This window comes from Tamandua tetradactyla, chromosome 18, assembly GCF_023851605.1.
Source record: "Tamandua tetradactyla isolate mTamTet1 chromosome 18, mTamTet1.pri, whole genome shotgun sequence".
Classification (NCBI taxonomy): domain Eukaryota; kingdom Metazoa; phylum Chordata; class Mammalia; order Pilosa; family Myrmecophagidae; genus Tamandua; species Tamandua tetradactyla.
In genome coordinates, this window is record NC_135344.1 from 22,910,083 (window position 1) to 23,054,261 (window position 144,179).

General features: G+C 40.3%; 3 protein-coding genes and 1 non-coding gene across 4 annotated transcripts; 3 read left to right on the top strand and 1 right to left on the bottom strand.

Annotated features, from left to right (window-relative positions):
* Positions 1 to 27,031: 27,031 nt before the first annotated feature.
* Positions 27,032 to 27,093, bottom strand: LOC143662833 (U7 small nuclear RNA). The gene has a single exon (XR_013165603.1). It is a non-coding gene; the product is annotated as a U7 small nuclear RNA (small nuclear RNA).
* Positions 27,094 to 29,212: 2,119 nt separating this feature from the next.
* LMAN1 (lectin, mannose binding 1) lies at positions 29,213 to 67,066 on the top strand. The gene is made up of 13 exons (XM_077135328.1): positions 29,213 to 29,482; positions 32,696 to 32,850; positions 32,934 to 33,041; positions 33,904 to 33,965; positions 35,668 to 35,767; positions 39,801 to 39,924; positions 41,537 to 41,595; positions 47,203 to 47,335; positions 48,690 to 48,883; positions 49,015 to 49,085; positions 58,358 to 58,511; positions 64,336 to 64,457; positions 64,735 to 67,066. Exons 1-13 carry the CDS (start codon positions 29,245 to 29,247, stop codon positions 64,769 to 64,771), a joined length of 1,557 nt encoding a protein of 518 aa, XP_076991443.1. The 5' UTR covers positions 29,213 to 29,244; the 3' UTR covers positions 64,772 to 67,066.
* A 10,011-nt stretch (positions 67,067 to 77,077) lies between these two features.
* CPLX4 (complexin 4) lies at positions 77,078 to 114,258 on the top strand. Its single transcript, XM_077136128.1, has 3 exons — positions 77,078 to 77,244; positions 86,549 to 86,636; positions 114,031 to 114,258. Exons 1-3 carry the CDS (start codon positions 77,078 to 77,080, stop codon positions 114,256 to 114,258), a joined length of 483 nt encoding a protein of 160 aa, XP_076992243.1.
* A 21,707-nt stretch (positions 114,259 to 135,965) lies between these two features.
* RAX (retina and anterior neural fold homeobox) lies at positions 135,966 to 140,332 on the top strand. The gene is made up of 3 exons (XM_077136129.1): positions 135,966 to 136,242; positions 136,557 to 136,810; positions 139,521 to 140,332. Exons 1-3 carry the CDS (start codon positions 135,966 to 135,968, stop codon positions 140,007 to 140,009), a joined length of 1,020 nt encoding a protein of 339 aa, XP_076992244.1. The 3' UTR covers positions 140,010 to 140,332.
* The last annotated feature ends 3,847 nt before the right edge of the window (positions 140,333 to 144,179 follow it).

Sequence of the window (144,179 nt, forward strand, 5' to 3'; positions counted from 1 at the left end):
GAGGAATGGCACAGAGCCTGGATCTGACTTTCATCAAAAAAGTGTTTAGGAAGCTGGATTGACCCAAATCGTGTTTAAAATAAATGTCATCGGTCAATCACCACCCAAATCGTTCATTGAAATTTCTGATGGGGAGGGCGGCAGATCGTTGAAACCTGCTGAATCAGAATGTTCAACTGATTACATAAAAAGTGTCGTATATTCACAACTGTATGCCTCAGCTGTGTACCACCTTTAAAAATATTTAGGCATCCATTGTGAATAAGGCAGTAAAGTGTCCTTGTTTTGTTCAACTAAATAGTCAAAAGTAGAGATAAGCAGAGAAGTCCTATGGAAACTGCTTTATTACATTTGCCTCACATCTTAATCCTGGTCTGTGTTAAATATCAGGAGGACAACTTTGACTAAGGGTCATTTAGATTAACCATCGGAGTGAATTTTTTGGAAGGAAGTTTGGTAAATCTTGGCCTAGGTACTGAGACATTCTTTGGCAGTATTTTATAATAATTGAGTTCAGCATTTCCTGAAGCGTATTCTACAAAACAGTAGTCCAGCATATTAAAATGGGCTATGCAAAAGGGTTTGTGTTCATAGCAGCTTGAGAAATGTTGTGTTAAACAAAATCAAATGGGGTCACCACTAAAAGACTTCTATGAGCTTTTAACACTTTTAACACTTCAGTATGTATTATGAAAATCCAAATTTCCTAAACTGACTTTCTTATAAAACTCCTATTCTCAGACTATCTCAACTATCTCAGACAATCTCTTGGAACCAATGAGTTCTAAAGAACAGACTCTGGGAAACACCTTCTTTAAAATTTTCTTTTTAACCTGGTTAGACTAATAGGTGCACAGTCAAAAGGAAAATTGATGGCTCAAATATCCCATTGTCACACACTCAAAACCTAACTTCTTTAAAAAGATTAGTTAACTCTTCATCCAATTATTTTGATAATTCACCTCTTTCCTTTAATTCAATGGCTAAGAGAGGCTATAAAAATCTCCCCTACCAATTCCCACCTGTATTATTTTTTTGAATTATTATTTTACTGTATTATTTTTTTCCAAATACCTGCTGTTCCTTCCTGTGACAGGATAGACCCTTTGGCCAGTAGATTTGTGTGAAAGTGGCCCAGGCTGCCTCTGGGCAGAAACTTTAGGTCATTGTGGCTCTTCCATTTTCTCTTTCTTAGTTGTGTCCTAGAGGAAGATGTGGGGCAGAACCTGGCAGACTTGGAGTCAACATTTCACAGGAGTGAGAAATGGATCTTCATGTTTCTAAGCCACCAAGATTTTGATGCACCCTCCCTTCTACTTCCTCCCCCAGGGACAAGAGAAGGAGTGAGACTTCTCCCCGAATAGATGATGTTCTTTCTTGCCTCACTACCTTTGCTCATGCAGTTCCTCTGCCTGGAAGGCTCCTTTTGACCATGTCCATTTTTAGAACATATACTCATCTTTCTAAAGCCCACTTCAAATATCACTTCCGTGATAAACCCATTCTTGATCTCCATTTTGAGTGGATGCAAGGTAACTGCTCACTCTCTTCCTTTTTCCTGTCCTCACTACACACTATGCAAGTTGTGGTCAAATTTCAGTGTACAAAGAGTATTGGGGAGCTCAAAATTAAATTCCCATGTTCATTCCCCCTCCCCAGGATAACTGAGGGGTTCTGGAACCGGGGCCCCCTGGGTTTTAGGCAAGCACCCCTCATGGGAGTTGAGTACATCTAGGCCAAGTTTCCCCCTTCAAGAAGCACTTCCTGAAGCACTTTGATACTCTTTTGTGGAGACATGTATGCCTAAAGCTCTACTAGATTGTGTCCTCTTTGAGAGAAGAAACCAAGCCTTTTTTATCTTTGCAGTCAAAACCCCTGACTGGCTCATAGTAAGGGCTCAATAAAAGTAAGAGAAGAGCAATTAATGCCACAAATTGTCACGTGGGTAACCCACGTGCCACAGGAGATCAACTTGAAGACTGCTTTCTAAGAATTGCAATTTTGTGAACAGAACATTCCTGGGATCCACAGGAAACTGGCAAATATACATATTTTCTCCATATTTAGATAGACCACTACTATGATCAAACTCTTCTATTTTATTTTATTTTCCCCTAGGAAAGTACAGTCCATAATTACCCTTAGCAATTCATGCTAATATTTTGCCATCCTTCCTTAATAGGAAAAATGTTTTCTTTACATGAACTAAATTCTGAAGATTGTAAAATATTTTTCCTCATTCAGTTTTCTCATTATGCAGTGACGATGGAACATAGGTTTTGATGTAAAGGGTGTTTCCGTAAGAAATCAGAGTTTTACTTCAAAAAGGACTAGACGGAGATTTTGTCATTGCAGAGGGCATTGTGGTTACCTTCCCAACATCTAACCCCCTGGAACTAAACCAGGTCACAAAGGGTTGATCCGGTTAGAAATGGATGAGAATGAAAACTTGGGCTTTGTTGATGTTGCTGTCACTTTGCTTTGCCACCAGTCCAGCAAACAGGCTGTGCAAGGCTCCAGGGCGTGAGAACTCAAATGAATGAGCGGATGCTGTGCCCTAGTCCCTCTGAGGTCAGCAGGACCTTGTAGAGAGTGAAAGTCTGTGCAGCCAGTAGGAAATGAAGATGGCACCGGGCCAGAGGATTTCACCAGGCCAGAGAATCCGTGAGTTTCAATCCGGGGAGGGACCACTTCAGCCCCAAAGGGTCTACATTTGAACAGGGAAGGCAAGTTGGACAATATTTCAATTACCGATTTTAGGGCTCGTTTCTTAGAGTATTGTTAGGGCTAATGCAGGTCTATCTCCTCCACCTTCCCATATTTTGCATCCTTAGATAATCTATAAAACATTATCATGTTCTTGCTTAAACATGTGCAGGAGACCTGTTGGTTGCACTCTGATCTCTCATTTCTCCCTTCTTCCTTCTGAACTGAGCCCCATTTTCTTTCTTTTTTTTTTTTTTTTGCCAGATATTCCCTCCTCCTACACAGCCCCTGTGACTCAGGAAGCTGCTGTTCCCAGCTGGTGGCGTAGATCTTGATTTGTCTCAGCCTGTGGTTCTCAAAGTGTGGTCCCCTGACAAGCAGCACTAGCATCCCCTGGGAACTTGCTAACAATGCAAATTCTTGGGCCTCTTTATTGACCTACTAACCTAGAAATGTTGGGGGTGGAACTCAGCAGTCTGTGTCTTCCCAGGCAGTTCTGAACCACCCTCTAGTTTGACAACCACTGCTGTAAACCATACCTGGTAATCCCATACTCTGCCAGTAAATGATTCTCCTGGCTACTATTAATAATCCAAAAATGGACACGTAACCTAAAATGACCTAATCAGAATGAAGAGCAGGAACTTTATCCTAAGGTTGAAGAGAGATTTTCTCTCTCCCCCATTGAAGAGGAAGAAGGAATCGTGTGACTTCTCTAACTGCCATCTTGTAGCTTTGCAAAGGCTAGCCTGAGGGCAAAACTAATGCAAGGCAGAGAATATAAAGACGCAGAGCTGAGGCTGGTTCTACCTTCCTGGACAGGTCTTACCTCTTACTGTTCTGTGTTGAGGGATAACAGGTTTCCCTACTGTTTCAGCCACTTTGAGTTGGGTTTTTTAATGCTTGCAGCCAAAGTATCCCAATTACTACAATATGTCTAATAATTTTCTAATTGTTTAAGATTAAATCTGAATTCCCCAAGTAGCTTGTATTCCTGCTGCCTCGACTCTGGGATAGTGGTGCACTCGATTAAGTCTAATGAGTGAATGCATGAATGATCACTCAAATATTTTCATCCCTTTTTCAGATACTGTTGATTCAAAGTCATTATGAAGTTGCAAAAATAGAGTTAATCCACTAATGCAAACAATGAATTGGTATGCTAATCTTGGTTGTTTTCCCCACCACTACTGCCTCACTTCTCCAGCTCTGTCTTGGGCTTAGTGGTGTGTTAAGGGGCCCCCATAATTTATTCCCCCTTCCTGCTCAAAAATATGAGCCTAATTTTCAAAACTGCCTTAGGCATGGAAGGAAATGATTCCTTATTGTGTTACACAAAACTTGCATTTTGGCATTGACCCAAAGGTAAAATATTCTTTATCTGTGAATAAGTTTCCTCTATTTATCTTTTTTTTTCTTTTGCACTGGGAATCGAACCCGGGTCTCCAGTATGGCAGGCGAGAACTCTGCCACTGAGCCACCGTCGCACCACCCTCTATTTATCATTTTTTAAACAGAGAATTTGAAATTCACTGGCCCAAGTTTGCTGGAGCCTAGAGTAAAACCATACTGGTACAGGACTTCAGTATGATGGGCCAACATTCTCAATTTAGCCATTTGTAAAACTGATAATATCTAATTCAAACAGAGGAGCTCTCAACCTCAGAAGGAAAACGCTATACAAATTTTAACTATACCAACTTAGACAAAATGATAAGCTGCTGCTTTATTCAGGATAATGTCCTACAAATGAAATGAAACTAAAATATATCTATAGGAAGGAGAACCTTAGAGTTACATTCTCATTTTAACCTTGATGTGAGAAGAAACAAGGAGATCAATGAAGGAAAATAATTTCTTTTAATTCTGCATATGTTAAGCCATACAGAAAAATTAACTTAATATGAAGAACATTTGATAGCCACTCTCTAGTTTTATCAGATCTTACCAATTTTGTCATATTTACCATAGTTCGTGTAGATACATTTTTTTTAGTAAAAAAATATTACAGATATAGTTGGGCCCCTCATATACCCCTACACCCTTCCCTTATCTCATTCTTACTCCCTAGAGTAACCCACTAACTGGAAGTTGTTTTTTATAATTTCCATACATGTTTTATATTACTAGTACAGATGTATAATTTATATAATTAGCATATATTAGTATTTTCCCGAAGTCAAATATAATATCCTTTCACGTGCTTTATACATTTAATAACTAGTATTGTACTATAGGATTATCCAGCATCCTTTTCTTTTCTTTTATATGTGTGTTTATATCTGCCCTTGCTGTGACAGCACTGGTTTAAGCATTTTATTCTTTTCTCTCTTTTTTTTGTTTGTTTAATCATTTTCAACATATTTATTGTATAGTATCCAGTAAATAAATATACCACAATTTATTTATCCATTTTCCTATTTGTAAACATTTGATTTATTTCCAATACATTGCTATTATAATACAGCTCTTTTTTCCATACACTTGGGAGACTTCAGGTTCCAGAGTCTAACACAGGCTTTCTCAACCTCAGCATTATTGACATTTTGGATATACAAATTTTAAGTACACTAACTTAGACAACCGGGGGTAGGGGGCCTTGCCCTATGCATTGAAAATGTTCAAGCAGCATCTCTGAACTCTCCCCTCTAGATGCCAGTAGCACTCTCCTCCCGCATTTGTGACAACCAAAAATATCTTCAGACATTGCCAAATGTCCTCCTGGGTGAGTGGGAACAAAATTATCCCTGGTTGCGAACAAATAATACATTCCTAGAGAACTACTGGGTCAAAGGACACGAGGCAATGTACATCTCGATCTCTTCTAAATTGCCTTACAAAAAGATTATACCGATTTACAATTCCAAAAGCAGTGTTCGAGAGTTCCCATTTCTCTATGGACTAGACAAGACTTGATAGTGTCATACTTTTACATTTTTACCAGCCTCAGGTCTAGCATCTCATTATTTTAATTCGCATTTCTCTGATTTAATTTGCATTACTTAGGATGAACATCTTTGCATGCATTTCTTGGCAATTCAAATTTCTTCTTAGGGAAATGGCCTGGTTCTTTTTTTTGTTTTTTCTTACAACAAAAGAGGTTCCCAGGGGGTGACTTTTAGGCATCATCATAAGTAGGCTTAGCTTCTCCTCTGCAGGAATAAATTTCATTAGAGCAATCACCAAATCGAGGACCTGTCCTATCAAATTGACAGTCCTCAATGCTTGCAGGAATATCAGGTCTCCCCTAGATGGGGAAGTTTAATATTTTCACCTTTTCCCCTAGTCCCTTGCAGGGACTTTGCAAATACTTTTTAATCTCTGCCCAGCTTAATTAGGGATGTATCGGGGCATCCCACCAACCTGTATAGACCAACAAGATCTCACTCCCTATTCATGGTTCCACTTCTAATGATTTTTAATACAAAATATCAATGATCTCAGATATATTTGTGTCTATGGGATTTATTCTGCTCTGTTAGAGCACAAAGCTGTTGGAGCAAGGGCTAAAACAAGACCTGCAGAATTTGTTGAGAACAGCTGGCTTCAGAGTGGTGGCAGTGGTAATCTGTGGAGATTGCTATTTGCTTAATGGACAACAGTCTGGGAGAGAGAGAATGTTTGTTTTGTCTTAGCCCCAGGTTCTTTACGGTCATCTTAAGTAAGCATCTGTATTCTCGCCAGGTGCATATGCACTCTTTGTCATGTGAACCCTGCAGTACATAACAGGAACCAGTTAAGAATAAAGTTGTCTGTTGCCACTGAGCTTCAGACCCCCTGATCCCGTCTGTCTCGCTCATCATTCCTTAATATCCTTCGCGCTCCGCTCCAACGTGGAAGCGACACAAAGCCTGTGCTAATATCAGCTTACCTCGGGGTAACTGGACAGCAGATATGAAAATTAAACATTAGAATTGATGGAAAACTTGTCTAATAGAGAAAATCCTCCTTCCTTGGTCTTCTTTTTCAAAATAGTCTTGGCTTTTGTTCTTCCACATGAATACAGAATCAGCTGGTCAAGTTCCACTTACTGGCAATGCTTTTGATTTGTAAATTTATGGGAAGAGGATTGAGATTTCTATCAAGTGAGTCTTCTCAAACCTGAACATATGTATATTTGTATTTATTTAGGTCTTTTATTATATCTTTAAATACATTTTATAATATTTTTCTACAAAGGCTTGGCACATCTTAAAATTAGTTTTATTTTTTGGCAACTTGTAGATTTTGTTCTTTTTACAAATAGCATTCCTTCATATTTTCTAATGATTATTATTGTTGTAAAGGAAGGCAACTCTCATTTCAGCTAATAGCTTGTCTCTGTAAACTCCCTTAAATTTTTTATGAGGATGATAATATTGTACAGATATTTATATTATATATTTTATAAATTCAGACAAATATTTACAAAATATAGTATAAAAATAGTTTCATATACTTCATTTCAGTTATTATATGTTCCATTCCTTAGATTATTGCTTTGGCTAAAATCACCAATACATACTACATATTAGAGGTGATAATAAACACCTTTCTCTTGTTTCTGATTTTCATAAAAATCCCTCTAAAATTTATTTGCCTGGCAGAAGATTTGCATTGCTGAAGGCTTATTGTTAATAAACAAATTATTCTTTTTTTAGTGTCATCTTGCCATGGATTGCTTGAAAGAAGCAAATGAAAAAAAATATTTCGCATACTGAGCTAGCTAGTAACTGGCAAGAAGTTTTTTATTATTGCTTCACATACTATTGAGATTGCTTTGAGTATACTTGAGCGTTCCAAATGTATGTAAAAAACTTCGTCTCTAGGGGATGGATAAAACTTCTAGAAGCTCTAGCTCAGTTCATTTTTTTAACTTTTTAAATTTTGAAATATATATGCAAAACAGCAATAAATTTTAAAGTACTTTGTAACAAGTAGTTATAGAACAGTACCCAGAATAAATTCTGACAAGGGTTACAGTTCCACAATGTTAGATTTTTCATTCTAGTTGCTCCAAGACACTGGAGACTAAAAGAAACATCAATATAATGATTCGGCAGCCTTATTCATTTGTTAAATCCTATCTTCTCTGTTATAACTCCACTTTCTCCTTTGATCTTTTTTCCCAATCTTTAGGGGTATTTGGGCTATGCCCATTCTAACTTTTTCATGTTGGAAAGGGCTATCAATAATATGGGATAGGGGAATGGAACTAATTGATGCTCTGGAAGAGGCTGGCCCCTCTCCCCTTTGGGTTTCAGGATTTATCTGGCCTAGAAACCAAGCTGGAGGTTGTAGGTTTCTGGAAAGTAACCATAGTACTTGGAACTTTTGAGGAATCATAGAGTCCTAGGTGTTCTTTAGGGTTGGCAGGAATGGCTTTGGCTGGGATTTGGCAAACCGTGGTAAATGGCAATATCTAGCAGAAGCTTGCATAAAAATAGCCTCCAGAATAGTTTCTCAACTTTATTTGAACTCTCTCAGCCACTGATAACTCGTTTTGTTACAATTCTTTCCCTTCATTTGATCAGGCAGACGTTGCTGATCCCACAGTGCCAGAGCCGGGCTCATCGCCTGAGAGTCATGTCCCACATTGCCAGGGAGACTTTTGCCCCTGGATGGCATGTCCCATATAAGAGGGGAGGATAATGATTTTACTTGCAGAGTTGGGCTTAGCGAGAGAGAGAGGACACATCTGAGCAACAAAAGAGGTCCTCTGGAAGTAACTCTTAGCATACAATAGGTAGGCTTAGCTTCTCTACTACATAAATAAGCTTCGCAAGAGCAAGCCTCAAGATCAAGGGCTTGGGCTACAGACTTGGGAGTCTGTAATGTTTGAGTCAGTATCAGGTTTTTCCCTGGTGGTAAAGCTTAACAGTTGTATATTTTTTCTCCGGTCCCTCAAAGGATTTTGCCAATATTTTTAAATTATCTGCTCAACAGACTCTGGGATGTATCCAAGTATTACATTAAGCTAAATAGAATTACAAGCCCTCATTCCCATTCTGGGCTCCATGTGTTAGGTTGTTTAAATGATCTATCCAGACAGGTTGTTAGATGATGTGCTGCAGAAAATTTAGGTTTTGGAAAAAATAAACCTCTCTTCCTTTGTCTCACTGGGTGGGTGAAGTTCTAAAATATATGCAATGTCCTCCTTACCCCTTAGATTCAGAATCACCTTAGTCCCAACCCAATTGGGACTAATTGAAGCCTGATGCATTTTTCAGTTTCTTTAACAGTTGTTGTATGTGGCATTGCTGATTTTCAGACCTGCAGAACTCCTACTCTGAGTCTTAGATGTCAAACAGGTACCAAAAGTTCCAGGAAAAAAACAGGTTATGCACATATAGCACAAACTCTCAAAATCTGGAAATAACAACTACAGTTCTAGACTAAATGTGACTGCTATAAGAGTTTACAATCTAGACACCAATTTTCTTATAATTATTTTCTAAAAGAGACCATACAACATTTGCTCTTTTGTTTCTGGTTTATTTTGTACCATATAATGTCCCCCAGATTCATTCACCTCATTGCATGTCTCATGACTATCCTCCTTTTTATAGCCACACAATATTCGATCATATGTATACACCACAGTTCACCGTTCTACTTCTCAGCCAGTGTATCCTTCAGCTACCTCCATCCATTGGGCTCCATGTATAAATGCCCAAAGTTAACAATCCATATCTCACATTATCCTCACTTAGTTGTATAAACATCAACACTCTCAATTTTAGACAATTTCCATTGTTCCCAAGAGAAAAATAACAACTATACCCTCACAAATAGAAAATTCAAACCTCCCTTTAACTCTTGTTCTTCTCCCTGCCCTCAGTTATTTACCACCAGTATTGCTGTGGTACTGTTGATGTCTTCCTGTTACACAGACCATAGTATGCAAATGTTTTCCCCCATACCTTGATATTATTTACTCTTTGTACAAAATCCATACCTTTGAAGTAGTGCATGCAAGAACTTATTTATATTTGTAGTGTTAATTGGTGGGATACATGGCTCTATACAATGCCTTTCAATCATGTTCACCTTCAATATGGCAGTATTACTTATAGACCCACTAATAAACTGCCTTCACTTCCATCCGCTCCCTTACATTTATTTAAGTTGAACCTCATTAGCTAGCCATTCACCCACCTCTAGATTCTGTGTATTTCTAGACCCTCTATATTCTATATTATAAGCCTCTGAGTTTATGTTTACCAAGGCATAAAAGCATCTAACCTTTTGTGTTTAGCTTACTTCACTCAGCATTATGTCCTCAAGGCTTACCCATCTTGACATAACCTTCAGGACCTCATTTTGTCTTATTGCTGCATAATATTCCATCGTAAGTACACAACACACCACATTTTGTTAATCTACTCATCTGTTGATGGACACGTGGATTGTTTCCATCTTTTGGAAATTGTGAATAATGCTTCTATGAATATCACTGTGCAAATGTCTGCTTGTGTCACTGGTCTTCAGCTCTTCTGGGTATATTCTGAGTAGTGGAATTGCCAGGTCATAGGGCAACTTGATATTTCGTTTTCTAAGGAACTGCCAAACTGTCTTCCATAGCAGCTGTAACATTATACATTCCCACCATCACTGCATTAGTGTCCCAATTTCTCCACATCCTCTCCAACATTTGTAACTTCCTGTTTGTTTAATAGCAGCCATTCTTATAGGTGTGAGGTGATATCTCATTGTAGTTTTGATCTACATTTCCCTTATAGCTAATGAAAATGAGCATCTCTTCACATGCTTTTTAGCCATCTGTATTTGATCTTTGGAAAAATGTCCTATTAATATCTTTAACCCATTTTATAATTGGGTTATTTGTTCTTTTGGTTTTTGAGTTATACGATTTCTTATGTATACAGGATATCAAACCTTTATCAGATACATGGTTACCAAATATTTTCTCCCATTGAGTTGGCTGCCTCGTCACCTTTTTGACAAAGTCTTTTGAGGCACAGAAGCATTTGATCTTAAGGATTTCCCACTTATCTATTTTTTCTTTCATTGATTGTGCTTTGGGTGTAAAGTTTAGGAAGCTACCTCCTAGTACCAGGTCTTGAAGATGTTTCCCTATATTTTCTTCTGGGACTTCTATGGAACTGTTTATTATATTTAGGTCTTTGATTGACTTTGAGTTAATTTTTGTGTAGGGTGTAAGGTAAGGGTCCTCTTTCATTCTTTTGGCTATTGATATCCAGTCCTCTCATGCCCACTTTTTGAAAAAACTGTTTTGATCCAGTGTAGTGGATTTGGGGGCCTTGTTGAAGATCAGTAGACCATAGATTTGGTGGTCTATTTCCACACTCTCGATTCTATTCCATTGGTCAGTGCTTCTATGTTTGTGCCAGCATCATGCTATTTTGACCACTGTGGCATTATAATAAGCTTTAAAATCAGGAAATGTTAATCTTCCCACTTTGTTCTTCTTTTTATGGTTATTTTTAGCTATTCAAAGTCTCTTTCCCTTCCAAATGAATTTGGTAGCTAGCTTTTCCAAGTCTTCAAAGTAGGTTGTTGGAATTTTGATTGGTATTGTGTTGGATCTGTAGATCAATTTGGGTACAATTTACATTTTCACTGCATTTAACCTTCCTATCCATGAGCAGGGAATGTCTTTCCACCTGTTTCAGATCTCCTTTAATTTCTTTCAGCAATGTTATATAGTTTTCTGTATATAGCTCCTTCACATCCCTAGTTAAATTTTATTCCTGTACACTTGTTTCTTCTAATTGTGATTTTGAATATATTTTTTCCCTTAATTGTCTCCTCCATAAGGTGATTGCTTGTGTATAGAGATATAACTGATTTTGCACCCTTATCTTATGTCCTACCACTTTGCTGAATTTCTTTATTAGCTCAAGAAGCTTTAGCATAGATTTCTCAGGATTTTCCAAGCATAACATCATGTCATCTGTAAATAATGAAAGTTTTACTTCTTCCTTTCTGGTTTGGATGCCTTTTATTTCTTTTTCCTGCCTGATTGCTCCAGCTAGAACTTCTAGTACAAGTTTGAATAATAGTGGTGATAGAGGACATCCTTATCTCATTCCTGATCTTAGAAGGAAGGTTTTCAGTCTCTCATTATTGAGTATGATGCTGGCTATGGGTTTTTCATATATGCCCTTTATCATATTGAGGAAGTTTGCTTTGATTCCTACCTCTTGAAGTGTTTTTATCAGAAAATGATGCTGAATTTTGTTGAATGCTTTTTTTTAGCATCAGTTGGATGATCTTGTGATTTTTCCCTTTCAATTTGTTAATGTGCTGTATTACATTGATTGATTTTCTTGTGTTGAACCACCCTTGCATTCCTGGTATAAACCCTACTTGGTTGTGGTCTATAATTTTTTCAATGTGTTGTTGGATTTGATTTACTAGTATTTTGTTGAAAATTGTTGCATTTATACTAATCAAGGAGATTGTCCTGTAGTTTTCCTTTCTTATAGCATCTTAACCTGGTTTTGGTATTTGAGTGATATTGGCTTCATAAAACGAGTAAAGTAGTGTCCCTTTTTCCTCATTTTTTGGAAGAGTTTGAGCAGGATTGGTGTTAAATTTTTTTGGAATTTTGATAAAATTCCCTGTGACGCATTCTGGCCCCAGACTTTTCTTTGTAGGAAGATTTTTGATGAATGATTAAAGCTCTTTACCTGTGATCGGTTTGTAGATCTTCTATTTCTTCTTAAGTCAGTGTAGCTTGTTCATATGTTTCTAGGAACTTTTCCATTTCATCTAAGTTGTCTAGTTTGTTGGTGTATAGTTGTTCATAGCGTCACTTATGATTTTTTTAAATTTCTTCATGGTACATGGGAATGACCCCCCTCTCATTTCTGATTTTTTAATTTGCATCCTCTTACTTTTTTATTTGTCACCCTAGCTATGGGTCCATCAATTTTATTGATTTTCTCAATGAACTAACTTCTGGTTTTACTGATTCTTTCTATTGTTTTTTGTTGTTGTTGTCCTTGTTGTTCTCCAATTCACTTAATTCTGCTTTAATCTTTGTTATTTTTCTTCTTCTGTTTGATTTTGGGTTAGTTTGCCAATCAGCACTGCCTTTGTCACATCCCATAAACTCTGATATGTTGTTTTCTCATTTTCATTCATCCCCAGATAGTAACCGATTTCTCTAGCAATTTCTTCTTTGACCCACTGGTTGTTTAAGAGTACATTATTTGATTTCCATATACCTGTGAAAGTTCTGGTTCTTTGGTGGTCATTGATTTCCAGCTTCATTCTATCATAATCAGGGAAACTACTTTGAATGATTTCAAACTTTTTAAATTTATAAAAACCTGTTTTGTGTCCCAGCACATGATCTATCATGGAGAACATTCCATGGGCACTAGAGAAGAATGTATATCCTGATGTTTTAGGGTTTAATGATCTATACATGTCATTAGGTCTAATTCATTTCTCAAATTGTTTAAGTTCTCTGTTTCTTTGTTGCTCCTCTATCAAGTTGTTCTATTTATAGAGAAGAGTAGTATCTTGAAATCTCTCACTATTGTTGAAACTTCTGTTGCTTCCCTCAGTTTTGTTTTGTTTTGTCTTGTTTTTGGTTTTGTTTGTTTGTTTGTTTCTTTGCATGGGCAGGTACCAGGAATCCAATGCTTCCTTCAGTTCTGCCAGTGTTTGCCTCATATACTTTGGAGCTCCTTGATTAGGAGCATAAACATTTATGATTGTTATTTCTTCTTGGCGAATTGTCCCTTTTATTAATATGTAGTGCCCTTCTTTGTCTCTTATGATATCTTTTCTGATATTAGTATAGCTACTCCTGCTTTTTTTTTTTTTGGTTACAATTTGCATGGGACATCTTTTTCTATCTTTTTACTTTCAATCTAGTTGTATCATTGGATCTAAGATAAGTCTCTTTTAAGCAGTATATAAAAATGGATCATATTTCTTAATCCATTCTGTTGATCTGTATCTTTTAATTGGTGATTTTAGTCCATTAACACTCAAAGTCATTACTGTAAAAGCATTTCTTGGATCTAACATCTTATCCTTTGGTTTTTATTTGTCTTATATTCTTTTCCATCTTTCTCTTTTCACCCTTTAAGTTACCCTCACAGATATTCTTCACTCCTGTGCCCTCCTCAAGACCTCCCTCTCCTGTCTCTTTGTTTGTTTGTTTGTTTCAGCCAACAGAAAACAGAACTCCCTTTAGTATTTCTTGTAGGGCCAGTCTCTTGTTAACAAATTCTCTCAGCCTTTGTTGGTGAAACTTTTCATCTTTCCCTCATTTTTGAACGACAGTTTGGCTGAATACAGAATTCTTGGCTAGAAGTCGTTCTCTTAAATATGTCATACCTGTGCCTTCTCACCTCTATGGTGCCTGTTGAGTAATCTGAACTCAGTATTATGTGGCTTCCCTTCTATGTAATGAGCCTGTTTTCTCTTTTTGCTTTCAGGATTTTCTCCTCCTCTTCAACATTTGACAGACTGATTATTATGTGTTCTGGAGTGGGCCTATTTGGATTTATTCTCTTTGGAGTTCATTGGATTTCTTTGGTTTCCATATTTATGCCTTTTGTAAGGGTTGGGAAGTTTCCTAAACAAATCTTCACCTGAGGAATTACCTCTGCCGGTCTGAATCTGTGGTGGACCCCAGAAAAGCCATGCCCTTTGATCCTCATTCAATATTGCTGGGTGGGAGCATTTTGGTTGTTTCTATGAAGATGTGACCCACCCAATTGTGGGTGGTAACTTTTGATTAGATGATTTCCATGGAGGTGTGTCTCCACCCACTAAAGGTGGGGTTGCTTGCTGGAATCCTTTAAAAGAGGTAACATTTTGGAGAGAGTCCCCTTTTGGTAGAGCCACGTGAAAGCCAGCAGATGCCGCCATGTTCGCCATGTGCCCTTCCAGACGAGAGAGAAACGTTGAACATCATTGGCCTTCTTGAACCAAGATATCGTTCCCTGAATGCCTTAAATTGGACATGTCTATGGACTTGTTTTAATTGGGACATTTTCTCAGCCTTGGAACTGTAAACTAGCAACTCATTAAATTCCCCCTTTTAAAAGCCATTCCATTTCTGGTATATTGCATTCCAGCAGCTAGCAAAGTAGAACAATTCCCCAAACGAATCTTCCTAGCCTTTTACTGTTCTCCTTCTGGGACACCGAGAATTTTTCTATTTGTGTGCTTTATGCTGTCCATCATTTCTCTGAATTCTAATTCAAAATTTTCCGTCTTTTTTGCCATTTTTCTTTTGTGCATTCAAATTCAATTGTGCTGTCCTCTAGTTCACTTATTCTCTCTTCTGCCTCTTCAAATTTGCTGTTGTGTGTCTGTAGTATATTTCTTATTTAGTCTGCAGTATCTTTCATCTCTGTGTTATCTGCTACTTTTCTACCTATTCTTTCATAATCTCCCCTATGCTTTTCTAGTGTCTTCTTGATATCCTTTATGTCATTAGCAAACACACTGAATTTATTTAGGAGAGTTGTATGGACATCTTTGATTAGTTGTTCCAAAGTCTGTGTCTCCTTTGTTGTTTTATTTTGGTCATTAGGCTAGACTAAATCTGCCTGCATTTTCTTATGCTTTGTGATCTTCTGTTGACTTTCAGGCATTGATAGGGTTACTTTGGAAGTTGTTTTCCCTCTGTATTAGTTTGTTAAGCTGCTGGAATGCAATATACCAGAAATGGAATGGCTTTTATACAGGGAATTTTTTATGTTACAAGTTTACAGGTCTAAGGAAGTGAAAGTGTCCAAATTAGCTTCCAACAAGAGGCTACCTTCACTCAAGAATGGGTGATGCCATCTGGAACACCTGTCAGCTGGTAAGGCACATGGCTGCTGTTTGCTAGTCCTTGTTCCTGGTTAACTGCTTCCACTTCTGATGCCAGTAGTTTCCTCTCTAACCATCTGTGGGCCTTCACTCCTTTCCTCAGGGACACAACTCTGGGTTCTGGCTTGCTTAGCATCTCATGGAAGGCAAATGATGACTTCTGCTGAGCCCTGCCGATATCTAGGCATCTGCTCCCTCTGTCGGCACTCCAAGCTCTCCAAATGTCTCTCAGTTCTGAGGTAACTGTTCTCCAAGCATCTGCATCTGCTCTGAGCTTTCTCTAAAATGTTTCCTCTTTTAAAGGAGTCCAATAACTAATCAAGATCCACCCTGAATGAGTGGGGTCACATGTCCATCTAACCAAAGGTCACACCACAACTGGGCACACCACATTTTGTGGGGATAATCTAATCAAAAGCACTTCGACCTGGCACACCCTCAGTCATCCAAGGTTGTGTACTTGTGGGACAGGCATGGGGCTGTGTGCAGGATGAAGGGTTGGGCACAGCCCTGATGGTGTTGCATGGCACAGGGCTGGGTATGGATGGGAGCGCTATGCTAGTGTTCAGGGGCTTGGGGTGCGGGGCCACAGCGTTGCAGGAGGTGACACAGGGACAAGGAGGCAAGGTGTACCAAGAGGTGGATTATATTGCTGTGTGGGTTCGTGGGTGCAGGTGCCTGGGGTTGGCAGAATGTGGGTATGTGCATGCACGGGGCATGGGGTTAGGGGCCATGGTCTGGGATGCAGGGGTTGGAGCGCACATGAGCACATGCACGAAGCGTTGGGGGAGCAGGCTGGGGTCAGGGGCACTGGGGTCAGAGGAATGGGGCACAGGTGTATAGGTCACGGGGGTGGGTGCGCAGGTTATTGAGGGCTGGGTCATGGGTACACCCGTGTGCCGGGTGCAGAGAGCAGGGAACAGGGCTAGGGGCACGGGGGGGTGTGGTGCAAGTTAACACATGTGCAGAATGGAGGGGCTGGGGAGGCTGGTGGGGGCTTGAGTCAAGGGGTGAGGTGCTGGGGTTAAGGGGTGGGGTATGGGGGCGGAGTGGAGAGCAGGCCACGGAGTGGGCAGGGCACGAGTACGTGAGCCAGGCGAATGGGTCAGGGCTGCTGTACGCGCACGCACAGGGATAGAGGGTGGTGCACCCCTGCATGCATGGGGCATAGGGGGCAGGATGCAGGTGTGGGGATGTCAGTTTGCAGGTGTGCAGGTCACGGGGGGGGGTGTTGCAGTGAGGTCGAGGCTGCGCATGGGTGCACATGTGTGCGGGGCATGGATGGTGTGAGGACGGGGGCAGGGGCTTGGGGTACAGAAGGGGCAGATTATGGGCTTGGTGGGGTGGGGCTCAGGTGCATGGGGCACAGGGAGGTGGGATGGTCAAGGGGCATGATTTGGCTTGCTTCCTCACCCCTGTCTGTGCACCCCTGAGGGCTCCAGGGCTTTGTTTGGAAAGGGGTGCGGTAGGCATTAGCCTCTATGAGTAGGGAAAGCTAGTTTAATGGCTTCCGAGTCCCCCAGGGCAGCTCCGGGCTGTGATGCTGAGGGAGCTGATTTCCCAAAGGAGCTGTGGGCACAGGTGATTTCCTGCGCGTGGCCTCTTGTGCGCAGTGGAGTCCCAGTGGAGCCCATTCACCTGGTTCTCTGGGTCCTGATTTCTCAGCTTTTTCATCCAGGACCTCCCTATATCGTGGAGACGACCCTCTCGGTCACTCACGCCCTGGCACTGCTGTCCTGGTCATGTCTCTGTCACTCCCGGAGCTATTCTTTGGAGCAGGGTGAACTCAGCCTGTCCTATTCTGCCATCTTCTCAGGAGTCCCTCTATTCAATTCTTTAATAGTGAAGGGTGCTATTTTACCTTCCTTTGTATTTAGCTTTGATTCTCTGCTTAAACAGTTAAGCTTAAGCTCCTTTTTTCTGTCCTTTTGCACTGGAAAATCAATACCTACCAATATTTATTCTGTGGTTAAAATGGCGCAAGAAATCATGGTCCAGATAAAAACATTCTCTTTCCTTCTGCACACATTTCTTTCACTCTTCTTTGGCCTTCTAGTCTCCTGTCTCCCTTTATTTTCTTTTTTCATTTCTCTCAGCTGTGTCCGGAATTTGTCAAAACAATGAAAGATGTTTTTGTCCTGATGGAGGTATAAAAGGTCAAATCATTTCTGACTTTTTCAAATATGAAGAAAAGTTAAACAGTCCTGTTTCATGAGAAACAGCATATCCTGTTTCAAGTGTAACAGCAAATGTATATATTTTGGCAAAATTCCAAATTAAGAAACAATGTTAAAGGTTGGAATGGGGTCATTTAGTCTTTCTAAACATAGCAGAATCAAAAGTATCTTTGCAAACATTGGCTGCCTAAGAAAAATATTATTTGAAAGTTTATAGATGTCTAATCACCACATGACATGTTACTACCCAGGCAATGGATATTAATATATAATGTGTTAAATATTGCATAATTCTGCCTTCTCTTTCCCTACCTAAATTGTATTCAAAACAGTTCTATCTAGATTTTATTTGTTGACTAAGAGGTAAGTATGAAAAAAGTTGAACTGAAAATTTCATTATAAATGACAAATTCTTTAGCACTTACAACCATAACATATAAAAACCAAATTATATACCAAATAATTTGGTAAATACCAAATTAATTAATTACCTCTGCTCTTTCCAAATCTGTGGAATGACCCAGCTGGGCTATTCATAAAATGTCTGCTACTTACCTAAAAGAAGTTAGGCAAGTTTTACGTGAACATAAAGTCCACAACTTCAGTGTCCTCTGCCCAAATCTCACTCAATAGATCTATTTCCTTCTGTTAAGGTGAAAATAAGAGCCAGACAATTAATATAGAACTGTGTGTTCTGATGAATGCAACCATGACCCGCCGACTTACTGGGCAAAGAGGCTTCTCTTTGCTATCAGGGGAAGAGTGAAGAATGAAGAAATGTCACCAGAAGAGCTAGTGTTTACTGAGTGCTTACTAGGTATCAGGGATTGAATTACTTCTAAAATGGGATGACATAGGTACTATTATCAATCTCCATTATAGAAATGAGTAAATCGAGGTTTAGAGATTAAATGCCTTAGCCAGGACCACCCACAAGGAAAGCAAGAATTCACACCCAGTCAGCTGACTTCAAAACCCTCCTGCTTAATCACTAATTCATAATTGGTGAAAACTTAGGGAAGAGATTCAAGAAGTATGGGAAGTTATTTTAGGGAAGGTAGGAGTGTGGTTTGAGAAGGAGGGCTGTTTCTATCAATGAAAAAAACATTTTTGAGCACAACCTTGAAGTTAAATGAAAACATTGAGTTTCATCCTGAATTAGTGACTGTCCATGTTTATCACCCAGGACAGTGCCTGATTCATACACACTCAATACGTGTTGGTTATGGCATCTGATAGCATCGCAGGTAACAGTAACCTTGTAAACAGTGGCCGAAATGAGTAAGAGTTTGGTCTCAGAAAACAGAAGGCCAGAGATAGGCAGTCCTGGGCTGTTAGAGGGACTCAATAAAATCCTTAAAGATAGCGATTCCCCTGGCTTCCCACTCCGTCGTGGTTACCCTGTCCTGGAGAGCCCCCAGAGCTCTCGGAGAAATTGAGACCAAGGGCTGACGCCGGAAGGGTTCTTGACTCAGCTGCAGGAAAGAACTCGAGGACTAGCCAGTGTGTACAGCTCAAAACTTTCAATGCATAGCACAAGTACATGCTCAAAGGATGATGCAGCGGGACACTCTCCAAAGAAGAAGAAATCCTGGGAGGTCGGGATCCTTGCCTTACAGGGACTTGGAGAGCCCTTCCCCCTCTGGTTATGCTAATAAGGGACTGATGAGCTGCACTTTTCATTGGTTCTTTTCAGGTGCCTACCTGAGTGAGGCCTCGGTGTGTGGGCACCAGGTAGGTGTGTGCTGCTGAAAGGAACTTTTTGTTATGGGTCTCAGGGTCGTTCTCCCCACCCTCCTCCCCTATCTAACCTACCCCAATACACCATGGCTGCTGCATCCCCAAGCACTCCCTACACATTTCCGGCAGGAGAAGGGCAAAGAGGGAAAGGCAAAAGCCTTCTCTTGAGAAGGTTTTGCCTCTTATTTTGTAAACGATTCCCTCCCCAGGCATTCCTACCTACCTCTCATTAGATGCTCAGTAGGCTGCAGAGGCAAATATTTCAGTTGGACCCACTGCCGCCCCAAACAAAATGGGGTTCTGCTCATCAGGACAGAAGGAGGAATGGGTATTGTGCAAGTATCTTGCTATACCCACCTAGGCTATTGCTACCTTAACTGAAAGGCAATCCTAAGGGAATAAAATGTGGAGGGTAGGGTGTGGGTGGTAGGTAAAAAAAAGTCCAGAAATATAAATACATATATCACCTGATTTATGACAAAGATGGCATTGAAGTGCAGTGAGAAACGCAGAAAAGAATGCCTTACATTTTAAAGTTATTTTACCTTGGCAGAGTCTCCTGCTTCTGTTCTCTGCTTTCTAATCTCCCAACCCCCATGTCATTCCAGGCACTAACCCCCTCTCACCTAAGTAATTATGGTTCTTTTTTAACAGGAACCTGTCCCCTGCTTCTTCTTCTTTAAGACTTCTATGGACACTGCACTAGATTAATATTAAGAAAACTTTTCTGTATCATATCACTTTTTCCCTTCTCATAAACCTTGTACAGTTTCCTGTTGCCTAGGACAAGATCTAAGCTCCTTAGATTACTATTTATAGTCTCCGGGAATTAAACAAAAATCCACATTTTTCTCCCACTTCTCCCCTGCATGACTCTTGGACTGTATTCAATCTGATCTGCTCATTTACCTACTTAGAACTCACGATTTCTTGACACCATGTCTTTTATTCAAGATACTGCCAATGCTGAGAAATCCTTCTCCATCCTCATAAAAACTTCCCTCGAAGGTACAACTAACATCTCAGTGTACCTAAGATGCCTTATCAAACCACTGGACTTTGTAATTTTCCTGTCCTCTGATTACAGACGTTCCAAAGTTCTGATACTGATCCAGGACAAATCCTGCAAGCTTCTCCAGCCCAGCACATCCTGACATTCCTCCAGGCATAAGTCTCTGTAGGGTATTTAACAATATATGCTCAAAAAGAGAATGGCAAGATGTGCATACTGGACAACTAGCTACACTGAATTATCAAGGAAGCAATTTGCTCTCAAAACCTAGTCTCAAACGGAAATGTATGGAACACTGGAACTATTTTTATTATATGAGCAGGTAATAAAAATGCATATAATACTAACAAAAATGGACAAGGACTTTAGAAGAAAGGGAAAATTACAGAAAAATCTCTCTCCTGAATTTGGATGCAAAAATCCCAAACAAAATATTACCAAAAGAAATCTAGAGATCTAGAAAAAGGATAATACAGGCTACCCCCGGGACTCCGCCCATGCGCGCTCTGTCTCCATGGCGATGCGGTGTCAGGGCTATTTGTTCAGGAGTCAGCGGCAGGCCGAGTCTGCCCTTTGGGTGGTTGGCGTTAGAGAGCTACCAGTGGGCGCCAACAGACAGAATGACAGATTGCTAGTGTTCAATCCAAACCAAATGAAGCAATGTCAGGTAAGGGCCTCTTTGGATGCAGACCAGGATGGGCGAGCAAACTTTATACCTCAACAACCCGAGTCTCTCTAAATGTAGCTAAGGCACTGTCAGAAAAGAAGAAAGTCTCTTCAAAGAATATTGGAAATAAAGTCTCTTTAAAGAATTCAGAAAATAGAGTATCTTCAAAGAGTATTGAAAATAAAGATACATTAACACATCTACAATCTAAGCAATGGTCATCTTCCCTCTTAAAAGGAAACCTGGGTGAACGGGGCAAAGAAGCCGTCATTGAAAAGCAGGAGAAAAATAAGGACTATTGCCTTTCAGGTACTGGCGATAAGTGGCCTGAATCAACAGATGATGATAGTGAAGATGACACCAATGATGAAGATGATGAAAACAGTAATTCTTATGAGCATACTTGTGCCCCATTAGAGTTAGTGGCAGAATTAAGTTTTATTTGTGCATTATCATTTAAGAAACCTAAAAATATTGAAATATATAATATTGAGGATTAAAAAATAATAAAAAGGCCCTTACAAGCAAAAAAAAAAAAAAAGGGACAGTACATCCCAAGTGATTAAGGTTTGTTCAGAATGAACGGTTGGTTTATATTTAAAAATCAATCAATGGGTAAGCTCTTATAGCAGCCACATTTAGTCTGGGCCAGTAATTGTTATTTTTGGATTTTGAGAGGCTGTTTTACATATGTACAATCTGGTATTTAGAGATAAGAATGAAGCTGACCAGGTTGGGAATCAGGTCATTCAGAATACAGGGGTAAGGAAGACATTGTCTGCATTTTAGAACTTCACTTACTTTGAGACCAAAGGAAGAAGTGTTTATTTTGTCCAGAACATAAATTTTCTGTAGTACATAATCCAACTCACCCTGTCTGTATGGATCATTTAAACCACCCAAACACAGGGAGCCGAGAATAAGAATGACAGCCTCTAATCCTGTATAGCTTAATTTAATGCCTGGATACATCCCAGAGTATATTAAACAGATAATCCGAAAGTTTGGCAAAGTCCCTTGAGGGATAGGGGAAAAAATGTGGAAATATTAAGCTTTATCACCAGGGAAACCTCAGATACTGTGTCAAACATTAGGGACACCCAAATCAATAGGCCAAGCCCTTGATCTTGAGGCTTGCTCTTGTGAAGCTTATGTAGGTAGTGGAGAAGCTTAGCCTACCTATAGGTGTGCCTAAGAGTCACCTTCAGAGGACCTCTTTCATTGCTCAGATGTGGCCTCTCTCTATATATACCTAACTCTGCAAATGAAACCATTACCATCCCCCCTACGTGGGACATGACATCGGGATGAAGGTCTCCCAGGTGGCGTGAGAGATGACTCCCAGGGATGATCCTAGCCCTGGCATCATGGGATCAACAATTCCATCCTGTCCAAAAAGGGGGAAAGAAATGTATCAAATAAGGTATCAATGCCTGAGAGAGTTCAAATAGAGTCAAGAGGCTACTCTGGAGACCACTCTTACACAAGCTTCAGTTAGACATTGCTACCTACCATAACTTGCCAAACCCCAACCAAAACCATTCCTGCCAATCCTAAAGAATACCTAGGACATTATATTAGATTCCACAAAAGTTCCATGCACTAGGGTAACTTTCCAGAAACCTACAACCTCCAGATGGGTCCCTGGACCAGATAAGTCCTGAAATGTAGAGAGGCCAGCCTCTCCAGTTCATCAACTAGTTCCATTCCAGTATCTCATATTATTGATAGCCCCTTGCAACATGAAAAAGTTAGAATGGCCGTAGCTCAAATACCCCTAAAGACTGGTATATAAAGATCAAAGGTGATGGTGAAGTTATACAGAGAAGGTAGGATTTAACAAAAGAGTATAAGTGCTGAATCATTATATTGATATTTCTTTTTGTCTCTAGTACCTTAGACTAGCTAGAAGTAAAAACCTGAAATTGTGGAATTGTAACCCATACCAAACTGAAATTTGTTCTACAACTACTTGTCGCAATGTACTTTGAAATTTATTGCTTTATTGTATATGTTATTTTTCACAAAAAAGAAAAAAAAGGGAACAAGGTGTATAGCAGAGAAGATAGGAATTTAACAAATGAGTATGACTGATGAATCATTATATTGGTATTTCTTTTGGTCTCTAGAGTCTTAGAGCAGCTAGAAGGAAAAAAATGAAAAATCGTGGCACTATAACCCATATCAAACTTTAAAATTTGTTGTATAACTATTTTTTAAAATGTACTTGGAAATTTATTGCTTTTTTTGGTATATATGTTATATTTCACAATTTATAAAAAATGTTTAAAAAAGTTCAACCTGGGTGGGCCACGGTGGCTCAGCAGGTAAGAGTGCTTGCCTGCCATGCCCAAGGACCTGGGTTCCATTCCCGGTGCCTGCCCATGTAAATAAATAAATAAACTTAAAAAAAAAAAAAAAAGTGGAAAAGTCAAAAGATAATTTCAATTCATACAGATGAATAAATGCATATTCATCATTTAAAATTAATATTTCTTAGCAAACTAGGAATCAAAAGGAATCCTTCAATCTTATTTTTTATGCTTCGAAAACCTACTGCAAACATCATACTCAATGGTGAAATGTTTTCCATAGAAATCAGAAATGAGACAATGATGCTACTATTATTTCTATTTGGCATTATATTGGAGGCCTTAACCAGTGCAATAACCTAAGAAAAAGAAATGAAAGCATAAAGAAATTTAAGAATAGAAGAAGCAAAAAAAAAAAATTACAGTCATTATCTACAGAAAACATGAATGATATATGCAGAAAATCTAAAAGAATTATAAACTATTAGAATTAATAAGTAGATTTAGCAAGAATCCTGGATACAAGATCAAAATACAAAAATCAGGGCAGCCCACAGTGGCTCAGCAGGTAGAGTTCTTGCCTGCTGTGCTGGAGACCTGGGTTTGATTCCCCGTGCCTGCCCATGCAAAAAATAAAAAAAATCAATTGCATTTCCATATACCAGTAACAAGCAAATAGAAAACAAGCAAAAATAAATAATTTACATTTGTAAAAATAAACATCAGGTAAGAATAAATCTAACACAATACTTTAAAGAGCAATACACTGAAAATAAAACATTACTGAAAAATTTTAGAGAGCCCAAATAAATGGAGGGATTTATCATATTCATGTATCAGAAGACCCAACATTGTAAATATGTCCAGTTATCAAATTAACGTATAGATTAAGTGTAATTCTAATCTCAGTCTCAGCAGTTACCTTCCCCTAAAGTTGGCAAACTGATTCTAAAATCCTTATGGAAATGAAAGGGCCTAGGAAGGAATAGAAATTTTGAAGAAAAATAATAGGCTAGAGATTTATACTACCAGATATCAAGACTTTTCTAACACTTTAGTAACTAAGACAGTGTAGTATTGGCAATAAGATAGACAAACTACCCCATGGAACTAAATAAGAGTCCAGAAATATAATCACATATATCACCTGATTTATGACAAAGATGGCACTGAAGTGCAGTGAAGAATGAATGGCATTTTCAGTAAATGGTGCTGAGTCCACTGAATATCCATATAGGAAAAAAAAATGTATCTTGACACCTATCTCAAACCATATAGAAAATCCATTTCATGCAGATTGCAGATTTAAATGTAAAAGGTAAAATATAAGACTTTCAGAGGAAAATATCTTTGTGACCTGGTACTAGGCAAAGATTTCTCAAACAGGACACAAAAAGCCCTAACCATAGAGGAGGGAAAAAAGGATAGATTGAACCAAAGTTTTAAAAATTTTAAAATTATAAACTTCTATTCATCCAAAGACAACATCGATAGAGTGAGAAGTTATCCCACAGAGTGGGGAAAAAATATCCGGAATACTTACATCCAATCAGCAACTGCTATCCAAAATAAAGAACTTCTACAAACCAGTAAGAGAAGAAAGTCAGACAGCTGGAGGGAATGGAAATCATTACAACCACTTTGAAAAAGTGGGTAGTATCTATTATAACGCAGCATCTTTACTCCTAGGTATATGTCCCCAATAGAAATGAGTTCCATTTTTTTTTTTTTTTTTTTAACATGGGCAGGCACCGGGAATCGAACCCGGGTCCTCGGGCATGGCAGGCAAGCACTCTTACCTGCTGAGCCACCGTGGCCCGCCCAAGTTCCATTTTTTTTATCTGGATGCCGGTTACATAGGATATGTTCATTTTTTGAAGAATTCAACAAGCCATATTCTTGGGGAACTGGATACCCTGTTGCATGTATGTTATGCTTCAATAAAAATTTTTGGAAAGGAATAGCATCACAGACTTCAAGGATTTCTATTTATGGCTAAGCAGAATTACAAATTATTACTTGTATTACCTGTACTTGAACTTTATGGTCTATCATTAAGAGTCAAAACCATGAGTAATAAATTGAAAATATTCACCACACTTATCTAATGCAAACTAGTGCTTATGATTAAGGGATTTACAGACAGAATGCCTGGAACTGAAACCCATCTCTGTCATTTGCTAACTGTGTGATGTTAGGCAAGTTACTTAGCCTTTCTAGTCCTCTGTTTCCTCATTTGTAAAACAGATAGGCTAATAATAGCACTTAAGTTATAGTGCAATTATTAGCATTTATCCAATAAGCTAATAAATGTAAAGCATTATTAACATTAATGTTTATTTAATAATATTTATTAAATAATTAATAAATATTTATTGGTACTTAACTCTGTTCAAAGCATAAAATTGGTTCCCCTAGAGCAAACAAACTAAAGAAGAGAAAAACATAAAATCCTGTGGACTGTAAGCTCCTAGAGAACCTAGGGCAGTGTCCCACACGAGTGCCAGAGCTGATAAATCTTACTGTTTGTAGTAAGATTTCAGTTCAAGGTAGGTTCAGGTGTTGACTTGGCCAGGTGATGCCCTGTTGTTCTGTTGCTGTGGACTTAAATTATCAGTATGTGAAATTTATCTATGGCCGATTACATTTGTGATGGATTAAAGGGAGAGCCTTCTACAATGAGTGATGTTCAATTTAATTAGCAGGAGGCTTAAAATAGAGCTCAGCAGTTCAGCATACCTCGACTTAGCACTTGCAGCTCAGAGCCAGACATCTGGAGATGAAGAAAGGAATCGCCCCAGAGAAAGCCATTTGAACCCAGAAGCCAGGAGGGAAGCCCAGCAGACCCCTACGCTGTGCCTTCCCATGTGACAGAGAAGCCAGAGCAAAGCCAGCTGCCATTCCTCTGAGGAACTGTAAATCTGTAACTAAATAAATCCCCTCATTAAAAGCCAATCCATCTCTGGTGTGTTGCATTCTAGCCGCTTTAGCAAACTAAAACACTGTTGTTGCCAAGATGGCATTTAGGATTGGTACTTTCGTTTCAATTACATTTTGAGAATGGAGAATATAAACTCACATTTGATCTGAATACTGGAAAGAGGTCTAACTGGAGGTGGGAAACTGGGAAGACAACAATAAATAAGTTAAAATAATGTGGGCATGAAGATCCCGAAGCTAGTGTGGTGTTCACAGCCGACAAGACCTGAGCTAGCAAAATCAAAAGGTATGTGCAAAAAACAATCTAAACTATCCTTAGTCCTCTTGGGCTTAGAGAAAATTGTCATATGACACCTTTATGAAAAACAAAACTCTGGATGGCCATGACTACATTGACAATATTCTTTCTAGGTAAAGGATAGAACCTTCCCCTTTAGAAACAACAACCAGAAGCAGTACAAACTCATTCACTGAGTCAAAGGTGAGTCTTACCTCAATCATCTGAGATCTATCGATCCTTCTCCCCAAAACTAAATGAAACTCAGTCTCATTTTATTTTTTGTATGCTGTATGGTGGGGTGACACTTCATTCTTTTTCAATGTGAATATCCCATTATTGCAGCACCATTTGTTGAATTTCTGTTTTTTGTTTTTGTTTTTTTTTTATGAGGGTTTTCCGGCTAAAGCCAGAAAACCTACTAGACAAATTCTAAAAGAGCTGCAACACCTGTTTGTTTGTTTTTGTTGGTTTCTTTTTGTTTTGGGAAATGCATGGGCCCGAAATCAAATTCTTGCCTCCCGCATGGCAGGCAAGAATTCTACCATTGAACTACTTCACACCCTCCTGTCTCATTTTTTTAAAACTTTTTTTTTATTGTATAATATAACAAATCAATAAAGCAAAGAAAGAAAAAAGCAATAGTTTTCAAAGCACTCTTCAACAAGTAGTTACAGGACAGATCCCAGAGTTTGTCATGGGTTACCATACCATCCTCTCATATTTTTCCTTCTAGCTGCTCCAGAATACAGGAGGCTAGAAGAAATATTCTCTTATCACAATAGATTTTTTTTCTTTTTTGTGAAAAATTACACACGTACAAAAAAGCAATAAATTTCAAAGCACAGCACAACAATTAGTTGTAGAACAAATTTCAGAGTTTGGTATGGGTTACAATTCCACAATTTTTAGGTTTTTACTTCACTAAAAGAGGTATCAATTTAATGATTTAGCAATCACATTCATTTGTTAAACCCTACCTTCTCTGTATAATTCTATCATCACCTTTCATCTTTCTATCCCACTCTTTAGGGGTATTTAGGCCTGGCCATTCTAACTTTTTCACGTTGGAAAGAGCTGTGAATAATATGGGGTAGGGAGATGGAACTAGCTGATGTTCTGGAGAAGGTGGGCCTTCTAGGTTTCAGGACTTATCTGGTCCAGGGACCCATCTGGAGGTTGTAAGTTTCTGGAAAGTTACCCTAGTGCATGGAACTTATGTAGAATCTTACATATTGCCCTAGGTGTTCTTTAGGATTGGCTGGAATGGTTATGGTTTGGCAAGTTACGATAAGTAGCAATGTCTAACTGAGGTTTGTGTAAGAGTGACCTCCAGAGTAGCCTCTCCACTCTATTTACACTGAACTTTATTATCGTTTTCTTCCCCCTTTTGGACAGGATGGAATTATTGATCCCATGGTTCCAGGGTCAGTCTCATTCCTGGGAGTCATCTCCCATGCTGCCAGGGAGACTTTCACCCCTGGATGTCATGTCCCATGTAACGGGGAGGGCAATGATTCACTTGCAGAGTTGGGCTTAGAGGGAGAGGCCACATCTGAGCACCAAAAGAGGTTCTCCAGAAGTAACCTTTAGGCATGCCTACAGGGAGGCTAAGTTTCTCTGCTACCTACATAAGCTTCACAAGAGTAAGCCTCAAGATCAAGGGCTTGGCCAATTGATTTGGGTGTCCCTAATGTTTGACACAGAATCATGGGGGAAGCCCAGTCTCACTTGAATGCATTAGCACCCTGGTATCAAATTTTTGAAAACTCTTAGCATTACATTTTGTTGTTGTTGCTGTTGGGTTTTGTTGTTTTTTTGGTTTTTTGCATGGGCAGGGACCCGGAATGGAACCCGGATCTCCAGGATGACAGGTGAGAACTCTGTCTGCTGAACCACCGTGGCCCACCCATAGCATTACATTTTGAGAGAGGTGATGGTTGACCCACCAGTTTCTAGAAATCCTTTGATTCTACACCAACAAAAATACCCCAAGCTCTCCAGCCCCGTGGCTCGCTGGCTCCCAGTCTGAAAGGCCCGAACACAGACCGATGGAGCTTAGCGGGCTGGGCTACCGGTATTGATGGTTATGCTTTGTTTCTGCAAAGCCCTACTAGCTCACCCAAGGAAAACCAGCCACTGAACAATCACTGTCACTTCAAAAGGAATGCCTTTCCTCCTGACACTGTAAAGTATTTCTATAGCCAGGGAAAGCTGATGCCATGAGCCCACAGGTCTTTCTTGGGCTTCGCCAGTTGCTCCTCTACGGTATTTTAAAGGACAGGAGAAAACTTTCCGCAGGTCGGCTTCGGTGGGCTGCACCTACAGTCCAGTCACGTGCAAGGGAAAGTTGGCTCCCCTTTCCCGCCAGGGAATGACCCGAGACCCGGCAGGCCGCCCCGGCCCGGCCCCACCCCCTCCGGGTAGTCCCGCCCACAGACGCTCCGGGTCCGAGAGCCCCCAGGATAACGGAGGCAGGGGGCGGGGCCCACTGCTTGTCCCCGGGATCCTCAGGCTCCGCCAATCAGCGAGCGCCCTGTTGGCCGTCCGCAGCCACCCGCGCCACTCCTCCTCCCGCCGGCCTCAGCGGCCCAGAATCCAAGATGGCGGGGTCCAGGCGAAGGGGTTCCCCGGCGCAAGCTCGGCCACTGTTCTGTGCTTTACTACTGTCGCTCAGTCACTTGGTCGGGGGCGATGGCGTGGGGGGCGACCCCGGGGCCGCCGGCGCCGCGGGCAGCCAGGCCACGTCACCGCATCGCCGTTTCGAGTACAAATACAGCTTCAAGGGGCCGCACCTGGTGCAAAGCGACGGGACCGTGCCCTTCTGGGCCCACGCGGGGAGTAAGCCGGGGCAGGGGGCGGGGGGCCTGGGTCCCCTTCCCTCCCCTCCTTTCGCCCCCTCCTCTTCACCTTCCCTCTGCAGGTAGCCTGGTGTTCAGAGGGCCCCGTTCCAGCCGCTGCACGCCATCCGCGCCGTGAAGGGGACCCTCTTCAGCAGCCCCGCTTCCAGGTCCCCTCTGTCCACAATGTTCCCTCGGCCTGCCCCGGGGGTCTACCCACCCCCACTCCTCTGCCTCCCCCCTTCCTCTTGTCCTCCCTTCCTTGATCTCGTGGGCTATTTCTGTTTGATCTAGAGGGTGTTTTGTTACTTTCTACACTTCCGAGCACTCACTCAAACCCAGCTCTAGGCATCGTGTTTCACCGGAACGCCACGTCTCTGGGGGAAACGCCCCCACCCCCATCCCCTGCCTTCCTGGCCGGAGTTGTGTTGAAGCCGTCGCTTTCCTTTCCTGCTACCCCCCGGCTCTCCCCGCTTGCTTTTCCCAGGGTTACCAGTGGTTAACGCTCCGGCTTGCATTTGATGTCCCCTGACGGCTTCAGAGATGGCATATGTTGGTTTTGGAGCAACCTTTAAGTCTTATATCAGAATAACAATCTTAAACTGTTGGAAGCACTTCTTAAATTTGCCTCCCCCAGTGACTTGGGTGTATTTGTATTAGCACATTCTATCACTTTATAGTCACACTCGTCCCTTTAATAGAAAAAGGAATTTTTTTGGTATTTATTGTTTCTGAATACCAGGGGTAAGAATAGTATTTATTATGTCTTCAGCTCTTTTGTTTTTTAGGAAAAATTAGAATAACCTTTGTTCCATGTTTTCATTCACTCTGTTGTCTCACACACTTAAAGATGAGAGAGCCTTGCTAGAACATTTGCTTATGTGAATATTTAGTGCTGATGTGTCACTGCTAAGGAACCATCCATAAGCATTCAACATCCCGTAAGCTCTGTTCACAGACTTTCAGATGCACTCTTTGAAACAAGTGGCAAATGCCTCGACATGGAGGGAAAAGCTCTTGACTTTGAATTCCATCTTTAAGTTTAGTCAAGTAATCATTTATGTAAGATTTTGTACACATCATTTTAGATTGTCCTATGCTTGAACAAGATGTTCCATTTCTACCAAGTGATAGGAAGCACACTTTTAGTTAGGGCCAGTTCACTGAAATTAATTTGTAATTAGAATTTGCCCTAATTAGAATTAGGTATTTGAATTAGAGTGCTTCTATTTATTATATGCCCACTCTCTGTGAGTGGGTATTGCTGGGCATGTGTTATCAAGGTTACATTGTTTTTACTACACAAAGATAATACAAAGACTGTAAGGTTTTGGTGATTTTTTTCTTTTTGGAGTGATGATATTTTTTAGTAGCAGTGATGAAAGTGTTCACATTTTTTGTTTGGGGACCTCTCCAGTGTCTGTCTGCTCTTCTCACACACACTGTTTAGTAATATTAACCAACTGCTCAAATTAGTTGCCTTGACTTTCTTTACAGAAACCTGTAACCAACTAATTTAGTCTGCAGTAGAAATGTTAGAATAAGGTACCTTGATGAATTAAAATTGTGTGGCTAGAATGAATTTTACGTAAAAGGCAAAGTATTTTAGTCATATCTTTTAACTATCTGACCTTGGCAGTCACAGCTGGGTCTTTGTCCCTTGCTTTCATTGTCACCGTAATTTTTACAGTCCTGTTCTCTTAACTTGATTGGTCATTTTTTTCCTTGTCATTTTACCCTGAAATCCATTATTTAAAACATTTGAAAAATAAAGACGTTTAAGATCTAGTATAAACATTACTCTTTTATACTCTAGTATGAACATTTATTCCCAAACTGAAACCAAACTATCGTGTTTCTCTTTCTTAACTCGAATGTCCTTTTGTACTGTCAGTACACATCCTTGGGTCCTAAGGGCAAAAAATGATAATTTGTAACCCTTTATAGTTTTCAAAGCTCTTTCGCTTTCATTATCTGATTTGTTCCTTAGTAGGCAAGAGAGTTACAATCTGTTTATAGATTAAAGAAACTGACTACAGAAAGGTTAAGGTTCTTGGAAAAGGTTTCACAGCTAGTAAATATCAATAGAGTAGAACTCAGATCCCGGGTCTTCTGATTCTATGGCCAGTGTTCCTTGCATGCTGTCCCCTCCCAAGCCCTGAGTGTTTGAAAGTGATGGTGACAGAGTGGCTGACCTTACTAAAGATCTCAACTTTTCTTTTTGTCATTTTGTGGTCCTACTTGTAAAGCAATAGTACAGTTATTTCCCAGCATTGACATGAGAACTGGTTAATATCTGAGAGGTTTTTTTCTAAAGTTGTTCAAATTTCAGGCCTGATAGAACTTTAATGATTGTCTGTTCCAACATTGACTGAAACATTTATGTGCACATTCGTAGGCACTTATAGCAAGAGGTTATTAAGAGGCTTAGACAAATGGAGTAACTTCCTAAGATCAAGCAGCTAGTGAGTGATATAAAACAAGAACTTGAACCTAGACTAGAGATGCAGACCCCCTTTTTGGGGACCTCTATCCTCTTTGAGAATCTGCTGAAGCTCAAGAAGTGTTCACTGATTTAAAGTTCAGTTGACCCTCTCCCTAGAAGAATGTATATATGCACAAACTTTTGCATATATTGTTTGTGGTCTTTATGGGCACGAATGAGCCCAGCCCCTTCATTTTACAGGTGAACATATGATATAACCAGGAGAGTAAGAGAATTATTTGCTCAAAGTCTTACAACTAAACTGAGACTAGGAATAAGTCTCTTGATTCTAGTGATATGTTCTTTTCACGCTGTTTGTTTCAGCTTTGTAACATTTGTTAACTGATAAAATAAGCTCAGCTTTTGAAAAATAATAGGCAAATTGTATTTGCCTATTTTTTAGGTATTTAAAGTGGAATATTATGAGAATCAAATAGTTGGTTTACCTTTTAAACCATAATTTCCTTTCCCCTGCCCTTTAATTTTTAGTGCATGGTTGCACCTGTAATCTTTGTGCAGATATATTTCACTGTTCAAAAGATAAGGGTGTTAGAAATCCCTAAAATTTAAGTTTGAACTGTTAACATAAATTTCTCCCTAACAAAAATATTGAGCAGGTTATTGAGTTAAAATTAGATCTCTATAGGTATATGTAGCAGTTTAGTAATGATTTGTTGAATTTTACCTAATTATAATTTAAAGCTTTTTTCCCTTGATTTTTTATTCTAGATGCTATTCCAAGTTCAGATCAAATTCGAATAGCACCATCTTTAAAAAGCCAAAGAGGATCAGTATGGACAAAGACAAAAGCAGCCTTTGAGAACTGGGAAGTTGAAGTGACATTTCGAGTGACTGGAAGAGGTCGAATTGGAGCTGATGGGCTGGTACGATAATTTCTTCAATTTGAAATATTTCTACAAGTGCATATACCATTAGCCTCTAAATGTTCCCTGTTATATATTTACAGGCAATTTGGTATACAGAAAATCAAGGCTTGGACGGTCCTGTGTTTGGATCAGCAGATATGTGGAATGGTGTTGGAATCTTTTTTGATTCTTTTGACAATGATGGAAAGGTATATTAAATTGTTAGGACTGTTATCCACCTTGATGTATCTGCCCACAAAATTAGGCTTTGAGAAATATAGCTTCTTTAGCCTTTTTGTTCATTTAATAGTAGAGAACTCCTCAAACAGTACTTTAAATGTGATGGTTAGTCATTATAAAGCTCAGCGTTTATAAATTTAAGGCTGTAAGTACATGATTTATCATATAGCAATTTGAAATTGTAACGGAGCCCTAATTCTGAGAACCGTACAGTGTCCTCCCTCCCACCCCACCCCCCACCCCCATATGTGCTTGACAGTAAAACCAGTAGTGTTTAGCAAACTATTAACAGTTTGCTTTCATGAGCATGCCCATGTGCATTACTACTATTAGCTCACATATTGATATCTTTTTATATATTGATTACTTTTTTTGATCAGACTGATTTCTCTGATCATCTCACATGTACTTATTTGGAAACAAAATTTCTTGTGGTTTAGCAGCCTTAAATTGATAATCTTTGCTTCATCTGATTGTTGTGCTCTTATGTATTTCAGAGGTCATTATTAGCAGTTTAAAGGAGAATTCTAAATTAATAACTTCTTGAATGCCAAGGCCATGTCAGAATTCCCATTAACCCCACAGTTATATCATGTTTACATTATGTCCTCATATGTAAGTTGAGGTTCATTATTCAAGTTGAGGATGGGGTTACATTAAGAGTTTACTAAGTTTTTTTTTTTAATAAGTGGAAAGCTCTGCTTCTGGTATTATTAAAAAAATTGAGTCCTTGAAGTTTAAGGATATAAGAGATCTTATAGCACATGCAGAATGATCCAGAATTCTTTGATCTAAGGATTTAAAAATCAATACATTTCTCTTTATTTTTAGAAAAATAATCCTGCTATAGTAATTATAGGCAACAATGGACAAATCCATTATGACCATCAAAAGTAAGTGTATGTTTTGTACCTTATTTCTAATTTCAGTTTTTCTTTGGAAACCTTTTGAAATATATTACTATTCATCTGAGCTCTTTCCAAATGAAATAAGATTGCTTTTTTACTTGAGATTTTTTTGGTAATTTAGTAGAAGGTATTGCTTTGATTTTGTTCTCTCTTAGAGTTCTTACTGTGGACCACCTTACATTTCAGCCATCATAATGTGTTGTCTTATTTAACCTAAATTTATATGTTTGGGCCGAAGGGTGGTGGTTATAAAATATTCCTGGCTTTGAGTAATGCCCAGGTCAAATGCTTTTGCATCTTTGTTAAAAGGGATCTTTCAAAAGTAAAATTCATAGCCTTGACTAAACTGACGAATAAGCAGTTGATACCCCCTAATTCTCCTTAGTATTGTTTTATTTAAAGACCCTCAGTGGGCGGTCTAGTTTGCTAGCTGTCGGAATGCAGTATACCAGAAACGGAATGGCTTTTTAAAAGGGAAATTTAATAAGTTGCTAGTTTACAATTCTAAGGCCGAGAAAATGTCCCAATTACAACAAGTCTATAGAAATGTCCAATCAAAGCCATCCAGGGAAAGATATCTTGGTTCAAGAAGGCCAATGAAGTTCAGGGTTTCTCTCTCAAGTGAGAAGGCACATGGCGAACACAGTCAAGACTTCTCTCTCAGCTAGAAGGGCACATGGCGAATACGGTGTCATCTGCTAGCTTCTTTCCTGGCTTCTGGTTTCATGAAGCTCCCCAGGAGGCATTTTCCTTCTTCATCTCCAAAGGTTGCTAGCTGGTGGACTCTGCTTCGTAGTGCTGCAGCATTCTCTGCTCTCTCCGAACCTCTTACTCCCCTTTTATAGGACTCCAATAAACCAATCAAGACCCACCCGAATGGGTGGAGACATGTCATCACCTAATCCCATTTAATAACCACTCTTGACAATATCACATCATCCAGGGAGATGATCTGATTACAGTTTCAAATATACAGTATTGAATAGGGATTATTCTACCTTCACGAAATGGGATTTATATCAAAACATGTCTTTTCTTAGGGGGCATGCTTCCCTTCAAACCAGCACAGTGGGTTTCAGCCCTTCTCAAGTATTTACTATATGTATATGTATATGTTTTATGCACCTACGTTATTTGGTTTTTATATGTTTATGGTGGGAGAAATTACCTCTTTGATAGTCAGTGAACTTTAAGAAAAATGATTTAAGCACACCTCTGTTACAGTTTCCTACCATAGTGATTCCCAGTCCAAGTAGTTCATCACAGCTTCCTGTGGAACTTTTAAAAATAGGGGCACCAAGGCCACCTCCTTTTGATTCTGCTTCAGTTGGTTTGGGATGGGATCAAGGAGTCTACCTTCTTTAAAGCTCCGGGAGTAGTTCTGGTCTGTCCCAGGGTAAAGAACAAATGTCACAGGTCATCAGTATAGTTCTCCCCTCATCATCAGTGCCTGGCACTGCTTGCTGGGCTGTTAATGCTAACCAGAGTTTTTCTAGGAGTCCAGTCAGTATTTGCATGTCAACTTTGTGTCTTCTAAATAAATAACTTGAAATAACCCAAGACTTTGTCATAATTTGATATTACTTTAATCTTCTTGGACATTAATTATTTAAAACAATGAATTTTTTTTAAATATTGCAAAGCCCTGTTAAGGTTGTTGTTTGTTTTCCTTTCCTTTATACTATAGTGATGGTGCTAATCAAGCTTTAGCAAGTTGCCAGAGGGACTTTCGTAATAAACCCTATCCTGTGCGAGCAAAGATAATATATTATCGGAAAACGTTGACAGTAAGTAGCATGCATTTAGAGATTTTTAAATGAACAATATACTAGTATGATTTTTTCATTTTGAATTCTTGATAGTAATTAGGTACACTTAAATCTGGAAATCATTCACATATTCATCAGTATTATAAGATAACTTGCATGGTGTAAATGGTCATCCTTTATAAATCCTTGCCAGTAAGTTTGCATTTAGTCAGTAAATGCTTAAGCACTTTACTATATGCTAGGCATTAAGTACATATCCAATAAACCTTTATGAATACAAGAATGAGTAAAATAAAAGTCATTCTCAAAAAAAAAAAGTCATTCTCCTCAAAGAGCTTAAATGAAAGATGTCCATGTAACATTACTGTGCTATGTGATAACTGCTATAACACAGATACTAGTTAGGGATCATGGATTAGACTCCTGCAACTCTTGCCTTGTGGAAATGGGGAAGGTCAGGAGCAGTTTTGCAGATTGAGTTCACCTAGAGGGAGGAGTAGGAATTTCCTAGAGGGGGATACATATTCTAAGCAGAGATGATAGGCATAAGGACTTGAGAGAAGTTGAAGTATTTGGAAGGGCAAGTAGTTTGGTTTGATTGGAGCATAGAGGAGATAGGAGTAAGTGAGGTTGAAAGGTTAACAGTAGCAGGTCTTGTACAACTTCCTGTAGTTTATCCTTTCAGGAAGCAGGAAAGTGAAATGATCACTTATAATGTACTTATACTTGTGAAAGGAGTAAAGAATAACATAAAATAGATTTCTTGCATCTTAATGGACCATGCTTTGTGCTTGGAGGTTTATATAGTTTCTCATTTACCATTTTGAGGACCCCTGTGAGGTCTGTATCCCCATTTTATACATAGAGAAATCAAGTATGGGAGAGTTTAAGTAACTGACAGTGTCATACCAAATAAGTAACAGATTTGCAATTTGAACTCAGCTCTATCTTAACTGTAAGACCCCAACTGTAGTCTGAACTAAGGTAGTTCAGAGAGAAGTTAGAGGGAAGATAGAGGATTAGGAGGGAGAAATTACAGGACTTTATACCAGTTTGCTTGGAGAACAGAGGGTGAAGGCAAAGGTGGAGTCAAGGTTGGTTCCTGAATTTCTGGCTAGGACAGCTAACTGGTACCGTTAACTGTAAAGGGATAGTAGCAGAGAAGCAGCACACTTGTTGATGTTTGTTGGGGGGAAGAATGGGAAAGCAGAGGGTTGGTAATGAGTTTGGTTGTAGACAAATTGAGTTTTGGGTAACATTTAGGTGGATATAGCTATCTGGCAGTTAAAATAACCAAACCCACAAGTGCAGTGTGAATTTTGTTTTCTAAAGTCACCACCAATACCTGTGAGACAATACTTATTAGTAAAAAATAATTGTCTATGAATTTTTCTTTCCCCTAAGTCATGAGCTAGCCTTACACTCCTTGGAACTATTAAAAAATCAGTTCTTTGAAAAACTTTGCACTGTCTCAGTCTTAAATTCCAAACTAATTTAGAGATCTTGGATTTGAGTTTCACTGTAAGTATTATACATCCTGGACAGTTTATTAGGTCATCAGTAAATCATGCTTATGGCACAAACCATGGCAAAATCTTAGTATACACTTGGGTTCAAGTGCAGTGAGCCTGCCAGCATCTCCCAAACAATAATTCTTCAAAAATGTTTGCCCAAAACAGTTCCATTGTTGAATGAGATTGGGTACTACTGTGCCTAGGAAGCAGGAAAGTGAAATGATCACTTATAATGTACTTATACTTGTGAAAGGAGTAAAGAATAACATAAAATAGATTTCTTGCATCTTAATGGACCATGCTTTGTGCTTGGAGGTTTATATAGTTTCTCATTTACCATTTTGAGGACCCCTTGAAATCTGGGAAATCTGGGAGGTCCTGCAATAAAGAAATCCTTATTTAACCCCACATTTTTAAGATTTACTTGACCATGGAATTCTTTTTGAACCTAATATCTAAGATTATCCTGTAGAGTTAGTGTTTTGAAGAAAACGTTTTAGAGATACTTGACTAGACACATGAATATGGCCTAATGATTTTAACCTTGGTATGTTTGGTCCATCTGCTGTCCCTTCCTGTAGCACACTTCCCTTTTCTCTCTATTTGTGCTCATATTTTAACACCCTAGTTCAGATACCTTTTTCCAGATTTCCTAAATGTTAGTTCATAATGATCTGTTTCTCCTAACTCTTTAAGATATTTTATTTTCCTATTGCTTATTTGGCCTTTAAAGTACATGGACTTGAATTTCTAGTTTACTATGTGTTTATATGGCTTATCTCAGCAATCTGATTGGAGAGTTTTCAGTGTGGGCGTAGAATCCTGCAGTCTTCATAGTACCTACGTACTACATGTGCTGGGTGCTTATGAAATGTTTATTGAATGAGTACTTATATCCTCAGGTTTCCTCCCAGTCATTTCCACACTGGAGTTAAAAACAAAGTAAGGGGAGGTTGAAGGTAAGAAAAGCTATTGGTGGAGGAAATGTAATCACAAGAGATTTTAAATACTACAAATGTAGTATTTGTCCAATGGGTTGAAACTGTGGAGTGATTAAGGAACATCATTGTTGATCTCATGAAAAAGAACTCCTGATATTAATTGTACCTAGATTTTATAGTCTTAATATTCCTCCTAACTCATAGTACAATGAATATATTATGCCATTTATTTATTTGTTTGTTTATTTATTACGAATTAGAATTAGATAGTAAAAACTCCTGATGATTTTCAGCTTGTTAGGATTCAAGGAAAACATTGAACAGTTGAAGGATTTTTTAGTATTGTAATTAGAATGTGATTAACTTAACACTCTTTAATTATTCAAAGACCAGTGTCCATTACTGATTATTGACTCTGATATGAAAGGCTATGTAGCAGAGGACTGGTTATAAAAGATATAAACATTGTTGATCACAGGAAACAGAACTATTAGTTAAAATGACAAGTAATTGAATAAATTTCATAGTTCACCTGTTCTATCCTTCATTGTACAGAAATTAACTCTTCATATTGACAGGCATTTTATTCTCTTGCCAAAAAGTTGGACAAAGCACTATAACATATTACTTGTGTAATTTGATGTGAAATATCACTGATAAAATTTTGACTCTAAGTAATGAGAGAAATGCCCTTCCTCTAGTGCCATGTACCTGCTCCTTTTGTTTCCACTCTTTAGGATAGAGGCTAGTGATTGGGTTCCTAAATCAAAGGCATTGAAGAGGCTAGACTTGACTGAGATAACAAAGAGCATCCATGTGTCAGGTGGATTCCAAGCTTTGTTAGAATTCCTAGATTTTATTTTAAAATTTAGGATCATTACTTCAAATATACATTCTGCACAATAGTAACTTATATGTCTTTCTAGTTTTTTCATGTTCTGCCTCTTGTCAGTATGACATATGTCACTTTTGCTGTCTGCTAACTTGTGACAGTCCATTTACTCCACCAGTTTAGTGAAGAGGAGCGTAGTGCTTTTAGACAATCTACTTCATTCTCAATCAGCTGTAGTTAAAATTGTAAATTTAACCTTTTGGTTTTACACTGGGCTTTCAGGACAAGTCTGATCCCTCTTCTACAATGTACCATTAAAAGAGAATAATCATGGTTATCTTAGTCTTCTCAAGAGAAGGTGAACTATATTCTATTTGGTAAGATTTTCATTGCAAGTTACTGAATTTTTCTCTTTTTAAGCTTTTAAGATAGAGTAACACAGAATATGTATTTGAAGTAATGATCGTAAATTTTTTAAAAACATTTATATGAAATACCTTATTGTAGAATGTTACCAAGTAAGTGAGGTTATTTAATAGGTGAGGAATTACCTTTTATAATAATTAGGGGGAACTCATTTCTGCTTTCTGGGAGTTGGTTACTTTCAGGATACAATGATTTAATATGATTAGTCATAAAATTGACTAATTGCAGTTCATTTTACAATGCCTGTTGTAAAAGCTTCTTTTATAGCCTCAACTTTAAATGTATGTATGTAATGATAATGCATGACAAGAATGTATGTAAACTGTATGTCTTTCTAGGTAATGATTAATAATGGCTTTACACCAGATAAAAATGATTATGAATTTTGTGCCCAAGTAGAAAATATGATTATCCCCACACAAGGGCATTTTGGAATATCTGCTGCCACAGGAGGTCTTGCAGGTAAATTTTGCTGTCTTTTAATTTGAAAAGTTTGTGAATTGAGTTTTTTTGAGTATAGTAAATTGGGGGTGGTGGTGCATAGATTGGTTTATTTTAACCTTTTAAGATTATTTGGAACTTTCCCGTAGTCTAGGGTTGGGATTCCAATCTTTTGGTTTGTTAGTATTGTTAATTCTTTACTTACATTATTCAGCATTTATACAGTTGGCAGCTGAGGTTGTACAGAATTAAGTAAACTAGAGCATCAGTTTGAGTACTTTACAGTGAAGGAGACATATTTAAAGTCGAGGCTATAAAAGGTTAACTGCCTTTGGAGTCTGAGAGCTGTCATGTCATATATAAGTGAATTTGGCAGCCTGAGGAAATATTTGGGGACTAACTTTAAACAAAGATGCAATTACCATTTTTTCCACGTGACGATACATGTAGTTATCATTCGATATTAATACCATCTTATGTCTGTATGGTGCATTGAGGTTTTAAATATTTTTATATGGATTGTTCTGTTCTTTTCAACAACCCAGGGAGAGAGAGAGGATAGATTGTGTGTTCTCTATTTTAGAAACTTGCTAAATCTTGGGTTAGGGGACTTTATGAATGTCTTTTGGTAATGGTCAGCCTGTGACTTGGTTTGAATTTCTGACTCCTAGGCCAGTGCTCTGTTACACTGCACTACTCCTACCTAGTCTACACTCTCCTATTAAAATTTTCTCTTTCTTTTGGCACACCTTTAGACCTTATAATAGAATCAGAAAGCATAAAGATTGATGAACAATTGAAATCAGTTGCCTTTACTTTGAGGATTTGATTAGCTAGGATTGGCATTTTAGTTTAGTGTTACAAAGCTTGTTCTTTTAGGTCTTTGTTTTCAGCTTAAGCAGCTTGAAATTAATTTGATTTTTAAATTATTTCAGGTAAAATAAAAGTCAGTAATATCTGCTTACAAGAGGAAAACAAACATGAATGACATGTAGAGTAATTATTATCTAAACTGGCATGCTTTGAGAGTAAAGTGTTATTGATAATGGCAGGACAACATGTATAAATCAGAACTGGCCCTGACAGAACCAGGTCAGGCTTAACTGTAAAGTAAGGCAAAAAGTGGTAAGTGCCATAAGAAAGGCTCAGAGGCAGGTAGGAACAGGAAGTACTTAAAAAACAGGATATTGTCTCATTTGGCTGCAACATAATCCATGGAGATTTGTAGAAAAATTTGGGAGCTCATGGTACCAGAATTGGGAATTTTAACTTGTTTGACCATTTATTTGTTTGTTCATTCCTTTATCAGACATTTATTAAATGTCCGTATTTGTTTGTTCATTCCTTTATCAGACATTTATCAAATGTCCGTTATCGCAGAATGCTATTAAATGTTCTGATTTAAGGCTTAGGAAAGTTAATTTTAGCTTATTTGTATTGTTAAGTCTTTCAGATGAATTTTTCTCTAAACTAACAGCACCATTGCTGTTACCAAATTAGAGTTAGTGTTATTTCCTTTATTGATTGTCATTTTTTAAAACAGTAAATATAATGTAAATTTACAACTATAAAAATAATCTCTGATGGAACCGTCCTACTTCATTTTTTCATGTATATATTTTTTAATTTGTAGATGACCATGATGTTCTTTCTTTTCTGACTTTTCAATTGACTGAGCCTGGAAAAGAGCCGGTAAGTGTATATACACTATTTCAAAAAGTTTCTTTTCAGTTTAGTGTTTGTTGTAGTTTGCTAGCTGCCAGAATGCACTATACCAGAAACGGAATGGTTTTTTGAAAGGGGAATTTAATAAGTTGCTAGTTTACAGTTCTTAGGCCAAGAAAATGTCCCAATTAAAGCGAGGCTATAAAAATGTTCAATCTGAGGCATATCAGGGAAAGATACCTTGGTTCAAAAAGGATGATGAAGATCAGGGTCCCTCTGTTAACTGAAAGGGTACATGGCGATGTCTGCTAGCTTTCTCTCCAGGCCTCTTGCTTCATGAAGCTCTCCCAGGAGCGTATTCCTTCTTCATCTCTAAAAGTCTCTGGTTGCATGGGCTCTGGCTCTCATCATTTTCAAAAAGGGACTATCTCCAAAATGCTCCCTCTTTTAAAGGATTCCAGTAAACTAATCAGGACCCACCTGAAATGGGTGGAGTCACATCTCCCTCTAATCAAAAGTTAATACCCACAATCGAATGAATCACATCTCCATGGAAACAATAAAAAGTTCCCAGCCAGTAATATTGAATGAGGATTAAAGGACATGGCTTTTCTGTGGTCCACCATAGAGTCAAACCTGCACAGTGCTATTCCCTTATGACTGGAAACCTGGGAAGGAGGACGTTGGTTGCTATCGTGTGATCTTTTTCTTTTTTTTATTAATGCAATTTATTGAGATATATTCACATACCGTATAACCTTCCACAGTGTACAATCAGTGGTTCACAGTAGCATCAGATAGTTGTGCATTCATCACCACAGTCATTTTTTAACATTTTCATTAGTCCAAATAAAAATAAAAAAGAACACCCCAGATATCCCATACCCTTTATCCCCCCCCATAATGTATTTATTTTTTGTACTTATTTTCTTACGCATCTGTCCATACAGTGGAGAAAGGAAGTTTATCACAATCACACAGTCACACTAAAATCTGTATAGTTATACAGTCGTCTTCAAGAATTAAGGCTACTGGATTACAGTTGAACAGTTTCAAGTATTTCCTTCTAGCTATTCTAATAGATGAAAAACTGAAAAGGATATCTATACCATGGGTAAGAATTACCCCCAGTATGACCTCTTGACTCTATTTGAAGTCTCTCCACCACTGAAACTTTATTTTGTTTCATTTCTCTTGCTCCTTTTGGTCAAGAAGGCTTTCTCAATTCCACAAAGCTGGGTGCAGGCCCAACCCCAGGATTCCTGTCCCACATTGCCAGGGATATTTACACTCTTGGGAGTCATGTTCCATGTAGGTTGGGAAGGCAGTGAACTTACTTGGAGAGTTAGCTTGAGAGAGAGAGAGAGGCCACATCTGAACACAAAAGAGGTTCTCTGGGGGTGACTCAGGCATAATTATAAATAGACTTAGCTTCTTCTTTGCAAGAGTAATTTTCATAAGGGTAAACCACAAGAGCAGAGGTTCAGCCTATTAACTTGGTGGTCCCTGTGCTTACAAGAATATCTGGAATTCCCCAGGTGAGAAGGTATAACATTTCCACATTTTTCCCCAGTCCATCAAGGAGGCCTTGCAAATACTTTTTATTCTTTGCCCAAATTGCACTGGGATGTACTGGGGGACTACGTTAGTCTCTACAAAGCAACACGGTCTCACTCCCTATTCAAGGTTCCATGTAATGGAGGTGTTTGAATAAACTGACCATACAAGATAAATTATATAGTGTGCTACAGAAAATATAAATTTTGCGCCAAATAAACATCTCTTCCTTTGGTCTCAGAAGTTGAAGTTTTAAACACAGTCAATATCATCCTTTACTCTTTAGTCTAATTTACATTAGTCCTAACCACTCCTGCTTCATTCATATTTCTAAATGAGCTTTTTTTTTTAACAGTTACTGTGTGGGGTAATGCTGACTTTCATAGCTGAGAAACTCTAGCTCTGAGTCTCAGGTGTCACACGGATATCCAAAGTTCCAGGGAATGACCAGACTGTACACAAAGAGTTCAGTGTGTCAGAATTTAGAAATAACCCTTACAACTCAGGAATAGATGTGACTGCTGTAAGAGCTTTCAATCTAGGAACCTTTACAGTATATCTTCCCCTGATAATATATGCTCTTGGGTTAAATTCTCAGGCTTTGCACAGTATAGTTAGTCCAGATTAGTGAGAAACTATAATGTTTGTCTTTTTGTTTCTGGTTTATTTTGCTCAGCACACTGTCCTCAAGGTTCATTCACCTAGTCGCATGCCTCACAAGTCATTCCTTGCAGCAGCTTATATTCCATCATATGTATACAGCATAGCTTGCCCTTCAGTTCATCAGTCCTTGTAGCTTTAGGCCACTTTCATCCATTGCAAATCATGACTTTACTGCTGCCATGGACACCAGTGTCCACATGTCCAGTTGTGTCCCTGCTTTCAGTTCTTCCAAGTACATAGCTAATAATGGGATTACAAGATCATTTGGCAACCCTATACTTAGCCTCCTGTGAAACCACCACACTGTCCTCCAGATGAGCTGCACCAGTCTACTTCTCTCCCAACAATGAATAGGTACATCCCTCTCTCCACATTTTCTCCAGCACTTGTATCTTTCTGTTTTGTTTATTTATCTATTTATTGTATGCTGTATGGTGGAGTCTCATTTCATTATTTTTCCATGTGAGCGTTCCCGTTATTACAGCATCATTTATTGAACTTTTTGTTTGTTTGTTTTTTGGGGGAAGTACATGGGCCAGGAATCAAACCCAGTTCTCCTGCATGGCAGGCCGTAATTCTACCCCTGAATTACCCTTACACCACCTCTGTTTATTTTTTAAACAGTTAAATCACACACCATATGATCTATCCTAAGTAAATAATCAGTGGTTCCCAATATAATCGTACAGTTATGCATCCACCGCTACAATCTATGTGAGGACATTTCCATTTCTTCCTCAGTTAAAGAGGAAGAAAAGGAAAAAATAAAAAAGAATAACCAACAAAAACAAAACAATAAAAAGGAGATGCAGCAACATCAAGAATCCCATACCCCTCCCTTATATCCCCCTTACTGACAGCTAGCTTTGATGTATTGCCTTTGTCACATTTACTGGAAGCATATTACAATGTTACTGTTAATTATCGACTCTGGTTTGCATTGATTGTATTTTTTCCGTATACTATCCCACTTTTAACACCTTGTTAGATTGAAATGTGTTTGTTCTCCCTCATGTAAAAACATTCTTTTATTTTCTCTTTATTTTTGATCTTTAACAATCTGATTAGTGTCTTGGAGTCAGTTTACTTGGATCTGTTCTCTTTGGGGTACCCAGTCTGCTCTTCTGGGTCTGTAATTTTATGGCTTTCATGAAAGATGGGAAATTTTTAGTGATTGTTTCCTCCATTATTCTTTCTGACCCTTTTCCTTGCTCTTCGCCTTCTGGAACACCCACAGCACTTAGTATTTGCCTGCTTCCTGTTGTTATTCAGTTCCCTGAGACCCTACTCATATTTTTCCATTCTTTTTCCTACATATTCTTTCATGTGTAGGATTTCAGATGTCCTGTCTTCTAGTTCACTGATTTATTTTTCTGCCTTTTCAAATTTTCTACTGTAGGTCTCTATTGTGTTTTTCATCTCTTTTTGTGTGTGTGTGTACCTTTCATTCCCATAAGTTCTTCATTTGTTTTTTCAGAGTTTTGAGTTCTTCGTGTTTGCCCAATGTCTTTATATCCTTCACCTCTTTTGCCATATTTTTCCTCAACTCATTGATTTGATTTCTGATATGATTTAGATTGTTTGTTTGAATATCTTTAATTAGTTATTTCAACTCCTATATCTTGTTTGAAATGTTAGTTTATTCCTTTGAGCTATATCTTCATTTTTCCTAGTGTGACTTGTAAATTTTTGTTGGTTGCTAGTTATCTGATTTCCCTAATTAATTTATTCTGGAGATTGTTTTACTCTTTTATCTAGGGTTTTCTTGTTGGTTGGCTTTTTTCTCTATCTGTTGTTTGGTGTTCAGTTCAATTTATTCTGGACCTCTGGCTGGCATAGCTTCTGTTCAATTTTTCAGCTCTTGTTTTTCTGGTTCTTGCTCTGCTTATTTGGAACCTTTTTTTGAGGGTCTTCCCAGATATGATCCACTCCAATCACATTTTCCCATACCAGATGGGCTCTGGTCTCAGGAGGAAGGTGTAATCAGTATCACCTTTCCCTGAGGATGAGACCTAGGAGGCTGTCAGGCTTTCCTGTGACGTGTCTAGACTCTGTGCTATCCTGTTCTGCCCAGCAGATGGTGCCTATCAGCCCACAGCTAATCTGCCTTGAATAGTTTTTAAAAATAAAAAAAAAGGAAAAAAAAATCTTTTCAGAACCATTCCCCAGCCCCCGAGTTTTCTTAGTGAAGAGACAGAATTGGTACTTTGTTCTTTGCAACCCCCTTCTTGGGGCATAGCCCCTTTCCAGTACTCTGAGCTTGGCTGACTCCACAAAGCCTCCATCTTTTCTTTTTTATTTTATTTCATTCATTTTTTTTCTGTCAGCCCTACCTCCTCTCTGCCAGGAGAGACATCAGGTTCCTTTCTTGCCTACTCTGGGGTTTCTGCCCAAAGCTTATTTTCAGCAGTCCAGATTTGCTCGTTGAAACCATACTTGGAGCTCGGCTGAGTTACCGTCCAGTAGATATGCCCCTTAGGGAATTATCTCCTTCACCTGACTAGGTACTTTGTCTCTAAGCTATATCTTAATTTTGCCCTTGCCTGGGGCAGTGCTGAAGCCAGAGAATGCCTGCAGCTCTGTCTAATGTGCTTTTAAAAAAAAAAGAGAGAGAGAGAAGGAGAAAGAAAAGAAAAAAATCCTCTTCAGAGCTAGTCCCCAGCCCCTAGGTTTGCCAATCAAAAATCAGAATTGATACCTGGCTCTATGTGTCCCTTTTCTTATGGCCAGCCCTCTTCCAGTATTCTGAACTTGTTCAGCTCCAAAAGGCTCGGTTTTCTGTTTTGTCTTTTTTTTTTTCCATCGGCCCCACTTCCTCTTTGCCAAGAAGAAACGTCCCAGTTCCTTTCGTGTTTGCTCAGAGTTTATCTGCGCTTGGAGCTTGTATTCAGCAGTCCAAATTTGTTAATTAATATTGCAGTTTGGAGCTTGGTTGAGCCACCTTCTCTTGCTTCTAGTAGAGTTTGCTTCTTGTTCCCTCTAGTAACCAACTCCAGAACAGCCTGCTGTACCAGCAGAGGAGGAGTGCCAGCCTCCACAGCTTAGGAGACTTCTAGTTCTGCACTGTGATCTTGAACGTTCCACCCATTTCACACTGGTGTGTGATGTATCTGCAGTGTGATCTTGTACAAATTGCTTAACCCCTATAACCATCCAATTCCTCATTGGTAAAACAGAGATGTTTGTTGTAAGGTTTAAATGAGGCAGTGCACTTGTGAAAAGTGCTCAGTAAATGATAGTAGCTTGCTGTGAGTAATAGTAAGGATAAATTGGCCATGAATTAAATAAGAAACATTGTATGTTAACCTTTTAACTAGTGGTTGAGTAGTTACAATGAGGAAAATAACTTATACTGAGAGTATCTTACTGTTTTTCTTATTTTTTGTATGATCTATTCTTAAACTTCAAAAAAAGCCTACACCAGATAAAGAAATTTCAGAAAAAGAAAAAGAAAAGTATCAGGAGGAATTCGAGCACTTTCAGCAAGAATTGGATAAAAAAAAAGAGGAATTCCAGAAGGACCACCCTGACCTTCAAGGGCAGCCTAGTAAGTTACGGGGAACTTGACTCAGCTGCAGCAATAGTCATGCCTGTATCAGGGCCATTTGGATTAGTGTAATTTAGGAACCTATCTTCCAGGTCTCTAAAGAGTCTGGAAATTGAAGTTTTTACCAAAAAGAGTGTATCTTATTGAAGTGTATGAGGTAAGTACCATGGTAACAGGGGTGGAACAGTGAATCACCAAAATGGAAGCTCTGTAATGACTGGGATTGTATTTGTGGTGTTCCCTGTTCTTTCCTTAAAACCTAAAAAACCTGTTGACCTGGAAGTTGAGACTCAGTATTTGTTGAATAAACCACAATTACTATATGTAATATGGTAATATAGAGATTGGAAATTATCCCAACTATTGTGAGAGTAATTAAAGTAAGAATCTGACTCTACATCCCTTACTACTCAACAGAATTCTGGGCTTTAATGGTTGAAAATTTTAAATGAGTCAAAGCCAACATAATTAAGAATGTAAACCTGCTGCTGTGAAAAATAAAACACATTAAGGCCAAACAGAGTGCATTTATATTATCTGCCATCTTTTGTTATCTGAGTTGTTCCCCCCTCAGCATTGGTGGTCATGGCTACACTTAATAAAGTCTGTTGTGAACATTGTGACATGTGATTCTTTTAATGACCAACAGTATGAGTCACACTTAGTAAAAATAGAAATGAAAGATAAATTTCATTGTTTTCTTGAATTTGTTTTAAACATCACCATATAGGATTCATAAGTATATCCTGAAGTTTATTCTAATGAGTCTTGGAATGAAATAATCTGCATTTTCAGCTAGGTCAGGAATAAAAGAAAAATCAGCTGTTATCTTCAATTCCATTTCTTAATCTTTTGCATAAGTAAAATGAACAGATTTTCAAAGTATAGTTTGATGAATTTCAGTAAATATGTATGTCTTTCTAACTGTCACCCAGATCAGGATAGAATATTTCCACCACACCAGAAAATTCCCTCATACCTCATTCAAGTCAATCCCCCCTTTCCACAGAGGCAAACAGTATTCTAAATTCTTTCACAGTAGTTTAGGTTTTTTTTTTCTTTTTCATATAAATAGAATGATGCAATATGTACAAAGGAGAAAATTATTTTTAAGTGGAGAAATTCAGGCTTAATTGATAGTAAGTGATCAACCACCAGAGATGGCAAAAAAGAAACAGTAATTTAATCATGACTGAATTGTCTCTATATTTACTATTTTGGATATTATACCACACTACAATGTTGGTAATGTTCTAATTTCAGTTTATTTTGGTACTTTGCTCACTTACGGTATTTTGAAACCCATAGACATTTACATGGTTTTAATATTTTCAATTTGTAATTTCTTTTTTAGCGGATGAAATATTTGAGAGTGTGGGGGATCGTGAGCTAAGACAAATCTTTGAAGGCCAGAATCGTATTCATCTTGAAATCAAGCAGCTCAACAGACAGTTAGACATGATTCTTGATGAGCAGAGAAGATATGTGTCTTCCCTGACAGAGGAACTCTCTAAACGAGGAGCAGGAATCCCGGGGCAGCATGGACAGGTGAGCTTTTGAATTATGCATCTATACCTTTAGCCTTTGATGGAAGGGAAGTAGAAAAGAAAGGTACAGTGCCATGTGCTCCTATAGAATATGATCATTGAGCTGACTCGTCATCCTTTTTTTATCCGCAGATCACTCAACAAGAAGTAGATACTGTTGTAAAAACACAGCATGAGATTCTGAGACAAGTAAATGAAATGAAGTAAGTATACAAAAGTAGCGTCTGAGTATTATATGACATCTTTATCCTGATTTTATGACTTCTCGAGGTATATAAGCACCTTATTATTGTAAGATTTCTGCATGAAGGTAAGTCACTTTCCAGATTCATTTTATAGATAGGAAAGTTAAAACTGAAGGAACGTTTGATATTTTGAAACTGTGAATTTATCTAAACTTTTAAATTGTTCTAAGGTAGAAAAGAAAAAAATGCTTTAGCATCTTTTAAAAAGTAGGTTTATTAAAGTTACTTGACAGAGCCCAGTGTAAAATATAAAAAGAATACAACGTTATATATAATAATTCTATGAAAAAATAGTGGGGAAATAAACATGCATAGCATTGTAGGACTGTAATACAAGGATAGCTGATACAGGAATTTCTTTTGATGGCATGAAACTATTTTGAAGGAAATGTGGTGTGTGGCTACCCCTTTCTGATTCCCTTCAGGACAAAGAGTTGAAGCACTCTTTATGTCTCTTGGAACACCGAATGATAAATTTCTTAAAAGAATTTGCGCTTGTGCAAATAATTAACAGCTTTCAAAGCCTGGAGCAGAGAAAGCAAGTCACACTGTCACATTTTCATGAGCTGAAACTTGAGAGCACCTCCCCAACTGATAAACAGTCCCCAGCCGACAAGAACATCAAGGCGAATTAGTCTTGATTAGACTAGATCACTAAACAGGATTAGATTAAACAGAAGGTGACAGATAATACGTCACATCTAGAGATTAGAGACATCTAATTTGTACCTGCAAATTTGTATTTCTTCAAATTGTTTTTAGCCTTTTTAAAAAGATCTTAAGTTGTGAAATTAAGATTAAAATAGTTATGATGCTAAGTGTATAGTTAAATTATTTTAGTAATATTTAAAATGGATCATGTACCAGGACATTTTTCTTATATCTTTTTATTTTCATTTAATTTTAGACTTACAGAAAATTTACAACAATAGTACAGTTTCCATATATCCCTCACCCATATTCCCCTCGTGTTAGCACCTTACGTAACTGTGTTCTAATTGTCAGAACTAGGAAATATTGCTGTTAACTAATGGTCTTATTAATTTCACCAGTTTGTCCATGAACAACCCTTTTCTGTTCCAGTATCCTGTTCAGGATCCCACATTGCATTGAATTATTTCTCCTTGGACTCCTGCAGTGTCCATGAATCTTAAGTGACCTGGCCCTTTCTAAGGAATATTGGCCAATTATTTTCTCAAATGTCCTCCAATTTAGGTTTGTCTGATGTTTACTCATGATTATATGGAAATTGTGTGTTTTGGGCAAAATACCACAGACATGATTTTTCATACTCCTCAGTGCGTCCTGTCCGTGGCCGTGCTGTCCGTGGCCGTGCTGTCCGTATGTCTTATTACTGGTGGTGTCGGCCTGGATTCCTCGGTTATGGTGGTTTCCTCCTAGTTTCTCTCCTCTAAAGTTACTGTCTTTTCCTTTGGAGTTATCTTAGGGAGGATACCTTGAAACTAGGTATATGTCCTGTTTCACTTCCAACTTTTATCCGTTAAATTTAGCATCCCTTGATGTTTCTTGCCTGAAGCAATTACTATGCTATTTGCCGAATGGTGTTTTATTTTTTATTTTAATCATTCCTTCCACATTTATTAATCAGAATTCTGCTGTAAGGACTAGCTGTCTCTTCTCCCCTGTTTATTTAATCAATTTCTAATCTCAGAATGAACTCATGTATAGTTATTTTATTCTGTGGGCTATAATCCAGTACTGTAATTATTTTTTATTGCTCTGATTTTTCCAACTTTGGTCATTGGGAGTTCCTTTAGGTTGGCTTCTGTGATCTCTTGACAAGCCCTTATCCTTTTTTTTGAGTATTTCCTTACTTTCTGGTACCAAACTATATTCCATTTTCATCTTGTGTTTTCTCTGCCCCAACGCTGGAATCAGTTTCTCCAGTGAGCCCTGGTCCTTTTTTTGAGAGTAATCTGGATGCTAGGTGTGCTCATTATTGCTGGGATATCAATGCTTCTAGGTCCTCTCAGTGGACAGAGCAGGAAATATTTGTATGTATACTAACCCAGGCATATACATACCTGTATTTCTCTATCCTTCAGTCTACGTAAATGCTAAAAACCACAGGATTGTACTGGAAGTTTGAATTCTAAGCCAATACCATAGGATTGATTTTTGACCTTCCCTTTTCTATTTGTGAATTCTTTTCCATCAGTGAGAGACCTGGTTCCTATTATTGATAATATATTATCTGTTGACTTAATTCTAGTATGCACATAAAGTAGTTTAGTTTCAGAATTGTTTACTCATATTCCACTAAGAAACACATTTACTGATTGATTTATTTATGTAAAGTTTCTTTTGCCTTTGACCTTAGTACCTTGTCCAGATGCAGTTTTTCCGATAAGTTCTTTTCTTTCCCACTCCTTCAGTATGGTTATATTATTTGTTTATAATACAGTTAGGTTCTTTGTTGGTGTTTCAATTCCTTCTATATCTTAGTTGGTTTTGGTTATAATCTGGGTAAATGTTAGATAATTCTGGGTATGTTAAATAATATTATGATTCTAAAAGCCAAAGCCTAAAAAATGTAACCAGAGAGACACCACACCCTCCTCATCCCTGAAATCCCATTCCCATTCTCCCCTTCACTCCACCCCTGTCCTGCCCATTCCCTGTCTGTAACCATTCCCATTACTTTCTGATTTGTCCTTTCTGTGTTTCTTTTCCACATGGTAATTTTCATATATCCCCTTCTTTCTTATCTGAAGAGTAGCATAATTTACTCTTTTGTGCTTTGCCTGTTTTACTTAATACCAGAACATCTTAAGATTCAGCTTGAGGTTAAGAAATTCTAGCCATCCAGTATTGTCCATGAAAGTACTTACTTCGGGCAATCATTACAAACTCCCACTTATTGAGAACAAATGACATGCGCACAGTAAGTTAAAGGAAAAACTGAACTCAAATTTCTGAATTTGTCCTGTAGAGCATCTTCCACAAGATTAGGCTTCAGAAAAAAATGTAAAGAGATAGAAATATTGCCTTCTATGGAAAGGATAGTTTGTGTCTTTATGAATTTTCATAATTTTAGAGAATCATAGAACTTCTCAGCAGAAAGAGACCTTAAAAGCATGTAGTTCAGTGAACTTCTTCAGTTTACAAAAAGATAAAAAGGCCATGAATGATAAAAGGTCACAATTTCAAAACAATTCAGTTCTCCGTCTCTCTTTCAAATGCTATTTCGAGCACACAATATAGACTTGCCTATTTTTTTTCATTATAGAAATTTTCAGATATACCAGAAAGTTGAAAGAATAAGAACCACTTCCCAATATCCTCATCACCCATTTTTAAGTTATTTAACAGGTGTTAGCAGTCTGATCATATATTTAAAAGTTCCCCACCAGCCTCCCCCCACATTTTAAGAGCCTTTGATAGCAATAGCTTGGTCTGTCGTTTCAGGAGAAGTTAAAGAAGGATAATACTCTTATTCTGAAATTCCTTCTAAAATTCCCTCTTCATTTATTAAGAAAACTTTCTCCCATCACCTCTTTGTTTATCCTGAAATAGTTCAGCACAGGAAAAATAAATAACTTGGTTCTTTCTCCTTACCAGTTTTCAGAATAATGAATTTGTGCCATTGCAGCTTCCAAGGTTAAACTCTGAGTCAATGAGGCTGACTTTTTTTTCCTGAAATGTAATTAATTTAATTATGTTAGTAAATTCTCATGATTCTTTGCCATCATTAGTTTCACAGTTAAGTCAAATCTTTTAACATATGGGCCATGCTATATGTACTGACACTTTTTAAGTGATAAAGGTTTATCAGATTTTCTCTTTTTTATTATTATTTTTTAACTTTTATTTTGAAATACTTTCAAATTTACAGGATGGTTACGCAGTAATACAAGTTCCATATGAAGAACTTCAACATCTTCTTTGTTGTTTTCTTTGGGGTAAACGTAGGGCTTAAATTCAACACTCTACATCTATAACAATCTCATTTGCTTTGATACCAACTTTGTAATTTACACAAACTCTTCCTATACCCATTTGTCTCCCCACCTTTATGTAGTTCTTGTCACAAATTACACATGACAGAACCACTCTTGTCACATGTAATTTGAGTCTAAAACCATTGATTTATCATATTTTATGTATTTATCTTTTAGGTCCTATAGGAAGTAAAAAGTAGAGTTACAAACCAAAAATATAATAGTACTGGCATTTATATTTACCCCTTTTATTACTCTTAGTGGAGCTTTTTATTCCTCTATGGGGCTTCAGTCTATTGTCCATTATCCTTTCCTTTCAGTCTGCAAGGCTCTTGTCAGGCCACTCAAATGATAATGAACTCCATCTGTTTTTGTTTTCCTAGGAATGTCTTTTGAAAAACAGTTTTGCCAAATATATAAGAAAACTGGGTTGGCAGTTTTTTGCTTTCAGCACCTTAAATATGCCATCCCACTGCCTTCTTGCCTGCCTGGTTTCCAGTGAGAAATTGGCAGTAATCTTATTGATGATCTGTTGTATGTGACATGTTGCTTCTCTCTTGTGGCTTTCAGAATTCTCTCTTTATATTTGGCTTTCCAGCTTGATGATAACATGATGTGCCATGGGTCTGTTTGGCGTTCACTGTAATCTTGGATGTGTGTATATTCATGTCTTTCATTAAATTTGGGAAGTTTTCAGCCATTATATCCTTGACTGTTCTCTTTGCTCCTTTCTTTTCTCTCCTTCTGAGATTCCCACAATGTATATATTGGTATACTTGATAGTATCCCACATGTTCTTCAGACTCTGTTCAGTTTCTTCACTCATTCTTCCTTCTCCTCCTCAGATGGATTTTAGTTGTCTTATATTCAAGTTCACTGATTCTTTCTTCTGCCAGCCCTCATCTGATGCTGAATCCTTTGAAGAATTTTTAGTTTCTGTTACTGTGGTCTTCAGCATTGTTTGGTTCCTTTTTGTAGTTTCCATCTCTAAATTAATATTCTCTTTGTGTTCATCTGTCATTTTCCTAATTATCTCTAGTTCTTTACCCATGTTTTCTTTTAGCTCCTTGAGCATATTTAAGAGCCTTGTTTTAAAGGCTTTGTCTGGTACGTCTTGGGTCGGGTCCTCCTCACTGATGGTTTCTAATGCTTTCAATGTCTCCTTTACATAGGCCATCACTTCCTGGTTCTTTGTATGTTTTGTAATCTTTTGTTGAAATCTGGACATTTTGATATTTAGATTAAATATTATCACTGCTAACAAGTATTTTATCCAGGAGTCCTAGTCTTTTAGTGGATAATAAAAACTGTCTATAATGTTTACAGACAATTTGGGTACAGGACAGCTTATTGCTACTGTAGTATCATTGCTTTTAAGCCTTTTCACTGGACAGTTACAAACTGTTTTTCTCAGCCTACTACTTTGTATGTGTTGGTTTGTATCATTTATTAATTGGTTGAATTTTTTTAATTGAATACAAAGTATAAATGTAATTTTGGTGACTTGGCCTGCAGCTTTTCTCATTTCTTGATTACCTTTACCTAATTTACTGAGTATCTTCTGCATTCTAAGTACTTTGCTAGATATTTTCACATTAATATTGTCACATAACCTTCTGGGGCCTTGCTCTTAATTATCCTCTATTCTCTATCTTTAACTTGTCCCTGTAATGTAATATTTAAGCGGCTTATCAATTTTTATTCATTCCTCATCATCTCTTTATTCATTCTTGGTCACACTGTCTTATTAAAGGTATTCATCACTCCCTTTGAGCCCTATAATCCTGCGCACCATTAATCCTCTTCTTTGTAGATCACCTTACCTCTTCCACCTCCTTCTGTGCCTCAGGCCCCCCCACCTCCAAGCTGGTCTCCATCTACACTCAGCCTGAAGTTCTCATCCTGTTTCAGAGGAGACATAGTCTAAAGCCAGTCCTTAGCTCTGGATCCCATTCTTTCTGCTTTTTTTTTTTACATGGGCAGGCACCGGGAATTGAACCTCTGCTATTTTTGAACCTTGCTTTATGAATGAATGATCTCTCACTTCTGTCTTTAGCTTAGTCCTCGGTATGATTTCCTTCCATTTAATAAATATTTTTCCGCTTTAACACTAATCAAATCAAACCAAACCTTCAATTGATCCTTTTTATTCCTTTAACTATTGCTTTAGTTTCCCTTCCTTTTTTAGCTAAGCTTCAGGAAAAAAACTACCTGATGCTGTTTCCACTGTAATTTGATATATCACTAACCCATCCTTTCTGCAGTCACTGGTACCCTGCTAACGAGCACCCTTCTGTCCTCATTTTACTTGACTCAGTAGCAAAATGGCAACTGCTTGAAGTAGTTACTTTCTCCAGCTTGAAGTATTTTACTTTCAAGACTTCTTTCATACTGTTTGCTCTTGGTATTCTTTGTCTTTTTTTTTTCTTCTTCAACTTAGCTTTCTTCAGTTATTCCTGTTCCTTCCATCATCTCTTGAATGATATTTTTCTCTAGAGTCCTATTCGGCCCTCTTTTCACTTGACCGTAGCCTAGACTGCCCTCCGTTCACTATATTTCCATCCCCCAAAGAACCCTCTTTCTCCTTTAACACCCAGCTCTGGCTGCCCAGCTAAAGTTAAGTGCATCTTCCTGCATAGAAGTAAGATGGGCTTATCATGTTGCTTTCCTAATAGAGTATTCATACTTGCAGGGCAGGGATTATATTTTTTCTAGCACAAAATTATTTTCCTAAAAAATGTCAGGCTCATATGTAACAGGTACTGTATGTTAGAATCAACAGGCAAATTAATGCACACATTATGATCCAGTCTTTGAATATTAAGAAATTTACGTGTAAGGAAGTTGAGGTTTCTAGGAAATTCTTAAATGTAGATATATGAGAGCATTACATATTCTGAGATGGTGTCTTAGTATTTTAGGTATATAAAAATGTACCCTTAAATTGGGTTTTGATGAAAAAACTTGGATTCCCATGAATTTTCTTGAGCAGTGTGCTATTAAAAGAAAATTTGAAGCAGCATGTGATATTTAGGGAGCATTTGAGATATATTGTAATTTTCAAGTCTTCATTGCTCATATAACTCAAATGTATAATTTTTAAAAACATAAATTTTTAGTTAACATTCAACCCAAGATATTACATTTTTTTCTTAAGTAATTTTAAGATTTGAATTCCTTTTTTTCTCTTCTCCAGCAAAGCTTTTACTTTTTGGGGGGCAGGGGGGCGGTGCAGGGTCCGGCAATCGAACCTGGGTCCCTAATGGAAGACAAGCATTCTGCCACTGAACCACCTCTGCACCCTACTTTTTTAAACTAAGTTTTACTGCAGAGAAATGAATTAGCTTATTTATTCCTCCAGATTGAACTATAACTGTCAAAGACACTTAGGAAATCAGAGATGTGATCCTTATTCTCAGGGAGCTTATGCTCTGAGGGAGATAATCCATTTATGCATATACAAAGTAGAAAACAGTGTGTGTGTGTGTGTGTGTGTGTGTAGGGAGTGATTGCATTTGACAGGGAAGGGTCAGAGAAAGAAAAATATGGAGGACACATAGCATTTGGACTGAACTTCAAATTTGGGGGAGGGACCCTGACTAAAAAGCATCGCAAAACACAGACTAAACAGTGAAGACTATTCTCAGGAAATGCCAGGAGCCAAAGTAGAGGAAAGGGAGTAGCGAGGGATAAAGTAAGAAAGATAAGCTGCAGACTGTTTCGGTTTGCTAAAGCTACTGGAATGCAAAATACCAGAAATGGGTTGGCTTACAATGGGGATTTATTAGTTTACAGATTTACAGTTCTTAAGGCCATTAAAATGTCCAAATTAAGGCATCAATAGGAGGATACCTTCTCTGAAGAAAGGCTGCTGGCATCTGGTACACCCCTGTCACATGGGAGGGCATATAGCCTGCATTTGCTGGTCCGTCACTTACAGTGTCCATTGCTTTGAGCTTCAGATTCCAGTGGCTTTCTTACAGAGCATCTGTAGATCCTCTCTTAGCATCTCTGGGACTTCTTTCCCTCTGTGCACTTTCTCTGGGTGTTTCTCTGTGTACTGTCTCCAAACTTCTCTGCCTTTTATCCACATAGAGGACTCCAGTAAAGAATTAAGGCCCACCTTGAATTGGGTGGGTCACATCTGAATTGAAACAACCTAATCAGAAGGTATCACCCACAATAGAGCTGCACCCACAAGCGTGGATTAAAAGAACATGGCCTTTTCTGGGGTACATAACAGCTTCAAACCACCACACAGATTATGGAGACTTTAAGCATTTTTAAACACTTTTATTATGGCCATTTCCAAACAGAAGTAGAAAGAATAGAATAGTGAACCTAGTATATATCTGCCAGCATCTTCAACAGTTATCAACATTGTGCTATTCCAGTCTGATTTTTTCACAAAAGTCCCCAGGTTTGAAGATGCTTTGTAATATGAATATTAATAACATAAATCACTTGTCATTTATAGAGCTTTTTATGTATTCCTAAGTCAACTAATATTTTCAGAAAAATTAAAACTTATTAATCCCTTTTTATTAATAAATAATGCTGCTATATTTCTGAGCATTTTTAAAGAAAAATATTTGCAGTCTTTTACTGTGATGCTTACAGTTTCATATCCAAAGGGCAAAGGCAACGATACAGCTCTTTTTCTTACATCTGAACAGTGTAGTCGCATCTTGCTTGGAGCTTTAGTTCTAAAGTCATTGTGTAAGGTAAAATGTTGTGTAAAGTCAAAATTACCCTTCAAAGAGTTGCCACAATGGAGACTATTATATCCTCTGTCCATATGCTGGACTACTAGTTTTTCACTCATATTTGGAACAGATAGTTGCTTCTTTGGTTGGGTCCAGTTGAAGTACTAGGTTTACACAGAGGCCACCTATTAGAACTGCAAGGAGAAACAGATTTACATAGACTACTTAGAAGGATTTCTTTTAAGTTCGTTAAGAATATTGTCCATTATATTATTCAGTATTGATTTATGATATTGGTTTTAATGCTCATTATTTTGTGGTGTTCTCTATGTGCTTATTTTTAGATAAGTACTTTAAAGATAAAGGCATGTTAAGTTGTAGTTTTTAATTTTTTTCCTGATTTGAAAACAGTTTGTTTTTTGAAGTATTGATTTTCTTTATTTCCCCACTTCCCCCCCTCCGTTTTATTGATCTTAGAAATGTGTCTGAGCATTTAAAAGCTATGACTGAAAGAAATCATCTTTTTAGCGATTCCATTGTCTAAAGGGATTTTCTCTTTCAGGAATTCCATGAGTGAAACCGTCCGAGTGGTCAGTGGAATACAGCATCCAGGATCTGCAGGGGGAGTTTATGAAACCACACAGCACTTCAATGATATCAAAGAGCACCTTCATGTCGTAAAGAGGGACATAGACAACCTAATACAACGGAATATGGTAAGTTTTTTCTTTTCCTTTTATTTTTATAAATGTCACAATCTCCTTTATGAAAGGAAGAATACATTTTGCTTTATTCCACTGAAAATATTTTAACCCTTTACTTCTGCTGATGCTCCATAGTTAATGTTCAAGATAGAATTGGCCCATGCTGTACTTTCATATCCTGTAGAATAGAATTTTTCTTTTTCTTAAAATTGAATGCTTTTCCAATTAGTGGAGCTATCACAGTTCCACTTTTTGTTTTCTAATTATCTTCTTAAACCCTCTTTAAAAACGTGGTTCTTATTATTAGTAATGATATCTTTAAACAGCTTGGAAAAAGGTGAATAAATATCTCGGATGGCAAACCCCTCTGTTAGGTAAAGAAGAACTGGGTAACTCTTATTTCTCTCTGTCTAGGCTTTCGAAAGCACAGATTTAAAGCTGACTGGATAATAGCAGCTTTCCTTAAACAGGATTCTTCTCCTATGCAGCTGTTTTTCCTTCTTGCCCAGTTCATATTTTTAAAGTTTTTACTTTATTTGATTTGTTTTTTGTTTGTTTTTTCCTGCAAAATTCATCTACATTTTTATAAAAAAACAATATTAAAACTAGGATGAGGATGCCTTTTGTTGAAGTTTCACATGTAGAAGGGACAGTTTTAGAAGGCAGACTTCTGGTATTTAAACATGTTTTGCCTTAACTTATTTGCTGACTTTAAAAACTAGTACAAAATTCACAAATACTTGTAGTATTTACCCCTTCTCCTTCTAGTCCAAATTCCTTGAAATAACCAATGTTTGAAGTGTGGTGTGGAACAACCCTTTTTAAAAATGGGCTAGGGGTGCACGGATAGTTCATTGGCTAGGATGCCTGCCTTTCATGTGGGAGACCCAGGTTCAATTCGCGGATTATGTGTCCAAAAAAAAAGAAGTGGGCTAAACCTTCTGGTATGAAAAAAGTTAGGATGTCCGTAGTCCAACTGCCTTTGAAGAGTGGGATAGAAAGATCAAAGATGATGGTGGAGTTATACAGTAAAGGTAGGGTTTAACAAACGATAATGAGTGCTGAAACATTAAATGGATATTTCTTTTAGTCTCCAGTGTCTTAGAGCAGCTAGAAGTAAAAACCTGAAATTGTGGAATTGTAACCCATACCAAATTCTGAAATCTGTTCTACAACTAATTGTTGTTCTGTGCTTTGAAATTTATTACTTTTTTTGTGTATCTGTTATTTTTCACAAAAAAAAGAAAAAAAAGTCAATTGTGATGATAAAAAAATTTCTTCCTTCTATTCTCCTGTATTCTGGAGAAGCTAGAAGGAAAACTCTGAGATGATGGTATGATAGCCCATGACAGACTCTGGGATCTAGTCTTTAACTACTTGTTGAAGAGTGCTTTGAAAACTATTGCTTTTTCTTCCTTTGCTTTGTATATATGTTATATTATACAATAAATAATAATAATAATAATAAAATAAATATTCTCCCTTCCCCCCCCCAAAAAATGGGCTAAAGAAATGTATAGAATGTTTATGGGGGAAAAATGTAAATGGCTCTTAACCATATGAAAAGATGCTCAAGCTACTTACAAGAGAAATTCCATAAAACTCTACTAAGATACCTTTTCTTACCTAGTTGACAAAAATCCAAAGTCTGATAACGTATGCTGTTGCCAGGGCTGGCGAGGAAACGGACCTTTCACATTGCGCAGTTGGGGAAGGCGCACTGTTAGACGCACTCTCATACACTGCACAGTTGGGCACATGTCTCAGATTGGACAGTTGGATCCAAATTCCTCAGATCTGCAAAATGAGATATGCTCAAAGAAGTCTAGCATCTTTGCTTGCCCTTGCCACCTTGTTATTCCTCGCTTAATTTAGGCTTTGTTTTATCCTTTCATTCATTATTTGTTTATATTTTCATATAATGAGATCTATGTATGTATAAAATCTTCCCTTTTTTTGATAAATGGCGGCATACTATACATATTTTTCTCTTTCCTGCTTTTTTTATTTAATATGTAGATATTCCTTATTCCTTTTCATAGCTGCATAGAACTCCATTGTGTGACTGTATCATAGTATATTTAACCAGTCCCTTCTTGGTGGACATTGTGTTTCCCATCTGCGTGTGTGTGTGTACCTTCTCTTGTACTATTCAGTTATTTCTAATGCTTCCATTTTATCCCCACTGTTGACTTTTTAACTCACATCTTTGTTTTGAGTGGTTACTCTAGGGTTTACAGTATATATCTTTAATTTGTCACAGCATGTCTTCAATAACATAACACTTACGTGCTTCCATTTTCCTCTTCTGTCCTTTTGCTGCTGTTGTCCTACATTTTAGTTCTACATATACTATAAATCCATAATACATTCTGATTTCTTTTCTTTTTACTTTAAACAATTGTTTTTTAAAGGAATTAAAATGTCTCTGATATTTACCCGTGTACTTACCATTTTCAGGGCTTTCATTCCTTAGTGTAGCTCGAAATTTGCATCTGGTATCATTTTTCTTCTTCCTGAAGAAGTTATTTTAACATATCTTATAGTGCGGGTTTACTCAAATTCTTTAAGCTTTTGTTTATCTGAAAAGTGTTTATTTTGTCTTCATTTTTGAAAGATAGTTGCACAGGGTATAGGAGTCTAAAAAAACGGTTTTATTCTGACTGATGCCATTCCATTGTATTATAGCTTGCATAGTTTCTGATGAGAAAAATTGTCATTCTTACTTATATCCTCTGTATATAATGTTTCTTTTTTCTCTGCTTTTAAGATTTTCTCTTTAATACTGATTTTCCTCAGTTTATGGTTTGTTTTGATTTTGTTTTCTTGCTGTTTCTTCTGCTTGGGGCTTAACATCTTGGATCTGTATGTGTCTAGTTGTCCTTCAGTTTGAAAACTTTTCAGCCATTCTTTTCTGTCCCTTCCCCCCTTTCTGATGTTATACCACTTCTAATTATGAATCATTTTTATTGCCATGTCTTCAGATTTGTTAATATTTTCTTCTGCAATTGTCTAATCTGCTCCTAATTTCTTCCATGTTGTTTTATGTTTTTTTCTTTAAATCTCCAGAAGTTCTACTTAGATCCCTTTTAATACCTGTGTTTTCTTTCCTCATTATATGCTTTCCTTTACATTGTTAAGCTTTTGGAGTATATTTATAAAATGTTTTAATGTCCCTGTCATGTAATTCCATCATCTATATCATTTCTGAGTCTGTTTTTATTGATTAATTTTTTCTCCTGATAATGAGTCATATATTCTTGCTTCCTTTCATACTTGGTAATTTTTTTATTGGATATTGGAAATTTTAACTTTTACGTTGTTGGTTAGTTGATTTTGTGGTGGTATTCTTTTAATGTTTGGCCTTATTCTGGCCTATCGTAAAGTTTTTGGGGATTAGTTTGATCCTTTCAAGGCGTGCTTTTTAAGCTTTGTAGATCTAGGTAAGTCTTTAGGACAGGGCTTCTAAGTCTGCATTATTGATATTTTATACTAGATAATTATTTGTTGTAAAGGTCTATCCTGTGCATTGTAGGATATTTAGCAGCATCCTTAGCCTCTCTCTGCTAGATGGTAGTGACAAATCCCAGTCATGATGATCAAAAATATCCTCAGACATTGTTAAATGTTACCCCGGGGTGGCAGTTTCCCCAATTGAGAACCACTAGTGTAGAGTTAATTCCCCCTCATTACTGATATACCCTTCTGAGAATTCCATCTGATGCCCTTTATGGTCTCTCCGCTCTGACTGCTGGGAGAGCAAGCCATGCCCAGTCCCTGTATAAGCCCTGGGAATCATTTGGCCTATTGCTTTCAGTTATTCTTTCATGGCTTTGTGGAATTCCATCCCTTACATGTGTAGGTCCATATTCAGCCAAAGATTCTAAGGGACTCTTCCACAGTTCTCCAGAGTTTTCTCTCTGGGCAGCTACCTCTTTTCGTTTTCTGTTACACACATTCTGGCCACTTTGGCCTCCCTAAAGTGCACTCCGTTTTCTCAACTCAGCCGTACCTCTGGGTTTTATTGGAGTTCCGTCTCCCTGTTCTGCAGACAAGCAACTACCTCTACACAATGGGCTGGGGCAGTCTTAGCTCTCACCTTGATTAGTTCCCCTTTCTTTGTTATCACAGTCCTGTAGCCCCATACTGTCTGTGTCCAGTATCTGAAAACACCTATTTTATATTTTATGTGCTTTTCTATTGTTTAAGGTGGGAGAACAGTTCCTGTAGTAGTTCCCCCTGCGGGGCAGGAACAGAAGTCGCTCCTCCCATTCCATGAGTTTCTTATATTTAATGTTTATATTATCACTCAATGAAAATATTTTATAATTTCCATTTTAATTTCATCTTTGATCCATGGGTGGTTTTAAGTGTATTTCTTTGGCCTATTTGTATTTTCCAAGATCCTTATCCCATAAGTTCTTGCTATCTTGTTAGCTTCCTTTGCCTTTAAGCAGGTGTTTTTATTTGATTGGATTGGATTGGTTTCTGGCTCTGCTAGTTGTCTTCTACAAGATTGTTGGTTCAGATTGCCTAGTCTATCTTACCAGAAACAGAAGTCCCGTCCCTTATATTTTATATGAGGCTTTATCTTTTTAGAAGCTTTTTTTTCTAGCATCCATCTTCCTTTAGGGAAAAAAATTAACATGTTAAATTAAGTTGACTTTCCCAAAGTCTTTAGATAGTAAGTGGTAGACAGGGAAGACCTTAAGTCTGTAACCTTTAATCCTGTCCCCCTTGTATTTTTGGATACTGCATTTAGTCATATATACATGGGTAGACCTTGGATATACTCATTTTCTTTCCTTGAAAATAAGGCTCCATAGTTTTCTTACTGACCATTACCTTTTATCCAAATCATTATTATCTGTTCCCTTAGTTTGTTTTTCCGTTTTGTATTTGCATGGGCAGGCACCAGGAATTGAACCTGGGTCTCTGGCAATCAGGCGAGAACTCTGTCACCGAGCCACCATGACACATCCTCCCCTAGTTTTCTATGAGGTTGTTTCCCCCCAACTTTAGCCTTCGTTGCAGTAACCAAGTGTTGCTACAGGTGTAATATATGAACCAAAGAACTTTACCCCATTGTATTAAACATTGAGAAGAACTAACTAATCTTAGAAGCCATGCTGTCTAGATACCGTGATGAAATCTTTGTCCCTAGTATTTAATTGTCTCCTTAAATACAAAGGAGTATTCAATTAGGAAAACAATTTTTTTCAAAATTTGTCTGTAATATTGAGTGCTACATGATTAAAGAGAGGATGTTAGTTAAGAAAAAGTCATTAGGGCGGGCCATGGTGGCTAAGCAGGCAAGAATGCTTGCCTGCCATGCCAGAGGACCCGGGTTCGATTCCCAGTGCCTGCCCATGTTAAAAAAAAAAAAAAAGTCATTATATTTCTCAAGTAGTTCATTGGTAGGTGACCATATAATTAATTTTCTATACCAGAAAACTATTGAAAATGAAAGGAGTGCTACTAATTATGCCAACCCAGCAAGTGTAAACTGAGAGTGTTCCATGGGCATCTGTAATGGCCATAGCTCCTGGAGCTTCAAGAATACTAAAATCATCATCATGGTGATGAAAATAGGAGCCAAGTCACAGTGAAATAGAGAGAGACTGCATAGTGAAAGGTAGAAGGCTTTCAGTGTAAAATAGTCTTTCAGAAAGTTTGGCAGAAAAAATTAAGGGGATAAAGGATATTTTATAGAATAAATGAATAGAAATACTTGAATTTATATAATATACCATGATTTTTATATTGATGCCACATTTGCTTCTTTTTCCAAAATATTAATTTGATTCATTGTAATAAAAAGTTCTTTGTCTTATAGCCACCACATGAAAAACCGAAATGCCCAGAACTACCACCATTTCCATCGTGTTTATCTACAATTCATTTCATTATATTTGTAGTGGTACAAACGGTGTTATTCATTGGTTATATCATGTATAGGTAAGTGTCTTGATAAAATATTTTTGTATCTGTTTAATTTAAAACATCAACCAAGTTATCTGTGTCCGTTTTAGAATGTTCAACACCTATAAAATCAGTTATACAAATGAAATATTGTTTCCAGTCTATTTCAGTTCATTTGAGAGTACATATATAGAATTTATTTTCATTAAATTGTATAATTCAAAAGGCATTGTATATTTTAATTGTAAGTAGTCTTGTTTCTTTCCAAATTATATTGAAATGTTTCAGTTTTTTCTTTTTTTTTCACCTTTAGGACTCAGCAAGAAGCAGCTGCCAAAAAATTCTTTTGACCACCATTTTCTTATGTGTACATCATGTATGTATGTACAAAATGTTGTCTTTTTGAGGGAATTTATGTATTTAAATTGCTTCATAGTCTAAATTATTAAATTCTGTATAAAATAACTTTAAATATTGACTTGCAGTAGGAATAAACCTTAACACAAAGACAACTACATGTAAAATTGTGCATAGTACATAAATCTATTTAAATTTCTGTGAATCTCTGGTCAGTAGAATGCAGCCAATGAACAGAATATTATAAATAAGAAAATGGAGGAAACCCCTGATATGAATATTACCCCTAAGTCTCTGATAATTGGAGGTTTCTTTATTTAACGTAAATGTACTTACCCTGTAACCTGCCCCTGCCCCTAATATTGAGGTCCAATTAAGAGCTCTTCCTTATGTTTATTTTATAACCAGAGTCTTTTTTTGAGATCCGAATTTCTTATAATCTAAAACCCAGTCCTGTAGTCCTTTAATCTTGATACAATTCCCTTTGAATCAAAGAATATTTTGTCTGAGAGCTTTAAGGATCTGGATAATAGGCTTTTGAGTATTTCTTGAAGTATTTTTTCCCTTTGATTATTAATGGTATATTTTACTTGTAACAGAAACTTTTGAGGGAAATTAAGAGCTCTCTTTGCCTAAAAACCATTTAGATGTAAAGATTCTTTTGATGATGGTTTTTATGGGTGTTTTGCCTGGTCATGTATTCATTTCACAATTGCCCATTTTTTTAAATTTCATCATTCCAAAGATGTCAGTTCAGTATTATGAAAAAACATTTTGCATTTATATATATAATTTGAGGGACTTAAGTCTCCTATTTTGTACAGCATGTAAATTCAGCCTAGATTGCATATTCTGAAGACATTCTAAATTCACAAAAGCCACCACTGCATTCTAGTTTACATAACTCCATACTACCTGGCATTGTGACTGTTTACATACTCTTTAAATCAAGGAGACTCTAGTAGAAGCAGTTTAAGATTTTTAAAGACAAAATTTGGAAACTAGGGTTAATACTTCTGATTCCTTTCTCTTAATGTGAGAATAAGAACTAAGTATATTTTGGAGCACTTTAGTAAGCTTAACCTTGAAATGTCCAACAGGAAGGAGTTTTACAGTCTTTCTACATTGTTCTAGGTATCATAGAAACAGTCTGTAAATGATATTTAAAGTGCAAATTTAATTTTTTTCACAGTTGATGTAAACTTACTTTTGCTACTTTCAAAATACTCGACATCTTTAACTAAAATGCTTGTCTTTTATTTGTTACAGAATCCAAAAAAATACTATTTTAGAAAATACTACTATTTAATTCTTCCAGCCTTCGTATGTTTGCTCTCAAATGTCACTTACAGACTGGACTTGCTGCCTAAAATCTACATAAAGACTTTATGAGGAACTTTGCATTATAGCAATACCTGATTTATAGCATGCATGTTTTTCATGATAAATTTTTAGTATTTATCCTCAAATACTAAAGGAGAATATTCTAATGATGACTCACTCTGCTTCCTTCACTTCAACATAGAAAACACTTCTCTAGTATTTTTCCTTGTAGTGTTAACATTTTGAAATTCATGTTTGAGATAAGATATCGTCACAGAATTTACTCTTATTTCATGAAAAAAAAATTTTTTATACCTCAGAAGAATGTTTAAGTTGTAGGCTAAGATACTTGGGAAATCCTCATGAGGTAAAAGGCTGCTAAGTTCAGTATTATAAAATCCATGGTCACATGTGCCTAAAACTAAAGGAATACCAGACCTATGCATCTTCACATTTGTCCAGCTCAAATTCGGACTTCGATCTGACCATTCCTAATATAAGCAGAGGCGGCTGATATGAAACAGTTTGAGCATGAATCCTTTTTCCTCTTAACTTAGTAATAACTTGCTTGCAAACCATTCAGTAAAGCAGTTTACCCATTTAAAGTTTTGTTGATTTTCCTCAAAATCGTTGACTTTAGCTCATTTTTGAGGGGCAATATTTGCTCTATGGAATAACCAGTCACTGCCAGGATTCTTTCATTTCTGTACTATTTTGTATAATAATTGAATTTGTTCTCTTCTCTCACACCAGCAAGTATTTTATAGGTGCCTTGGATTAAAACTATTGATTTTAAAATTTTCCTGTAAGTCGTGCTTATGGTACCACTTTTAACAAGAAAATGCAATTGCATAATGGTTAATACTCTTATCTAATGTACTTCATGTTCTCATTGTTTAAATGTTTTATTTAGTTTGAAACTTTACTATAAAGCCGCAAATAATAAATAATATTTTATGAATTAAGGGGATATCAGTGTTTCTCAAAGTGTGGTGGCTTAAGAATTCAGATCCCAGGGCCCATTCCAAACTGTTTGAATCAGAATTCGGTGGTGGGCCTTCTAAGTGAGTTTTCAGCAGGGACCTCAGGTGATTCTGAGGACACCAGAGTTTTAGAACCAACATGGGGAGTGAAAAAAAAAAGGTTGTGTGGGTTTTTTTAACTTTTGTTTTTTTGTTTGTTTAAAGCTGAAATGAGAGCATAATGATAATTTCATTGTCAGTTGTGCACTGATTCTTTTATACTTAAAATTGACCTAATGTTCTTTTTACTAAAACTCTTGGTTCATCAGCAACTGCAAACTAACCCCAGATTCTTGCCTGTAGCTCTTAGTAGTTTGGTAATGGCTTCTACACTTACAAAATTAAAATTGTCTTCAGATTATGGTTTAGCCATGAAAACTCCTATCCAAATACTGCCTGCTAAAGCTTTTTGCTTTCTTGGTTGTGATTGTTATGAAATTTTATCTCAGACAATTGTACTTTTTGACAACTTGGGAAAACAGAAGTTACTTGAAATAAGGGATTGCCTGACCCACCGCATTGCAAAGATACAGTCTTTATAAAGAACATAAATAACAGTTGTGAATATTAAGATGTGATTATCTTTCCCTGTTCTTATTCTTATCACACAAGGGATTTTTTAATTTATAAGATTTAATGTAAAATCAACACTTGCAACTTTTTAGATCTGTATGTTGCTGTTCACTATATTTCTTTTATTGATATTGTAAAGTTTAAAAGGTTTTTTATCCACTGTTAATTTCAATTGGATAACATTTTGTCTAGCTTTTTTTTCCTGATTGTTATTTGATGCTAGCTGGAATTCAAGAAATGACATTGACCTTACTCAAATAAAGAACTATTTTAGTAAATTTACTTTTTCCTTTATTAATCTTGGATAAGAAATAGCTATCGATGAGTCAAAACATAAAAGCATAAAAATATAATTTATAAATGATAATGGATTAATGTTTATTCTTGTTAGTAAAGAAATATACAGACAATTGAAATAACATATCTGGTGGTTTTCACCATTAAAAACCAAATGTTGGTCGAAGTGTAGCTAGCCAAGCTGTAAGTCTTAGTCATTGCTGTTGGCAGTTCCAAAAAGAATGTTTAAATCTTTTTGGCCAGCACCTCTGACCAAGTAATTCCAATCCTAAGAACTGGAATAGAGGAAAGTCTAGGGCTTGGGAGTCAGATAAATCTGGGTTTGAATCTTGGCTTTGCTGCTTACTTCAGTTTCCTCATAATACTTATCTCACAGAATTTGAAAAGAGTCCTTATAGAAAGGTTTCACAAAGTGGCAGACTAAGGTAATGGGCCATTCTGTCATGAACATACAGAAATGCTAGATAAAATAAAAATAAAAGATTAAAATACATAGGTGGGTTTGAAAGAAACCAGAGAGAACTGAAAGAAACCAGAGAGAAGCCTGATCAGTGAGCCTGCCAGCAGGAGGGGTGCAGATAGACCACAGGTAAGCCCGGGAGGCCATAGGTGGAAGGTGTCATGTTCAAATGGGGCAGTGGGGAGTTTGTCTTAAGCCTGGGAAAAAAAGGCACATTTCAAACTGAGACTCAGGATAAAGCTAGGACCTGAGAAGAACCCCTTCAGTGGAAGTGAGCTAAAACTACTCTTGATCTTCAACTCAACAACCCACGAAAGGGATAAGGACACTTCTCAGCCTGGGGTTCTGGGCAGAAGGACAGTTGCCTGTGAGAAACTTGAAGCTTCAGTCCAAACTTTGCCTGCATGTATGGAATTCTCTAAGCCAAAAACTGGATGCATTGGTTCTGCTCTGGTAAAATCCAGAAGGCAAAACAAAACACTCTTTAGCAATAATTCCACAACTGAGGTATGTCAGACACACACAGAAAAGCCAATCCTAACTGAAATAGCTCTAAAATTTACAAACCAAACCAATAAATATGAAAGAGTGACAGCAGACTCTAAGTAGGAAACTTAGCACCTCCAAGAATCTGGAACAATAGAGCACTCTGAAAAAGGCTATCAAATCTGTATATTTAAAAATGACTCAAAAAAAGGCTGAAAATATATAAAGGATTAGAAATCATATGGAAGGAATGGAATACTGAAAAATAGAACAGCTGGAGTTAAAAAGAACAGCCCAGAACAGAACTTGATTTGGGGAATGGGGAAGAGAGGAATTAAACGTGCATATCAGATATGATACAGCTGAAAAGAATTAATGATTTGGAAGATAGATGTGAGATTATCCAGAATGCAGCATAGAGATTTAAAAGGTGGTGTTTCAGTTTGCTAAAGCTGTTGGAATGTAATGTACCAGAAAAGGATTGGCTTTTTTTTTTTTTTTTTTTTTTTTTAACATGGGCAGGCACCAGGAATTGAGTCTGGGTGTCTGGCATGGCAGGTGAGAATTCTGCCACTGAGCCACCATCACACCATCCGAGGATCAGCTTTTATAAAGGGGATTTATTAAGTTACAAGTTTACAGTTCTAAGGCCTTGAAAATGTCCACACTAAGGCATCCAGAGAAAGATAGTGACTTCAAAGAAAGGCCCATGTCTGTCACATGGGAAGGCATGTGGCTGACGTCTGCTGGTCCTTGTTCCTGGTTCCATTGATTCCAGCTTCTGATTCCAGTGGCTTTTTCTCTAAGCATCTGTGGGTCCTCACTTAGCTTCTCGGGGCAAACTCCAGGTTTCATTTCTTAGCCTAGCATCTCCTGGGGCTGAAGATTTCTTCAAGCATCTGTGTCCTGGTTTCATGACTTTTCTAAGCATCTCTGTTGGCACTCCAAGCATCTCCAAATTTCTGTGCCTGAGCCCTCTCCAAAATGTTTCCCCCTTTAAAGGACTCCAATAAACTAATTAAGACCCACCTTGAATGGGTGGGATCACACCTCCATGGAAATAATCTAATCAAAAGGTCATACCCACAATTGGGTGTGTCACATACCGATGGAGACAACCTGATCAAAAGGTTCCTTCCTAAACAATAGGTCTGTCCCCACATGATTGGATTGGGATTAAAGGAACGTGGCTTTTCTGGGGGAACATGACAGTTTCAAACCAGCACTAAAAAAAATAAACTGAGTGTCAATGCAAAGGTACACATACATCTAACCAGGAATTCTAGAAAGAATAGGGAAAATCATGATGAAATGTTCAAAGATAAAATCACTGAGAATTTTCCAGGATTGATACACAGATTCGTATTTGAAGGATGTTGAGTCTGAACCAGGTGGTAAGAGGGTTTTAGGGATCTTCAGATGTTACCTGAACTATATCCCTACATGTGTGTTGGCATTAATGAGCCATGGAAATGAGGGAGGGGGAAAGAGAACTTATTCCAAGCAGACAAGGTAACAAGCAAAAGCATCCAGTCAAAAAACATTTTGAGGACCTGTAAGCAATTCTGCTTTGCTGGCGAATAAAGGCAAAGATGGTTCGATGGAATATACAGGAGCCAGATTCCTGGGCTCTGTAAGCTTTTTAAGGAGCTTGGACTTCATCCAAAAGACAGTGGGGAGCCATGAAAGGTGTAAGCAGAGGAGAGACATTTACATTTAGAAAGATCTTTCTGGCTGCTTCCTGGAGAATGGACTGGAAAAAGGAGACTTTGAGGAGAGACCAGCTCAGCAGTGTTCCAGGAGGAAAATGTTGGTCTGAAGGAAGCAGAGACAGTGGAGATAGAAAAGTTGAAAATACCAATGGTTATTTTCTCTTAGGAGCGTTTTTGACAGCTACTAAGATTTGATGTAGGGAGTGACTGAAAAGAGTGTTGTAAAATACTGTTTCTGACTTGGGGAATTGGATGAAAGTGGTACCATTCCTTAAAATGGGGAACATAAGAAAAAGGATTGGGAGGTGGGGGTGAGGGGAGAGGAGAGGTTGAGTTCCATTTGGGACATAGATTTTGGGACATAACTATCCCAATAAAAAAGGTCTAGGAGGCAGTGTGGGCTTAGAGTCAGGACAGATCATACCTCAATTTTCAATGTGTAAAATGGGATGATGAGATAAACACACAGCACCATGAACAGCTAGGAACAGGATGCCGCGTGGTAAGTAATGTTAGCGATTACTATGCGAGTGTGGAGATCAGAAGGGAGAACTGGACTGGAACATTTGCATACCAGGCGTTTTGGCTTTTCCTCTACCTGTTCATGAGACATTAAAAGGGGAACATTCCCAAGTATCAGGAATCCCATTAAGTTTCTAAGGTACTCACAAATTAATCCAGACAGCTGCCTGGTCAGCTAGTACATGGCACTTGTGCTTTCTTTTTCCTGTTCCTCTGAATCCCTTTTATATGCATTGGGCACTTCTCCCCCTGATAGCCTCATCTGCCTATGTTGAATGTTCCTGCTAGTTCTTTAGGATTCTGCCACATGAGCCCAGGCAGCAGCACCACTTCTATCAGGTTCCACTGCGCACACCAGATCCGCAAAACCGCTACAGGTCACGATTCCACCAGACCCTGCAGCCAGCTGTATTATCAGGATAGGGCACCGCACTGCTGCTGCCAACTCAGAAGCAATGGAGGCTTCCAGCAGCCCATCTAAGGGGCCATTTGTGGCCAATAGCATGTTCCTTTCTGTTAAGAAAGTACCGAAATATTGTGTTTAGGCCCCAGTACCAGAGTTCTTAGTAAGGACACTTGTTAATATTTAATTACAGGTCCATCACTACAGGAGAGTAATGATGAGTCCATGGGCCCTGACCAGGGTGAGCGAAAGACATTATATTTAGAATTTCCCTAAGGTTCTGCAATGGACATAAGATTATTGCATCTGTTTTGAGCTCTCAAAGAGATTCCTTAGTAATTCCTGTAAATAGACTAATTACAAGCCCCACAGTTTGCTACAATTTACCAAATATACCTAAACTCCGAGTATGAACATAGCTCAACTCATATTGGTCAGCCACCATATAAGCAAGGTTAGGAAATTAATCTTTGGTTCCTGTAAGGTTTAGGAGGTGAAAGAGAGAAGAGGCAGACCAAAAAACCTTAGAGTGAGCGAGTTTATTCCTGCACTCCTGGGCAGAGCTCACAGAACTCAGGGAGTTGTGAGCTCGCTGCTGGGTCCTGGTGCGGGCGGTTTTTAAGCAAGGGGGTTAGGTGACGTCTAGAAGGGGCGGCACATTTTACACAGCTCAAGTCATGGTGACCTTCCCTGTTCCCCTGACCTAACAGTTCCCAACCTATCTTCCCCTTCTGTGTTAGAACTGACATGGAGATTTACAGCTGGATCATGGAGGACAGCACGTCCTGTTCTGAGTCTTGGCTATTGAATATAAAACCAACTGGCCACTCTACCGGCATCAAAGTTCTGTGATGGATAGAGAGTGGAGTACAGTCGTGGCCTCACTAACAAGTGATGCCTGTGAACTGAAACAGACCACGCATCAAAGTGTTGACAGATATTTTAGGGATTTTGAAATATCTTCAGATACAACATGGCTGAGCATTACTGGAAACTGGCAGAAACCTAGGATGCACCTTAGAATCTCTTTACACAGCTGGTATATAACCTTGGGTTGTGCCCAAGAAATTATTAACAAATCCTACAGAAATTAAAAGAGCCATGCTACTTGCCCTGCCATTTCAATACAGTTCATAATCTATATTTATATTATTATCTACTACATACAAGACACTCTATTAGGTAACACAAGAAGAACCATAACATTTCCCCAGGATGCATGATTAGAACTGTATATTTGATTTGTAGTTTCCATAATGATCCTTCGATTTCCCAAGACTTTTTCCTTGTTATGCACGTGTTAGTCAGGGTTCTCTAGGGAAACAGAACCAACAGGAGATATCTTAAATATAAGACTTTATAGTTCTTCAGGTTCCATAATAAGGACCATTCTCAAAAAAATTGTTTATTTGCATCCTCTCCCTTTTTTTTTCCTTGTCAGCCTAGCTAGGGGTTCATCAATTTTATTGATTTTCTCAAAGAACTAACTTTTGGTTTTATTGATTCTTTCTACTGTTTTTTCCAATTCATTTAATTACGCTTTAATCTTGTTTGTTTGTTTTTTTGTATGCTCTCCCCTTAAAACCTTCAACTGCTTGGATTAACTCTCGTTGCAGAAGACGGTCCCTTAGTTGATCCTAGATGTAATCAGCCATAGATGCAATCAACTGACTGAAATATCTTCGCAGTAATGGTTAGGCCAGTGCTTGCTTGACCAGACAAATGGGCACCATCACCTGACCATGAACCTGACCATCACAATGTATTACTTCTTTTCCCAGTTAGAAGAGCAGCTGAAAATCCATCATTTTGAATCGCATTAAGTCATCTTTGAACTTAACATCTGTGACCTGTTTTCCTGCCAGTTCAGCCGACCTTGATGAGCACTGATGCCTCGCTGCAAGGCTGCCCCCAAAATGCTGTCGAGCACTACTAGGACAACCTATAGCCATGACTTCCTTGGCCAAGGTCAAGAACAAAAAGAAAATGAGACCACTAACCAACCTTAAATTACCGGAGCAAAGTTAAGAATTTAATGTGAAAAGAAAAATCCCAGGTGAAGGTCCTAAATGGATTTATGCTGTTTGAATGGGATATCTCTTTAAAATTCAATTCCACTAATGAGATTATTGTTTCTCTAGTAAATTCTTTAGATCAGATACCATTAAACTCTCAAGCTGGGCAAGGTCACAATCAATTCATATTTGCAGAGGAGGTCCATTAAACCAGGATGAAACATGATTTAAAAAAAAAACAAAAAACACTATAGCACTAATCTGGCTCCTGAGGACTAGGAAAGGCAGCCACCACTATGACTTCAATTTGTACAGCACTGAGATTATCCTCCTGCCTGGCAGTAAACCAAAGGTGCACCTTAATGTCCCAGGTAGTATATTGATTGATTGCCTCCATCAAAGGTGAATAGCTTTAAACACAAACACACACACACACACAAGTCCTATTAAAGTGGCAATCATTCATTCTTTTTTTTTCTTCAAGATTCTTATTGACCACTTACTATGTGCCAAGCAGGATTCTCAGAGTTGGGGATACAAAGGTGAGCAAAACTGAATTGGTGTAAACTGTTGTGGATCCTCTAGCAAGTAAGCAGAAAGTAAACAACTAAATCAGTGAACATATAACTGCAGGTAGAGTTAGGTGCTACAAAGAAAAAAATAGGGGATTATATTTTCAAAAATATAGGGTGCACGGGTGGTTTGGTGATAGAATGCTTGCCTTCCATTTGGGAGACCTGGGTTCGATTCCAGGACCATGCACAGCCCCCTTCCCTCCCCCTGCCCCCAAAAAAATGGAGAGAGAAGGAGGGGATTTTAGAGAGGCTGGTCAGGGAAGTCACCACAGCAAGGTGAACTGAACAGAGGCCTGCATCGAGTGGGAGAGAGCCATGTCAAGTCGTGGGAGAAAACCAAGGGTTTGCACAGGATGAAGGTGGGAACAAGCTTTGTTCAAGGGACAGTAAGGATAACGATGTGATGAGAGGAAAAGAAGCAAGGGGCACGTGGAAGATGTGGTGGGGGAGCAGGAGGAGGCGAGGGCCAAACCATGAAGGCTCTGCAGGCTGTAATGAGGAAGTGAAATCTGATGGGCAGCCTTGGAGGGGTAATTCCCAATGGTCCCATCACCAAGCTGGGGTATTTACTTCTCTAAAGGAGCCGAATAATCAAACATTTCTACAAGATTGTACAAACCGCAGCAAATAGTTGCTGAGTGTCTAAGTGGAAGGGCCGTTATAATAAATTCAGGAATAAAAAGTTTTCGAAGGCGTGACCCCATTCTCAATGGAATTATGGGATGGGGAGATGAGAGAGTTGATTTAATAAATCAAAGCAAGTCTAGGGGCTATTCCATTGGCACACAAGTGGAGCTTCCACCCAAGGGCCTCTTTAATACTTGATGCCGCACACCACACACACACACACACACACACACGCACACACGCACACACAGAAAAGGACTGGGCAGGGAGGGGCTGCTTTACAAACTTTGGCTCTGTGTTTAGAATTGTCAAACTCACCATTAATAATACTTCTTAAGTCCAAATAAAACGGAATCTTATAATAGATTTTATAATAAATTTAAATAACTTTTATTATGAAAGGATTTTATGATGTTGGGTTTTTGTTATTTTTTCTCTAGGGGATATATTCATCTTCTGACTCAGACCTATAATTCAGCTAATATGAACTGAACTTCCGATCGGGTGTAGCTATAACTTTGGGGATTTCACTCTCAGACACAACTATCATATAGAACAGAGATTCAGCAGAATATCTTTTTCTGTGGGAAATAAAAGTGTTTTTTAATGTCATGAAACACCTAGTCTAGTGTTTTCTAAAGGAGCGTTTCTACCTGCTGAACTGGAAAAACAAAACAAGCAAACAAAAAACAAGCACAGGGCTTTTATGTTATCTTCTGAAAGCACTGCGAGACCATGTTGATTAGTAACAATCTACAACGGAGATAAAATATCATTTATTATAAACTGGGAACTTGAAGATAGTGGTTTGAATTTATTAAATCTTCTAAGCAACCCATACAAAATGAAAGCCGAAGGAAGTGTTAATGTATACTCTTAATCAAATATAGACTGGAGTGAGCTATGTATTTTACCCTAGTTATTCGTTAGTCTCTGAAATTGAGACCATTTTAACAACATTTTTAAATAGGTTAATAAAAGGGAAAGCAAATCTTTTTTTTTTTTATTAATTAACAGAAAAAAAGAAATTAACCCAACATTTAGAAATCATACCATTCTACATATGCAATCAGTAATTCTTAACATCATCACATAGATGCATGTGGGAAAGCAAATCTTAAAATATATAAAACAAGCATCTGTGTGGAAAATCCAGATTACGTCATTATATACAGTCTGAGAGAGAGCTGTTTTCTGAGTGGGCTCATGCCTACTGATAAAAGTATGGTAAGTATAAATCACCTACAGCCCATGTCTCTTCCATCCCTGCCCCACCCCTTCCCAGGGAGCTTTAATTAGAAAGATACTAACATAGATTAAAGTCTTAGCCATTCTCAATTCCTCCCTTGGCCTGAAGAAAACCACAGCCACTGAGAAGCTGTTGTGTTAAAAAAAAAAAATTCACACAGTGAAAAGTTTTGTCCACTAACCCCAGTGGGCTTCAGTATAGCCTCTGGAAGTGGACTGTGTATTTTTGAAAAAAGTGACCTCGTTACAGATTGATGATTTGACTCAAATATGTTCTTTCCCTCTGGATCAGAGCAGTGGAAGTACCAAGCGTATCATTTCCATGCAGGAGAAGGCTAAGAGAATCTTCCAGACACAAACTGAGGACCCACTGACTTACCCTTCAGGTTTGCCTCAGTCTCGTATCCATGTATGGGACACGGTATTCATTGAAGCAGTGCAAAAGGCAAACAAACCAAAAAAAAGAAAGAAAGCAAATCCTTGCCTGGTACTTAGAGCCCAACAAGATAAAATGATGGATCAAAAAGATTATTGTAGTTTAATGAAACTTTTTGGGGTTTGAGTCTCGTTGGACTTAGTTTTCAACAGGATGTGCTCCAGGGCTGGAATTTTAAAATTCCACTGCAGCTATATCATCAGTCAGCTTGATTAATTTAACCAAAACAGGTCTCCTGATGAAGCCCTGCTGCGCTTATAATTAAACATTTAGAAATGGGTGTGGGAGGGAGCAGTAGAGAATGTGGAGAGGGTACTTCTCTGAAATTAGCTTAGTGTGTTAATTCAGAAAGTAGTGGGCTGCATCTGATGGCAGGCTTAAGCAATCACAGCCATCTGCCTCTGTACGCCAAGGCGTGCTCTCTAATCCAGCTCATGCCCACAAACCACTCTACTCTGTCTGTATACCCTTGAGCAGATGAGCCACCCGCGCTCCCTTGCTCTTAAAAGTGTCGCTGTCGTTGAGGGTATTTGGGCTTTGCTTTTGTTTTGTCTTCAGATTTTGCCCGAGTTTAGGTTTTAACTTTAAGGGGCAGAAACAATGGCTTTCTTTATGAAAAATATGATAAGTAACCAGGTAAAGAATTTAGGATTTGGAGGCGGGTCTGAAGAAAGAAAAGAAGAAGGAGGTACGTCCGACCCTGCAGCAGCCCACGGGATGACTAGAGAAGATTATGAGGAGTATCAAAAGCAAATGATTGAGGAGAAGTGAGTACAGGCGCCTTCGCTCCCCTTTAAAGCAAAAGAAAGTCATGCCGGCCAGAGCTTGTGCAGATCCCCAGTTTATTTCTGTCGGCTTGTTAGATGATTTCCCTCTGCTGTCTACCACTAACCCTGAGGAAAGTACCTTCTAATGGGAACGGTTTCCTGGTGTCATAAGCTACTGTGTTCCACTGTATGAATGGAAATGGAAAGCAAAAATGAATCTGTATGTGGTTTTTAAAGCAGCTTAACACTTTCTGGTCCAGGCACATTTCAACTGACTTCATTTTAATGGTTCAAATGAGAAACTGTGATTCTAACTCTCTTTATAGTCTTTCTGCAATTCCTCCTTCTGGCAAGTAGAAAGCTTTCAGATCATAGGAATCCAGACTTAACACCTAGAAGAGAGCCTTAAAGAACCCAGTACAACATCCTTGATTTCATATGTGCAAAAAAGAAAATGCAACGCGGCAACGAGGCCATAGGGTTTGGCTTCTCAAAGACTATAAAAGGATTTGTGGGCTGTTTAGCATGAACATTTTTAAAACATACAGAAAAGTAGAACAGTCAATGTATACCCAATATACCCATGAAATAAATTCAACATTTTGACATATTTGCTTATAGATTAGATGATGTGCAGATGAGAGCGCGATTAAAAAGATAGGGAGCCATTTTAAAGTAAATTACAGACATCATGCGTCACCCTCAAATACTTCAACCATTTACCTCTCCCAGAAAAGGATATTCTCTTGGCTATACAGAATGTAATAAAATAAACTATCAGCAGTATTTTAGTTGGATATTATGGAATGTGGATATTACCAACAATTTTTGAGGACTGATTCTTAAATAAGTGTAATCTATATATGATTTTTTTAACTTTAGGTAGAATTAATTAAAGACTCTTTTAATAAGCAACTGAGAATTGAAGCATTAACTAAAGGTTAAGTGTTCATCACATTACAAAAGAAAAGCATTTCTTTTTCGTCACCATGAATGCTTTGCTAATGATCAATTATATAATAGTGGCCTAAATCCGATTGCTAAGATGATTATAGGTGAAAAGGTTAATGACCTAGAGGAAACCAAGGAAGCACAATGAACTACTTTTAGTGGAAACCTTGTCTATTGTATTTTTCTAAAAGTAATAGTGGCTTATAAACGACCTAGAATGTATTTGCTTGGCTGTGCAGGGAAAAGAGCCCAAATCAAAATGAATGCAACTGAAAAAGCGATGTTGGCACTATTGGGACTAGAAGTAATAGTGTCGTATTGAATGTGAATTTGATTGCACGGGGTTGTTTAAAGTCATGTATGTCACCTATTCTCACTTCAGATATTTAATAAATAAATTCTTGCATGAACTACTACAAATGTATGACACCTGTAATAAAGAGTCAATAAGTGTGGTATCTAGGAGGAAATTATCTAATGCATGCTACGGACTGTATTTGACAGTAATACATTAATACTCTTTCATTAACAGTAACATGTGTACCACACCAATGCGAAGGGTAAATAATTGAGGGAGGATAAGGGATACGGGGTGTTTTGGGCTTTATGTTGTGTGTGTGTGTGTCTATTATTCTTCTCTTTGGAACAATGAAAATTGTCTTAAAAATGATGTTGGTGCTAAGGTAAGACTCAGGTAAAAAAGGCAGCAATTCTGACTGGTTTTGCCTATGGCTTGAAAATGTATATTAACTATAAGTTATCAAAGAAAAACAAGTATAATGAACATACAGGAGTAAAACAATAGCACTAAACATTCTCAGTTCAAGTGAGGAAACCGTCAGAGATTTAGCTTATACACCCGAGCATGTTAACTATCACTTAATATACCCAAGCTATAAGTCTGATTGCAGATATGGCATTGGATTGATTAACTTATGTTCTAGATTGCCTTAATTTTATATCTGGACAGATCAAAACTCAAAATGTCCAACGTTATAGTCAGTGGATTGAGTAATTTGCCAACTACTCAGCTTTTTGTGTATGTGAGAATATTTTAAATTTACGTAGTCATCGAAGTTAAGAAGTAGTAGCAGACAATGGATCCAGCGTGATTCCAAGGCAACAGAGATTGCTAGTTCAGTCCACTGCTTGAATTTTCAAGAGCTTTATCACCTAGAATGCAACATAAAGAAACAGGCATCAATAGCCCGAACAACCCCAATGAGAGGTATGGAAAGATAAAAGGGGATGATGGATTATACATAAAAGATAAGACTTAACAAATGGATATGAATGCCGAATCATTAAATTGATATCTCTTTTAGTCTCCAGTATTTTAGAGCAGCTAGAGGTAAAAACCTAAAATTATGAAATTGTAACCCATGTCAAAGTCTGAAATATGTTCTACAACTAATTGTGGTGCTGTGCTTGGAAATTAATAGTTTTTTTGTGTTTATGTTATTGTTCACAAAAAAAGAAGGGAAAAAAAGACGATTGTGGTGATAAAAAAGTATTTAAGTCCTCTAACCTCCTACACTCTAGAGCAGCTAGAAGGAAAAATCTGAGAGGATCGTATGGTAGCCCATGACAAACTCTGGGATCTGTCCTGTAACCACTTTTTGAAGGTGCTTTGAAAACTATTGCTTTTATATTTCTTTGCTTTGTATATATGCTATACTATACAATTTAAAAAAATGCATCAAAAGAAATACAAAACAGGCATCAGAAAATGTTCATCACAAGTTACATGTAAAGAGAGCCATACACATTATAGTATTTATAGTAATTAAGATGAATACCAGCAAATAAAAGCCTCCTAAAAATGTCCTCATTATTTTTACAAAAGTTGTGGGATTGACTCTGCTACTCATAAGCTAAAAATTACTTTGCAGTTCACTCTACCGCACATTCTTTTTTTTTTTTTTTTTTTTTTTTTTTTACTTTTGGGTTTTGGGTTGTTTGGTTTTTCCACTACTGGTACCATTGATAGTGAAAGAGCTATGGACTATAGTTAACAGTAATATTTTAATATTGGGATGTTTAAGGGTTTTTTTTTCGGAGTAATGAAAATGTTTTCAAATTGTGTTACTGAATGCACCACTATGTGATGATACTATGAGCCACTGATTGTATGCTTTGGATGGATTGTCTGGTGTGTGAATGTATCTCCAAAAAAATGCATTAAACAAGAAAGTAAATTAATAATAAATATAAAAGTACTGAAAAAGTCTATACTTAATTAGAATATTTGGAAAGATCTAAGTAAAATAATAGTTTGTTTATCCCCCATTTTTCTCAAAGTGCCCCTTTACCTTAGTTATGACGCCAGCTGACATGCTACCATTTTTTTCTTTCTTCTTTTTTTTTTTGCAGATTTTATTGAGATGTCTTCACGTACCATATATTCCATCCAAAGTACACAACCCATGTGTCACAGTATCATCACTTAATTGTGCAGTCATCATCACAGTCAATTTTAGACCATTTTCATTGCTCCAAAGAGACAAGTAACAGATGAGCACAACAAAAGAAAAACCAAAACACCCATCCTTTACCCCCCTCTGTTACTGACCCCTAGTATTGCCGTGGTACACTATTACTGTTGATGAAAGAGTATTAAGGAATTACTGTTAACTATAGTCTGTAGCTTGCAATAGTTAATTTTTTTCCAATTATCACTCTGTTATTAACTCTTTGTACAAGTGTTGTACCTTTGTTGTAGTTCTTGCAAGAACTTTATATCTGTAGTGTTAATTGGTGACATACATGACTTTAAACAGCCCTTTCAACCAAATTCAGCTACAGTACAGGACTATTGCTTATAATCACAATAGTAGTCCCATATTCTACCCATTCCCAAACAATTAAATTCAACCTTGTTAATAAATCTGCATTACCTAATAAATTAGGTAACCACTGCCTCTTCTCTAGCTTCTCTCTATCTCTAGGTACCCTATATTCTATGTTTTAAGACTCTGAGTTTACATATTCTAGTTGGTTCCTATTAGTGAAATCATACAAATATCTGTCCCTTGGTGTCTGGCTTACTTCACTAAGCACTATGTCCTCAAGGTTAACCCATGCTGTTGCATGCTTCAGGACCTCATTCCTTTTTTCCTGCTGCATAATATTCCATCGTATGTATATACCACATTTCGTTTATCCACTCATCTGTTGATGGACTCTTGGATTGTTTTCATCTTTTGGCAATTGTGAATTATGCCGCTATGAACAATGGTGTGCAAATGTCTGTTCATGTCGCTGCTTGAAGATGTTCTGGGTATATGCTAAGTAGCAGAATTACTGGCTCTTAGGGCAATTCAATAGTTAGCTTTTGGAGGAACCACCAAACTGTCTTCCACAAGTAGATGTAGACAAGGTACCATTTTTTTTTTGTATTCTGTATGGTGGGGTCATGTTTCATTATTTTTCCATGTGAGTATCCCGTTATTGCAGCACAATTTATTGCATTTTTGTTTGCTTGTTTTGCGTTTTTGTTTGTTTGGGTAGTACATGGACCGGGAATCGAACCTGGGTCTCCAGAATGGCAGTCTAGAATTCACTGAACTACCCTTGCACCTCCACCCTCCCACATGGTACCATTTTAAACTTGACTCTTAATTTTGTTTCATTCAGTTACTTTTTTGGTTTGCTAAAGCTGTTTGGTTTACTAAAGCTGCTAGAATGCAATATACCAGAAATGGATTGGCATTTATAAAAGGGATCTATTAGGTTACAAGTTTACAATTCTAAGGACATGAAAATATCCAAATTAAGGTATGAACAAGAGGATACCTTCAGTCAAGAAAGGCTGATCCATCCAGGGTTTCTCTGTCACATGGGAAAGCACGTGGCGATGTCCGCTGGTCCTTCTCTCCTGGGTTGGTTTCAGAATGGCTCCTGTGGGTCTTATCTCCCAGGCCTTTCTATCTCTAAGCATCTGCTCTCTGTGTCGGCTCTCCAACCATCTGTGCTTTCTCCAAAATGTCTCCCTCTTTAAAGGACTCTGGTAAGCGGATTAAGACCCACCTTGAACGGGTAGAGTCACATCTCCATGGAAACAACCTAATCAAAATGTCCCATGCACAATTGGGTAGATCACATCTCTATGAAATCAACCTAATCAAAGGGTCCCACCCAACAGTGGGTCTGTCCCCCCCCCCCCACACACACACACAAGGTTAGGTGAGAAGAGCATACCTTTCTGGGGTAGAGAACAGCACAGACCTTAGCACGCGGCTTGTGCCCTGAGGGATATAGGGAGAAGGAAGACCGGCTTTCTGTTGCAGGCACTTACACTCTATTTGGGGAGACTAAAGCAGAGCAGCCTGTTTTATGAGTGACCACTAAGCTGGCTGCCTCTGGAGGGTTTTCTAAAATGGTAGTTTCAAAAGCTTCAAGGCAATGGCACAACCTGCATTCTATGCACTCTGCTTTGAAGTAGAGCAACTCTTGGTTCCAAAATAGCCTCTTGGTTATTTTGGACTTTAGGATGCTACTTAGTATACACCAAAATACACAGAAGCCACCACAGTGGGCAGACAGATTGAGAAGGGTAAAAGCTGAGTCTGTACACTGTCAGGACAGACAAACAGATCAAGGGAATTTACACAGGCATTTGATTTTCAATAAGTTTTTCTAGATGATAAATTAGGCTTTATCAAAATTAAAAACTTTTGCTCATCAAAAGACACCGTTAAGAAAATAGCCAAGCCACAGACCGAGAGAAAATATCTGGAAAACGTATATTCGACAAAGGACTGGTATCTAGGATATAAAGAACCACAACACAATAATAAATGCAAAAAAAAGTTTTTAATGGACAAAATAACTGAACAAATACTTCACAAAGATGTGCAAATGACCAGTAAGTACATGAAAAAATTGCTTAGTATCATTAGCAATTTTCTTTAAAAAAAAAAACTGGCATCTTGGAAATGATAGTTTAAACCAAAATAAAATACTATTATACCTCCGCCAGAACGGTTAAACTAAAAAGACTGACAACAACAAATGTTGGCCAGAATGTGGAGCAACTGTTGATGGGCTAGCTGGAAGGCAGTTCCATCCCTTTAGAAAATGATCTGGCAATTTCTTAGAAAACTAAATATAATCCCCTAAATTGCAATTCCATGCTTACATATATACCTAAGAGAAATGAAAAAAAGCGTGTACAAGAATGTTCATAGCAGCGTGATTCACAGCCCAAAACTTAAAACAGTCCAAGTAGCCGTCAGCAGGAGAATTGATAAACTGTGGTATATTCCTACAGTAGAATACCATTCAGCCATAAAAAGAAACAAAGTACTGATAAATGAAACAGTGCAGCGGTATCTTAAAAACATTATGCTTGGTGAAAGCAGCTTTATACAACAGGATACATAGTGCATGATTCCATTTATAAGAAGTTCTAGAACAGGCAAAACCAATGTTGGAAAAAGATCAGCGATTGCCTCTAGGACAGTGGGAGCAGGGGTTGATTGTGGGGCAAGGGGCAAGAGGGGACTTTTCTGACCTGATGGTAATGTTTTATAATTCATAGGGGTTTGAGTTGCACAGGTGTGTATATTTTGGGGCATTCATCAAATGGTATATTTAAGGTTTGTACATTTAAATGGTATGTAAATTTTACTAAAAAAGAAATAAGGGGAACTGTAAACAAATATGTCACTCTAATTATTGATATACATGTTGAAATATTGGAGGAAAGTATATTGATATCAAAACTTTGAAATACCTCAAAAAATAAGATGGATAGAGGAATGGATGGAGAGGCAAATAGATCTATGATGAAAACATGTAGAGTAAGATGCCAGTTATAGACTCTAGATGGCGGGTATTTGGGTTTTCATTGTAAACTTCTTTCGACTTTGTGTGTTGAAAATTTTTCAAAATAAAATTTTGGGGGGAAAAGATCTGATTCGTACCCATTCCATCAAATCACTAATCTCTTGGGCAAGTCTCTGATTCTCTCTTCAGCCCTCTCCGAAACTAGGGGTTTGAGCCAGATGCTCTCACCTGACTCCAGGCCTGTTAGTTTATGGACAAGAATGAGTTCAGGGAGCAGCTGAGCTCAGGGCCCAGTGACCAACAGCTTAAAGTGATTGTTTCCAATCAGCCCTTCCTACTGCCAGCTTGCTGTGAAATGGTTAGGATTGTTTCAAATTTTGGAGTCAAGAAATAGAAACCAGCTTAGCCACCTGCAAATGAAAACAGCAGATGTATTTTAGGGATTCAAAGGCACATCACCAAAACCCATGAGCAGAAATCCCTGCAGGCCTCAGGTGGGCCTGAATCAGGAGGAGAAGGCTGAAGCCTTCAGCATATTTTTTCCATGTCTTTCCATTGCTTCTATCAGTGCATGGCTGATTTTTTGTTTTTTTCCTCAGCTGCCAGCTCTCTCTCCATTATCTAGAACCATAGCGTGGGTGGGAAATAGCAGCCCAAGCCCAGGGCCCCCAAGTTCACCGAGTATAATTCCAGCTACACTGAACACCTGTGTCTTCCTTGGTCTCAACCCCAAATGCCCAGAGAAGAGATTCTATTTATCCAGTTTGGTCCAATGCAATACAGCTAGAGGGCAGGTCTCGAGAGGGGGGGGTTGGATTACACAGGTGTGTACATTTTGGGAAGCTCATCAAACAACACACTTAAGGTCTGTGTATGCATTGAGCTGCCAGTAATGCACTTCTGTGGATGGCGTGGGCTTGAGGGCCCGGGCAGGGGGAGGGAGGTGGTAGGTAGTTTTGAGCTTGGCAGGTATCCCCAAAAGCGTCTACTTTTGTCTCTGTCCTCATGAGTAACTGAGTCACTTCAAACCAGCATAACCACCTACTGGGACATCTCCAGAGCTGGCCCCCAGGCTGGTATGTTGGAAATCTATCCCACCTTGTCTGGGATGCCTCCTTCCAAACAGGGAAGGGGGCAATGTACCTAAATTGGGGCCTGGGGCGGGGGTGACAATGAAGGAAAAGAGCATATGTCATATTCCCACACACTGCGTGCTCCCAGGAATCCCTTGGTCCCTGTCTTAGTGTGCATAAGAATCATTTTTGGGGAGGGTGGGGAGGCTTGTTAAAATGTAGCTCCCCCCTAAGAGTCACCCCCAAGAGAGCCTCTTTTGTTGCTCAGATGTGGCCTCTCCAGCCAACATGACAAGCAGTCCCACCACCCTCCCCATCTCTGCGTGGGACATGACTCCCAGGGGTGTGGACCTTCCTGGCAACGTGGGACAGAGATCCTGGAATGAGCTGAGACTCAGCATCAAGGGACTGAGAAAAACCATAGAATGAGCTGAGAATTAACATCAAGGGATTGAGAGAACCTTCTCGACCAAAAGGGGGAAGAGTGAAATGAGACTAAATGTCAATGGCTGAGAGATTCCAAACAGAGTCGAGAGGTTATCCTGGAGGTTATTCTTACGCATTAAGTAGATATCACCTTGTTGTTCAAGATGTAGTGGAGAGGCTGGAGGGAACTGCCTGAAAATGTAGTGCTGTGTTCCAGTAGCCATGTTTTTTGATGATGATTGAACAATGATATAGCTTTCACAATGTGACTCTGTGATTATGAAAACCTTGTGTCTGATGCTCCTTTTATCTTCCATATCAACAAGAGTAGAACATATGGAATAAAAATAAATAATAGGAGGAACAAACATTAAAATAAATTTAGTTTGAAATGCTAGTGGTAAATGAAAGCGAGGGGTAAGGGGTATGGTATGTATAACTTATTTTCCTCTGTTATCATTTTATTTCTTTTTCTGTTGTCTTTTTATTTCTTTTTCTAAATCGATGTAAATGTTCTAAGAAATGATGAATATACAACTATGTGACATTAAGAATTACTGATTATATATATAGAATGGAATGATATCTTATTGTTTTGTTTGTTTGTTGTTAATTTTTTTTTAATTAGTAAAAAAAAAGCTTTAAAAAAAATGTAGCTCCCCCTTCCCACACCAGGGTTTCTGATGCACGAGGTCTGGGACGAGACCCAGGAAGCTGCATTCTTAAGAAGCTGGCCAGGCGATTCTGAGATGCTTATGGCTCCCAACTGTATTATGAGCGACACGGCCTGTGGCTAAGGATAAGTTAAGAACCCTCTGCCCGCCCCTTCCAGTTTGCAGGATAATGAGATCCCTGGAACCAGGTGTCTCTGAGACTCAGGGTTCTCTGACCGAGTTACGATAGTAGAGAGTCAGATGTTTGGGGACTTAGGAAAGCCGAATTTCCCGTTAGCTGCCCACAGTGGGGACCCTGGAGCTGTGACCAGGTGTCCGCCCCTCTGAGCAGTGGCTGTGATTGCTGAGCTCTCTACGTCCTTATGATGAGTTCTGTTCTTTAACTTCCAGGATGGAAAGAGATGCCGCCTTCACACACAAAAAAGCGGAGAGGGCCTGCCTCAGAGTTCACCTTAGAGAAAAGTACCGACTTCCAAAGGTAAGCCTCTCAATTATAATCATTTCTTAATTAATAAAAAATGGAGGAGAATATGTAATTATTATCAGCCAAAGGACATGCTGATGAATAGATGCACATCATTTTGTCTTATTCTTAATTGAATGGTTTGATATAGTGAAAAGAGCATTGAACTAGGGGTTCATGAAAACTGATTCCCGTCATTTAACCTCCATGAGCTTCCACTGCTTCTCAACAACATGGAGTGAATAGCCTTTTCTTTGGGCTGCTGTAACAAAGTAGCACGAACTTCGTGTCTTAAAAACAGCAGAAACGTGTCCTCTCACAGTTCTGCAGGTGAGGAGACAAATCAAGGTGCCCTCCAGGTGTCAGCAGGTGTCACCTGCTGGTTGGGGGGAGGGGGTGCTCCCTGCCTCTTCCAGCTCTGGGGGCTGTTGGCAATCCTGGGCGGATCTTGGCTGGTACACACATCATGCTCCCTCCACTGCCACTTGGCCTCCCCCCTGTGTGCCTGGCTCTGTGTCCAAATTTCCCTCTTTTTATAAGTACACCAGTCATATTGGACTTAGGGTCTCCCCACCCCCACCCGGAATTCAGTATCACTTAACTGGATTATATCTGCAAAAGCCCTATTTTCAAGTAAGGTCACATTCACAGGTACCAGGGATTAGAACCTGTGTACCCATAACCTACCTATAGTTGACACACTTTAACCCATAACCTACCTATAGTTGACATTTATGTCAAATTTAAAGAAAATAGAACTTCTCTCTATCAAACAGAATGAGGATAGTAACTGTAGCTATCATGTATTGAGCACTTCTGGGGATCAGGGACTGTTTCTAAGGGCTTTGCATGAGTTAATTCATTTAACCCCCCTGGCAGCCGTGTAAGGTCGCATCTCGTATTATCTCCTTCTCACAGTGGAGGAACCAGAAGCATAGAGCAAGGAGTACCCCGCCAAAGGCTGCACAGCTAGGAACTCGCAGAGCCAGCGCCCTCACTTCTAGAATATTATGCTTCATGTAGAAAGCAAAGTCAATTCCTTATTTTTGGAGATGATGTAGCAGCAATGATCTTTATCTAGTGCAACCTTATCCATCTCAGCGCAGCTGAGTGAGGAGTTGGTTTCTAGTGGGGAGAGGATGCATCTGCCTGTGATGGCCCGTGACCCTGCAGGCACTATCCCAGGGCTTGTTCCAGGGCAACAGAGAGCCAAGCATTTTGTCCCTCTCGCCCATTTCTTTCTTTTTTTTAACATTTTCTTATTGTGAAATATAATGTGTGTACAAAAAAGCAATAAATTTCAAAGTACATTGTAACAAGTGGTTATAGAACAGATTACAGAGTTTGGTATGGGTTACAGTTCCACAATTTTAGGCTTTTCCTTCTAGCTGCTCCATGATACTGGGGACTAAAAGAAATATCAATGTAATGACTTGGTAGTCATATTCATTTGTTAGCTCATCTTCTCTGTTAGAACTCCTCCTACTCCTTTGATCTTTCTCCCACTTTTTAGGGGTATTTGGGCTATGGCCATTCTAACTTTTTCATGTTGGAAAGAGGCGTCGACAATATGGGATAGAGAGATGGCATTAGTTGATGCTCTTGGAGATGCTGGCCTCTCTGGGATTCAGGTCTTATCTATCTGGCTTAGGAACCATCTGAAGGTTGTAGGTTTCTGGAAAGGAATCTGAGTGCCCAAAACTTTTCTAGACTCTCCAGTAGACGCCTACATGTTCTTTAGGGGTAATAGGAATGGTGTTGGTTGGGGGTTGGTAAACCGTTTTACCCACTCATTTTGTCCCCATTTTCCCCAATCTGGGGGAAACTCCAAGCTCCTTTAAATGAGTATACCTTCACCTTCTGGGCTGTGCAATTTCATATTCCAAAGGTGTACCCTCCCTTAGAAAATATTTCACATACAGAGAAGTCAAAGAAAAATATCTTTCCAAAGTACATGGCCCTCTCCAACATCTGAGAGCCATCTCCGAGACTACTGGGCAGTTTAGAAAGTGTCACTAAGCCACTTCCTTCCATGGAGTTTCCTGCAAATCCCTGGAGCTGAGTACAGAAGCTCCTTACAGTGAAACAAAGGGAGAGCTCACTGTACCTCAAGGTCACCGTTGAAACCTCCAAAGAGGCAACAGCCCCAGCCAAAGGGAGAGGTGGATCTCAAAGATGCCCAAGGAACTCAGGTCCTGCTCTCAGAAAAGGGAAGAAAACTCACAATAAAATTCCAATCCATTTTCTTTTGCAATCAATGAATTTAGAAAAGAATTACCTTGCTTTTTTGCCCCCTTATTCAAGTTTAATAATTTTCCTTGTATTTTTGCATTTTCCGAAGTTGTCCTTTCAACTCTTATGGATGAATTTCCTGAAGTTCCCTAGGATGTCACTACTGTATTTAGCAATGTGGCTTTCTTCCCCCAAGAAGGAAGCCTGCCTCAGATTCACGCTACTGGCCCCCTTGGGGCCATATGATTAAAACATCACAAATATTATTTGCAAAAAAAAGCAGAAATTAAACATAACACAAAGATTAGCATCATCAGTTGGGCACACAGCTACTGCAAAGGGTGGGCATTTAAAAAAATATTTTTATTGTAAACAACAAACAAACATACAAACATTCTTGACATACAAACATCCTATACATGGTGTACAATGGCTCATGATATCACATAGTTGTGTATTCATCACCATGATCTTTTTTTTTTTTTTAACATTTGCCTCTTGAGCTGGTTTGAAAGGATGTGAATCCCCTAGAAAAGCCATGTTTTAATCCTAACCCGTTTTGTAAAGGCAGCTGTTTCTTCTAATCCCTATTCAGCGTGGTATGTTTGAAACTGTTATTAGATCATCTCCCTGGAGATGTGATGTAATTGAGAGTGGTTGTTAAACTGGATTAGGTGACAGCATGTCTCCACCCTTTCGGGTGGGTCTTGATAAGTTTCTGAAGTCCTATGAAAGAGGAAACAATTTGGAGAATTAAAGAGATTCGGACAGAGCAGAGAATGCTGCAGCACCACGAAGCAGAGAGTCCACGAATCAGCGACCTTTGGAGATGAAGAGAGAAAACGCCTCCCGGGGAGCTTCATGAAACAGGAAGCCAGAAGAGAAAGCTAGCAGATGACGCTGTGTTCGCCATGTGCCCTTCCCACTGAGAGAGAAGCCCTGACTGTGTTCGCCATGTGGCTTCTCACTTGAGAGAGAAACCCTGAACTTCGCTGGCCTTCTTGAACCAAGGTATCTTTCCCTGGATGGATGCCTTTGATTGGACATTTCTATAGACTTGTTTTAATTGGGACATTTTGTCGGCCTTAGAACTATAAACTAGCAACTGATTAAATTCCCCTTTTTAAAAGCCATTCCATTTCTGGTATATTGCATTCTGGCAGCTAGCAAACTAGAACACCTCTCTCCAGCAAAAGAAAGAAAAAAAGAAAAAACTCATACATGCCATACTCCTTACCCCTCCCTCTCATTGACCACTAGTATTTCAATCTACTCAATTTATTTTAACCTTTGTTACCTCTGTTATTTATTTCTTATCCATATTTTTTACTCATTTCTGTCCATACCATAAATAAAAGGAGCATCAGACACAGGTTTTCACAATCACACAGTCAAACTGTAAAAGTTATATCATTATACAGCCAGCTTCAAGAAACAAGGCTACTGGAACACAGCTCTACAGTTTCAGGTACTTCCCTCTAGCCTCTCTAATACACCATACACTAAAACGGGGGTATTTGTGTAATGTGTAAGAATAACCTCCAGGATAACCTCTTGACTCTGTTTGAAATCTCTCAGCCACTGACACTTTATTTTGTCTGCGAGAGTGTATTTTAGAGGGCTGGGACAGTACGTCACCAGTGGTACGAGCGGGACATGGTGGCCGGTACTACTCCTGGCGTCTCTCCATGGGCAAGAGTCTTATATCTTGACAAGAACAACCAAGACCGTGACGGTAGCCCTGCCCTGGTACGTGTGACCAGTTCCATGGCGTGTGTGCTCCACAGTGTGTGTGCTAGTGAGTGTGACCAGCTCCATGATGTGTGTGCTAGTGCGTGTGACCAGCTCCTTGGTGCATGTACTAGTGTGACCAGCTCCACGGTGAGTGTGCTAGTGCGTGTGACCAGCTCCTCGGTGCATATACTAGTGTGTGTTACCACCTCCACGGTGAGTGTGCTAGTGCGTGTGACCAGCTCCACGGTGAGTGTGCTAGTGCGTGTGACCAGCTCCACGGTGAGTGTGCTAGTGCGTGTGACCAGCTCCACCGCCCTTAACCACAAGAATCTGAACTTCGGATGGTTTTCTTCTCCAGTGGCGAATCTGTATTTCTACCTTTCCCAACCCCATGGCTTAGCACCGATGTAGACATGCTCTTCAGAGAACTAATCCCCAAATCCCTGAGCCAAGCCATACTTTGGGACAGGAGCCTTTCTAGCAGAAATGATGGAAAGAGGAAAGATTTATGGTCATGAACATGCACATGCAGATTCTCCCTGGAGAGGGACAGGCTGTGCAGAAGCTGCTGCCCCCTTGGCCAGCTAGGGAAGCAGTATAGGGAGCATGAAGGAAGTGGATGATTTGTTCCCTGTGAGCCAATAGCTTTCGTTATTGCAGTACTTGCTAATGTTTATAAAACACAAATTCGAAAGACTCCTTTTCTACGGCTCTTTAAAATGTGCGTTTGAGGCCTCACCTGAGTTTTTCTTGGGCTCTGAAAGGGACTCTGAGTTTGAGTAATGATCTACTGTCATTGTTGTCTTACACATGAGAAAAGTACAGACCAGAGAGGTTAGGTAACTTTGCAAAGACCCACAGCTAGTGAGTGGCAGAACACGATTGGAAAGTAAGCTTCTCAGCCATGAACAAGAGCAGATTAGAGAATGATTTGAACCCGGTTCCCTCTGGCACCAAACCTGTGCTTTCGAATCTTAATATTCGCGGTGGCCCACAAGTGTTCCTGCAGTTTTAAATTTCACACAGCCTTTTGGGACCACCTGTATTGCAGCACTGCTACAGTGAAGTGTCTCGGAATCTCAGCAGCCACAGCTGCCCAGGCACGTGGCTTTTCCTTCTGCAGGAGTGTGTGGGGCCACCTGCCCCCAGACCTGGGAGACTCTAAATTCCAAATACGAGTCATATAAATGGATGAGAATTTCACTTGAGCTCATTCTACATTTAATTGTTCATTGAGGAGTTTATTTTCAGTTGAGGGCCTCCCTGGGGTGTTTTGATATTATGGTTGCATTTTGTAAAAATGGATTCTACCCAAATGTCTCAAGAATTTGCCTATTATGTGAGAAATACTTAAAATATATTTAGGCACAACTGTCTGCTTTGTGTAAAGCGCATGGAAATTCTAATCCAGGGCACACTGTCCATAACAGTACTTTAATAGCAATTATATAATTAAAAATCAAGTGGATCATACTACACTTTGTCCAGTTATCACCAGATGTGGCTAAGTTCCTCTACCTCAACGCATCACCGTCCGGCCCCCGCCTCCACCCCCACCCTTACCCCACCGTCGCGTGGGAACCTCCTCTGCCTCCCGTGATGGTCGCACGTTACCAGATTTCGCAGAGAACACCCCTGCCCCCACCCGCCCTCCCACTGACAAGGATCTGGGTGCAGCGGGACCCGCGTGGGTAGACCGAGGCCCCAGGAGAGAGGCACAGCTCCTCGGAACGCAGCAGCTCGCAGCGAGCCAGATGCTAAGGCTTCAGCAAGCGAGTGCGCCGCCACCGCGGGGGCCGGGCCGGGATCCCTGGGCCCTTCGCGCCCCCTGGCGTTCCCCGCCACCGCCGCCGCCAAACGCGCCCTGGCCCGCGCACGGGACTGCAGCCTGCAAACAGCAACTCCTCCGGAGCTGTCGGCTGTAGCAGGGACGCGAGCAGGGGCAGAAATGTCTGGAGATGACTTTCCTTTTTCCTTTTTTTTAACGTTCGTTTTTTTAAAAAAAGCACTTTTTATTTGTTTATGTATTTTTTTATTAAATTTTTTTATTAATCAAAAAAAAGAAAAGAAGTTAACACAACATTTAGAAATCATTCCATTCTACAAATGCACTCAGTAATTCTTAGTATCATCACATAGATGTATGATCATCATTTCTTAGTACATTTGCATCGATTTAGGAAAAGAACTAGCAAAACAGCAGAAAAAGATACAGAATGTTAATATAGAGAAGAGAATTAAAATAATAATACTAATAATATATATATATAAAAAGGAAAAAGAAAAAAAAACAAAAACAAAAGATACAAACACACAAACAAACAAACAAAAAACCATATTTCAGGTGCAGCTTCATTCAGTGTTCCAACCTAGTTATATTACACTTAGGTATTATTGTGCTGTCCATTTTTGAGTTTTTGTATCTAGTCCTGTTGCACAGTCTGTATCCCTTCAGCTCCAATTACCCATTATCTTACCCTGTTTCTAACTCCTGCTGGTCTCTGTTACCAATGATATATTCCAAGCTGATTCTCGAATGTCGGTTCACATCAGTGGGACCTTACAGTATTTGTCCTTTAGTTTTGGGCTAGACTCACTCAGCATAATGTTCTCTAGGTCCATCCATGTTATTACATGCTTCATAAGTTTAGTCTGTCTTAAAGCTGCATAATATTCCATCGTAGGTATACGCCACAGTTTGTTTAGCCACTCGTCTGTTGATGAACATTTTGGCTGTTTCCATCTCTTTGCAATTGTAGATAATGCTGCTATAAACACTGGTGTGCAAATGTCTGTCTGTGTCTTTGCCCTTAAGTCCCTTGAGTAGATACCTAGCAGTGGTATTGCTGGGTCGTAATCCATTCTGCCATTCTATGTCTTTTGATTGGGAAATTCAGTCCATTAACTTTTAGTATTATTACTGTTTGGATAATATTTTCCTCTACCATTTTGGCTTTTGTATTATATATATCATATCTGATTTTCCTTCTTTCTACACTTTACTCCATACCTCTGTCTTCTGTCTTTTCGTATCTGACTCTAGTGCTCCCTTTAGTATTTCTTGCAGAGCTGGTCTCTTGGTCACAAATTCTCTCAGTGACTTTTTGTCTATAAATGTTTTAATTTCTCCTTCATTTTTTAAGGACAATTTTGCTGGATATAGGAGTCTTGGTTGGCAGTTTTTCCCTTTTAGTAATTTAAATATATCATCCCACTGTCTTCTAGCTTCCATGGTTTCTGCTGAGAAATCTACACATAGTCTTATTGGGTTTCCCTTGTATGTGACAGATTGTTTTTCTCTTGCTGCTTTCAAGATCCTCTCTTTCTCTTTGACCTCTGACATTCTAACTAGTAAGTGTCTTGGAGAACGCCTATTTGGGTCTATTCTCTTTGGGGTGCGCTGCACTTCTTGGATCTGCAAATTTAGGTCTTTCATAAGAGTTGGGAAATTTTCAGTGATAATTTCTTCCATTAGTTTTTCTCCTCCTTTTCCCTTCTCTTCTCCTTCTGGGACACCCACAACATGTATATTTGTGCGCTTCATATTGTCATTCAGTTCCCTGATCCCCTGCTCAAGTTTTTCCATTCTTTTCCCTATAGTTTCTGTTTCTTTTTGGAATTCAGATGTTCCATCCTCCAGTTCACTAATTGTAGCTTCTGTCTCTTTAGATCTACCATTGTAGGTATCCATTGTTTTTTCCATTTTTTCTTCTTTGTCCTTCACTCCCATAAGTTCTGTGATTTGTTTTTTCAGATTTTCTATTTCTTCTTTTTGTTCAGCCCATGTCTTCTTCATGTCCTGCCTCAATTTATTGATTTGGTTTTTGAAGAGTTTTTCCATTTCTGTTCGTATATTCAGCATTAGTTGTCTCAGCTCCTGTATCTCATTTGAACTATTGGTTTGTTCCTTTGACTGGGCCATATCTTCAGTTTTCCAAGCGTCATCCATTATTTTCTGCTGGTGTCTGGGCATTTGATCAGATTTCCCTGGGTGTGGGACCCAGCTGGTTGAAAGCTTTTTCTGTGAAATCTCTGGGCTCTGTTTTTCTTTTCCTGCCCAGTAGGTGGCGCTCGTGGCGCTCGTCTGTCTGCGGGGCAGTCGGCCCAGGAAACCGCACGTGGAGGCGGGGGTCGCTGGCCACCGCAGCTTGGGAGAGTGCCGGTCCTAATTGCCCAGCTGGCCCGAAACGCCAAGCGTGACGGGAGGGCCCCGCTATCCAACGTTCCCAGTCAGACCGGGGAGCCACGTGCGTGGAGGGGACCCCAGTCGCCAGCCGCCCCGGCCGGGAAAACGCGCGCCCCTCGGGTATCTCACCGCAGCAGATTCTCCCTGCCCGTTCAGCTGTTCCACAATGGGGTATGCTGTCTTTTTGGTCTCTGTCGTGACTCCGGGAGCTGTTTCGTATTGTTTCTGTTTCTTTAGTTGCTTTTCTGGAGGAGGAACTAAGACCCGCGCGTCTTACTAAGCCGCCATCTTCTCCGGAAGTCTTGTTTATGTATTTTTGAAGCAGCTTTATTGAAATGTATTCATATGCCATATTATTCATCCACAGTGTGCCATCAGTGGCTTTTAGTATAATCAGAGTTGTGCATTCACCACCACAATCAGTTTTAGAACATTTTCATTATTCCAAAAAGAAAATCCCCATACCCGGTAGCTGTCACCTCTCAAGCCCTCTATTCTTCCCCAACCCTACATAACCAATAATCTAATTTTGTCTCTGTAGATTATCTATATTTAAAAAATATTAAAATATTACTGTTAACTAGATAGTTCATAGTTTGCATTAGCTGTATTTTCCCATATACCACCCTATTATTAACACCTTTGTTTCCCCATATTTTCTTTTTTGATGCAGTTGTATTGAGTTATAGTCACATACTATACAATCCACCCAAAGCTTACAATCAGTGGCTCACAGTATCATCACGTAGTTATACATTCATCTCCACAGTCAATTTTAGAAGATTTTCATTACTTAAAAAAAAAAAACTCATACCTTTATTCCTCCTATAATGTAGTCTTAGCATTGGTGTGGTTCATTTATACTGTTGGTGAAAGAATATTAAAATATTACTGTTAACTACAGTAGCAATAGTCCATAGTTTGCAGAAGGTACATTTTTCCCATATACCACTCTATTATTAAAACTCCTTGTAGTAGTTACGTGCATTTCTTCTAGTTCATGAAAGAACTTGTTTATATTTGTACTGCTAAGCACAGTCATCATCCATCACAGGGTAAACTGCGTTATACAGTCCCGTGTTTTAACCTCTAGCTTTCCTACTAGTGACATACAAGACTCCGAATTTCCTTTTTCAGCCACATTCACATTCATGATACGGTGTTGTTAATTACATTCACCATAATGTGCTGCCATCACTTCTATTCATTTCCAAACACTTAAATTCAACCAAATTTAAAATTCTGCACGAATTAACCATTCTCTAGCCTCATTCTGTCACCTGGTAACCTATATTCTAGATTTTAGCTCTATGAGTTTACTTATTATAATTCATATTAGTGAGATCATACAGTGTTTGTCCTTTTGTGTCTGACTTATTTCACTCAGCATGGTGTCCTCACGGCTCATCCATGTTGTTGCATGCTTCAGGACTTCATTTCTTTTGCAACTGAATAGTATTCCATCGTACATATTTACCGTATTTTGTTTTCCATTCACTGGTTGATGGACACTCGGCTTGCTTACATCTTTTGGCAATTAGTGAATAATGCTGCTGTCAGCCTCCTTGGGCAAGTGTCTGTTCCCATCCCTGCTTTCAGTTCTTCTGGGTATCTACCCGTAGCGGGATTACCAGATCGTAAGACAATTCTGTACTCATGAGGAACCGCCAAACCATCCTGCACAGCAGCTGCGCCATTTACATTCCCACCAGCAATGAATAAGTGTTCTTATTTCTCCACATCCTCTCGTAGTTTCAAACTACACAAACACTTGTAGTTTCCTGTTTGTTTGATAGCAGCCATTCTAATAGGTGTGAAATGATATTTCACTGTGGTTTTGATTTGCATTTTGCTAATAGCTAGTAAAGTTGAGCATCTTTTCATGTGCTTTTTAGCCATCTCTATTTCTTCTTTAGAAAAGTGTTTATTCATGTTCTCTGTCCATTTTTAAATTGGGTCATTTGTCTTTTTATTGTTGAGTTGTATGGCTTGTTTATATATTCTGGATATCAAACCCTTTTCAGATATGTTTCCAAATATTTTCTCCCATTGAGTCAGCAACCTTTTCACCTTTTTGATATAAACTCATTTCAAGCACAGAAGTTTTCAGTTTTGAGGAGGTCCCACTTATCTGTTTTTTCTTTCATTGCTCATGCTTTGTGTATAAGGTCTAAGAAACTACCACTTATCAGTAGATCTAGGGGACATTTCCCTACATTTTCTTTTAGAAATTTTATGGTACTGGCTTTTATATTTAGGTCTCTTATCCATTTTTATTTAACTTTTATATAGGATATGAGATAGGGGTTCTCTTTCTTTCTGTCTTTCTTTCTTGCTTGCTTGCTTTCTTTCTTGTCTGTCTGTCTGTCTGGCTGGCTTTGAATATGGATATCCAGTTCTTCCAGCACCATTTATTGAAGAGACTGTTCTGCCTCTTCAAGAAATGGACTTAGAGGCCATGTCAAAAATCAGTTGATCATATATCTGATGGTCTATTTCTGAACTTTCTATTTGATTCCATCAATCGATAGGTCTGTTTTTATGACAGTACCATGCTGTTTTGACCACTGTAGCTTTATAATATGCTTTAAAGTCAGAATGCATGAGTGGTCCAACTTCATTCTTCTTTTTCAAGATGTTTTTAGCTGTTCAAGTCCCCTTACCCTTCCAAATGAATTTAATAATTAGCTTTTGCATTCCTGTAAAGTAAGCTGTTGTAATTTTGATTGGTATTGCATTGAATCTGTAGCTCAATTTGGGTAGAATTGAAATCATAATGACATTCATTCTTCTAATCCAGAATATGGGTGGTCCTCCTATTTCTTTAGTTCTTCTATGATTTCTTTTAGCAATGTTTTTTAGTTTTCTGAATATAGGCCCTTTACATCCTTGGTTAAGTTCATTCCTAGATATTTGATTATTTTAGTTGCTGTAGTAAATAGAATTTTTCTTGATTTCCTCTTCAGATTGCTGATTATTAGTGAACAGAAACACTACTGATTTTTACTTGTTGATTTTATCCCACCACTTTGTTGAACACATGTATTGGCTCTAGTAATTTTGTCATAGCTTTTTCAGAACTTTCTAAATATAGGATCATGTCTGCAAATAGTGAAGGTTTTACTTCTTCCTTTCTGATTTGGATGCTTTTATTTCTTTTTCTTGGTTAATTGCTCTGGATAAACTTCTAGCACAATGTGAGTAACAGTGGTGATGGCTGGCATCCTTGTCTTGTTCCCGATCTTAGAAGGAAAGATTTCAGTCCCTCACTGAGTATGATGTTAGCTATGGGTTTTTCATATATACCTTTTATCATGTTGAGGAACTTTCCTTCAATTCCTACCTTTCAAAGTGTTCTTATCAAGAAGGGATGCTAGATTTTGTCAAATACCTTTCTGCATCAATTGAGATGATTATTGGGTTTTCCCCTTCCATTTGTTAATGTGGTGTGTTACATGAACTGATTTTCTTGTGTTGAGCCACCTTTGCATACCTGGAATAAAACACACTTGATCATGGTGTATAATTCTTTTAATGTGCAATTGGATTTGATATGCAAGTATTTCGTTGAGGATTCTTGCATCTATATTCATTAGAGAGATTGATTGGTCTGTAATTTTTTTTTCTTTTAATATCTTTTTCTGACTCTGGTCTTAGGATGATGCTCGCCTCATAGAATGAGTTAGGTAGTGCTCCATCCTCTTCAATTTTTTGAAAAAGTTTGAGCAGGATTGGTATTCTTCTTGGAATGATTGGTAGAAACCATCTGGTCCTAGACTTTTCTTTTTGGGGAGATTTTTGATGACTCATTCAATCTTGTGATTGGTTTTTACTTGTTGAGGTCTTCTACTTCAAGTCATTGTATGTTGTGTATTTCTAGGAAATTGTCCATTTCATATAAATTGTCTAATTTTTTGGTGTATGGTTGTTCATTATATCCTCTTATAATCTTTTTTGTTTCTATGGGTACTGTGGTAATGATCCTCTTCTCATTTATGATTTTATTTATTTGCATCTTCTTTTCTTCATCAGCCTAGCTAAGGTTTGTCAATTTTATTGATCTTCTCAAAGAACTAACATTTGGTTTTATTGAGTCTATTGTTTTTTGTTGTGGTTATTCTCAATTGGTCATTTATACCTGCTCTAATTTTTTATTATTTCTTTCCTTCCGACTGCTTTGGGAGCAGTTCGCTATTCTTTTTCTAATTCTTCTGGGTATGTAGTTAGGTCTTCAATTTCAGCTCTTTCTTCTTTTTTCATGTAGGTGTTTAGAGCTATAAATTTCCCTCTCAGCACTGCCTTCACTGCATCCCGTAAGTTTTGCTGTGTTGCGTTCCCATTTTCATTCATATGGAGATATTTACTGAGTTCTCTTGCAATTGCTTCTTTGACCCACTGAGTGTATAAGAGCACATTGCTTCACTTCCATATACGTATGGATTTTGAGGTTCTTCAACTCTTATTGATTTCTTGCTTCATTCTGTTATGATTAGAGAAAGTGCTGTGTAAAATTTCAGTCTTTTTAAATTTATTAAGAACTGTTTTGTGCACCAGTGTATGGTCTATCCCGGATGACAACTTGAGAGGAATGTATATCCTGTGTTTTGGGGTGCAATGTTCTGTTTGTGTCTGTTACATCTAATTAATTTCATATTACTTAGATTCTCTGTTTCCTTATTGATATTCTGCTTAGATATTCCATCTGTTCAAGCGAGTGGTGTGTTGATGTCTCCTACTAATATTTTAGAGACATCTAGTACTTCCTTTAGTTTTGCTAATGTTTGCCTCATGTACTTTGGGGCACTTTGATGAGGTGCGTAGATATTTATGATTATTATTTCTTCATGGTGAATTGCCCCTTTGATTAATATATAATGCCCTTCTTTGTCTCTTATAATATTCTTTGCATTTAAAATTAATTTTGTCTGATACTAGTATAGCTACTCTCACTTTTTCCTTTTATTACTGCTTGCATGGAATATCTTTTTCCAGCCTTTCACTTTCAACCTTTTTTGTATCTTTGGGTCTAAAATGAGTCTCTTATAAACAGCATAAAGATAGATCACGTTTTTTATCCATTCTGCCAATCTGTGCCTTTAAAAAAATGTAGTAAAGAAATTATGGGTTTACAGAAAAATCATGCATCAAATACAGGATTCCCATTTACCGCCCTATCATTAATACCTTGCATTGGTGTGATACGTTTGTTGCAACTGGTGAAAGCATATATTTGTAATTGTACCATTAACCATAGTCCGTGGTTTAACTTAGGGTTTACTGTTTGTAAAGTGCAGTTTCATAGATTTTTAAACAATTTCTTCCTATTACCACATATACAATGTAACATTTCCCCTTATAACCACATTCAGTGCTGTTAATTATGATCACAATGTCATGCTACCGTTACCACCATCCATTACCAAAACATTTCCATCATTCCAAATAGGAGTGCTGAACTTTTTTTTTTTTTTGGCATGGGCAGGCTCGGGGAATCGAACCTGGGACTCCAGCATGGCAGGTGAGAATCCTGCCACTGTGCCACCATTGCACTGCCCTCTGTACATTTTTTAAAGAAAATAAAAATAAAAGTTAAAAAAAAACCCAAAACATCCCATCTCCCCATCCCCTCCTATTGTTTATTGTCTTTTTTTCTTATTCATCTATTCTTAACATTGGATAAAGGGAGTGTCAGTCACAGGGTTTTCACAATCACATGAACAGACTTTAAAGCACTATAGTTATTCAGTCATCTTCAAGAATCAAGGCTATTGGGTTACAGTTCAACAATTTCAGGTATTTCCCTCTAACTATGCCAATGCACCAAAAACTGAAAAGGGATATCTATATACTGCATAAGAATTATTTCCAGAATGACCTCTCAGCTTTATTTGAAATCTCTCAGCCACTGAAACTTTATTTTGTTTCATTTCTCTTCCCCTTTTTGGTCAAGAAGGCTTTTTCATTCCCACAATGCCAGGGCAAAGCTCATCCTCTGGAGTCATGTCCCATGTAGGGGTGAGGGCAGTGAGCTCACCTGCATAGTAGGCTGAGAGAGATAGGCCACATCTAAGCAACAAAAGAGGTTCTCTGGGGGTGACTCTTAGGCATACTCATAAGTAGGCTTAGTTTCTCCTCTACACAAATACATTTCATAAGGGCAATCCCCAAGATCAAGGGCCTGGCCCATCAAACTGACAATCCCCAATGCTTTTGAGAATTTCAGGTCTTCCCCAAGTGGGGAAGTTTAATATTTCAACCTTTTTCCCAAGTTCCTCAAGGGGACTTTGCAAATGCTTTTTAATCTTCTCCCAAGATTACTCTGGGATGTATCGGGGCATCACACCATCCTATGCAAATCAATAAGACCTTACTCCCTATTCAAGTGTTTTTGTGATTATGGTATCCAAATAAGCTGAACATACAAGTTAAATTATATAGTGTGCTACAGAAAATATAAATTTTGCGACAAATGAACATCTCTTTCTTTGTTCTGCCACAGAAGATGAAGTTTTAAAATACACTCAGTATCATCCTTTACCCTTTAGTTTGATTTACCTTAGTCCTACCCAGATCAGCTTCATTCATATCTCTAATTGAAGTGTGATCACTTTTTCGGTGTTTGTAACAGTTGCTGTAGGGGTTAATGCTGACTTCCATAGCTTCAGAACTCTATCTCTGAGTCTCAGGTGTCACACAAATACCCAAAGTTCCAGGGAATGACCAGGTTATACACAAAGAGCTCAGAATCTCAGAATTTAGTAATCACTGTTACAACTCTGGAATAGATGTGACTGCTGTAAGAGCTTACTGTCTAGGAGCCTTTACAATATGCCTTCAGCTGATAATCTATGCTCTCAAATTCAATTCTCAGAGTTTGTACATTATAGTTATTCCATATTAGTGATGCATTGTAGTATTTGTCTTTTCATTCCTGGCTTCTTTCGTTCAACATACTGTCTTCAAGGTTTATTTACTTCTTTGCATGCCTCACACCTTTAATCCTTTTTGAAGCAGCTCAATAGTCCACTGTTATGTATACACCACAGTTCACCCTTCCATTCCTCAGTCAATGAACCTTCAGGACACCTCCATCCAATCTGTGTCTTTTGATTGGGGAGTTTGATCCATTAACAGTCAGTGTTATTACTATTAAAGGCAATACTTACTTCAACCATTTTATCCTTTGGCTTTTATTTGTTGTCTATATTTTTCTTTCTTTTTTATCCTTTTGGTTACCCTTACTGATAATCTTAATTTCTATACTTTCCTCCCAGCCTCTCTCTCCTATCTTTTCTTTTAAGCTGGCAGAACTCCCTTTAGTATTTCTTGAAGGACAGATCTCTTTTTAACAAATTCTCTCAGCTTCTGTAATCTGTGAATAATTTAAACCCTTCCTCATTTTTGAAAGACAACTTTGCCAGATGGAGAATTATAGGCTGGCCATTTTTCTCTTTCAGTATTTTAAATATATGGTACCACTGCATTCTCACCTCCATGGTTTCTGATGAGAAATCAGTATTCAATCTTATTTGGTTTCCCTTGTATGTGGTGAATCGCTTTTCTCTTGCTGCTATCAGAATTCTCTCTTTCTTTTCAACATTTGGCGATCTGATTTGTTTGTGTCTTCAAATGGGTCTATTCAGATTTATTCTGTTTGGAGTACATTAGAGTTCTTGGATTTGCATATTTATGTCTTTTATAGGGTTGGGAAATTTTCAGCCATTATTTCCTCAACCATGCTTCCTAGTCCTTTTTCCTTATCTTTTCCTTTTGGAACACCCATAATGCATGATGAATATATTTATGTGTCTTATGAATCACTTCCCTGAGATTATTCTCAAGTTTTTCCATTCTTTCCTCCATTTATTCTTTTGTCTGTTTAAATTCAGTTGTTCTGTTTTCTAGCTTGCTGATCGTTTCTTCTGTCTCTTCAGATCTGCTGCTGTGTATCTCTAATGATTTTTGTAGTTTCTTTCATTTCCATAGCATGGTTTTTTTTATGGTTTCAAATTCTTTTTATATGCTCACCTACTGCCTCCTTAGTATCCTTTATGTCTTTAGCTATCTCCTTGAATTAATTTAAGAGATTTGTTTGAACATTTTTGATTGGTTGTTCCAAATTTTGTATCTTCTCCAATGTTTTAACTTCTTACTTTGACTAGGCCATATCTTCCCACATTTTAGTATGCCTTATGATTTTTTGCTGATATCTGATCATCTGGTTATCCTGATGAGTTTACTCTGAAGATTGGTTTTATATTGAGTTTCTTCTTTGACAGTATTCCCGGTCAAAACAGGGCAGTTTTTTCCCAGTCAAAACAGTGGTAGGGGGACCCTGTGAAAGAGTCTGGAAAGACTCCTAGAAGCCCTTTTTCTCTCTTTACATCACCAGGCTGCACTTTATGGCCTGCCCAGAAGATGGCATTCTTCAGCTACCTATACCCTGCAGCCCTAAGAAGGTAAGCTGCTATGGCTCTTTGCCACTTCCACCTCTGACTGGGTAGAAACAGTGGGTGCCCATCGGCATCTGACAGGGACTAACTGAAAGTGTGGAGATCCCATATTCTAACTTTGCCAGCCAATATCTGGCTCAGTGATGAGCTGTGTCCCCCTCTGTATTTGGGATGGAGTACTCCTGCAGCTGTCCTAGACTGCAGCTGTTCCCCAGGCAAGGATTGACCTGCCTATTGTGGCTTCCCTCAAAGTTGGGGGATGGCCACCAAGAAGTACTATATAATTGCTCACAGTCTCTGACCATGATTTCTCAGCTTCTTTGTTCCACTATTCTCTGGATGTTGTTCTGAACTTCTCTGGTCTTCAGATCCCCCAAATAGTTGATTCAGACAGTTTCTGCCTGGCTACTTGCTGCTTTTGGGATAGGTCCTCCATTTCGGAAGCTCCCTAAATGTTCACTGTTTTGATATTTATCTCACTTACATCTGCACCTTCTCCATGAAGCTGTTTTTCAGCTACTAAAGAAGGCTAAAGTCACAGATGACCTCAAATGCAATTTATCTTAAATTGGCCATGGCACTAGGTCCTGCATGCCTACAAGCAGCTTTCAAGGGCCTCACAAAGAATGAGGAGTAGTACCATATAGGACCGAGGTGGGGAGAGGGAGGCTTCTGAGGAGTGGGATCCGTTCATGATATATCAGGAGAAGGAGCTAGAAAATGGGTGTTAGCTGCCCCCAGGGTAATCAGACAAGGGAGAGAATTTGAAATTTCTGCACTGAGAAAGTGTTAAAGGAATTGGACATAGTCAGCCTTGAGAGGAGATGACTCTGGGAACAGTTATTTTCCAGAGCTTGAATGTCGTACTTTTTATTCTAATACTACATAATGCTAACCTACCTAGAGTAACTCCATGCTGCTGGTTGTTATTGGACTGAAACTCTTGGATCTTTCACAGAGTGTGCAGAGGAACCCTTTAGAATGCCATCAAATGTACAGAGGGACTCTTTAAAATGCCATCAGAAAACCATAACAGATCCAAGTTATAGGTTTTCATCTGAGAATACCACCTGTTAGGGGCCCTTGTCAATAAGGGGCAAGGGGGCTCTTGAAGGTGAGATGTGCCTACCCACATCTCAGGCCTATGACTGAGAAAGCCCAAGTCCAAGGCAATGTGTAGAATGGATTGGAGAAGGAGATGAGAGGCAGCAGACCAGGGCTGAGGCTCTTACAGCCCCCAGGGAAAGGCTAGTGGAGGCCTGGTCCAGGGAGTAACTACAAGTTTGGAAAGGGGGGATCAGATCCCTGAGTCACTGCATGACTCAGGATCCCTTCCATGGGACATGGCAGCTGAGGTCATCTGAGGAACATGCCAACCATCTCTTCCTCCTCTACTACCACAGTACATTGGCTCCTTGATACCAGCTTTTGAATTGTATTTATCCTTTCATTAAATATATTTTTTTACATACAGAAAAGCACATGTCATACATATACCCTCAGTGCATAATCATGAAACTGTGTCAGTAGGGAAAGGATTTGCCCCAGATCACAGAGTAGACCTGGACAAAAGGGTCTTAAGCCTCCATATTCTTCATCAAGTACTTTTTTACATGTCCCACTCTCCCCACACCCCCTCTACATTCTCTATCTCCCTCTATGATGGCCTAATTTGCAACTGAACACACTGAACAAAGAAAATGGTTGGGTAGAAAGTAAGAGGCGCCAGGACTGTACTGGCTCCTAAGAACAACCCTCCCTTCCCCTTGTGGTTTACCGAACACTGGACCCTGCACATCCTGCAGAATCCATGTTGGGTAAGCAACCACGGCAATAGCATTAACAGCCCATGGGGAATGCAAGCCATCCAACACGCCCTCCAGCTAATGAGGGGCGAGGACCTCCTGGGTGCCTTGTTCACGCTTCTCGGGTCAACAGCATGGCGGGTACCTGACAGCAGGAGTCAGCCTCCCGTCCTTCACCCAACCAAGTCCAACAGAGAGCAGATTTGAGGAAAATGTCTTCCCGGGAGCTGTCAGGTCTAATGAGGATAACTACGTCACATTTTGGAATTAGAACTGTATTTTCTAAAGAAATTATTTGGCTGGTGTTTCCTCTTGGAAAAAAAAAAAGCAAGATAAAGCGCTCCATCCCATTGCTGACTGGGGAAAGCAGGTGTGGGTTCTTTAAAAAGGAGCAATGTAGGCCTAGCCTGCTAGAAAAACAGTGAAAGGCCTGCGATCTCAAGTTTATTGTTAATTGTTCATGACTGTGCCATATGCTGTACTGATTGATGTTCGACGATGACCGTTTTTAATTGCACTAATCAGATAAGTGCAGTAGTCAAATTGAAGTCATCTGAAGTGTAGATAATAATCTATATAAGTCATTATAATGTTCATGTACACATGTCCAGCCTGGGTTGACTACTTCTGGTTTTCAAATTACAGGCAACGAGAGGATTCAAAATGCCTAATGTAATCTGTGGGGTTCATGTTAGATTTGGATCTAATTATTTCCTCACCTATGGCTTCAATTTCTCCTCTTCTATTGGCCCTTCCTTTATAAAGGAGATCAAAGCTCTCCCAACTAAAACCAAACAAACTTCACTTCCTGGACAAAAAGTGCCTTTTGAAGTATCTTCCCTTAAATGACTCTGCTTCCTACTGCGCTGCTGAAACTTTCCTCCGTAAGATGCTCAGTAGTCTAAGTATCATGGCCATTTCTGTTATTTTCTTTTCAGACCTCTTTGCTTCATTTAGCACCGTCATTTGCTCCCTCCCTGAAGCCTCCTTCTTCCTTGGCTTCTGTGACACCACTCTGGTTCTCATGCTCCTCAAACTGTTCCTTCTCTGTTTTTTTTATGGGTTACCCTACCCCTGCCTGGCCCCAAACTTTGAAATATCCCAAAGCACTCCCTTGTTCGACTGTTTCCCTCACATCTGCACCTTCTCCCTGGAGGGCTGCATCTTGCTGTTAGTTTCAGCTGCTAAGGAAGACTCAAGTCACTGATGGACCTCACATCTGTGCCTTCAGCCCACATCTTCTCCCCGACTGTCACTGCTGTCTCTGTCCCGACTTGGAACCCCACAGGTAGAGCCGGCTCAGAACCAAAACAGACTCACTCAGAATCCCCCTAAGACGGCTCCCCTAGTGCAACCTGGCTCCTTGGGGGTTCCCCCACCAGCCCATCCCCCAGGCTGCCAGCCCCACAAACTCAGAGTCACCCCACTCTCCTCCCCTCCAGCCTCACAACCAGTAAATCATTAGTTCACCCTAAATTCACCTCCTAAACAGTTCTCAACTCATCCCCAAGTACAGACTCTCATCATTTCACTCCCACAACATTACAAGGGCTCATAATGTACAAAGCTTTTAAAAACACACAAAGCTTTTCTGCGTTGAGTCTTGCTCCCCTCCAAACACCAGAGTGAGGGTTCTAAAATGCAAATCTGATCCTGCTCCTCCTCTGTAGTAGAAATTAAAAAAAAAAAAAAAAAAAAAAAAAAGATTTGCCGTTGCTTTTTAGAATAAAGCCCAAACTCCTCGACCTGTACCTCTGATGGGGCACCCATCTTTCCAGACTTACCTCTTGCCACTCCCTGCCCGGACCGTACCTTCCTCTCACTCTGTCCCCTTATCCTCATGGCCTCTCTCCTACCCTTCCTGTAAGAGGTTGGTCTAGTACCACTTCTCCAGAGCATTCCCTGACCTCCCTGCCCCCGCCAAGCTCCCATAATACTTTTTAGCCCATCTCCAGCATCCTGTTACCACTGCCTGTGGGTCAGCCTCACCTACTCGACTGTGTGCCCCTTAAAAGCAGGGCTGACTTTTTAGTCTGTCCTCAGTGCCTAGCACGGTGCCTGCCATGTAGAACTGGCGTGCACACATACACACTGTGTGTGCTGAATGGAGTTTTTGGGAAAATGGGGGAAAAGACACCCCCAAAGTATCAAAACCTGCAGAAAGAATTTATCTGCCGTTAGAGTTTATTGTAAAATAAATTTTCATGAGAACAAGTCTGGATCCTTATAATTTTGTATAGAACAGAAAAGTTAGCTTTATAGTATAATTGAAATGTCATGTTCTTTTAGAGGAACTAACATATTTTAAACAAAACCACAAGAGTCTTTCCAAAAATAAACGTGCCTCTCTCTTCAGCCAATTTAAAATGTATCTGTAAGTCAAGCCAAATTAATAAGAGAAAACAGTTCTCAAATGAACCCTAATCCTATTAATGCAATTGTCAATCCAGGTTAGTCATTGAAAAATAATGTCAGCCCCCTGCTGAGCTATATGATTATTTACACCTGGTGTTTGTCTGCTGTATTAAGGGCATTGTTCATTTTGAATAAGATAAGTAGTTTTAAAAATCTGTGACTAGCGTTATCTTTAAGCATGTCACATTGGAAGCTCCTTTAGAATTGAACTTAATATTTGCTTCTTTAAAAAAAAAGCGACTCTGTGACACTTCCTTTGCCAGCCTTCTTCAGATGAGGAGCTCTTGGGGCTGCCCAGCAGAATCCGAGACACCAAAACCTCCTGTCTGCAAGCAGCTGCTTCTAGTGGCAGGGCGGGGAGGCCATGGCAGACCCCAGTCGGTGGCCTCCTCCCTCACCCCCGCCCCTCCCCGTCCGCCTTCCCTTTGCTCCTCCTGGTCATGCCCTTGAAAGCACAACAGGCTGAGTGTCCACAGGGGTGTGGGGAAGGGAGGCCTGGCCCCTGGGTGGCAGGAATTCGAGGCATGTCACTTAGCAGCACCAGTTTCTCCCTTAATGCTCATAGCCACCCTCTAAGGCAGGTAGAGACAGTTTCCCCTGCTCAAATGAGAACATCTACTCAGAGAGGGTAAGTGACCTCCTGAGGACACACAGGAACCCAAAAGGTGGGTTCTGAGCCCAAGCCCATCTGACTCCATGGTCCTGTTTATTCTGCTAGATGGTTCTGGCAGCCGTGCTCGTTCTCATCCCCTCACAAGCCAAATGACATCTTTGCAAGTCTCTTCACCTCTCAGCACCTGGGTCTCCTCGTGGGTAAATGAGAGGCCTGGGTAAGTGACCTCTCAGGGCATTCTCAGGCCCCATGGAATGTCTTGTAAAGGAAAGAAGTTGAAGATGTACATACATAACTTTTAGCTAGAAATTTTTATTCCACGCAGGCCCAATACATGCCCGCTCTCAGTCAACATTTAAAAAGTGACACCTATCATTGGAGACGTCAAATCTGCACCATCTGTCCTGTTCTTGGTGTGCTGAGAGCTCCTTGAGTAGCTGAAGAGGGAAGAAAGACAGCGTGGCAGAGCCGAAGGAGCAGCTAGCAAGCCCCATACAGCATGGCCACACATTAGGATCACATGGGAAGTTTTTCAAAAATCCTGTTACTGGGCCCGCTGCAGATCATTGAATCCAAATCTGGCCATCGATATTTTCTAAACTTTACAGAGGCACAGCGAGAGTTGAGAATGCAGTCCCAGGGCATGAGAATAAATACTTGGCACTGCCCTTCATCTGCAACTGGTCAGAACAAGTATGAATGAGGGTCTCCTACACCCTCATTAATTTCCCACAAGGGACTCACACCTTCCCTCCTGTCCAGCCTGAGCACCCTCTTACGTGGGGTATAGTAGACCATGCTTGCTTTTACCTTCTAGGGATGTGTTGGTGGACTGGCCATGTTCTTTTATCTCTCCTACCCCCAGCCCCATGTCTCCCAAGTCAGTAGGTCCCTCTTAGATGGTTGGGAAGCAGATGTCGCTAAGTCGCTCTGCCTGGAGGTCAGTGCCCCTCTCTCACTCATCAGGATGGTGAGGGGGTGGTTTGTGATCTTGGGTGAGGATCCTTAACAGAATGTATCAACAGAGAATGCTGGTCAAGGTGGGGAAAAAAAGCCCATAGTCTAGTTGTATCGTGTAGAGTAAAAAGAAATAGACAAACCAAAGACAAAGTCAAATCTGGCTGATAGCACTGAAACTGGTATTTGCTTATAGAACAAGCATGCTTGCCTAGACTCTAGCAAGTGGTGAATGCTCAGCTCTTTCACAATATTATTTCCCAAGATAAAAATTTATTATCACGGCTCAAATTTGGTCAAAGATGAAAGCCCAATTATAGATTGAGAGAGTAGTAAGTCTAAAATTGTGCTCGCCCTTTGGTGAAAGGGCAGGTATCAGTTACAGGGGATTAAAATGGCAGGATTTGGGGTTACTTGAATAAGGGAGTACTTGGCACTGGCAATTAAAATAATAATTCTGTGGCATAAAAATATGAGCTCTTAAGAGCCTTAAGCAATATCCAAAATTGATTAGATTTTTAGAAATGAGAAGACCTACAAAACGGAAACCCTAAGGACAAAGCATAGCATATCAGTCCCTGAATCATATGCTGGCTCATTTCATTCTTCTATCCATCCATCCAATCATTCATTCATTCATTCATTCATTCATTCATGCCACAGTTTCTAAACCTCCTCTCCTTCCTAGAGCTGTTTCTGGCCTGCAGTGATGTTAATGCATATGGGCTGTAACCACAGTTTTATTTGGGGGACATAATGAGGCATTACTGCCTCTTTGTGATGTGTGAACTGTGTCAAAATATTCGTAGTCTCCCCAACTTAAGATGTGTCAATGGGCAGCAGAAAATCTGGACAAAACACTCATTGTTTGAATAGTAGACAAGGTCCTATCAGCAGGGTGGTTCATTAAGAATGCAGAAAACAAGGCTGCCCAGTGTCCACTGCACAAATCCTATTTATACTCCTTTAATTGCTTGCTCTGTTCCAGATCTTCCTCTTAAGGGCCAATGCTCTCCCTCCCGCTGCCTCACTGGCCAAGCCTTCTTTGTCCCAGGGACCCTTCCCGCAGGGACCTTGAGACTGATCACTCCTTCTTCTATAAAATATTAATAACCACAGCTCCCGTATGTGCAGAGCTTAGATGCTTTTCAAGGCTGTTTCATATTCAGTCTGCTCGATAATCTCAGAGTGGACCTTCCATTAAGCATTAGAAGTATAAGATGACTTGTGCCAGGTCACCACATGAAAGACTATCCTTGGCTGCCTCTGCTCCGTTGCTGTCTGAATAGGCCATAGGTTCTGACATTGGGACACCTACACTGGGCCTCTCGTAGGCCTGGAGGTAGCTCCATAGCCTAGAACCCAGTGCTAATGAAGCCAGGGGCACAGGTTTGGTTCCAGAGAGCTTCATCTTGTCCTCTAGCAACTCACTGGCCCTGGCTGGTTGTCCTGCCCTTTGTCATATGGTGTCCATGGCACAGGCTCAGGGCAATCAATTCCAGCACTAGAATCGGCACCTGAAACTACTGTTCTGCTGATGGAGGGTCAGTAGCCTTGTCCTTCTAGAATGATGGGGCGTGTACTGCTCTCTGGCCACCCCCAATTCTGGACTACTGGGGCCACCTGCCTTGGGTGGCCTCTGTCCCTCCTCCAGCCACACTCCACATGGGCTGAGGATTCTGCAGGGCCAAAGGGACATGCTCACCCGGAGCCCAGCTCTCTCTGCTAGACTGTACTCTGGTTGCATGGGACGCGGGAGTCCCTGCCTAAATGCATCCCATGGCCTGCGCAGGTCTCTTCGCCAGCTCTGTCCTCATGACACCACAGGCCTGAGGAATGGGCTGGGGATAGAGGGATCCACACCCAGTGAGGGATGGAGCCGGGGGCCTCTATTCCTACTCGCCCCCGGCTCCTGCCAGGCTTAGGGGTGGGCCTGAGGGGGGCAGGGAGCCTAGGCCAACTAGGAGGTTTCTCCCCAAATTGAGGGCCCTGTACGCAGAAGGGAGTGAGTCAGCTGGGTCAGTAGGAATGCCATGCCTGGGGAGGGGAGGGAGAGAGCAAGGCCTTCTGGTGGGCTGAGTCAGGCTTATCCAGTGCAAATACCCCTCCCCACTGTGAGGGTTATTATTTTTATGAATAGCTACAATTTGTGGAGTGCTTAATACACTCTAAGTAATAGAGCTGCCTTCTAATTAATCCTCTACAACTCTAAGGAAAATAATATGACCCCTAAATCATTGATAAGGAAATAAAGCCCAGAGAGGTTGCATAGCTTATCCAAACTGGTAAAGCTGACGTTCGTACCCAGCTGATGTCCTTAACCTCTGGGTTGTATTACCCCCAAAAGTATAAAGATAAATAAATCAGTAGCTGTGAAAGCACTTAGAGCTCTTTAGAACAAAGAGAACCTCCCAGTGTATGTATTACTGCGGCGGTCACAGTCCTTGACGAAAGGCTTGCGGGTCATTCCATATACATGTCCTGTCCGCGTCTGCAGGCCTGATGCACTGCTGGGCTCTGAGGCCTGAGGAGGAGGTCTCAGCCCCTGCCTTCTCGGGGCTTCTGGCATCCAGCAGCGAATCTCAAGCCTTTGCAAGCATCGCAGTCACCAGGAGGGCTGGGGAAAGCATAGATGCTGGGCATGCGCCCAGAGTTTCTCTATCAACTGTTCTGGACCGAACCCAAGAATGTGCATTTCTAACATGGTCCCAGGAGACGCTGCTGCTGCTACTGGTCTGGGGAACACTCTTTGAGAATCACTTTTAGATGTTGTGGGGACTCAAGATTCCCTCCCCGAGCTGTGAGGCACAGTGGAATCCCAAGACCCTCCCTTCCGTGGGCAAGTGGAGCAAGGTGAAAGCAAGCTGAAAAGTCACTCTTAAAGGAGGAGCATCCCAAAGTGTCTCCAGGGGCAGCAGAGAAGTGGGGGGCAGCCTGGCCAGCGCCCTGAGGGCCAGAGGCCAGGGGTGGGAGTGGGGTGGGGGATGCAGAGAGCACTGTGTGCCGCCGCCTAAAGTCTTGCAGGCTCGCTTCCCTTTAGCCTTTCCCTCCAGGTGCACAGCGGTCATCCTGTCCCAGGATGAATCTGTTGAGAGCTACTGGGCTCTTGCAACCAGAGGGGAGGTGCCAGCCTCTGCAGAAATCCCTTTTCAAACCATTTTATTCCGGGGTGGATAGCAAAGGGCAGACCTGAGAAGCCCCAGGCTAAAATCGAGCATTCCCTCCCTCGCCTGCCGAAGTGCCCAGAGGGTGACTGCCAAGGGCGCCAACTGCTAGGGTAAGTCAATAAAAAATAAATAGGAGTGGAAGATTGGCTGGGAGCCCCCGAGGATTAACTAACTCATTAATCCCCACAACAGTTTGATGAGGAACTAATTAATCTGTTAAGCACCTTGAGGGCTTAAGTCTCTGGCCAAGCGGGGGAGAGGCCCCTGCAGCTCCTGAGGCTGATGCTGAGTGTGGCTGTGCCGGGAGGGCTTCGGGGTCTTGGACCGAGCCCCCCAGAGACCCTTGTCTCTGCTGCATCCGAGATCAGCTTCTCAGAGCTGTATCTGGAGCCAGGCTCGGCCAAGAGTGCTCTGGGGAAAGGCTGGGGGCTGTCAGCCTCTCCAAGGACCAGCAAGGGAGTAGGGAGCCCTGGAATGTTAGAGCTGACAGGACCTTGCCTCCAGCCCACTTTGCAGGTGGAGAATAAAGTTTACAAATGCCCTTGGCACGCTGTCTGGACCTGGAGAAAAACTGATTCTCATTTCTGACCATTTCTACTCAGTCCGCAGGCAAAGGGAGTTGACTCGCCCTTTAGGTATGTCCTGACACCACCTGGGAAATCAACAGGTGCCAAAATCTTTCTGAAATCAAATCAATTTGGTCTGAGGAAGACTTAGATGTTCATCTTATCTTTATAGGATTTTTCTTGAGCTTTGGTAACAAATCTGTTTGATCATGAACAACACCTTGAGGTGGACGCCAACATCTACTTAGATATTTCCCATCATTCGCTTTTCTGACACTCCTTTTAATTTTCTGCACCCCTGAAACCCAGTGTACCTCCTGTTACAACCTAATCTCAGATCATCTGATCGCAGCCAGAATTGGGAATTGAAGCTACCGCCTCCTTTCCCCGAGTACGTTTTTCTTTAGATTCTGTTATTTCAAGTCAAAGGGTTTGCTAGCATAGTGGTAAAGGAATGTCAAAAAAGGAATTGTGCTCTGAGACATCCTGGGACAGCCACTCCTAGGACTACAAAGTGAAGCGTGGAAGGCAAGCTTTGGTGGCAGCATAATTAGCCAAGTAGTCCAAACTGTCAGTTTGCTGACTCAGAGAAGCTACAAGTGATTCATTTAATAAACCATTGTGTGCCACAGTCTGTTCCAGGTCCCGGGGATGTGACGTTGATTCCGACGTGATTCCATGCCATGAGGGGCTCTCTGTCTAGTGAAAGGGAGGGGCAGGGCCAGGGGCGAGCAGAGGTGGCCACTGAAGAGTGACAAGCACCCGGAAGAGCTGTGTCTGGCCCTGCTGGGGCTGTGTGCCCACCCTCTGCAGTGGGGTCAGCCAGGGCCACAGGGTCACGCCGAGGAGCTGATAGACTTTACAAAACTTGCAGAGCTGCCCCGTGAGATTCTCAGTCTTTCACAGGCATCAGCGTCCCAGAAAGGGCTTGTTCAGACACAGAGTCCTGGACCTCAGCCCAGAGTGTCTGACTCACTAGGTCTGGGGTGGGCGGGGAGGGGCTGAGAGTTTTAATTTCTAACAGGCTCCGAGATGATGCTAATGCTGCTAGTCAGGCACCACACTGTGAGAAGCACCGTGCTAGAAGATTCTGATCAAACCAGTGTGCAGGGAGGGAGAAGCCTTGCAACCAGCAGGTACAGGCTGCATCACAGCACCCGGTTGCAAGCTCTGCTGCGAGACGGCTAGGCACCATTCACTTCCTTCCTAGTAGACGGGCCTCAACGTCCCTTCTTTTTGAATGAGTAAATGTATTTCTCTCTGTGTTTATTTTTCATCTAGAGTGAAATGGATGAGAACCAAATCCAGATGGCTGGAGACGATGTGGATTTGCCTGAAGATCTCCGGAAAATGGTAGATGAAGACCAAGAAGAGGAAGAAGATAAAGATTCTATTTTGGGGCAGTTGCATGCTCTCCAGAACATAGACTTGGATACTATAAAAGAAAAAGCCCAGGCTACCATCACTGAAATCAAGCAGACGGCAGAGCAGAAGTGTTCTGTGATGTAGGGTTATGGGGACGGGTGGAGAGAGGGAACCAGGTTGCCGGCAGAGAAGGCCACACTCCCGTGGAGCGTTTGCAACAGCTCATATTTTAATGTAGTGAACACAGGAAAACCATGATGAAGCCCTCTACAAACAGGTAGACAGGAACTCGATAGTTGAGATGTTCCTGGTAGAGCATTTAGTTAGTGTCTTGCAGGGGGCAACATACTTTCTTCTTAGTTATAAATGTGGCTCAAGTAGGAAATTTCAGCTGTGAATGATGCAGAAGACATACCTGCTTAAAGAGCTTTAGGACAGCCAGGAAGAAACTAAAGGAAATGGGCATTTCCTTTCCAACGTCCTTTCTTAGAGGGTGAGATCTTCCCCTTTGCCCAGCTATTATCATGATGCCAGTTCCCTTCAGAGAAAGATATGGTGGGTCGGGTGGCTGCCTGGGAGCCAAGACTCCAGGCCAAAGGGCAATCAAAGCTCACCCACCACCTCTTGTCCCCAAGCTCCTTGACATTGTTGCTACTTTTCATCAAGTTAAGCACTGGGACACCTTTAAGGCAAGGTGTAGTGGCAGGGATGTGGTAAAAGATGGCAGCAGAGAGCAGAACCCACCAGATCTTTGCATTGTGGGCCGTCATTCTGGGGCTATGTGAAGAATGAGTTTTCAAGGGTGGGGAGTCTAGAGGCTAGGGGACACTGAAGATTATGGCTGTTTCTGAGTTCGGGATTATTTCCTCTTGTCTGTACTTGGTGATATAGTTCATGGGCTATACAAGTTAAATCAGTCTCTCCCCCATCCCTCCATGTCTCTGCCCCTTCCTGCCCCTTCCTGCCCCTTCCCCTACCTGTCTTCCTTCTTTTTCCTCTTATGCCCCTCCCCATCCCACCCCTTCAGAAGAGCCTCCAATAAACCATCCTGTCATTCTGAGGCATAGTCTTCCAGTATAGACACAGATTTCTTTTTCCTAACACCTGCTCTCTTCCGATGCAAAAATCTTGGAACATTCACCTTTAAAACACTTAAAGCGGTCTAACCAGAGCAACCAAAACAGAACAGAACAAGACAGTGGTTTATCACTGAATCTGATTAAAAATCGTGCTCCAGGACACATTTTATTAAGAAGAATGACTATATAAAAGAAACTTAGACCAAAAAGATAGGGGCTAATAATGGTACCCAGTCTATACCCAGAGTTCCCAAATGTATTGTACGAGAAGTTTCCTATTATGAAAATATGTAAGCAAATAAAACGAATTGTTGGAGTCCGGATCCTGTAGCCTTTGGCGAAGTCTAACGCCTCCTGGAAGTTCCTGGGAGAAGCAGTGTTTGAGGCTAATTATCCTCGAAGACATGAGTCCACAAGCCCTAGATTTAAAATGGACACATTTTAAAACCGTGCTTCTCTTTTATTAGAACTGGTATGTGAGTGGTGAGTTGTTTTATAGCAGAAACTTTTCAAGAAAATTCAAAAATGATAAAATAATGGATATGGTTTATTTTTATTTCAGGGGTTTTCTTCGCCGTGACACAGGACATAGGACTGCCCTCCCCATAGGCTGATGGGGTGGGATGAATGGGTGGGAGGTGATACGTGTGACCTTATGTTTGTACATTTTGTTGTAACAGAAAATACCACAGCTGCCAAATTATTCCATAGAATAGCTGAAGGGTGACATAGAAGACTTGCTTTCTTGTAAAAGATGTAGTCAGTTCTGCTAAGGAAATTACTAAGTTGGCATTTCAACATGACAGCCCACTCTGCTCCAAAACCGTTTAATCATTGTCCCGGTGGAGCTGCAGGGCTGCTAGAAAACTCTGCCTGGTTGTCTGATTCCTTTCATGTCACAACACACCACACTTTAACCTCATATGACAATGCCACAGCCCACCACACCCCAGCGTGAACCCACTCCTGTGGCGTCTCTGCTGTATGATGTTAATGGGCAACATTTTACCACTTGTTAACTGTTAAACCTATATCTCTACCTCCCACCATACCAAAAAGAAATTCAAGGTGGGTTATATACTTAGCGTAAAATCTAAAACTAAATCCTCTAGAATAAAACACAAGGGAAATCTTTACAATCTTGGGGTAATCCAAGCTTTCTTAGACAAAGGTTTTATTTATAACCATAAAATTTAAAAATTGATCACTTAGACTGTATCAAAATTTAAAACTCCTGTTCATGAAAGGACACGACTAAGAAAATAGTCAAGCCACAGATGTGTTATGGACTGGGAGAACATATTTGCAAAACATGTATCTGAAAAAGGACTGGGTTCTAGGATATAAAAAAAACACTCTCACAATTCAATAAGAAAAAAAATTAAAAGGGCAAAAATTTCAGCAGACACTTATGAAAGGAAGTTATATAATTGGCCAAGCACACAAAAAGATGTTCAATGTAACCATCAGGGGAATGAAAATTAAAAGCAACCACAATGACATACCACCACAGATCCACTAGAATTGTTAAAATGAAAAAAACTGACAAGACCAACCTTTGATGAGAATATGGAGCAACTGGAATTGAACATATCGTTGGAAGGAGTCTAAAATAATACATCCAGTTTGGAAAAAGTTCTGGCTGTTTCTTATAAAACTAACATACTAAGTTAGACTCCCCTTTGACCGAGCAATTCCACTCTTTGGACATGAGAGCACATGTCCTCAAAAAGGTGAGTACAAGAATGCTTATAGCAGCTTTATTCATAAGTGCCAGGAAGTAGAAGCAATCCAGGTGTTCATTAAGGGGTGAATGGATAAACTATAGAATATTCGTACAGTGAAACACTACTCAGTCATAAAAATTAATGAACGTCTGTTACACAAACCAGCACAATGAATTTCAACAGCATTATGCTTGCACAATATAGAATATACTATATATGTAGATGAAGTTTTAGAACAGGTAAACTAACCTGTGGTAAAAAATAGCAAACAGTGTTTGTCTCTGGGGAATGGTGGTGAGGGTTCATTAGGTAAAAATGTGGGGAGTGGGCCACGGTGGCTCAGCAGTCAGAGTTCTCGCCTGCCATGCTGGAGACCTGGGTTCAAGTCCCGGTGCCTGGCCATGCCAAAAAAAAAAAAAGGGGGAATTTTCTGGGGTGATGATAATGCACCACATATTGGTAAAGTTTTGTGCTATTAAAGTATATGCATTTGTCAAATTCATTAAATGATACACATAAGATTTGTGCATTTCACCATATGTAAATTTTACCCAAAAAATGAGAACTCTTAAAATATATTGAACCAATGATATGCATGCTGAAGTATTTGGGGGCAAAATGTACTAAAGTCTGCAACTTACTTTAAAAAGCACTAAAAAAAAAAACCCACAAGAGATGGATAGATGGATAAAAAGATGCAATAGAGTGATATATCAAAATATTAACTTAAGAATTGGAGTGGTAGGTACATGGTGTTTATATAATCTTTTCAACATTTCTATATGTTTTAATTTTTTCTTAATACATGTTTTATATTTTATAATAAAATATTGGGAGTGGAAATGAATGAACTCCACTTGTGAGCACCTCTAGTGTAAAAGAAAATATGATGGAAAAAGAGGCTAAAATAAATGGATGAAATAGAATTTGGATTCTTTAAGCTTTTGGAGCTCACCTTCTCTCCTCTCCCCAGCAGCTGAAATAATGGGCACAGATTTGTTCTACATTCATGTGTTTGTGTGTAGGGCTTTTCATTTAAGAGTGCTTGCCTGCCATGCCCGAGGACCCGGGATCGATTCCCGGTGCCTGCCCATGTTAAAAAAAAAAAAAAAAGTCCAAAGCATTTAACAGTTCATATATAAATGTCACTTCCCCACCAAGAGAAAATTGTTATAAGAATTTCATGTTTTTAATGCAACTAAAAACATAAATGTTAAAAGGAAATTAGTACATTCACCATATAACCGCAAGAATTCTGGACGGAGAATTTGTATCTTGTTATTCTCATAAACATTTAAAATGCTAATGCTCCCAAGTGTTCCAGTCAAGAAAACTGTTTTATGTCTCTGAAGATGTTATAGATATAAAGCATCTTTCTGTACAATTGCAACAAAATCCCTATAATTCCCCAAGAAGAAATTCCTTCCCCAAGAAGAAATTCCTTCCCCAAGACCATTATGTGGCTCTTTCAAGTAACAGTAAACTGAAAAAGCAAAAAGTAATGTGAACAGACCGTGAGGGTTGGTGCAGTAACTCAGATGCCGTATTAGAAATAGTGGTTTTGAGAGCTACCAGAAATGAAGCTTGGAGAATGTAAAATAAAATTTGAAAACATAGAAATTAAATTCAGATTCAGTCAGGCCATGGTGGCTCAGCAGGTAAGAATGCTTGCCTGCCATGCCCGAGAACCTGGGTTCGATTCCCGGTGCCTGCCCATGTAAAAAAAAAAAAAAATTCAGATTCAGTAAGCTTGGATATTTTTGCCTTTTTAAAAACTTTTTAATATCAAAAAACTTCAAACTTAACCAAAATAGAGAGACTAGAATGACAAATCCACATATACCCAAATTTGGCTTCTTTACGTAACCTTAAAGTGCTGGTGATGTCCTTGGAAAACTATATTGTCCATCCATAAACGTCATCCAGAAACTGATGACATTGTTATTCTTAAACAGCATCTATTTCCTGGATCTATAAAAAGATAGCATAAAGAGAGCAAAGTAATGTTTGCTTTTCTTAAATCATTTCAGAAACCTTTAGCAATTGCCAAGTTGTATGTCTTTAAAGATCATTCATTTAACTTAGAATGCAGTAAATGCATGCAAAGTTTCTGACGTTTGAATGCAGATACATGGGGAGCATCTTGAAAATCTCATTGAAAGCATCTGGTGGTTAAAAGGGGCTAATTAGATTCATCAGGGCATATAGGATCAGCATTTTTAGGGCTTAAGGGGTCAAAGGAGAACCTACAATAAAAATCAACAGACAAATGTCCACTAAGGTTGCAGTAAACCATAAAAGCAGATAGAAGTTAATAGTGTACAATGGAGTTGCAGGAGCCACCTTGGAAAAAGAATGGCATCCCCTAAGATGGTGCACCCCCGCTAAGAGAGAAACCTGGGTTGGGGTGGGCTTCAGGCTGGAAGGCAGAGGTATCAGCATGAGAGACCCTCTTGCCTCGTTTAATGAATGCCCACATCAAAGACGGTGGAGGAAATCCCAGCCAGCTCTGATGCTAACATGATTGGAGAGGACTGAAATGCCTTGTGAAAGTGATCAACTGATTTTTGTGGGCTATTTAGGAAGAAAGGCAAAGCTTTTTGACCCATGAGAAGTAATTAATATTTTAGAAAAACTGTTGATGACCGATTCTAAGAAAGTGAAACCATGTATACTCATGCCAATCAATACACTGGGTGAAATTAGACAAGTTACTAAACCTATTTCCTCATCTGTAAAGTTGACTTCCTTGCAGCTACTCATTCAATCAACAACTGCTACATGCAACATATGTTCTGGTTGCAGGGACTCCAGTAGACAAAGTTCCTATTTTCGTGAAACTTATATTTTAATGAGAGGAGGAAAGTAGTAAACAAGTGAGCAAATAACAAATAACATACCTTTGGAGAGTGGTAAGTACTAGGAAAAAAAATGACAAGAAGGATCATGTGATATTAGGAGGAGGGCATTTCAGGTAGAGAGAACAGTAGGAGCTAAGGTCCTGAGGCAGCGAAGAGCTTGGAGGGTTTCAAGATAATAAAAAAGGCCAGTGTGGCCTCAGCTCAGTGAACAAGTTGGGGTGGGTAGGAGAGTACAGTTTTAAATAACGAGGGATAGATCTTATAGAACAGTGCAAGGACCTGGGATTTTATATTACATAAAATATAAGCCTTTGGAGAGTTGTATGCAGGGAGTGGCATTATCTGATTGATATTTTGAAAAAGGTCATCTGTCTGCTGAGTGGAAAGTGGGGAATAAATAGGGAACTAAGAGCAGCAGGAGGGAAACCAATTGGAAGATTAATTGAGTACTCCATATGTGCAAGAGAAGGTGGTCTACACCATGTTAGAGATGGAGAGGAGTGGGCAGATACGAGAAGATTTCAGAAAGAGGGCCAAATGGGGGTGTGGATGGATTAAATGTGGGGGGTGAGGGAAAGAAGATGATCAAAATACTGACCTCACTGAGTGCTATAAGAATGTAATGAGAACACACATGCAAGTTTAACATATTGTGTCTGGCACATCCTGAGTGATCAGTGATGTTATTGAGATGGCCATGATGTTGACAGTGACCAAGGCAAGGAACCGGAGGAGAGGGAGAAAGAAGAGGTTGGGTTTTACCTTCTTCTATAGGACGAAAGGCAAAGCAGCCATGAACCATTTGACTCTGAGGGATGGCAGGAGTTTGCCTAAATGAGGAAACAGGCAATGATACACTAAATTTGAGAATGAAAAATACTGAAATAGTTTGACTGGGCTCTACAGTTTATTCTCTCCTTTCATAAAAATTTAGTAAAGTGATGGGCAGAGAAAGCTGGTGGAGAAATCCGTCACCTGGCCACGTTTGTGAACTCAAAAAAGTCCACACAACTCCTTTGACATTCACCAAAAGGCTGTTCTCACCAAAAGCATCTGTGCCTTTCCTTTAATATACTTTTTGTTTGTTTGTTTATTTGAATAGGATTTTTTAAATTTTTTTTATTAATTAAAGAAAAAAAAGAAATTAACACAACATTTAGAAATCATTCCATTCTACATATGCAATCAGTAATTCTTAATATAATCACATAGATGCATGATCATCATTTCTTAGTACATTTGCATCGATTTAAGAAAAGAACTAGCAAAACAACAGAAAAAGATATAGAATGTTAATATAGAGAAAAAATAAAAATAATAATAATAAAAAAAGACACAAACAAAAAAAACTATAGCTCAGATGCAGCTTCATTCAGTGTTTTAACATAATTACATTACAATTAGGTATTATTGTGCTGTCCATTTTTGAGTTTTCATATCTAGTCCTGTTGCACAGTCTGTATCCCTTCAGCTCCAATTACTCATTATCTTACCCTGTTTCTAACTCCTGCTGGTCTCTGTTACCAATGACATATTCCAAGTTTATTCTCTAATGTCGGTTCACATCAGTGGGACCATACAGTATTTGTCCTTTAGTTTTTGGCTAGTCTCACTCAGCATAATGTTCTCTAGGTCCATCCATGTTATTACATGCTTCATAAGTTTATTCTGTCTTAAAGCTGCATAATATTCCATTGTATGTATATACCACAGTTTGTTTAGCCACTCGTCTGTTGATGGACATTTTGGCTGTTTCCATCTCTTTGCAATTGTAAATAATGCTGCTATAAACATTGGTGTGCAAATGTCTGTTTGTGTCTTTGCCCTTAAGTCTTTTGAGTAGATACCTAGCAATGGTATTGCTGGGTCATATGGCAATTCTATATTCAGTTTTTTGAGGAACCGCCAAACTGCCTTCCACAGTGGTTACACCATTTGACATTCCCACCAACAGTGGATAAGTGTGCCTCTTTCTCCACATCCTCTCCAGCACTTGTCATTTTCTGTTTTGTTGATAATGGCCATTCTGGTGGGTGTGAGATGATATCTCGTTGTGGTTTTGATTTGCATTTCTCTAATGGCCAGGGACATTGAGCATCTCTTCATGTGCCTTTTGGCCATTTGTATTTCCTCTTCTGGTAGGTGTCTGTTCAAGTCTTTTTCCCATTTTGTAATTGGGTTGGCTGTCTTTTTGTTATTGAGTTGTACAATCTCTTTATAAATTCTGGATACTAGACCCTTATCTGATATGTCATTTCCAAATATTGTCTCCCATTGTGTAGGCTGTCTTTCTACTTTCTTGATGAAGTTCTTTGATGCACAAAAGTTGTTTAATTTTGAGGAGCTCCCATTTCTTTCTTTCTTTCTTCAGTGCTCTTGCTTTAGGTTTAAGGTCCATAAAACCACCTCCAATTGTAAGTTTCATAAGATATCTCCCTACATTTTCCTCTAACTGTTTTATGCTCTTAGACCTAATGTTTAGATCTTTGATCCATTTTGAGTTAACTTTTGTATAGGGTGTGAGATACGGGTCCTCTTTCATTCTTTTGCATATGGATATCCAGTTCTCTAGGCACCATTTATTGAAGAGACTGTTCTGTCCCAGGTGAGTTGGCTTGAGTGCCTTATCAAAGATCAAATGTCCATAGATGAGAGGGTCTATATCTGAGCACTCTATTCGATTCCATTGGTCGATATATCTATCTTTATGCCAATACCATGTGTTTTGACCACTGTGGCTTCATAATATGCCTTAAAGTCAGGCAGCGCGAGACCTCCAGCTTCGTTTTTTTTCCTCAAGATGTTTTTAGCAATTCGGGGCACCCTGCCCTTCCAGATAAATTTGCTTATTGGTTTTTCTTTAACATACTTTTAAAGGTAGGCCTTTCCCAGAGATTCTTGGGTAGGCATGATAAAGCTCTCTAGAGCTTTTCACAGATACATCAGGAGCAATCAGTAAGAAAGCTGGCAAAAAGGGGAAGGGAATTAACAGTCTTGAGAATTTACTTTGTAGGCAGAATATGCTGGGGACTTCCCTAAACCCTGTGAAGTGGAGAAGTTTGGGGAGAGCTTGTCCTATGGCAGACCTAAATACACACACACGCACTACACTCTGCCCGCTCTAATGCTCCGTCTGCTTACTTTCCTAGAGCACACACTCCTACAGATGGAGGATGAAATGGTAAGGAAAGGTGAGAAGAAGAAAGAGAGCTGAATGACAGTGATGGAAAGGAGAGAGCCAACAAGTTTGCTCAGCAGCTGGGGTGCAAAGGGGATAATTCTTATGTGAATAAATCAACATCGATGCTAATGCATTTCCAAAGCAAACATATGGCGTTTAGAGATGACCTGCTATTTGCAGTTTTCCATGTACCTTTGCTTACCAGCTTAGGTAATCAAAAGCGACCATGTATAACCTTCTCTGCTAATCATCTTGCTGATCATAAAGTGTTTTACACATTCTATCCCCTACTTCTGAAGTAGAAGTAGTCCTGGCTTCTTATGTATTTGTATTTGTGAGTAGCTCATGCTTGATTTGCTAGGGGGTGGCTATGCTCTGTTTTTTTCATTCACTCTCCAAATTAAAACAAACAAAAAAACTGAATATATTAAGCTTCTATTTTAAGAAGAAGCTGTAACAACCATTGGGGGAACAAAGAATGAGTGAGTTAACATTGGAATAGAAGCAGGAAGTATAATTCGAATGATATTTACGAGTCTGAAAACAGGGTTGTGTTACAATTATGTATCTGTATGTATGACATAGGAAAGTGAGCTTTCCTTCCAAAGCTAAATTATTATATGAAATTTGAGTTAGTAGTTAAAACTCAACTCTTCTGACCATGCGTGAGAACTTTCCCAGCAGCAGCCTCACGGGGCCCTCTCACCACATCATCTTATCATCTTCAAATTCTGCCACAACTGACCAGGAGCCCTCCTTACGGATGAATCAACTGAAGCCATAAAGGGTCTGTGATTTATCCAAGTTATTAAGTGAATATAAATAATAAAATGCATCCCCAAATTTAGTCCAAATTTACTAAACTTCTGTTTAGTTAATATTTCTCATTAAATCAAGTCACTTTTGGAGATTAAATGTATTTGTTTTTAGCAGAAACAGAAAATCAGTATATCCTACTGCAATGATAACTCTAAGAGTTAATATAAACAACACAAAGTTTTTCAATTCTAGCAGGTTATGGTTGTCCACTGAAGGCCAAGCCTGAGGGTCTCTCCCTTTTTGTTAAAAAGGATGTTTAGGAAGTATAGGGAAGTGTTAGGACTAACTATGAGCAGAAGGACTTTCTCTTTTACTTAACAAAGGATTGAAAGAGAAATTATCATAGATCAGGTACCCAGGAAATTGACTCTGCAATTCTGAGATTTGTGTACAGGAAGTTTATTGCGAAGGAGAGAGAGAAACAGGGTTGAGTAGGCGGAAGCTGAGCTATGATGCAGTCATATCAGAAGTCTCAATCCATCCCCAAGGAGCTCTAGAGAGGGGAAAGGCCCTGCAGAGTTGTTCTGAATTAAGGGAATATGACCAAGCTTTTGTGCACCTGCCTTGGACAGTCATTGGATATGGTCTGCCATGGGAAGGGACATAGCCATGTGTTCTAGTTTGCTAACTGCCGGAATGCAATATACCAGAAACAGAATGGCTTTTAACAAGGGGAATTTAATGAGTTGCTAGTTTACAGTTCTAAGGCCAAGAAAATGTCCCAATTAAAACAAGTCTATAGACATGTCCAATTTAAGGCAAAAAGTCAAGTATATGTGAAAGTCATTAGTGGAAGAATTGAGGGACAAAAAGGTGGAAGACATACAAAGATCAAATAGAAAAATGGCAGAAGAAAGTTCTGCATTATCAGTAGTTACTTTAAATGTAAATGGATCAAACTCTCCAGCCAAAAGGCAGATTAACAGAATGGATAAAAAAGCATGACCCAACTTTATGCTTTTTAATTCACCTTAAGTTCAAAGACACAAGTAGATTGGAAGTAAAAGGATGGAAAAATATACCATGCAAATAGCAACTAAACTAGAGCTCGGATAGTTATACTAATATCAGGTAAATATGCTTTAAGTAAAAAACTGTTACAAAAGACAAAGAAGGCCACTATATACTGTTAAAGGGATCAATTATAATAATAACAATTATAATATATGTGCACCTTAAAGCAGAGCCCACAAAAATATGAAGCAAATATTGATAGAGTTGAAGGGAGAAATAGATAGTTCTACGTTTATAGTAGGATACTTTGATATACCACTTTCAAAAATGGATAGACCACCTAGGCAGATGATCAATAAAGAGAAAAAGACTCGAATGATACTGTAAACCAAGATACCTTGGTTCAAGAAGGCCAACGATGTTCAACGTTTCTCTCTCAGCTGGAAGAGCACATGGCGAACATGGTGGTGTCTGCTGGCTTCCCGTGGCTCTACCAAAAGGGGCTTTCTCCAAAATGTTTCCTCTTTTAAAGGATTCCAGTAAGCAACTCCACTTTCAATGGGTGGAGACACACCTCCATGGAGATCATCTAATCAAAAGTTACCACCCACAATTGGGTGGGTCACATCTTCATAGAAACAATCAAAATGCTCCCACCCAGCAATATTGAATGAGGATCAAAGGGCATGGCTTTTCTGGGGTCCACCACAGATTCAGACTGGCACACCATGGTTGAGGCGTCTCTCTTTAACCACACAATGGACAGCTGTCAGCCACCAACACTCTTAACCACAGGGGAAATGAGAGCCTCACTGTTCTGTTTTTTTTTCCAACAAACAAAACAAACAAAGAAAACAGACCAAATCTCTGCTCTGTTGGAGCTTAGAGCCTAGTGGAGAATCAAGACAATAGACAATAAACACAACCAAAGAGTAAACAATGTAGCATATTAGAGAATTTCTTTTAAAAAAAAAGATAGAATGAGGAAAAGGTCATCAGGAATGTCAGGGTATGGAACAGTTTGCAGTTTTAATAGGGTGGTCAGTTTAGGCCTCACTGAGGATTGTAGGAGTTGAGAGGGTTAACCATGCAAAAGTCTTGGGGAACTGCATCCCAGGCAGAAGAAACAACCAGTGTGAAGGCACTGAGGTCTATTCCAGGAACAACATGAAGGTCACTGTGGCTGGAACTGATCAGGCAAGAGGGAGAGCAGTATGAGATGAGGTCAGGGATTACTAGGTTGCATAGGGCCTTGTCGGCCACTGAGAGGACCTTAAGGAAGTGGGGAGCCAGTGCAGGAGTTTGAGCATGGATTGTTCATCATGATTAACATGATGTATCTTATGTTTCAAAAGGGTCACTCTGGCTTCAGTGTTGAGAAGAGACTGAGGGTGGCCAAGGGTAAGTTGGAAGGTCAAATGGAGGCTGTTGCAGTAATTCTGGAGAGATGTGATGGTGACTTGGGCCAGACTGGTGGTAAAACACCATCAGTTTCTTTTCATATTTTGAAGCTAGAACTAACAGGGTTTTCTCACATACTGGGTGAGAGAAAAAAAAATGTATGCCTTTTGACTTGAGAAACATGAAGGATGAAATAGCCATTTATAGATGTGGGAAGACTGGGATGAACAGATTCAGGAGGGAAATGTGATTCAGAAGATCTATTTTGGACATGTTACATTGGAGGGGCCCAACACACATCCAAGTGGAGATGTCAAAGAGGCAGTTGGTCGAGTGAGTCTGAAGAGAGGACTGGAGTCGAGTCAAAGAGATCATCAAGGAAGTGAGTAGAGTGAAGAAGCAGGATCACAGGCCAAGTCCTGGGCCTTCTAATGGTAAGAAGTCAAAGTCCAGAAGAGGAATGAGCAGAGGATGCTGGGAAGGAGCAAACAATGAGGTAGAAAGAAAACCAGGAGGTTGTGGAGACCTGAAAGTCAAATGATTCTTAGTAAATACTGCCTTGCCTGGTGTACATAGGTGACCAACAAATGCTTAGTAATGGAATTGACTCCCTGATAACGGTCCTTTCAAAAAGAAGAGGGGACTCCACCATACAGGATACAAAAAAAGGGGGGGGGGAAAAAGAGGGAGAAGAGTAATGGAGCATGATTAACCCAGAGTGGGGGTTGGGCAGAGGCTGTTGCCAAATGGGCAGATTTGCCATTTTAGCCCTTAATAGGATTGATGTGCTTCAAGACCGCTATCCCCTCAAGGTAAATCTCTTGTGCTCCTCTTAGACACTCTGAATTCAATTAGTTTAATTAGAAAACAAGTAAAGAGGAATTATCTTAATATAGCTTTGCTCCCAGCAATTCAAAAAGCCCTCATCTTTGGTGGAAATCCAAGCTTCCTTGTTTAATTTACAATTCTGAGATAATAATGTAAATCTTCCACCATTTGGCAAAAAGACAAACATCTCTTACCCTAGAGATCATGCTTTAGTTTTAATAATAATCAACACTTTTTGATGTCTTCCTTTTTTATTGCAGAAGGAGCAGTGGTACAGTAATAAATATCTAAAAACGAGTAATATTGGTGGGGAGAGAAGCCCTGATTTTTAATGTTTGATGTTGTCTATGATGAAAATATTAGTACTGTCGCTGATTTAAAGCTACTAATATGACCTCATAGCACTCAGAGCTAGGAAGAAATGCCAACCATTCACTCTTCATCAGCCAGTGTGTGAATGTGTAGGAATATCAGTTGTTTGTGGAGTTCCCCTGCAGATTCACTGCCCCGGAAGTGTTTCCTCTTACAAAGAGGCTACTTGGATTTGCATCGGCTACAAAGCGAGCTCAGGACCAAAGTAATTGGCTTGGCAAATGATGAAGAAGGAGTGGGAAGAGTAACTTCATTGTGTTTGTATAATAAACATATTCCACTGGGAGTCATACCCAGAATTACTCTAACTACAAGCCCTGAGACCTCCCAGTATAAGACCTTGAGAGTTCACTTGGCAGTGGCAAACCTCAGTGGTCTAATGGAGAGTCTAGGGGTCTGGATATAAGCCTCTAATACAACATAACCAAAAACTTTCTGTTTCACCTTGGGAAAATCAGTGAATTTCTCCAGGATCACATTTCCACAACTAAAAGATAAAGGTGGGGCTAGAAATGAGAGAGCAGAACCAGATAATCACCAAGTTCCCCTTCTAAATCTTGAATACATGGTCCTCTGAAATAACAGAGAACTAAATCAGAGACTAGTTTTAAGTGATGTTTTCAAGAATATTGTAATTGGGAAAAAATGGGAATGCTTAAGGAGGACAGACTTCTTGCTAATTGCTAGGCTGTCTGCAGAGAGCTACAGAACTCTTTCTTTACACAAAAAGAAAAGCCCTTCAAACGGTATTATCACTGAGCAGCACAGCAGCTTCCAACTACATTTCATTTCATCTTGTGATTAGACGAAATATCTGTTTCTATATGCACAGTTGATACAACTCTAAATTCAGCCAGAAACCCTACATGAAGCCCATCGCTTCACTGGTTTATGGGATTTTAGCCACAATGTTCTAATGGGGCTATGTTTCACTACAATATCTTTACATAAGCATTTACTTCAATGTAGTCTAAAATACTAGAGAGGTTTTTGTTTTGTTTTGTTTTGTTTTGATTTTACTATTATTACTTTTATTTTTTTCTCTATATTAACATTCTATACCTTTTTCGGTTATGTTGCTAGTTCTTCTAAACCAATGCAAATGTACTAAGAAATGATGATCATGCATCTATGTGATGATGTTAAGAATTAATGATTGCATATGTAGAATGGTATGATCTCTAAATGTTGGGTTAATTTCTTTTTTTCCGTTAATTAAAAAAAAAAAAAAGAGAAGGGATAATTGGAGCTGAAGGGATACAGACTGTACAACGGGACTGGATATAAAAACTCAGAAATGGACAGCACAATACTACCCAATTGTAATGCAATTATGTTAAAACACTGAATGAAGCTGCATGTGAGGTATAGGTTTTTTGTTTTTTGTTTTTTTTTCTTTTTTTTCTTTTCTTTCTATTATTGTTTTAATTCTTATTCTGTTGTCTTTTTATTTCTTTTTCTAAATCGATGCAAATGTACTAAGAAATGATGAATATGCAACTATGTGATGTTATTAAGAATTACTGATTGTACATGTAGATTGGAATGATTTCTAATTGTTTTGTTAATTCTTTTTTAATTAATAAAAAAATAAATAAAATAAAATAAAATAAAATACTAGAGAATATGCAGATTTTCATAGTAAGTAATAAAGAAGTGCATAGAAAGCGTGTTTTATTTATGTGTCAATGTCACATAATTATGAAAGTGAACAAGGATGTTCATTATTAATTGCCTACTTATAAAAATGAGGTTCCTGATAAGCATCTAAGGAATATTTTTCTGATATATCATCTGTGTTACTTCCGGTAGGAAAATATTGCATCAACAAGTAAGACCTGGTAATGAAAGACAAATGAACATAATGTCTTGTTCTCTGCATTCATTATATCAGCACTAAAGTGATTGTAAAATATAAAGTTAACCAACTGGCCAATTATATATGCCAGTACTATTGTATTTTTTTATGTAACTCACAGTTTCTAAAATGCAAATGACTAAAAAGTAATGATAAACCTATAGTTTTGGACATACACAGTATAAAGATACAGTTTGTGACAAGTTCAACAACAAGGTGTAAGGACAGGATATATGACCAGTGTTTGTGTATGCTATTAAAGTTGATATCAAATCAAACGTGATTGTTATAAATTTAGGATGTCAAATTTTAGTCTTATGGTAACAACAGAGAAAATATGAAAAATATATACAGAAGGAAGTGCAAAGGATCTTAAAATGCAACACTACAAAAAGTCAAGTATATGTGAAAGTCATTAGTGGAAGAATTGAGGGACAAAAAGGTGGAAGACATACAAAGATCAAATAGAAAAATGGCAGAAGAAAGTTCTGCATTATCAGTAGTTACTTTAAATGTAAATGGATCAAACTCTCCAGCCAAAAGGCAGATTAACAGAATGGATAAAAAAGCATGACCCAACTTTATGCTTTTTAATTCACCTTAAGTTCAAAGACACAAGTAGATTGGAAGTAAAAGGATGGAAAAATATACCATGCAAATAGCAACTAAACTAGAGCTCGGATAGTTATACTAATATCAGGTAAATATGCTTTAAGTAAAAAACTGTTACAAAAGACAAAGAAGGCCACTATATACTGTTAAAGGGATCAATTATAATAATAACAATTATAATATATGTGCACCTTAAAGCAGAGCCCACAAAAATATGAAGCAAATATTGATAGAGTTGAAGGGAGAAATAGATAGTTCTACGTTTATAGTAGGATACTTTGATATACCACTTTCAAAAATGGATAGACCACCTAGGCAGATGATCAATAAAGAGAAAAAGACTCGAATGATACTGTAAACCAACAAGACCTAACAGACATATATAAAGATTTCACCCAACAGCAGCAGAACACACATTCTCCTCTAGGAGTACACATGGATCATTCTCCAGCATATATCATATGATAGGTCACAAAACAAGTCTCAATAAATTTAATCCTGCAATGTATCTTCTCTGACCATGAAGCTAGAAATCAATAACAGAGGGAGAACTGGAAATTTGACAGATAATTGGAAATTAAACAACACACTCAAATAACCAATGGTTTAAAGAAAATAAGGTAAAATAGGAAATATCTTGAAGCAAATGAAAAAGAAAATACAACATACCAAAACTCAAGGGATGCAGTAAAGGCAGTACTGAGAAGGACATTTATATTTCTAAATGGTTACATTAAAAAAGATCTCAAATAAGAGACCTAACCTCACAACTGGAGGGACAAACTAAACACGAGTAAGAGGATGGAAACAAAAAGATTGAATCAGTAATCAAAAAACCTACCAACAAAGAAAAGTTCAGGACCAGATGGCTTCCATGGTGAATTTTACCAAATATTTCAAGAAGAATTAACATAATATATCACTTTAACAGAACAGAGGGGAGAAACACAAGATCATCTCATTTGTCTCAGAAAAGACATTTGAAAACTCCCATACCGTTTATTGATAAAAACACTTAGAAAACTAGGAATATAAGGAAACTTCCTCAAGATGGTAAAGAGCATATATGAACAATCCACAGCTACTGTCATACTTAATGGTGAAAGATTAAAAGCTTTCCCTATAAGATTAGGAATGAGACAAGAATGCTCACTGTCATCACTGTTATTTAACGTTTATCAGAAGTTATAGTGAGAGCAATTTGATAAGAAAAAGAGAGGCAGTTAAACTGGAAAGAAATTAAAATCTGCCTATTTGCAGATAACATGATCCCAAATATAGAAAATCCTGAAAAATCCACAACAAAGCTACTAGAGTTGGTGAATGAATTCATGAACAACAAAAGAAAAAACAAATAAATGTGGCTTCATCCAAAATTTAAAATGTTTGTGCATTAAAAGACTTTATCATGAAAGTAAAAAGACAACCTATAGAATGGGAGAAAAATTTGGAAACCACATATCCAATAAGGGTTTAACTATCCAGAATATTTAAAGAAATCCTACCTGACACAACAAAAAGACAACCCAATTTAAAAGTGGCAAAAGAAACTAAATTGTTAAAAATGGGCAAAAACTTGAATAGACATTTCTCCCAAGATATGCAAACAGCTAATAAACACATGAAAAGATGCTGAACATCATTATCCATTAGGGAAATGCAAATCAAAACCACAATGAGATGTCATTTCTTACCCACTAGAGAGGCTACTATTAAAAGATAAAAAATAACAAGTGTTGGAGAAATGTGGAGAAACAGGAACATTCATTCTTTGCTGATGGGAAGGTAAAATGGTGCTGCTGCTGTGGAAAGCAGTTTGGTGGGTCCTCAGAAGGTTACCATATGACCTGGCAATCCCCCTTCTAGGTTTCAAAAAAACTGAAAACAGGTACTCAAACAGATAATTGCTCATAGGTGTTCATAGTGACATCATTTGCAGTTACCAAAACATGGATGCAAACTGTGTCCATCGAGAGATGAATGAATAAACAAAATTTGCATATGCGTAAATGGAATATTATTCCGCCATTGGAATGAAGTTCTGATCTGTGTGACAACATAGTAGAACCTTGAAGACATTGTGTTGTGTGAAACAAGCCAGACACAGAAGGACAGACACTGTACAAATTCACTGATATGAAATAATTAGAATAAGCAAACTCATAGAATCAGAACCAAGAACAGAGGTTATCAGAAGCTGGGGTGGGGGTAAGGAATGGGAAGTTAATGCTCAGTTGGTACAGAGTTTCTGTTTGGCGTGATGGCAGAGTTTTGGTCATGGATGCTGGTGATGGTGGCAAGACAATTGTGAATATAATTGGCACCGCCTAGTTATGTATTTGAATGTGGTTGAAAGGCGAAATTTGGGGTTGTGTGTATGTTGCTAGAATGAAATTTTTAAAGAAACCGTAGGTCTGTATAACTCAAACAGTCTACCTTGATGTTAGCTATGGACTGTGGTTAATGGTATAATTATAATGATGTTTCATCACCTCTAACAGGTGTGCCACACTGGTGTAGAGTCAGAGATAGGGAGGACTGTGGGGGAGGGGGATGATATATATGGGGGGTTGGATTTTCTGCAGGGATTTTCTGTACACCTGCAACTTCTCTGTTAAAATAAATTAATTAAACAAAAATCCTTCTTCAACTTCAACTCTAGCCCTATGCTCTTCTTCCTAAATCAAACGGAGCCTCCCACTCTTAAGAGCCTCATGCCTTAACCACCCCACTCTCTTCACTTCTGGAAATGTTTCTCCAAACCACGCCAGATTTAAAGGGGTTTTAGCTGTGTCTTAGGTCAGCCAGCACGTGGGGGCAGGGAGAAGGGAGTCTTCTTTGATCCGTCTAATGAATTAATGAATTAAACAGAGGCAGAGTTCAGAAGCCAGGCTCCTTACTTTTGCTGAAGCAGGGCTGATTATGAGCTGGCGTAACTGCTGGAAAAATGCAGCTTCGTGCTCGAAGAATTAGGGACATAGCCGAGTCCATTCATCTTCCCTAATCGAGTTCTTGGGAAATACACATGTAGATTAGCCCTTAACAATGACCCCCGGCTGATTGGTTGGAGTACCCTCCACGGCGCCCACAACGGTATTGACGAGGCTTTATGCCCTGCACAAAGGGAGCCCCAGCCTCCCCCTCGTCCTGCATTGCCCTGTTTCCCTTTAGGCCCTCACCAGTGACTGTTGAAGCCTTCTCCGCTTTGCTCCCGGAACTCTGAAATAAACAGTAAATAAAAGCTAACCTCACCTGGACCTATTAGGGAGAGCTGGGCAGTTCCAGAGGGAATTAACTTTAGAAAATAAGGACATAAGCCCCTTAGCAGCGTGTGGGCAGGGGCTTAAGAAAACGCTGCCAATCTTTGTTTAGCAGTGATTATAGAGATCAATTTAATATTGGGGGAGTTTACATTAAAAGCATTCTCATTCAGAGGGGAAATTACAAATACCAATTAATTATCCCTACAGCTGTTCTTTGGTCACCAAGACGCCAGCACTGCAGCCCACCTGGTCTGAGTGACCGGTACACTGCTTCCTGAGGGGGTGCCCTAAGCCGTTTGCAGGGCAGCACCTTTGACAGCCTAGAATGCCTGAGGAGAGGGGGAAGGGAGTGTGGGAGGGCAGACTTGCCCCTGGCCGTGGTGGGAACCTCCAGAGGGTTTGTCCAGGCCTCCTGACACCAGTGCCCAAAGGCCAGAGTCTACACACATTGACTTCATTTCTTCAAGAAGCTAAACTGCCTCTGCCTCAGCCTCCTAGGGGCAGGACTCTGTCTCAGGGAGGGATTAAGTACTGACTGCGGCTAAGATGTGCTTTGGTTTGTCTCAAAAATAGCATACTTTACAATATTAATTACAAATGAGCTGCTGCCAGAACACACGCAAAAAGGAGTTAGACAGTGTGAATTCTAGCCCAGACCCCTTCCACCTAAGAGCTGTGCCACTTTGAGCCTCAGTTTCCTCTTCTATAACATGGGGGCAAATATATCTGTCCCACAGGGTTGCAAGGATCAGATGATATAAGGAATATGATAGGATTCTGTGGATCACAAATCCACAATAAACTGGAAAAACATAATGCAGCTACTGAGTTTCATTCATTTAGCTTTTTATTAAAACTATTTTCTGACTTGAATTAGTAGCTCAGTTACGTATGGCTGCAAACTCACAGGCTTGCTATTTTTTTTTGTATTTATTAACTGTCTCAAGTACAATTTATGTAACTGTAAATTTATATAATGTGAGGTTTTAATAATTACTATTAACAATCAGGTAATAAAATGTACTGAAATATAATAATTGGCTCTCATGAGTCAGTATGACCCAGCGCCAGTACACTACTGGTTCCATGACTTAAAGTAGTCAACATGTTATTTTAATCTATCTTTTAATACATTTTATTGAAAGTAGAGTGATTCGTGTAATGAATGAACCCTCCCCATACCACATCATAGAGATTTAACTACATTTAATACAAATTCACATGTCCTTCTAAACCAAGTTTAAAAGTGGAGTTCCCAACAATGTGCGCTGTTTCTTCCCGTCCTGTCTCCCTGGCCCGACGTTAAACTTCTCGGGGCCAGCGACCCTTGTCTTTCATTGCTTCTGCAAGGCTGACATCGCCCACGACAGGACTGGACCCACGGAGGGAACGCAGCAAACGCTGGTCTGAAAGCAAATGGGAATAGATGGACTGTCGGGAAAAGGAAGATGCCCCTGTAGTGGAGATGCAGAGCGCCTACAGGGAAGGAGGTTTTAGGATGCGGTTCTCTGAGCTTTTAGGAAACATTTTAGTTCACGTTTCCGGCTAGTAGTTCAGGGCAGGTCAAGCGGCTTCAGGTCAACCCTCCAATTTGAGCGATGCCAGCGTTCCCAGAGCCACTTCCCATCAGCACTCGCCACAGAAATCATCTTTCCACTTGGCCTATGAGTCACTGAGCCACAGAAGCCTCCGGGGGCCCCTAAAGCGGAAAGAAATGGAAGCGGATCATGGCTGTAGCCCATAGGGCAGCGCGAGGCTTTCTTCCCCGGCGAAGGTCCGTCACTCACCCTGAGGTTGGGTCATCTCCTTGACCTGGAGAATTGTATGTTTTTTTTTTTCTGGGGGGCTGGGGGGGTTGGAGGGTGTAGGGGGGTAGTAGACGTCCCCGCACTTCAGTCAGGGGGTCTGTCCTCCTTGAAGGAAAAGCAGCGCGTAAGAGTGGGGCGCCCCGAGCGGGTCTCCCGGGGCACCTGAGCCGGGCAGCGTGTCCGACTCGAGCCCACCCAAGCCACCTACGGGGCCGCCGGGCTTGAGGTCAGCTGGCTGCAGGCACAAATGGCCTCGCCGCCTCCCGTGGCGGGCTCTGGAGCCCGGGATCCTGCTCCCGCGCCAGTCCTAGGAGACCGGGAGGAGACAGACAAAATGAACCCCAGCTCCTGCGGACCACAGAGCTGAGAGAGGAGTGTCCACGGCGGCAAAAAGAGGGGGAGGGAGAGGAAAATTCACACGCGGGGACGGACTTCCAACGCCCGAGGGCCCGGAACTCTTGGTCCGGGGGGGAGCTGGGGAGGGGTGGGGTGGGGTGGGGTGAGGTGGGGGTGGGCTAAGCCTGAAAGGAGAGGAGAATCAAGGTGGGAAGGGAGCCCGAAGGCGTGCGCCCCAGTGGGGCAGGCCTGGGGGAGCGGGCGCTCCGACCAAGGCCCTAGTCGGCCTAGCATCCCCACTCCGGCCCGCGCAGATATTTGCGGGTTTGCGGTATTTGGGTGGGGCACCGTTCCGAGGGCTGGCCCGGGGTGGCCGGGCGAGGACCCCGAGGCTGGCGTGGGAGGAGCGGCCCCGCGCGAGGGAGGGGCCGGGGGAAGGGGCTGGGTCCGGGGCAGGAGGGGAGGAGCTCGGGGCTCGCGGGCTCGCGCCCTGCAGCGTCCGCAGCCCCAGCTTCGTGGAGTCGGAACTTTCCGACTCCTGCAGGGACTCAGGCGCCGCGGGCCGAGCGCTCGTAGCTCCAGCCGCCGTTCCCCGCCGAGCTTGACCTTGGGTCGGTGCTCTTCGGGTTGGACGGCCGCACCCGGGAAGAGCCGACCACCGGCCTCTCCTCTCCTCTCTCTCTCTCCTCCGAAGCCCGAGGCTCTGTCGGGAGCGCGGGCTGCCCTCCACCCCCGGCCTCCCGGCGCTCCCCATGCACCTGCCCGGCTGCGCACCCGCCATGGCCAACGGGAGCTTCTCGCTCGCCGGCCACCTGCTCCGCAGCCCGGGCGGGAACCCCTCGCGGCTGCACAGCATCGAGGCCATTCTGGGATTTACCAAGGACGACGGGGTCCTCGGGGCCTTTCCGACAGAGCGGGACGCCGGGAGCGCAAAGGAGCGGGATAGGAGACCCGGCGCGCGGCCCGCCTGCCCTAAGGCGCCGGGCGGAGTTACCGAGCCCTCCCCGGCGCCAGCTCGGGAGTACGAAGGTGAGTGCGACCCCCGGCTGCTGCGGGGCCCTTCGCTCATACTTGGCGCCCTGCACGAGGAGCGCGCCCTTTCCTTTAGTTCTTAACCTCTGGGTCTGCGTTGCGCTAAAACACGACTTTTATTAAAACCCGTTGGGCGCGGGTTTGAGAACCGTTTGTGGCGGGAGCTTCCGACTTGCGTTTAGAAAGTACTTAGAGATCCCTCAGCCCAAATCCGAGTTCGCAGCCGGACTGGCAGAGCCCGCGGGGAGGCCAGGTGGGCCCGGAGGCGTTCCGGGGAGTGTCTCTGATTCTCCCGGGCCTCGGCGCCCCAGTTCCTCGCCCCTATTGCCCCGAGGAGCCCGGGGAGGCGCGGCCGAGCCCAGGGCTGCCAATGGGGCCCGCCGTCGGCGACGCGAAGCTGTCGGAGGAGGAGCAGCCCAAGAAGAAGCACCGTCGGAACCGCACGACCTTCACCACTTATCAGCTGCACGAGCTGGAGCGCGCGTTCGAGAAGTCCCACTACCCTGACGTGTACAGCCGCGAGGAGCTGGCCGGCAAGGTGAACCTACCCGAGGTCCGGGTCCAGGTAAAGCGCCCAGATCAGGGATGGGGATCCGGGAGGGCCCGAGGCCCAAGTGCAACCAGTGCCCCCCCTGAATCCCCGAGCTTCCACACAGGACTTGCCTGACTTAGCTCTCCCAGAGCTGCGGAGGAGCAGCACAAATCTTCCATGTTCCCCATATACCGCCGTTTACACAGTCTGTTCGACTTTGTAGTACGATCTCCTCTTTAAAATCTTTCTCTTCTAAGCTGCCGAGAGGAATTTGGAATATCTTGCAAAATGAAGAGCTAACAGCTCATTAGATACAGGCAGGGAGGCTGCATACAAAGGGCCTGTAGGTAAAAATCTCGAGGGTAACTGGTTTAGGACCCCCAATGCCATGTTCATAACTAGCTGTGTGAGGAAAACTCGGACTCCGACTCCTTGCCAGGGACCTGGCGTCCCTCAGTTGAAACTTTTGGTGGATTTGTTTAAGAAACTGACTTTTGCTTCTCTGGTGCACATCCAACCAAAATTCCCGCTGCCAAGGCCGTTCCTTTTCGTTGTCAAGGGGCTTTTTGCTTTAATTAAAGCTGAATTATCTTTAATCCTTGATCATTAAAATATTTGAAAGCCTTAAATATTTGCTAGTCATCTGTGAAAATTCTGGGAGGATTTCCAAATTGGGAGAGTTTACAGAGGCCTGAAAGGGACACATTGGGAGTGAATTTCCCTGCATGTGAAAGGTAGTGGAACTAAAATGGGATTTTTGTGTGTGTCTAATAAATTAGATTTCCAGGAGGTGAGGATACACTGGTGTTTGGGGCTTTTAGTCTTGTCTTAAAAGTAAAACGTGATCAGCTCTTACCTTTTGTTTCCTCTGCTTAGTTTAGGGGGTTAAAGTAATGAGTAAAAGTCATGGTTTCAAAAAGTATTTCCCTAATGTAACTCAGGATTATCTGGCAAGGATAATTTAATTTCTCCTAATTTGGGGCATTAAAGCTGCAGTGATTCCTTTGAGGGGAACTTTAGCACCTGTTTTCTAAGGAGGGTGGCGGAGTGAGGAGAGGAAACAAATACAAGAGAAAGATGAAGAAAGAGGAGAGTCAAAGCCTTTCAGTGGCCCTACAGAAAACAGGCAAAACAGGCTCCCATCCTACCTGAGTCCACTGTTATCCTACCCTCGGTCCTCCCTCATTACATATTTGGGTTTTTTTCTTCTTCTTTGCTAAGCCTTGAGGTTCTTGAAAGGAGGGGAGGGTCTGTGATTTCTCTGTGACCACAGGACAAGCAGCGTTGAGCATATGAAGTTGCTAACACACAGCTGTGACATAATCAGGCAGGGTTTCCTACAGTGTAAGGGCAGCATTAGAGCAAAGCTAGTAGCCTAAGATCCTAGTCTTTAGCCCCTCAACCGTGAATACAAAGGCTATATATATATATATATATGCTGGTCTTGCAGGGGCGGGAATGGGGCGTGCAAGAAAGGAGGCGGCGGCAGTAGCATTGGCCAGTGTTTCTCTATTCTTTTTCGTTAGTAAATATGTAATGTTTCTGGCAAAGTCAGGGCCTCAGATGTACAGGTGAACATTTTATGGGAAGGGGCAAGGCTATTTATGCTCTCTTTTTCCCCAAATCATGGCCTCATACACACTTGCCCTGCTCTGCTGAGGTGCTGGATTTCTGTCTTCTCGGCTCCCCTAAGAGTTTTATTCCTTCTGGTATTAACAAAATTGCTTTCTCCCTTCCACGTGTGCAACTGTTCCCCACTTCCCTTTAAAATGTAACACTGAAGCCTCTAGTCTGGCCAAATTTTTTTCCAGATTCTTCTCTAAACTAAATTCAGTTCTTGCTGATCTGTTTCTGAAGGCAGTAATTTGCTGGTGAAACATTAGTTACTCTCTCTTGTGCACTTAACAAATTACTATTAGAAGTTTCATCGTAAGAAACCAGACTTCACTCTTGGCAAAGGACTTTCTATATGCAAAGAAACAAAACAAAACCTTGAACTCATTGAGCTAAATCTTAGGGTACATGTCCAAACCAATTACATAAAGTAAAAGCAGATTTAATAAACTTGAACTATTAAAGTCCTGAGAGCCATTTAAAAGAAACATTAGAAATTCAAAGCATATTAAATGAAAATGAAAATCGTATTAAAGCAGCAATTCAAATATGCTAGGGTTAAATAAATCCACTGGCTTGTATCTAGTCATCATAATGAGTCATCCATGGAAATAGCTTTATTTTAACATTCAAAGTTGCCAGTTTGGACATTTATTTACCTGAGACAAAAACACAGTAATTAAAAATTGTACCACAAAGGGAGGAAGTTAAGTCTGAATTGAAGAGCCAGGAGGGGCTGTCACTCAGCAGATGATAGGAGGGGGAACAGAAATTTGCTAAGATCTGGATTCCAAGCCCTACGGTCCATTTTGAGGTTAAATTCACTTTGTTCTGAGTGCATACTCTGTGCCAGGAGTTGGAAACAGAACCATAAATGGGTGCCATAAACAGGGTAAAAGGTGGGAACGGCACGGAGGACATAGAGCTTCTGTGTCCTTCATAGGGAAGGCGAGAGGGAAGAGAAAAAGGAGACAAGGGGACTGAAAGAGGGAAGCTAATGAGCGCATTTGGGCAGCTGGGAAGTCACAGTTCTGTTCGGCGGGAGGAGCGGGGTACAAACGCTTAAGAGACAGAGGCCCGGTCCACCCTTCGCCTTAGCCCAACTACTGCCCTCTGTTGCCTCCCGCAGGTGTGGTTCCAGAACCGTCGGGCCAAGTGGCGACGGCAGGAGAAGCTGGAAGTGTCGTCCATGAAGCTGCAGGACTCGCCTCTCCTGTCCTTCAGCCGCTCCCCGCCGTCGGCGGCCCTTGCGTCCCTCGGGGTGGGCCCGGGCAACGGCGGCGGGCCGGCAGGGGGCGCCCTCCCGCTGGAGTCGTGGCTGGGGCCGCCGTTGCCCGGCGGGGGCGCCACGACGCTGCAGAGCCTGCCGGGCTTCGGGCCGCCGGCGCAGAGCCTGCCCGCCAGCTACACGCCGCCGCCGCCCTTCCTGAACTCCCCGCCGCTGGCCCCGGGCCTGCAGCCCCTCGGGCCTGCGCCACCTGCCTACCCTTGCGGGCCTGGCTTCGGGGACAAGTTTCCGTTGGACGAGATGGACCCGCGCAACAGCAGCATCGCGGCGCTGCGCCTGAAGGCCAAGGAGCACATCCAGGCCATCGGGAAGCCGTGGCAGGTCCTTTAGAAGCACTGGGGACCAAACCGACCCAGGCGACTGGGAGCAGACCTGAACCGCTTGCGCTGTACTCGTATCCCCTCTTTCCCGCTCTCTCTTCCTCGGTCACCTGCAAGCCGCGGCCACGGGACCGCGATCCTGGGCAAGCAGCCTGCTCCTGACGCCTCGGGGGTGGCTGACCTCCCGGCCTGCCAGGCCGTCTCACTTGACCTCTGCCGCTACGAGGCGGTTTGGTGACCCCAGATAATGATGACAGGGAGGAAGAGGAGGCAGAAAAATAGAGTTTGAGGAATTGTTTGTATAAGTTTGAAAGCAGTTGGGAGGAGAATTAAAGACCTGTTGTCTTGGTTTGACTCTGGTTTAGCGCGCTCAGGACTGCAGGGGGTGATGATGGGGTGGGGGCGGGTGGCTCAGGGAACGACGAGGTTGTGCGCAGGAGCTCCAGGTTCCCTGGTGCGAATTCATCCCGGGGCGGGGGAGGGAGCGCTTTGCTGCAGAGGACAATCGTCCCCACCCCGGACAGTAAGGTTCCCTGTACGAGAGGCGCCCCTGGCGCGCAACCGTGTGGAGCTGGGGATGGCTGGGAGGCCGAGAGCTCATAACCGTCGCGTTCCCAGTTCACCGGTCCCCCAGTAGCCGGGCGGCTCCTGCTTTGTTGAAGAAGTGATCCCAATAGGAAGCGTATACACAACCTTCGGGGGTCTGACAGCCAAGCGTCCCTCAGGCCCAGCCTCCAGCCGCTCCGCTCCCTCATTCCAGCCCGCCGAGGCTCAAGGGCCGCTCCCAGGTCAATATCCAGGTCACCTGTCGCCCACGATACCCAGGGCTAATGATGTTAGCCCTCCGAGCTCAGGCCGAGGGGCTCTCCAACGCGGTGCGTACTCCCAACACTGTGAGTCTGGGGAACACGCGTCGGTTAGTTGGCGCGCTGGCGAGTGTGTCCCGGGGGGCGCGTCTTGGACTGGAGCTGCAGCTCCTGGAGCCAGCTCTGAGACCGGGAAGGAAGCCGGACTTCTCCGGTTTTAGAACCTCTCGCGCTGCTCGCGGACTCGGATCAAGGAGGGTCACTGACTCCCGGCCTTAGCCGCCGCGGCCAAATCAAGACAAGGCGCAGTCGACCATCCAAAGTTGGCCCTGGAATAACTCGGATTCCTGGCCGCCGTTCCCGCCCCGCTCCCTCCCTTCCTGAGCACCGGGAGACGAGTCCCCAAGGCCTTCGGAACCACGGGCTTATTTAGCACGTTTGCAAACCTCCCCCGCCAGCTTTTCTCGTCTAAATGGACCCTATTTCGCTGGGACGCGGAGAAAATGGGGTAAGGTCACATGTGTACAGAATGTTTGTCAACAACCAAGGACCCGGCCTGAGGTGAGACATATTGTAATCACGGCCCCCCTATCCCTACTGTGCCCTCGGACTGCAGGCTGCGCTCGGGTTCCGGAAACCTGCCAGGGGGAAGAATGAATATCCTGGGGCTGCAGTTAAGAGGAATGCGTTCTCAGGGACTATGGCGTGACAGCTTTAGCAACAGGCTTATCCTTAGTTAATGCGACCAGAGCTTCTTACCATAGGGAACTGGGATGGTCTCCCTGCCCACACACGAACCCCCGTCTTTTACAACCGTGTACCCTAGAGCCCCATCTGTTTCCCTGCAGGTCAGTCAGAATTAATTGAATAGGTTATTCCCCCCAAGAGGTGGCGTCATACCTTCCCTTTCCTTTACAAGTAGACCAAGTGATACCACCTTCTAGCAAAAAAAAAAAAAAAAAAAAAAAGAGCTCAGGATGAATGCGTAATTACATTTCTTTCAGTTTGACCTGTCTTCACCATCGTCCTTTAATTAGTAGGATTTACTCAGACTTCCAACTTGACTGGCGACCTCACTGGTCAGGGGTGAGTGCCACACTTGCTCTGCCTGTACTCTCCTTCCCACAGGTGAAGGCACCTGTGATCTTGCCCATTTCACCATATCTTCCTCAACTCCCTTAGATCGTTTCCACAGTTATTCATTTTGTCTCCTCAGCCTTCCCCCCCCCCAATTTTTCTTTCCATCTGCACTTTCCTCTACTTCCTCCTCCTTTACTAATTAGTTTAGTTGAATTTCAGAGTTAGCCATACTTGGATTTCATAGAGAAGTCCTTGGAAAATTATAATACCAACACGAATAGCTAATGAGCATTAAAGGCTTACTGTGCGCCACCGTGGCGTGAGTTGCTGCAGTGTCTTGTGGGAACACAGGTTCAGGGCACAATAGAAACTTTCAACAAATGAACTCTTTATTCCTTGCTCAGTGTAAAGAGTCCAGAAGAGCCAGGGAAGAAGCTCCATCGGAGCTGGTCTCCATGGGTGGCCAGGGATTGGTATATTGCAACTCCACCCGGCCCACCTTGTGTTGGAGATGAGACAAATCTATCTCTACTGTTTGAGTGTGGTTTCAATCCACCTGGGAGTATGGGGGGAGGGGGGTCTGCCACTAAGAATTCCTGTTCTGATAAGCATCTGGGGCTGCTAATTCCCAGTTTCTGGGTTTGAGTGCTGACCGGGCTTTTTCATTACACTTAACATCTCCTGCAGGTGATGGAATGGCATACAATAGAAATGGAGGTGGCCGCTTGGTATATGTGTGTGACTTCCCCAGAAGAGGAGGTGGGGGAGGTGAGGGCTGGGTAATGGCTGCTTAACAGGTGTTTGTGACTTCCCTAATAGCCAGTGTTCTTCCAAGTGGTTTGCATCTGTTGACTGATTTAAACCTCATAATAACTACCAGGGGTTAACTGTTACTTGTCCCGTTTATAAAGGGGGAAGCCAAGGCACAGAGCAGCTTTCTTAGTTTACACCTCTTACAAGTGTTGGAGCTTGAATAACCAGAAGTAAGAACAGCTCATTAGGCCACACTGCAAGCTGAGATCCTGGGAGGAGAGTATGTGCGTGGAGGTGGGAGCGAGACGGAGGTAGATGTTAGCATAAAGCATTGTGAGTACTTTACTTGTCCCTTGAAGGCATCCGCAGTGTACCCACTCCACTCCCACCACCTGCTAAAGGCTGCCTCTAAGTGCCAGCAAATGGGAGCAGGTGGGTGGGAAGTCAGCCCCTCACTCATCAGGCTCCAGGTGAGAGCAGCTTGTGATAAAGAGCATTTAAGTCCCTGGAGACCCTGAAATACGTGGGCCGCTGCTCAGGCTCACCGCTACCGAAAGGACCTTGAGGAGGGCTGGTGACCTGCCTCCCAGAAGTCACGCTGTGCTGGCCACAGTTTGAGGCAGGCACTAGCCTTTCAGGGACCGCAAGGGAAAAGCTTCCTTGCCCCAGCAAGCCTGCATCATTCACCACTTGGGAAATGGTTCTTGAATCTTCTGTAATGAGGCTGCAGGTGTGGCTCAGGCGATGCCGTAAGCGTCCACTGAAGAGGGGCAAGAACTAGGTAAGGCCCAGGGAAGGAAAGGGTGGAGTCAGATAGCGACCGGGTGGGGTGTGGTGCACGAGTGCTGAGCCGCCATGAGACCCCGGGTGACCCAGAGATCCCGTGTCTCCGCGGAGGGACCATCTACCCTCCGCTGCCTCGGCCCCTCCCACCCAGTTTCAACTTCCGCGGTTTTCCCTGTGTGCACGCGTCTGTTCCTGCGCTCGCTGGTGGTGTCGCCTGAGAGTCTGGACTCGCGACTTATGGTGGCGATGCTCGCCGCCCAATTTCTCTTCCGCGTAGCTGGGAACTGGGGGCTCCGGAGCCATGGAGTCCACGGGGGCCCGCAGCTCCATGGGAGCCCCCTTCCTCGACTCCCGGGGAGCTCTTGTCCTTGTGGGTTTCCGGTTCTCGGAACCCGGCTCTGCTGCCTGCGGGTCCGAGCTCCCACCTCCGCTGCCCCGGGAGGGTGATGCTGGGTGAGGTGGGGGCGCTGGGGAAGGCCCTCTCGTAGGGCGCGGGTCTGCCACTGAACTGGGGCGACCCCGCTGTTACTGATGTTAATAAGCATGTATTTAACTTTTGGGGGGGAGAGAAAATGTCAAGTCGGTGACCGATCCCAGCTCGTTCTCCGTCCCCACCCCTGGTCGTCCGGAATTCTGAGGCTCCAATCCTACCCTGTCTCGGCCTAATTCTTCCGTGAATTGAAAGTATTCTGCGGACACCAGCCAGAGTCCACGAGCGGGAGGCGGAGGACAGCTTGGGAGCCCAGACTCTGTTT

Coding starts and splice junctions, on each gene's coding strand:
- LMAN1 (XM_077135328.1), top strand. CDS start 29,245: ATGGCGGGGTCCAGGCGAAGGGGTTCCCCGGCGCAAGCTCGGCCACTG. Junction 33,042..33,903: donor CTTTTGACAATGATGGAAAG/GTATATTAAATT, acceptor CTTTATTTTTAG/AAAAATAATCCTGCTATAGT. Junction 39,925..41,536: donor TGCCACAGGAGGTCTTGCAG/GTAAATTTTGCT, acceptor TTTAATTTGTAG/ATGACCATGATGTTCTTTCT.
- CPLX4 (XM_077136128.1), top strand. CDS start 77,078: ATGGCTTTCTTTATGAAAAATATGATAAGTAACCAGGTAAAGAATTTA. Junction 77,245..86,548: donor AAGCAAATGATTGAGGAGAA/GTGAGTACAGGC, acceptor TTTAACTTCCAG/GATGGAAAGAGATGCCGCCT. Junction 86,637..114,030: donor AAAAGTACCGACTTCCAAAG/GTAAGCCTCTCA, acceptor TTTTTCATCTAG/AGTGAAATGGATGAGAACCA.
- RAX (XM_077136129.1), top strand. CDS start 135,966: ATGCACCTGCCCGGCTGCGCACCCGCCATGGCCAACGGGAGCTTCTCG. Junction 136,243..136,556: donor GCCAGCTCGGGAGTACGAAG/GTGAGTGCGACC, acceptor TCGGCGCCCCAG/TTCCTCGCCCCTATTGCCCC. Junction 136,811..139,520: donor TACCCGAGGTCCGGGTCCAG/GTAAAGCGCCCA, acceptor TGCCTCCCGCAG/GTGTGGTTCCAGAACCGTCG.